Source organism: Lepidothrix coronata, unplaced genomic scaffold, assembly GCF_001604755.1.
Source record: "Lepidothrix coronata isolate B3197 unplaced genomic scaffold, Lepidothrix_coronata-1.0 Scaffold18, whole genome shotgun sequence".
Classification (NCBI taxonomy): Eukaryota; Metazoa; Chordata; class Aves; order Passeriformes; family Pipridae; genus Lepidothrix; species Lepidothrix coronata.
The window spans coordinates 3,424,655-3,568,117 of NW_016690198.1; the positions used below are offsets into that span (position 1 = coordinate 3,424,655).

Sequence of the window (143,463 nt, forward strand, 5' to 3'; positions counted from 1 at the left end):
CTGTGTCTCACCTAAAAAAATCCACTGCGCAGGCTCGAAGGGTTAATGACCTTTCCCAAATCTTCGCTCGCGAAGACTGGCCATTATTATATTTAATAGGAAATGAAGAGTCTTACTTCATAAAGTTTTTTCAAGATTTAATAGTGGCTGTAGCCAAAGCTATTACTGTCTCAGGACTAAGATGTCCTCATCCAGACCATAGATGCAGAGATCATGCCATATGCTGCTCTCTGCTGCCTCTACCAGCCACCATCGGTCCCGGTACATTCCCTCCAGCCTCTGGCACAGTCAAGGCTGCACAGGGTCCAGGAGATGCTGCTGTTGTTGGAAAGGTGCTGCCCAGACCTCAGGCAGGGGGACACCCATGGACTCTGTCCCCTGTGGAGAAGATGGAAGGGACACCACAGGGTGATAGGGGCAGTTCTCACCCAGGCAGGAAAGAGTTCTCCCTGCCTGAGTGGTCTCTGGCAACTCTCTAGGGAAGCTGATGGCAAACTGTACATAGGCCTGTTTACCCTGCTGAGAAAACCTGAAAGTCTCTATTGGTCTTCTGCAGAGCAGGCACCCTGGGTTTCTCTGCATGACCTGAAAGCATTCAGTTGTACTTTGCTTTCTTTGTAACTGGGGGATTGAAAAAAGACCACGGAAATTTCTCCTACCAATAGAAAATACATATAATAGTATTATAAAGACTCTCTGACAGTATTCATGTTTGGTTTCATATATGACTTTATTAAATCTATATTTCAGAATGAGTGTTGTCTAGCAGGCTTTCAATTCAGTTACAGCAATTGTTTCTCAGCAGACTAATTTTACTGTAAGACTAGACAAGGAAAGTAATCACTTAGGAAAATGGATTTTCCACATACATGTGCAGTACTCTCATGGCTGGTTTCCTTGTGAGAAGGTCTGGAATGGCTCCATCTTTGTTGAGTGAGCCCATGAGAAACTTGATATTTCTTTACAAGAAATTCCAGCAAGAACTGAAGTTCACGAGATTTTCCAAAACTCCATTGTGCAGCAAAAAATCAGGAAAGCAGAGCCAGTTCCCTTCGAGAACTTTAGGTCATCAGAGGCTGATAGATGGCTAAACTGAGACTCTGGGATGCTTGACTTCTGAAACACCGCTCCAAGCTATTACATACTTCTGGGAACAACAGCTCCAGGATAGATCCATGCTGTAGATGGATTCCTCAAAATTAGGATCAGGTGTCCAGGGGACTCTGGAGTCTGACTCCAGAGAGATCATGATCAAAAGCCACACTTTGAAACATAGCTCCCACCTGTTTCAAAATAAAAAAAACATCTTCCATAGGTGTGCAGTTCACAGAGGAGGAGAAGGGGAGGAAATGTGCATGAACACTGAGAGGAGGGAAAAAACATTCAAAAACTATTCATCCTTGCCCATTCTTCCACCTCAGTGGACTCCTTGCTGATCAATAATTAGTATAATGTAACAAAATGATCAACCACTGTATTAGAGTGGGTATGGGGCACATTGTCACTTGTTACTAATACAGGAATATATTATTATATATTAATATAAAAATACTATATTATAATAGATTAATTAATTATGTTTAATTAATTAACCAAACAAATATTTGTTAAAGTAATTTTATTATAATAATTATAATATTATTTCAATTTATAATGAAAATTATAAATTTATAATGATATAATTTATGTATACAGATTATATATACTGAAACTTACAGCTAGTTTGAGAAGTAAATATTTAATTTAACTAATTAATTAGAACATTTACTAATTGTATATATTTAAATATTATTAATATGTCGTTTGAAGTGGATTCTGTCCGAGCACACAGTATGTGGCATTTCTAATTAGTAATTACAGTTGCAAGAACTGAGAACTGTATCCAAACCCTGTTTTCTTCATACAGCTTTTTGGTTCTTGGTCCAAACTACCTTTTAACAAGCTAGGTTGCATCTGGGACTAAATTTTCAAATGGGCTTGTGTTTCAGTATATCAAGCTCTCCCAGCTACTGAGAGACTTGGACATTTATACATTTTCTCAGATCCTTGGTGCTGAGGCACTCTCCCAGTGGCGACCTCACCAGGCACCTTCTGGAAGCCAGACCTGGGAAACTGAGGCAGCTTCTGGAAGGTGCCATGGACATTGGCCCCAGGTTTCACCACTTCATCTGAAGTGATGACAAGGGTCCCTCAGGTCTGCAGGGCTCAGGCAGGTCCCTGCCTTGGCCTCTTGTTGCTCTGGGGAGGATCCTGAGGACCCTGGGAGCCAGGGGCCCTCCTCTTTTCGGTATGCCCAGGGCCCTGTGGCCAAGCTGGCCCTGCCCTTGCCGGGAGTGGGGGGCTGAGGCTGCAGCCCTGGGAAGAAGGACCTGCTACTGCCTCTGCCTGCCCTGGCTCCTCCTGGGGCTAGTCCTGCTCTGCAGGAACAGGTATAGATGGGGGCAAGCTGTGACTCTCATGGAGGGCAGCCTCTGGTATAGCAAGCTTCCTTCTCCACATTAGAGTCTGTGGTGCCACTGACAGAAATCCCCTTATGGAAGCTGTTGGACCTGGAGCTGCTGGAGCTGGTACTGGCCTCAGGCCTACCTGTTTCCCCTCCATCAGTGTGGGAGTGAAGGAGCCTCTGAGCCTCCTCGCTGCACTGGCTCACAATAACATTGATAAGCTCACGAACCAGTGGTGCTGCACGTCCTCTGAGGTGGTTCTGCAGCCTAAGGATCAAGGTCTCCTCGTGTAGACCATAGACACAGAGATCAGACAGGATTCTGCTCTCAGCAACCTGTACTGGCAACCACCAGTTGCAGTAAATTTCCTCAAGCCTCTGGCGTAGCCAGGGCAGCACAGGGTCCAGGAGATGCTGTTGTCGTTGGAAAAGTTCTGCCCACACTTTGGGCAGAATGCCACCCATGGGCTCTGGCCCTGCAGCCCCCTGCTCAGGTGGGGACACTGTCCCCTGCAGAGAAGATGAAGGGGATGCCCCAGGATACTGGGGGCCTCTTTTCCCCACTGCAGGAGTCTCTGGTGACTCTCCAGAAGCTCGTCTTGCCTGGCTGCTGGCCTGTGGTGACTCTCCAGGATGTGTGATGACAAACAGAAGAGAGTCCCATCTGCTCTGCTCAGAAAACCTGACAGCATCTATCGGTGTTCTGCAGAGTGGGCACGATGGATTTCTCTGTGCCCACTGCAGGATGCAGCTCAGGCAGAACTGGTGGCGACAGGGCAGAACAGAAGCCCTGCTCCTCCGAGTGTCCTGGCAGATGGGGCAGGTCCAGGCTGTCTCCATGGCCATTTTTGTGCTCTGCAGCACACTGGGAAGAACTGAGGACCAGAAGATGCTCCCTGTTGTTGGCGTCACACAGAGCAGGAGAGAACTGTGTGACTGTGTGACAGCCCTCCTGACTATCCCAGCAAGGGGAAAAAGAAATGCCCAGCTCTCTCAAGAAGGACACCCTCCTGGTTCCCTGAATCCAATCATCTGCCCCACCCCAGGGGGGTGTTTTCCCTTTACAGCTACTGAAGGTAGCCGACCTTCACTGCTACCTATAGCGCCAGGCTGCCTGAACCAAGCAGGGCTGGGAAAACACTACTGATGGCTCTGCAATGGCAGCTGCCAAAGGCAGCTCCCAACACACCGCCCAGCACTTGAAGAAGTCTGACTAGATGCTCCAGACCTCACACTCTCACTCTGCAGGAGTCAAGGCTAGAACCAGATTGGCTTAGGCTCTGCCAGAGCCCAGATATAATCAGAAAGAGATGTGATGTTACAATCCATCCCCCAGTGACGTCACAATCTGCTGCTTAGTAGGTCACCTTCCACCACTGAGTGATGTCACCATGGAATATTCCCCTCTGCAGGTGCACAGTGCCAGAAATAAAAAAAGGGAAATACCATTTCTTGTTTTCAGCTACTTGATTTCCGTGTTGCTCTCCCTCAGCCATCTGCATCATGTGGCCTTGGTCACCTTGCTAAGATCTCCTATGAGCAGGATCATGGTGGGACCAGTCAGCATGGACTGCCTGTGGCTGGATATTGCCTCCTCTCCTCATTGCCTTTCCCTGTGCAAAGCCAGGATTTGGAACACCTGGGCAGTCGGTGGCCAGCCCTGGGTGAGAGTCTCCCACCCCTGTGCATCTTGTTCCTGCTGCAGGGAGAAGCAGAAAGGGGTGTTTTCGTTCAACCTCATCCACTCCCACTGGCACTTGCCCACAGTGCCAGGTCCTTCTCTGCTTGCCAAGTCTCCATGCTTCTGGAAGCCAGTGTGTTGATGCTCCTCAAAAGCACCAGCGATGGATCCTGACCCCACATCCACAGAAAGGAGCTGGAGTTGCTGCCCTCCCTGGAGTAGTGTGTAAGGGCCACAGGCACCCTGCTCACAATTCCAGAGAGCCCAGGATCCATGAGAACAAACTGGTTTTGTCTTCTCATCTTCTCACGTGTCAAGCCTGAATTTCTTTATTGACCTTGAAGGAACCCTAGAAGCTCTCATTCTAAGACAGTTCAGATAAACTGGGCTTGAATGCCTTAACTGTGAAGATGTTTCCAGAAATACAGGAAATACAGGATCCTTTAGCGCAGGGGGAAGAATCCAGAGCAGCAGCCATCGTCTTTTTGGACTTCCCCCAAATGAAATCTGATTTCCTTTTATGACAAAGTAACCCACCTAGTTTATCAAGGGAAGCCAGTAGACGTAATATTTTTGGTTTTCAGATATTGTCTCTTGTAGTGTCCTTCTGGACAAAATGTCCAGCACACAGCTGGATAAACACATCATGGGGTGGGTGAGCAATTGGCTCACAGGTCAATCACAGAGGGTAATAGTGAAGGGGGTGACATCTGGCAGCTGGTCACTTGTGGGGTTCTGCAGGGCTCCATCCTCGGCCCAGTGCTCTTCAACATCTTTGTAAATTGCTTGGATGCAGGACTGAAAGGGGTGCTGAGCAAGTTTGCAGATGACACAAAACTGGGAGGAGTTGTTGACTCCTTTGAAGGCAGGGAGGCCTTGCAGAGAGACCTCCCCAAACCTGGGACAAGACAACCCTGGATGTTTGTACAGACTGGGAAATGAGAGGCTAGAAAGCAGTGCCATGGAAAGGGACCTATGGGTCCTGTTTGATGGCAAGTTGAATATGAGTCAGCAGTGCCCTGGCAGCCAGGAGGCTTATGAGTACTTGACAGGAAAAGTGGCTTCCCAGCCTTTTAAAGACAAAAACTTTTCTTATCAAGATTTTGCTTTTTCTCTTTGGAGTGGGAAGGGGAAGCTTCTCTTTCCTTCTTTCCGTTTTTCTTTTTTTTTTTTTTTTTTTTTGGGGGGGGGAAGGGGAAATTTTTTTTTCTTTTTTCCCTTTTTTTTTTTTTTTTTTTTTTTTTTTTTTGGAGGGGGGGTGTTGGTTTTTTTTTTAATGAAATTTACGTATGAATTTATAGAAAACAAGTGAGAAGGATCCATTTCATCATCAGTGCTGGGAGCCAGCTCCAGAGGGTATGTGTATGTGTGAAATTTGAGAGCTCCTTCTGATGACTCTGGAGAGCAAACCTATGACTAGTCCATACGTGCGTCCCTATCATTTTATTTCTGAGCATTTATTTCAAAATTCATTCTTTTAAAACTGATACTTAGGCCTAAGTTAGGTTCCTTGGGCAGTGGGCTGCAAGGAAGCTTTTCCTTCTGCCACAGGTGTCAGCACTCCTCCTGCCCCACCCTCTTGCCCACTCCCCCTGCAGCATCATGGAACCTCTGGAACCCCTGTGCCAGGACACTGCCCAACTGCCCAACAGCCCAAAACTGCCCAACGGCCCAGAGCTGCCCAACTGCCCAACGGCCACTGAGCCTGGCATCCTGCACTGCCACTGCTCCTACAGCACTTGGTTGGCTGGGTTTTTTTCCAGTTTGTTTCAGTGTTGACAAAGTCCCTGTCTTCAGTTGAAAGGTCTCAGCATGGACTGTAGGAAGGTATTTGTAATCTTTTAAACAAAGATGAGAGCTTTCCTTTGCAGGTTGGATGTTTACAATAATTGTAAAAGGTGATTAATTGTAGGATTACAATTTTACAATTGCTTGAATGAGAAGAGTTCTTAATCTGTTCTTTCACCCAGAATAAAACTGACAGAGAGAAGGAGGAGGAGTATTCAGTGCTAAATACTCCTTTGTCTGTAACTGTAGTGGAGTCCAGTAGCCAGTCCAGTGTCACCGTCTCTGGGAGTCTTCCACCAAATCAAGAAGAGATACAAAGCATCAGAAGTGAAACGGATGGCACAGTAAAGGCACAGAGTGTTGTAGCAGGGCTGCAAGATCTCCAGTGTGAGGGAAATAGTTGTACAACAGATTTCAATGTCAGTGTCAGCTCCAGTAGTAGTAAGCAACCAGAGCCAGAGCACGCTGAAAACGGTAAATGAAAGGGTAAACAGAGCTGTCTTCAAACTAACCAACTCTCATTTTAGCACTGCTGATGTATCTTCATTCTGTTATGGTCACACTGCCGGGAAGTGAATTTTTGGAGGAAGTAGTAGCCTGTTGTCTACTTCAAATGTGTGGAAATGGCATAGTCATCTAGAAAATGAAATACTGCCAGGAAGTTTCTTGGCCTTTCGTTAGGAACTGTGATGGTTTCAATGAGGAAAAGAACTGTGTAAGAACGACACTTATACTGGACCTGACACGAATAGCCCAGAGCAAGCTGTAATACATTGTAGCAAGACAGAAACATTTTGAGTACCCTGCTTACAAGTAGAAGATGCTGTTTCTTGATTCTCTGTAAGCTGTTTATTTGGAAGAGAGAAAGTGCCAGTTATTGCATGCTTGGGCAATCATTTCAAACTTGCACCTTCTGAAGTTAATGTTCTAAAAAAATACATTAATACATATAAAAATCCATAGAAGAAAAAAAACCAACCCGATATCAAGCCTTGACCCTAGCTGGGTTTCACATTCAGATGTGATTTTTCAGATCGATCCTGAGACAACTAGAGAACAGGGGATAATAAATACAGCCAACAGTTGTGCACATGATGTCAGTACACTGTTGCCTGCTTTTTAACTGTTGGCAAGGCTGGATACAAAACTTTTCTTTGTGAAAGTGACTGGCTCTTTTGCAGTACCATCAAAAGTACAGCTACTTTCACTGTGTTGTAGTGCCTAAAAAATTATTAATACTAAGGAAAAAAGTACATGTCTGACTATAATCCTGAGATGACAGAAGTGGTTTCTTCATTGCAACAAATTTCAGTTAACAATTAACTGAATTTTCTCAAAATGCTCTTAAGGTGTGTTATCTTCGTCATTCTGTTGGAACCCTTCTTTTGAAAGAATGCAACAAAATGCATTTCCTTAAACAAAGGCAAGGGTTTAAAAGAGGTCAATAGGTAGCCCTCAATAAATATATCTCTATTGCTTTGTTAATTATAGATGTATAGACTTGGAGAAAAACACACAGAACTGCAAGCATTTTTTTTTATTATTTCTGTTTCTTTCTACTTTTTGTGGGGTTTTTGTGGGGGTTTTTTGCCCATCATTATAGTGTTTAGAGACCAAAAAATCCTTCAAGATGCTCAGGAAAGAGACGGCTCCTCAAAAAAGCAGAAAACAAGCCTCAAAACATCTGTGAGCAACCAAAAGAAGAGTAAAAGTAGTAAGTACAGCAGCTCAGTGTGAAATGAAATGTGTGAAAGTACTGTGCCATTTGTTTGAAATGAATAGTAAAAAAAGTGAATCAGATGATGTAGTAATCAGTTGTTCAAAGCCTTTTTTAAAAAGTATAGCCCCATAAGCAAGAAGATGTGGATAAATTTGGCACCCACATGGAACACATTGCACTGTGTCTTTGCTTTTTCTGATGCAGGCAATTTGTTTATAGCAGTGGTTCTAAGGCAGAAAGTGTGCTGCTGCCATGATACACTTGGAGAGTAGAGTGCACTCTGTCTATATGAACCTTGGGCAGTTGGATTGTATTCAAGAGTTTCCTTCCAAGAAGTGTGTCCTTACCCCATGTCCTTATGTTCTTGCACACATGCTTTCAGCAATATACAGTTTTCAGGATGGATTGTGGAGACACAGTCAGGTACTTTCATCCACCCTCTAGCTCTGTAGGATTTTGGTTCCCATTGATCCACAGAACAGCTCTGAGTCTACCTGCACAGCAACTAACCAGGCAGTACTTCCAGTGAAAGGTTTCCCTTTCCCAGCATTCCAGAATTAGAGGGGCCCCATCACAGACCTGGTTTGTGGTGCTGTACTTGGGCACCAGTGGTGCAGAGAGCTGTGTGCCAAGCTGCCAGACCAGGATGGATTCTGTCATTTTAGAGTGAGACAGCTCCTGGTAAGCTTTGGGTTGGGTGGGAAAGTTGCTTTGTTTTTGTAATGATCTATCTTCCCACAGGCAAATGTGGACAAAATAGAGAGAGGGAGTCTGATTTTAAAGAACAGGATAATTGTTTGCCCAAAGTTTGCAAATGGAGTTTTCAAGTGTGTAAGTATCATTTTCAAAACATTGCTAGTGTGGCCTTGTGACATAACATAACAAGGCTTTTTGAATTTTCTTGTTTGGGTTTTTTTTTTCTCACTAAAATTATTCCATCCTCAGTTTGCTTAGTTCTGCGATAAATCCTGGGTGTTTTTCTTGCTGCTTTACTCCTCATTCTCTAGTTCTTGTTCAGACTCTCAGCTGATTGATTTGTAACTTTTTCCCTTTCCATTTTGCCTTAGTGAACTTGGACATGTTTCCTCCTTCTCGTAAGAAGAACTTTCAGTGTGTTTGTGTCAGTCAGCTACGGGTACACAAGCTTGTGATAAAAAACAGCAGCTGTTGCTGTGTTTCTCAGCTTTGCTGCCTGCTACCTGAAAGCAGATCACTAGGATTTGAGTACTTCCCATTTCTCCAAAATTCAGGTTTGAGAAATGCTGCAATGCAATAATTAACAGAGATTGTTTAACTTTCAGATGACTTGGAAAATTTGACCAGTGATGAGCGCATAGCACTTCTCCAAGCAAAAATGCAGGAAATTCGGAAACGTTACCTGTTGTTGAAAGCTGAGGTGGCTGCCATCGATCGGAGAAAGCGCCTAAAGAAACAGCAGGAAAGTAAGTACTGGGAACTAAAATCTACTTTTAGAGGGCCAAATTGCATGTCATGTTATTAAGGTGTTAACAAGGGTTGTATAATCTTTTGGGAGATGAGTGTATTTATGCTTGTTTTTTTTCTGAAAACACTGTATACAGTCATTTTATGACCTTTAGAAGGTCTGGGTCAGACACTTAGTGATAATGTAAGGAGAAAAACATTTACAAGCAGTCAATCTAGTTAGTTCTGTTAAGGCAGAGCTACTTTATATAGGAAACAATATACAGGAAATAAACTTTTCTAAGCAGTGAACAAAGTAACTAACATTATTAATAACTTCTAAATTTTCTTCAAGTTACAGATAAGTTTACTGTAGTATTGCCTGTGTGCTTAGTTAGTGCTTTCCCCCTAGGATAGGGAATTTATTTCATGAGTTTAAGGGAGACAATAAATTAAATGTCTCATTTCTCTGAAGCTGCCACACCTATTGCTGTAGGGAATGTTCTAGTGTGCCTACTGCTAGGAGTGTTAAAAGGATAATTTTCTCCATGTCTTGTTCACATGTGTGTTTTAAGAGTTCACTGAGAATAGGAAGAAAGACTGAAATGCCATGTGTAGTAAGATTTTATGGCTGCAACCATCACACAGGAACCGCAGTTGCTGCTTGCTTGCCAGAGCACTGTGTATGTGCAGATTCAATGCTGAGACAAGGCCCCACCTATGCCGACTCCCTGAGGAAAGAAAAAGAACAGCTGACATGCTGGTGGGCCAGGAATAAGCTCTGTTGTCATCTGGCTGGGCCCTTGATCTGCATGGCTAATGAACCAGGGCTGCAAGGGCAATCAACACCAAAATTAGGGAAAAAAGACTTTTTTGCTTTTCCATCACTAGGCATTAGATGCTGGAGTCAGTATATATGTCCTGGTTCTAGCCAGGACAGCGTTAATTTTTGCAGTAGCCAGGAGGGGGCATGGCCAGGCTATGCTATACCACCTCATGTCATTGCTGGGGGAGGGAAAGGGATTCTCTTCCAGGGAGAAGGGGTTCAGTCCACTTGAGAAAATGCAGCAAGGGGAGCTGTCTAGTATTGCATATTATTGAGTTTTTTTCCCATGTGAGTCGTTTATTTTCTTATACCCTCTGTCACTAGTATTGTTGCTATTACCATTAGTTTTCTTATTGCTGTTTCCAGTAAATTTTTCTTATCTCAACCCGTGATCCTTGATTTTTTTGCCTCCAATTCTCCTCTCCAATCTGCTGCAGCAGGGAGAAGGAGGGGGAGTGTGAGAGAGTGTTCCATGGTTTGGGAGAATCTTAGTAGGGGCACTGAAATGGGAAGTACCTTTCCTACACCACAAAAATATACCAATGCTTGTTGAATAGGAAAAGATTCTAACTGCTTATTTATAAATGCTTATAGCCTGTGTTTTCTTCTTCGTTTGCAGGGGCTGTTGCCATGTCAAGTTCCTCACCAGATGGAATGTCAGGGGAGTGCAGGTAACAGCAGGACTTGACAAAGCACTTCACACGCAGTGGCTGCTGAGGGACACTCTTTTTAATCAGTCCTGAAAACCAAATATTCATTAAAATAATCAAGCAAACAAACAAACAAAAAAATACTAATGTTTACGAGTTTGAATTAGATTTAAAAAGGATACTCTGGGTTTTAAGAATCCATTAATTGGAATGCAACTACAATACTTTGCCATTTTTCAATAAAACGGGACTTTCTAATTTTTATAAATTACATGATTAAAAAAAGAAAGAAAATGTCTAACAAACTATTAAGTTTTAAGGTATGAGGATTGCATTCAGCCTGTTTAAAATGTGTATTTCTTCATAATGGATTAAACAGGTATATTTTTGTGTTTTCTTGTAACTGTTTGTCTTCCTGTTAAAGCAACAAATACTTCATTTGTAATGCTTATTTTATGATGAGTTTCAAGGAGAAGGCTTGAAGAGAGAGGTGTGAGCTCATAAAAGCTTATAGAAAAAAGCTCTAAAATATATATTAGGTTCTGTAGAAAATGGAGTTATGCAACATATTGTACAAATGTAAGCCAAGGCGTCTAAACGAAAATGTCATAATTTGTGAATCCCTGATTTTAACAGTTTGATTAAGCAACAGTAGTATCCTCATGAAAATAACATTAAGCTGCAGAATCGGTTGGTAAGTGATTAATTCAAACCCATTCTCTTTTTCAGCAAGAAGTAAAAATGTAGACCATCATTAATGTAGCACCAGTCAAAGCAAAGCTGAATTTTGATTCTTTTTCACTATGGTAGTTTGAAAATATCCTGAAGATATTCACTGACTCCTTACATCAACTGCCTCAAGTTCAGATTCGGTGCAACTGAAACTAGAATAAAACTTGTTCTCTGCCTACATCGTGTCTGACTGTAGTTGTTAACCAAAATACTGTTATACCTGAAAAATGACACATTACTGATGAGACTGGTAAATCACAAATGATGATAAGCTTTGGAAGTGCTGACTGTGTTAAGAATTACCAGTGATCCAGGGCTGGTGGGAGCCGTTTTAATAATTTCAGTGAGGTTACAGGAAAAAGAGAGGATATTTACACCCAGACTGAACAGCAAGTAAACTGAAACAGTAGGCAGAAAGGAACCTTCTGCGCACTAAGACAGATAGACAGGTAGTAGAACTAAAGACCACTGCAGCCAGTGCCATCCTAAAGAAAAACAGAAAACAAAACAAACAAAAACCAGAAAAAAACCAGCACCATGTGTGAGACAACCATTAAGTTATTTTAACTTGATGACTACCCTGCTCTAAACTTTAAGCATCATTACCTTTTCTATCTTTTTAAAGCCTAAGGTTCTTCTTTCAAGTTACCTACTTGTAGTTGCACTCTCAATAGCATTCTGGAGAACACCAGTGTCACAACTTCTACAGGACAGTGCAGTTTGAATAAGCACTTGATTTCTAACGGAGGAAGAACAAAAAGCACCAGCACTCACTTATTAAATTGACAAGCTCACTACCACACTTCCAAAGCAAAAGGCTACAGGAATAATGAATGCCAAGCAAACCAGTCGAGATCTGCACACACTGGAACATACGCAGAATCTTATTCAACAAAATCCCAACACCGTAGTGCTGCACTGGCTAGAAATCTTTCCAGTGTTCTAATGAGAAGACTCAACTTGTTTCTAGGAAAGAAAATGTTTGAGGCAAACACTAGCAGATGATGTTTCAACCAAATGTAAGTTTAAAAAAATACATTTTTTTAATATATGTATTTAGAAAAGGCTGGAGAATGAAATGGCAATAGAAAAGAAAAATCTGTTCAAGGAGTAAATGGTAGAGATTGTCACCACACAATCTAAACATTGCAATTGCAGATCATTTATTCAGAACACATGAGCCAGAAGTCGCACACTCCCTGGGATAGGGGAGGGACTCTCTCTCCCCTTTAACAGGTTACAGCGAGAAGTTCTCACTGCTTTGTGAGCTCAGGCCCAGTTAGCAGAAGGCAGTGTTTCTGTCAGCTGAAGCAAGGCAGAAAGATCTCCAAGCAGCTTCCTTGCTGTCTCTTGCTCATGAGCCCCTTTCTTCAACTCTTCTTCCTTCTGCTGATGGGAAGGTAAAGTACATCCTCTCTGTGTGAGCCCACGCTGTGCCCCTCCTTGTCTACAGTAAGACCTGTGACTACTCTCCAAAGACATTTACACATGGAAGCCAGTTGAGAGGTGTACTATGGAAGCATAAGCTGCAGTGGCAGCATGGCATTGTGACAAAACAGCAGTTCCTCACTTTACAGAAATTGTCCTAAAACAGTAGCTTGCAATATCTGTCAAGTTTTTACCTCACAGGAGAACAGATGCAGCCAAAAAAACCCATTTATTTTAAAACGAGTGCTCTGAACTATGCAAGCAGGTACAGGCAGCTCCCAATTTGAGTATACAGAGCATCAGTGAGTGGTGAAAGCAGAGTCACCACTGACATCAATGAGAAGTTTTAGCACCAGCCTTTGGGTTTTTTACCCCCTGAACATGAATTAGGTCTGGTCTGTCTGTTCTCACTTGCCAACTGCCATAGGGAAGTGTATCCACCAGGTAAAAGAGGTCCAAGAGAGCTGAACCCCAAGGCCAGCTGGTGAGCATCAAATGGATGCACTGTTTGAAGGGCTTTCAGAATTCTACAGCAGCTGCCACATAGTTTCCAGTGACATAGCCCAAAGCAGTCTTTAAACAAAACATCCAGCTCAGTGTCTGCCTGTGTGCCAAAGAACAGCTACTTCTGGCTCATGACTTGTGTATTATATAGACTTGGTCCAAAAACAAATGCGACAGATGTAAAAAAACTGAAGACTGATGGCAACTGAAATCTAACAGTAATTTTTCTATTCCATCAACTAGTTATAAAATTATCCAACTTGTGCACTTACATAAGAGAACACAGTAACTAACAAAAAGAAAGCCTTTTATTCAAAAGAGGTTCATGTATCTTTACAAGAAAGTCATGATTTCAACTTACAAAGTCAACATTGCCATCAGTACCTTTCCTGAAGAGAAAATCCTTGTCTATTGTAAAATGTTAAGTGTATAAACACAGCAAACAGACAATCCACACCAAAACACACCTCTATCCCAAAATCTCTATTTAGATTTTACACATACACATATAAAATATATATGAATAACATGTCTTCACAGATGACAACCGCATCACTTTATACTTCAGGTCCTTCTCCTCCAGGAACCAGCTATAAAAGAATAGGACATTTTTGTATTAGTGCCATAGAGTTGATCTTTACAAACTCATACATGACAGCTCTTGCTTTACAACAAGCATTTTAGTAGATGGAGACTTCATGGCAGACCACAAGTGTTTTTTAGACTCAGTATTACCTTCCTCTCACAAAAGAGGAAGTCAGTTATGGCAAGAGACAAACATACCAAAAAGGCAGCAGGAAGTAAGTCAGCAGAGCATTTTCTTGTGAAAGAAGCAAAGAACTGAACAACAGAAGAAGAAATATAAAAGCAAAAACATGGGAAAAAAAATAACCATTCCTTATCTTTGTCATAATCAGTTGAGCATTTCTAAAGAGAAAGAGCTTCACTGTTTTTGGGACCAAAATAAGAAAGATTCCAAAGCACAGACTTTCTGATATGGGAAGATGTGTCCCCAAAAGAGACCCAAGATCTAATGTAGAAATGTATCTATGTCTTGCTGAAAATTTGCACTCTAAGAATCACCAGCTTCTGCTTCACAGGCAGTACACCACCAGCCTAAATGGATGGTAGGAATTTCACCCCATATGAGGAGTCAGAACATGTGCTGTCCTGTAAGGATGCAGAACAAAAACCAAAGCGGAAAAAGGCTTCAAAATTAAGTCAAGAATGGCATTTGCTCAGACACAAAGTGCAGAGGTGCAAGGCAGGTAAAACAATAAAAATGGAGATAATTTCTCACTCATACAGAACCAACTTAGACTCAAGTTAGCCTTCCTCTTCCTACAAAATTAGGAATACACTCGTGTCCAAAGTCTGGGCTTTGTGGCCATCTATGCAGACAAGCAAAAGACCTGCTCGGGTCTGCCTGTGTGCATCTAAGAAGCTGCAGAATTCAACTCAGGGATGCATAATCACAACATTTAATTGCTGTTTCAGTACTAATCTACACACATCAGCACATGACAAACTAAAAATCCTAGTGCTTTTGATTTGGTATAATCCAACACACCTCCAGATTTTTTGGCAGAGCACATAAAGGTGTAGCTCTCATGGTATCATGATCACCAAATGACTCAATGAGCTTGTCAGCATCCAAACTGCTGCAAACACACATGTACACACAGGAATGTCTGACCCATGTGCACAAGCAAACACTCCAGAGCTAAAAGCCCCTGGAAGAGCTGGCCTATAACTACTTAAAAGAAGGCTGTAGCCAGGTGGGGGTTAGCTTCTTCTCCTAGGCAACTAGTGACAGGACAAGCTGCATCAGAGGAGGCTTGGGATGGATATCAGGAAGCATTTCTTCATTGGAAAGGTTGTCAGGCATTGGAATGTACTGCCCAGGGAAGTGGTGGAGACACTATCCCTGCAAGTGTGCAAGAAACAACTGGACATGACACTTTAGTTGGCATGGTGGTGTTCGGTCAAAGGTTGGATTCTACAATCTTGGAGATCTTTTCCAACCTTAAGAATTCCATAGTTCTAATAAAATCAGCGACTCCTTGCATGAAGACCAGAAAAACAATCACAAAAACAAAACTAGAGCCATGGTCTTTGCATTATTCTTTTGTAAACCACAGCATGTAACAAGTAAGGCAGTAAGGTCAGTTTTCCAACATAATTCATAAACAAAGATGACCCAGAAGGTACTTGAAAATTCCTGATGCAATGGAACTGTCTGGAAAGCTCAGTTTAGAGTAGTGAAACTCAACTGCTGATTTACAGGTACAGAAAATCAACACATGAGCAATGATCACTTACCATTGTTATGTTATTTCCATTTAGCAGAATCTGGTCTAGCTTGGTGATTCTTCTGCCCTCAGGTGTAATCTCACTGAAGGAGGATTAGAAACAGCAAGTGAGAACGCAGAACCAGGGACAACAGCTCCAGTTTTGACCACAGAACTGACAGAAATCTCTGTGTTAGTTCCTTGTTGGAACTAACAAACAAATCAGCCACACTGCAGTGTGATCTTAATAAAGGGACCACCTGGGTGAAGAAAGCTACCTGCCCTCTAAAAACGATCTCTTCTACTCAGTACATGAAGATGTGTGTTCACCCTCTAAAGCTTGGCAATTTCTTGAATACCACATATCAACATGGCATAACAAAGTAATAAACACTTATCCTTTAGTTTCCTACCTTTTTTAATCTCTGCCTAGGCCTTAAGGAGACGGAAATGGAAAGTTCAACACAATCAAAATTACGATCACAACTCAGGAACCGCATTACAACTGTAAATCATGCAATAGCTACTCTATGGCGTGGCTGTCCTGAACAGATCACCCTACTCTAGTTTCAGTCCAAGGAAAAACTGGTTAGCTGGCAAGTATTCCAAAAATATAATATTTTGCTTACAGATCTTATACTGTATTTTGCCTCAGCAAACCGAACATTAAATAGCAAAAAGAGTAATACTTACAATTCTGTGACATCTTCCAACACCATATCTGAAAATCCAGTTTCAAAGAAAACAAGGCCCAAAGTTTTATATCAAAAACATTTAATGCTATTTTCAGTGTATACCATACCGTGATTTTACCTGAAAGTTGAAAATATCAGAATAATACAACTGATCCATATAAAAAGGTTCTACCCAGTGAACTCAAAATTCTCACAAGCAATAAACGAATTGAGCCAAAGGACTGAAGTGGGCAGCCCTGAACTCCCATCGAAGGATACTGACGAAGTCATCGAATCCCAGAAGTGTCCCGACAATTTCTTTGTCGCTCTTCATCACGATGTGAATGCGTGACCCTATGCACTTGTCCACAAGCTCTGTAACCACACGGGGAAATGTATGTTGTACAAAGCACCCTCTTGCGCCTTACAACTTGTTTGTTGTTATTTACAGACACACGGACACGGACACGGACACATCCCCCTACACATCAGCCCCCCCACACCCTCACACCCACGCCCACCACACACTCCCTCCCTCAGCCCCACACTCACAGATGCCCAACACCCCCCCCCAACGCCCCCACTCCCTCTCTACTCCGCCCGCCCTCCCACACCCCTCCAAAATGCCGCCGGGGCGCGCGCGGGACCCGCCGCCCCACGTGGGGCGCGCTCCTGCCCTCCCGCTTCCCGCCAGGCGGCAGCGCCGCTCAGGACACGCAGAGGGCCCCTCAGCCTCCCGTCCCCGCCAGCAGAGGGACCCCAGCCCCGGGCGGAACCCGCCGGGCCCCCCGGTACCGAGCGGCAGGAGCTGGGACGGGTTAGACACCGCGCCCGCCGCCATGTCGGAGCCAGGCCTGACCAATCGCTGCCACCGCCCGCACACGTGACGGGCTGCCTGCCAGCTCGGCAGCCCCGGCGAGCGGATGGCAGAGAGGTCGCTCCGCACCCCGCTCCGCCCCGCCCGCCGCTGGCCAGTCGCGACACATGCGTGTCCCGACAGTGGCTCTTGCTGTTCCTCTGTGTAGAGACTTGGAGGAAAACCGCCTTTCCCCCCGTTCTATCTCCTCCTGCTGGCCCCGCCGGTGCCAGGGTGTCCCCAGGGAGCTATCGCGACCGCGGGCTGTGCAGAATGCGGGGAGCGTTTTGTGCGCTGTGTATCACAGCTATTACAGAATCGCGGGATCAGTCAGGTTGGAGGAGACCTCTGGGTTCATCGAGTCCAACCTGTGACCGAACATCGCCATGTCGACCACCAAGTGCCACATCCAGTCTTCCCTCAAACACTTCAGGGATGGTGACTCCACCACCTCCCCGGGCAGCCCATTCCTATGTCTCGTCACCCTTTCTGTGAAGAAATTCCTACTAATGTCCCATCTAAATCTCCCCTGGTGCAGCTTGAGTCTGTCTCCTCTCAGACACAGCTGCAGAGTCATGCTGGGTTTGTAACACTGCCTGGTTTTGTGGGAGGCAGAGCATTTCACAGGTTACCGCACCTCCTGATTGTTACCTTTCTCTACTCTTTACATTCCCTTCCTGTAGCAGCCGACTGTTCTTCCAGCTTGTGCCTTTGACACATGTTCCTTTGACACTTGTTCCTTCCGAGTTCCCTCGGGGAATTTTTCATTGAATTCCTAACACCGGAGTGCCAATATGCATTAGAAAGAGCTGATTCTGGTGTGAATCAACAGCTGCTCTTTGCAGATTGTGCTGTGAACCTGCGCTGGGAGTAGCAGTGAGCAAAGGCCACCGTATCGCAGGAGAGAGAGCACCTCTTGGTCACAGGGAGCAAGCTGGGCACACCTCAAGCCTCCCAAACCCAGCATATAGGCTCCTTTCTCCACTCTGTTCTCTCCTTTCCTTCCTTCCCTTTCTTCCTTCCTCAGTCTTCCTCCTTTCCCCCCTCTCCTCTGTCTCTCTTACCACCTTTTTCTGTCCCTGTTGAGATAATTCATTAACATCTAGCGGTATTTTGTTCTTCCAACACCAGAGCAAAAAACAGTTAACGTTCCCAAACCTTTCTTCCTCATGTTTGATTTCTTCCAGAAAGAAAATGCTGCTTCTCAATTCTTCATATTCTGCACATCAAATATATCAACATACTTTCTTTTTGGCAATTTATAAAGAATATTCATTTACAGCAAGCAGGTCTGAACAAATCTGCTGTCCTTGGTGCCAGGAAAATCCCTGTACATAAATTTCAGAAAGAATGTCCAAGACACAGATAGGAACCAATTTTATCCCTAACAAAAAGGTTACTGCTTAAATCAGGAATACTCCCATCAAGTGGAGACCTCTCAGATATGCAGCTGATAACTAATCATGCCTGGTCTGGCGGGAGGCATCCTTCTTGTAGGAACACACCAACAAAATAGATTCAGCTATGAAATGTGTGCCTGAACAATGCAGGGTGTTGAAGGGATGCATCCTGCTGTATTGCCTTTCATGTGCTGCATTTCAAGCTGGACAGCATCCCACACTGAGAGATACAGATCACAGAAGTCTTTAGGAAGTTCTGTTCAGTGGCTTCTACTGACAACCAAACACACAATTATCAGCACTGAAATTAAGGAATGTAGTGTTCCTGGTAAGATCGGTTTCTGCACTCTGGTAAAACCACAGTGCAGATGGCTCATCAGCAGAGGACTCTCTATCCTGAAAACAGGAGGCTGGCAACAAAGCTGCAGCATACTCTGTGTTGCTCCCTTTCCTGTTAGTTCACGAGCAAAAGAGCCTATAGCAATGAGAAACATAAAGCATTGACACAAGGCAGTTCACTTGCTTAAAATCAAGTGTTGCATATGAGTGATGCTGCCTAGACCACTTACACAGGTCCTGGTTCTTGCAAGCAAGTAGGAGAGAAGGCACGAGTCAAATTGTTCTGCTTAGGAGTGTTGCAAAGTAAAACCACTTTATGCTTCCACAAAATCTTGCCCTGTGGTGTGTAGCATGGACTTTTTAATACAAATAATGAACCTTTTATGCGCTGCTACTGTCGGGTAACCAGTGTTTCCTAAGCTGAGATGAGTCACCACTTCCCTTCGTCTCACAACACTTACTCAGTCAAAATCAGTAGTGCCCTCGGTACGCACACAGCATAACCTTGCTTTTCTGGAGCTTGATTCTGGAAGTCAAGGGGAGGAATGTGAGAGAAAGACTTTACAACCATCTTATTTAGGGCCCACGTTAAACTCTTGGTTTCATCTCACCCCTAGAGAATGGCTCCCCCACTGAGCTATTCAGAAAAAGGACTTGGATCCTTTTTTTTTTTTTTAAATAGCAAGAAATCAGGTGATGTTGGAAGATTTCAATCACTTCAAAAAACATCTCCATGGTCTCACTGTCAAGCAGGATTAGCACTCGTCAGCTGCAAATGCAGAGTGCCTACTTCAGTGGCTGAGGGAAATAATTCAATTAAGGTAATGAGGATTGCTAAGACAGTTTAAAATAATCATTGACATTAGATGATGCTTCTCTTACTGGTGGATGGGATTTAGTATGAGCATTCCTGTGGTGAGCCCAGTTAGGCAGAAACAAAAGGGCACAAATTGTTTACACATCAAGAATAAGGATTAGGAGACACACTTTGATAACACTTGACAGTCAATCCACACAAAATCCTCTGAAGTCAGTAGCAATGACTCCAGAATAGCATTAGACAGTGTAAATCTGAGTTCTTGTTAATATGCAGTAAGATGGCTTTCCCTTAGAGATGCAGAGTAGCAGCTGTGAAAACTTGGGAAACTGGATCCATCTCAATCATGAACTTCACTCACAGATGGAGCACAGAACCTCTCCTAGAGCAAGCTGGTGCAGTATGCCAGTTCTCTACACACAAATGTGTTATAACCTGCTGAACTGCAGGGTCAGGCTTTAAAAATTGCTTTCAGTAACTGCTGCTGTTGCAGAAGTCATCCAAAACCCAGGTTGTGGTGTCTCTGCTGCAGTTGTGCCCTTGCACAGCCTGGTGGTCCAGGAAATTGTTTAGATTTGTGGCTGTCCAGAGTACATTTCTACTTCCTCCTTGATAAAAGCTTTCATCATCATCCTGTGTGTCAGCTGATCCACTGACTAATCTTTTCACTTCGTCTACTTTTCTTTTTTGTAGGATTATTAGTTTTCAGTAGGAAAAGAACTTCGACTACAACTTCTCTTAAGCTACTTTAAAGTCCTGTGTCCTGTGCACCCAAAAAAAGCCCCAGACAACTACTTGACCATAATAACACATCACTGAAAGAGAACTTACCCACATTTCTAGACAAAAGCTTTTTTTAATCAAAGTACTGTATAAATAGTCTTGAAATTTTTTGGTTGTACAGCAACTGACATAGGAGAAACATAAACAGCAAGAAGAGAGTCATTTTGGAAGGTGCCCACACAATGCAGTGATGCCTACTGTATCTGTTTTTTAAAACTTAACTAAGCAACACAATATAAAGTACCTCCAATCACACATTTAGTTACTACATATTTGAAATTTATATCCCATCATTGGGTAACACTAATTGCATGCACCTTTCTAGCTCACCCCATAACTTTTGTATCCAGAGAACTGTGAAAAGATGTAGCAGGTCCCAAATAATTCCTGGCATCTGGAGGCAAATACTGTGAATTCTACTTCAACAGGAACATATTTATGAATATTGGTGCCTGGATTACTAATGTGGTGAGCAAAGAGCCAGGAACCACACTACCTTGCTAAGCACAGCTGATTATGAACAACAGTGAACCTGTACACTTTGTGATGTTCAGCAATAGAAGTGCTGATCAAGTCTCAGGTGGTAGATTCACTGTAATAGGTTAAAATACAAGTTGACTACTCAAATCATGATTCAAAGCTTTTTTGATGAATAATGTTGCCCAATCCCCTACGCAAACAAAACAATCAGACCACATTCATATATTAATTTTTATTTCCCCATACAACATTCACAGGGTCTGCTTTTTCTCTTATTTAAACTAAACTTTTTTTCCCCACCCCCAAACTAAAGAACTGACATTTCAGGACATGAAAAAAAGTTTTGTAAACAGAAAACATCCAACGCATAGCCGAAACCCAGAGGCTTTAGCAATTAAAAACACAGTTATATCCCCTTTAACGCAAGGTGTTTACTTGAGTATCACACCATTAACCAAAGTGTTCATATATTAAAAAGGTGCAGCTTTAACCAAAAGTCACAATGCACTTCCTCACCCACTGCGTGTTAGCATGTGTGTTTTATTATATCCTATTCAGTCAGTTATTTTAAAAACTATATACAGCTACGTTTAAATGTGTATTTGTGCCATGTTTTTAACAACACAAAAATAAAGGCATTTTTAAGCTATTGCTGCATATCATGCAGCAGAATACCAGAGCATTGGTTCACACACCTAACTTCAATGCAAAAGTCAAGTCCACTAAACCTCTGCAGTGGGAGTAATATTGAGCTGAACAGTCCCACTTCACACATTCAAACATTGTGAAAGAATAAAAAGACATGTATGCGATGGCTGACCATCACCAGTTCTATACCATTGTTTACCAATTTTGCCAGCACACAGAACAACTCAGTGGAAAAAAAAACCCCAACACGTTTCAAGCTTTAATACAAATGCTTTTGTTGTGGTTAAAGCTACATAACTAATATTCAAACTCCAGAAGATAACAGTGAACACCATCGAAACTAAATCACGTTTTCATTTGACACTTGCACCCAGAGGGTACCACTTGCTTCATTATTGTGTGCAATGCAGAACAAGAAGTACTGAACATCAGCTGCTGAAACACAAGAATAAAGCATATAGGTACAACCAAGAATGTTGTGTGCAGGCACAGACTTGTATCACAAGACAAGAGCAGACTCTTGTTTTCTCATGTTAGTGAGTCTATTTCTGGGAAACCTGAATCCCAAAATGGGACTGCAGTATTTAAAATTCAGTACAGGAGAGCAAAACTTCACGTGTAATCCTGAATTTTACCTGCATTAACTTCTTAATACCTCTTGAGCTGTTTGAGGTTTTCCTTTCTAAAAGAGCAGTCATTATGTTCATAACAGAGTACGGCCACTTTTATTTTCTTCAGCCATGACAAGATTTTAAAGTCAAGTCATCTTAGATCATTTTTTCAGACTGTTCAAGTGTCACTTGAATATGTAATTTCAAATTTCTGCTAGCAATAATACAGGCAACTAATAAGGGTTTAGCACTCTTTCTCTGCTTGCCGAGAACTTGTTCAAGAAGCATCTTTTGATTTAGCTAGTAATTCATGACAGATTTTTTACTTTAGTTTAGTTTGTGTGCATTTAAGAATTGATTGGTCTACTTATTCCTCCAGAACCATTTGAAGGAGTTTAGCCTTGCTATGACCAGCTCAACTTAAACTATGGGTACAAACATACATTTACTACCTTCCACGACCAAATAAAACAGGACTTTACAGTACCTAAGCTACTGAAGACATGAGCAGTGGAAACAATGTAACTCTAACTCTACAAAAAAAATCACCTGAAATATTTAGAATATTTCCTGACCATTAGCAAAAAGGAGTGGCAATTAGACACATGAGACCATCATGTCTCTGTACACCACACAGAGGAAAATTTACAGCACTTGCACTATGCAGAATCAATATCAAATTGCCCTCTTAACAGGAAAAAAATTTAGTAAAAAGCTTTTTATGTGCCTAACAGAATACAGCCTCGTCCAGTGCTCATGCTGTGCTGCTTAACAGACCAAACTACTTCTGGTCTTTAATCTGAAAAGCAGCAGCCGTACATTTGAGTACAGAAACTGTACAGTTTCAGTGACAAAGTTACAAGACTCCCTACTCTATTGCATGTTGTTTAAATAAACTTGGAAATTTGGATTTTTTTTGTATACAGAAGTGGATTTCCTGAGTAGTCTCAGCTTAAAATTTCTTTAGTAAAACACTGTAAAAGAGAAAATGCATTTATTTTATTACAGAAGAATGTATGTTTAAGCAATCATAATCAAATACAAAATGGAGCAAATTCTGAAGATGGAGACTTTCCAGGCTGACGAAGAATTTGCATCACAATGCAGTGTCAATCTTTCGACAATTTTACAAAAAAGCAAGGGGTACCACTGCATTATTTTTTTAACAGCAAATCAGAACAGTGCACTACAGTTCATCATATTTTCTTTTTTAAAATCCAAGACATTCAGCCTGAAAATTAAAATCAAATCAAATTTTCACATGTATCATCTCTCAGACACTAGACTGCTGGGTTACTTATAAATGTTATACTGCTGATTGTTAGTCTTACTGGTAAAAATCAAACTCTGTCTGGATTTATATCAGTAGAAATAAAGAGAAGCTGAACATTGCCAGATATTTTAGTATAGGAATCAAAAAACACTGAAGTTCCAAAGTATCTTTAAAAATATTTCAAATCATGTGTCCCTTTCATAAGTTTTTGGGGCTGTTTGTGATTTTTAAGAGATGAGGGGTATACACATTTGAATGTTGCATATATTCAGACCATTTGCACTTACAATTAATTGGAGAACCATTAATCTTTAGAGATGAGTAACACACAATGAACCACTGCTAGTTACGATCCAACACGGGTTGTTGTGGTTCTTTTATCTGAGAAGAAGCTTTTAAGGAGAAATACCTGCCCAATACTAACAACAAGAAGAATGATTGCTTCCCCTATTGACCAGTAGGCCACCCTTGTGTTCAAATCCTCTGCTCTGCTGCGGCCCTGCGCTTCCCTCAGACGGAAATGAGTCTGATAGTCGATGACAGACTTCAAAGCTTCATGAATTGAAACACACGCAGACTCCATCTGGAGAAACAAATACACACCATGGAATTAAGAACCCCGCAGTGGTTTTGTGCTTTGATACTTCAAATTAGGAGTCATGTAACTTTGCAAGCTAAGGATTAACTCAGTCCAATGTCAGACCAAATAGTGCAAATACAGAAAAATTTAACTTATGTTGATCAAACTTTACACACAAGAATGTGACACTGCTAAGTACAGAAGCAGGTAAAATTGCAATCTAATAAAAAGCAACAGTCTCTGAGAATGGTTAAACAAATTTTAAATTCATATGCATTTGGGTTCAAAATGAACATCAGAAACATTTCAGAAATGTCAGTGATCCCCCAGCTTTTAATTCCACAGAAAAAGAAGCAGTTGCTTATAACATTAAATGCACACAGTAAACATTGAATGCTTCTGTTTCACAAGTACGACATTCTTCATTGCTTAATTCTCACTCAAGTTGTACAATGTCTGTTCTGCTGTCCAGAGACCATTCTCTTACTCATGTATACAAAAAGTGGTTAGAGAGGGACAATTGTGACCTTTAAGTGCTCCCAAATGCTCCATAACATACTCATATAAAAATACTTAGCAACTTGCCCAATTCCACTGTAATTTTTCATTAAAAAAGTATTACCAGTTTTCCAAGCCCTAGATAATTTTTACATAAACCTTTTCCATTTTCAGTTTTATCTTCTGTAAGTAAAAGTATTCCTCAAGAGATTAATCAATAGATCCTCAAAATACTTAATTTCTAGTAACAATTTAGGTTTCTGTTTTATGGTTAAAAATAACTATTTCTGAAAATCAAACAGCATAAATTATTATAAAAGGCAATACCTAACACCCTCAAAGAACAACTCTCAGTCACTTCTACCTGTGTCTAACCGTATTTTCAAGCTGATGACTTTCAAGACACGTCTCAACAAGTCTAAGATACTCTTCTCAACAAAATTCAGGAAGAGTTTTTCTAAACTAAGTTTTGCCATTTGTCTCACTGATACATTGCATAAATCTCCTAATTTGCATAAGGGATTTAAACACAAAGTCACTCTGGTTTTAGGGATTTACCTTCAACTCTCCCCATGAAAGGCTGCCCAAATGTGACCATGCTACAAGCCTGAAGAGAACTGCAAAAAGAACTTTCTCAACAAAGAAGGAAAAGAGATGGAGAGATCCAGTATCAAGAATCAGAACACACAGAATGAAGCAGTGCAGAAAAGTGACAAGAAGGAAGAGGCACGAGCTGTAACTGAATTCACAGCAAGTCATCTACTCGTTACAAACCTCAGTTACTGAAGCCTTGTGTGATGTGAATTCAAATGAGACTGGCATTTGGGAAGTGGTATTTATACTGTTGAGTTTAGATTAGCACAACAGTGATCATATCCAGCATCCTTTAATTGCTGCTTAAAGTGAGGTTTGGTGATGGTTATAATGTAAGGACATGTGTAGGAATTCATTAAGTGTTCCAAAGGAAGTTTTGATATATTTAGATTGTATAGAGGTGGTACAAAACTGCCAAATTCTGAGAATATAGTAACAATGATGCTCTGAGATTTTGTAGTCTTATAAAGGTCATATATCTAGAAGCCAGCTAAATACAGATAACTTTAGTAATTTGTTTATTTTGCTGGAATTTTCTTCTCCATTTTAAAAATGGTAGTTACACGAGTACTCCTCCCCAAAAAACTCTTACTATTTTAAATACAGAAACAATTCCCAAAGTTTCTCCAAAATCTTGAAATTTTGGAAACCCTATTCCACCAATATCTAGTTTGCAAAACCCACATTTCAAGAGGCACAAAGCTGTGGCATTAAAAAGAAGTATCCTTACAAACTTAAAAAACCCCAACCAACCAACCAAAACAACACCAAAAAACCCCCAAACCGTAGTGGCCTTAAGTTTATGTTACTGTCCTAACTTCCTCTTAAGCACTTAGCAATCCCTTCTGAGCTCCATCCTGTGTTCTATAAATCTTATCTTTACAAAGAAAGCTTATTTGTAGTAATTTGGAATATTTTAAGAGCTCCAATCCATTTATTTTCAAAAGTGATGTAAGTACCCAATGCAGCTGAACTTGGAAAAAAAATTGTTTCCACCTAAAAACTTCTGTCAAACACAACAGCATTTTACCTGGGTAAGTGCAGTTACTCTGTTCTCACTAGGAAACAGTGGTGGATCTTCTCCAACTTGGAAATCAAAGTACACAGTTTTGTGTGTGAAAGTAGAGAACTCATTGCTGAAGCAGAATTTGTATGTTCCGTTTCTGGATGCAGTAAATGTGAAGCTATCATATTGTTTCTTCATCTCTTTGTACAATACAACACCATCAGGATCTTCCAGCCGACAGTCAACATCGTAATGACCTCCAGTGATCACCTGAGAACATAAACCAAGATATGGTCTCTTTAGCAAAATGGATATTTATGCATTTCTTCTAAGAAGTATCATCTGTCAAGTGGCACTGCAAAGCTTTTTGCTTTGACAAGTGCTTTACCAATATAATGCATTAATCTGAAAAACTTTCAAAGCAAGTCTGCAAAATTATTTTCCTATGGAAGACACACAGAAAATAATAAAAAATGCTTTAGGTTCAGCATATGTAATGTCAACTGTATTTTCAAACCCTTTGGAGAGCAATTTTAGTTACTTTGTTATAAATAACTCAACAACAGCAAAGGCTACAGTAGATGAAGCTCAATGGGACTGCAAAGACATTACTGTAACAAGTCAATCATTTGCTGTATAAACAAGTCGTTCATGGAATCAGTTCATCTGTCTGAGACTGCTAACATGCAGTAAGACATTTCCTTTCTGTGTGGTCAGAAGAGTATCTGCCCAACTGTATCAGCTGCCTTAAACTGCAGGGATGGTGTTCAACCAGTAAAACATGAATTTCAATCTGTCCAGTCTTCCTGCCTGCTCCTCAACAGAGAAATGTTCTGGGGGTCCTGCTGCCTCCTTCCCGCACAGTTGGACACAGCAGTGCTTCCAAAAACCAGCACATCCAGATAATGCCTCCAAGTGACTCAAAACTTCACGGTCGCAAGGGTTTGTTTGAGGCTTTGATTATTGTTGGTGTACAGAGTATTGCTACCTGGATTCTACAGAAAGACTGTAGGGAGTTTAGGTATTCACGACTTGGTGTTCTGATGACTCTTACAGTAGCAGTTTTACACTTTATCCTTGCCACAAATTTTTACCTTTAAGATAAAGCATACTGAAAGAGGAAGAGACTTATATCTAAAGGCATATTCATTTTATATGTATGCAGAAATCACTGAAATATTTTAGTATCTGTGTATATGCACTTCACTCCACTGAGCATTGTTTAAACTCTCATCAGTTTACTGAGCTACCAAGTTATTAAAATAATGACTTTAATGATACAATTGAAACAACAAACTGGAGCAGCAGCTCCTCCACAAAGATGAAGTTCTGAAAGTATCCAGTTGGCAAGCAATAACATAGCTCTTCATTTCAGAAATACAATCTCCAACTTGACCAGGGTGTGCTTTTTACCAATTACATGAAAGTCACTTGCATTCAGCTAGATCACCCTGAAAGTGTCAGTTTACATCGAGGTGGTAAAGACTGGCCAGAGCTTTGAAGTTGCCCTAGGATTCCTTCCCACAGAGCTTGCCTGTGCCTCTGTCGGCCCTTAAGACACACTGTCAAAGGAAATTCACACAGCACTTTAGTCTACCAGTGGCTGGTCAAATCCAGACTTTTCTTTTATCAATGCTACTCCTGTTCTGGGCACCAAAAAAAATGGCAAGAGCAGGCTGATCTGCACAGTGATATCCAATTCAAAACTGCAGGGAAAGTACTGCACATAAAAGACTTCATGGAAGAAACAAGCAGGGACAAGAAGCACTTGGGCAGGGAAAAAGATACCTAGGAGCTAGAACACATAAGACAAAGTAACAAGAACCAATATATGGCAGCAACTGAGAAAGAAAAAAACTGCAGAACTTCAACAAGAACAGTCAGCCTATAGAGTCACACAGCCCCTTCAAAACCCCTCAAAGGTAACTATGATTTCTGTCATCAAGGACTATTTTTCTCTCATGCTGCTGCTTTAGTGTTAGTGACTTCATCAGCTAAAGTGCCAGACTGAAAGGCTCCAACCCCGCAGATACACTCACAGGCATCAAAACAGTGATGCTGTACCGCATCCTTGTCCCATCACCCTTTTACTGTTTACTACGTAACCCCAATCTGAACGGTGCTCTGAAATACGAAGCATCAGCTCTTAAGATGTACTGTGCTGATCCCGTCGGTGCTTCGTAAACCACAAGGGAATTACTTTCGCAGCACCTTGTGGGTCAGGTGTGCTTTAGGTATTCTCCGCGCTGTTGGGGCGGGACACGACACGGCAGCGACCAGGGCAAAGACACCGCCAGTTTTCAGAGCCAGCCCTGCACTACACTGAAGCCTCCTCGCCGCAGCTGAGCTGGAAACTCCTCACTGGATCCAAATAATCCCTAAATGCCGGAGCCGAGTGGGAGCTCCCGGCAGCGGCCCCTGCTCGGGGCCGCGCCCAGCGGGGCCAGCGCGGCGCCCGCGCCCAGGGCGGCGCCTCCCGGCCGGGTACCTGGAACTCGAGGGTGCACTTGGTGCCCTGGGCGATCTCCTCGTAGAAGCACTGCTTGGCGTTGTCGGGCAGCTCGAAGGTGATCTCGGAGGCCTGCGCCACGCAGGCCGCCAGCGCCGCCACCAGCAGCAAGGGCGGCAGCGGCCCCCGGGAGCCCCGCGGCGGCATCGCCTGGCGAAGGGGGACGCGAGGGGGGCGCGGAGGGGCGAGGGGGCTGCGGGGGCGGCTGTGGCTGCGGGGCTGCGGGCGGGACGCGGCGTGGCCGAGGGGCCCAGGCGGGACGCACAGCTGCCACCCGGAAGCGCCCGCGCGGCCGCGCCGCCTTCACGGAGCGGTTCCGGGATGTGCGGACGTGTGTCCGGCGGGGAAGGGGCGGGAAAGGGGCGGGAAAGGGGGCCGGCGCGGTTCTGACGGGTCGCAGCTGGTTGCTTGGTGCCTGCGCATCGCGGGTTGTTCCGAGGGTCCCACCTGGAGCGACCTAAAGCTGGGAATCGTGTGCTCCGAGAGGCGTCGAAAAGCGGCCTCGGTGCCCTCCGAGAAGCGCAGTATACAGAGAGAGGGGTTTGGAGAGTTCTGCTTCGCAGATCCTGAAACGTTCAGTGCTCCAGAGAGATAAAGCAGACGTCAAAGTGGACACGCTGTCTTCAGCAGTATCGGCTTTCAAATTCTAATCCAGTAAATAGAATCATAGAATAATAGAATGTTAAGGCATTGGAAAGAATCTTAAAGATCATCTAGTCTCAACGCCCCCTGCCATGGGCAGAGACACCTCCCACTAGGCAAGGTTGCTCAAGGCCTTGTCCAACCTGGCCTTGAACACTGCCAGGGTTGGGATATCCGCAACCTCCTGGGCAACCTGTTCCAGTGTCTCACCACCTCACAGTAAAAAATTTCTTCCTAATATCTAAACTAAATTTCCTCTCTTTCAATTTGTACCCTTTATAACTTGTACTGTCACTACAATTCCTGATACATAGTCCCTCTCCAGCTTCCCTGTAAGCCCCCTTCAGATGCTGGAAGGTCTCCACACAACCTTCACTTTTCCAGACTGGACAGCCCCAACTTTCTCAGCCTTTCCCAGTTTACAGATTCACAGGAATAACACAAAAATAACCCCCATTCTTATTATATTAATGTTAAGTTCTGTGGCAAATGAGATGGACTAGGAAAAAGAAAATTTGGGTCCAATCTCCCAGGCAGGAGCATGAGTTTGTAATCTGGAGTAGATCTGGAGTCCCATTTTGCTCCCCAGGAAAAGGAGTCTTATGTAAGCTTGTTAAACCTGTGATTTTCACCCTCAGCACTGCATAAGGAACCTGGGCATCAGTTTGAGGACTGTGGATTTCACAGGACAGAGGTACCCAAAATTCATATGTTGAGGACTTGGATAGATATGCAGGTGTGGATTAAAGCGAGATGGGAGATACTTTACCAAGGACCCACCCCACCTCTGAAGCAGAGATTTTCCATCTACAGTTAATCCTCAGATGTTTGCTGCTTTCATTTAAACACACTGTTTTATTTTAGATTGCATTTAAGTGTTGGCTGATAGCTGACACAGCTCAAAAGCAGATTATATCTAGGCCATACGATGCAGTTCCAGCCATTTTACTTAAATCAGTGACTACAGGCTCATAGAACCTGTGTCACCTAATCACCTTCTTCTTCATATGGCAAGAAATATGTTTCAGGAAGACTCGCTCTGTGATTTTTGACAGCAACTGAAACAATCCTGTACAGCTCACAGTTTCCTAGTTCATTCTTTCCAGCTATTTTAAAGCCTCATTAAATGAGCAAAATGAAGCTTACCTAAGAAATTACAATTAGAAACCTGTCACCAAACAAAAAACAGAAGGAGAAAGATGCAGAGCAGGCAAGAAAGGTGTCTGGTGACACCTGTAAAATAAGCAAAAACCCAGACATCCCAACTCCCAAAATAAGTCAGCAAGAACAAATGAGATCACTTCCTTTTCTTTTGCGCTGGGCTTAGAGAGTATAAAACATAAACTGAGTGAAGAAAGCAACTGCCTGCAAGAAGCTCTCGAGCCTGGTTATCCTTATCCTGGTGACCAAGGACCACCAAGGATGGAGCCATCAGCACTCACTGCACGGCATCAACTCCACTGCATTGTGTACTTGCAGCTCATCTGGGATAGATGTTTTAAGGACTAATGGTTTTGTATATGTAGTGATCATGATAGTAATTGAGAACTAGCTATTAGCAACCTGAACTGCTTATGAACTTCAGTACTTCTTTCGCAGCTTGAAACTGGCTTGATTTATTTATTCCTTGCACACCCTAGTCACAGCAATACCCAATTCCCTAAACAGTACATGGAGCTGTATTTTAGTTTGAAACACTAAAGAGCTGAGCTTTTCTGTTTTAGAACATCACATATGCCTTTGTACTTGTTGATTTCATTACAGTTTTCATTGAGTTAGCTGATTAATAATTTCTAATCCTTACAAGGAATTAAAAAAAAAAAAACATTAGGTTGCTGGTTCTGCTGTTGCTGTTCCCAGATTCTTCCCAGTTTTCATTGTTCTGTCTCCATGTATAACCATTCTGTTTGTGAAATAAAAAAAAAATAAATCACGTTTTCTTTATCGTCTTACTGCACAAATAATATTTTAATATTAAACCCAAAATAAGTTCAATAAATATATTTTAGAGGGAGTCATATGAAGAGTTTTTCTTTCCAACTGGACTATCTGTTTAACTATGCTCTGTTTCCCATGCTCTCAGTGTGGTTCTTGCCTGAGAAAAACCTTTATGATATTTTTCTCTGTTATGGCAGAATATTTGCAAGTAGAATTCTATATTCCAACTTTCCCAAAACTTGCATGCAGAGATATATTTTATTAATGATCTTATTTGCCTTAAGTGTAAAGTTAAAACATAGTTCTCAGTCAAAGACTAGAAGAAAACAAACATTCGTTTTATTGTTTCATTTTTTCAGAAACAGGTGGAAGCAACTGCAGAAAGACCAAAGAAACTTCCAAAGTAGAATGAATTCAGATGTCTGTGTTTCTTCTTCTCTGCTCAGTAGCTGAGTCAAGTTTCAGATCTTTTCTCCTGAGGTAGTTAGAGACCTTTTGCCCATATTAGAGGTTGTAGATATGGATGCAATTTCAAGCAGAGAAAATGAGATCTTATGACTCAAATAACATTTCCTGTTATTTGAGTAGTAAAACAGAAAAAGCTGTTCTTCACCTTTACAATCCTTTAATATGCAGTCCTCCGTACTAGAAGTTTTGAAACGTGTTTTCATAAAATTCATTAGTCAATGTGGTCCTCATATATTTCCATAAATCTAGTTGTGTGCAGTACTTAAAAAATACACTTTACTATTTTAATTTAATTCTCACTTAGAGTTCATTCCACAATAGGCTTTATCTGGCTACTCAACCTACCTTTCATGGTATAGCTTCACCATTTTAAGTATCTCAGTTTTAAACATCTTTGCTTTGGGCTTGTTTTGACAGATTTTATATAAATAATAAACCTTGTTCTGCCACGGTATCAAGATATTAATTCCTCTTTACTTACTGGTACAGTTCTCAGTTTTGGATAGGTTAAAATTACTAAAATAAGCCAGTCAGGATATAATACAAATTAATCTTTTTTTCACTTTCCTTTATACTTTCAGAAGCAGCCTTGAACAACTCTGGCACCTGCAAAAAACACTGAGTGGCAGTCAAGTATACTGACACAGTTTCGTCACACAGTTTCAATGTGATTTGTGCAAAGTCATGCTGTGGAGGAAAAAATCACCAGACCTGAAAACTGCTTGAATTTATCCTTTTTTTCAAGGTTCAGTGCATTTTCTAACCTCTGTTCTCCTGTTTTCAAAACTGCAGTGAACAAGAAATGAGCTTGTTTGAGTCTAAAAAGTCAGCATGCTACTGTCTATGCTCATATTAATTGATTACATAAAAGCCAAAACACATCCTAACAGTACACACCAAGAAAATAACACATTCCAGTAAAAGTTCTAGATGAACCCCAAATTTAGGTGCACCCAAAATTAAGTATTTACTGTACTTCCACATTTACAGCTTCACAGAAAAACAGGCTGAGAGCTGCTGCAGTACAGGGAGTTGGCCATCATGGAATCAGAAGGGAGATTATTGGGAAAGTTGTGACCCTAGCTACCATCTGAAATACCCCACATGCACTCTTGTGGAGTCAGTTCTAAGTCTTACTGACGAGAAGAATTTGTGAATCTGTATTCATGAAAACACAGTCCTTTGATTTTCAATGTCTTTTTAAAATATATTTGTAAGTAAGAGGGTCAGACAGATAAGAAGTCTTTTCCTTTTTTTTTTTTTTAATTCGGGGGGCTGCCCTCGTTGCACTGCCCGAGACAAGACTTACCAGGCATGGACCTTCTGCTCTTCCTGTAACACACAAGAGGGAGCACTTGGTCACCACAACTTTCATAGAACCAGAGAGTCATAGAACGGTTTGGCTTGAATGGCAACTTTAAAGGTCATTTAGTCCACCCCCCCCGGCATTAAGCAGGGACATATTCAACTAAATCAGGTTGCTCGGAGCCCTGTCCAACCTGACCTTGAGTGTTTCCAGAGATGGGGCACCTCCCAGTTCTCTAGGCAACCTATGCCAGTGTTTCACCGCCTTCATTGTAAAAATCTTCTTTCTTATTTATAGTCTAAACCTACCCTCTTTCAGTTTAAAATCATTACCCCTTTCCTTCACTCTTCTCAGTTTTTGGTTAAAGTATATTCTGTGCCTAGGTTTTTCTTACTTTAAAATGAACTCTTTCAATTCAGTGATAAATGGACATCAGAAAGCTAAAAAAGTTTAAAGGAAAATAGTGGCAATCTCAACCTTACATTATGTTGACATAGCTCAACTGAATGAGCTACAATACCCAAGGCTTCCCCATTGGTTAGGCTTACAGTTCAGCAGGGAAGCCACACTTCAGATTCCAGGACTCTCCAGCAGTGAGGCTTACAAGCACTTCTGAGCGGGGAGCTGCAAAAGCTGGTCCATAGGAAATGAAGAAATGTTACTCCATGGGAAACATCTGATATTTCTGTGTTCTGACATCCATGGCAAATGTAACCTGCTCTCAGCAATCTCATCTTTGGTTAACATCAACAGCTCCCAATCGTCTCCAGAGACAGGTGCCTTCATCAGCCCTGTTACACAGCATACAGTGCTGGGGTGAGAGAGTAGGACCATCCCAATGGTTTCAGTTTCATTAGGACTTAGAGCACTCAGGGTATGTGAAAGACCAGTTCCTGTTTGTTTTCTGTCTAAAAAACAGACTGGACTTCAGTGGACTTTGTGAAGAGGATAGATCGGGGAGGGGTGAAAAACCCCAGGAAGAAACAGACAATGAAAGGCTGACTGCACTGAAGTAGATAGGAAAATCAAAGGATGTCCTGGCCAGATTTTACATGAAGAATCTGAAGATTCCAGACATCCTTCTGAAAGCACTCGTCCCAGTGGCTTACCTTTTGTTTTGGTTTATTTTTTTTTTCTGAAGTCATGGCTGAATTTTGATAATCCTGTTACACTTTACCTAATTAAAGAAAGACTTGTTCTTTCATATGTGCACTTTTATTCACTTAGATCTATGGTATTTACAATATGCTATAAAACATCCATGCTGATTTGGGCTGTGATGGAGTTAATTTTCTTCACAGTATCTAGTATGGGGATGGGTTTGGGACTTGTCCTGGAAACTGTGTTGATAATTCAGGAATGTTTTCCTTTCTGCTGAGCAGTACTTACGCAAAGCCAAGGCCTTTTCTGCTCTTCACTCCACCCCAGCAGCAAGTGGATTGGGGGCACACAAGGAGCTGGGAAGGGGACACAGCCAGAACAGCCGACCCCAGCTGACCCAAGGGGTATTCCATACTATATGACGTCATGCTCAGCTTATAAAGCTGGGGGATGAAGAAGGAAGAGAGGGATATTTGGAGAGATAGCATTTGTAGTCCCAAGTCATCCTTATCCATGAAGTTTGGCTTTCCTGGAGCTGGCTGAACACCTGCCTGCCCATGGGAAGGAGTGAATTATTTCCTTGTTTTGCTTTGCTTGCATGTGTGGCTTTTGCTTTGCCTATTAGACTGTCTGTACCTCAAGCCACAAGTTTTTTCACTTTTACCCTTCCAATTCTCTCCCTTATCGCATTTGGTGGGAGGAAACAAGCGGCTGCAGGGGACTGAGTGGCCACTTGGGGTTAAACCATGACAACATTTACTATCTGTACACTTATACGTAGTTGGTCTAATAAAATACATCGCTCTCTACAGAAACTGTTTCAAAGCATTTTAAACAATATTCTTGCTTCCTAATAATGGACATGTTTTAAAGGCCAAGAACACAGTCATGAAAAAAATAATTCTATGTATCTTATATATTCCTCTTTAATAAAACAAGCAGGGGAGACGAGGAGGAGGTGTCACCTTCTATGTCAATTACCGGTTGGACTGCATGGAGCTCTGCCTGGGGATGGATGAGGAGCTGACTGAGAGCTTGTGGGTTGGGATTAAAGGGAGGGGAGGGACAGGTGACATGAGTCATCTACAGACAGATAGGAATGACCTCATGATCACAAGCCCTGCACCTCATAGGGAACTTCAACCACCCCAATATCTGTTGGAAGGACAACACAGCCAGGAATTAAGCAACCCAGGAGGTTACTGGAATGCTTTCATGATAATTTTCTTCTCCAAGTGATAGAGAAGCCAGCAAGGAGAGTTGCTGTGCTGGACCTTGTTCTCACCAACAAGGAGGGGCTGGTGGGGGATGTGAAGCTCAAGGACAGCCTTGGCTGCAGTGACCATGAAATTGTGGAATTTGAGATCCTTAGGGCAGCAAGGAGGGAGTACAGCAAGCTCACTACCCTGGACTTCAGGAGAGCTGGCTTGGCCTCTTCAGAGACCTGCTTGTTAGAGTGCCATGGGTTAAAGCCCTGGAAGGAAGAAGGGTCCAGAAAAACTGGCTAATATTCAAGATTCACCTCCTTCAGGCTCAGGAATGATGCATTCCAAAGAAGAGGATGTCAGGCAAAAATGTCGGGAGGCCTGCATGGATGAACATGGAGCTCCCAGATAAATTCAAACACTAAAAGGAAGCCTACAGAGGATTGGAACAAGGACAGGTAGCCTGGGAATAATACAGATGAATTGTCCAGGTATCCAGGGATTAGATTAGGAAAGATAAATCCCTGACAGAATTAAATCTCTCCAGGGACATCAAGGGCAACAAAAAAAGCCTCTATAGGTACACTAGTGATAATAGGAAGACTAGAGAAAATAAGAGCCATCTCCAGAAGGAAACAGTAGACCTAGTTAGCAAGGAGATGGAGAAGGCTACGATACTCAATGACTTTTTTGCCTCTTTCTTCACCAGTAAGTTCTCCAATCACACCACCCAAATTGTAGAATGTAAAGGCAGGGATTGGGAGAATGAAGAGGCACACTGTAGGAGAAGATCAAGAACATCTAAGGAACCTCAAGGTGCATAAATCTGTGGGACCCAATCAGATGCTTATTTGGGTCCTGAGGGAACTGATGAAGGAAGTAGCTAAGCCACTATCCATCATATTTGAGAAGTCATGGCAGTCCAGTGAAGTTCCCACTGACTGGAAAAGGGGAAATATAACCCCTGTTTTAAAAAAGGAAACTAAGGAAGGGAAGTAAGAAAGATCCAGGGAACTACAGGCCACTCGGTGCCTGGAAAACCACGGAGCTGATCCTCCTGGAAACTACGCTAAGGCTCACAGGAAATACCAAGGTGATTGGTGACAGGCTTCAGTGATGACAAATCATGCCTGACAAATTTGGTGGCCTTCTATGACAGGATTACAGAGACTGTGGATGAAGAAAGAGTGACTGACCTCATCTGCCTGGACTTGTGCAAGGCATTTGACACTGTCCCACACAACATCCTTGTCTCTAAACCAGAGACATGGAGTTGACATCTGGACCACTCGATGGATATGGAAAAAACTGGAAGCTCACACTCAGAGTTGCAGCAGCTCCATGTCCAAGTGGAGACTATTGATGAGAGGCTTCCTCAGGGAACCCTGGGACTGGTGCTGCTAAATATCTTTGTCAGTGACATGGGCAGTGGGATGGAGTGCACCCTCAGCAAGTTCACTGATGACACAAGGCTGTGTGGTGCCATCAACATGCTGGAGGGGAGGGATGATGCTGGAGGGACCTGGACAGGCCTCAGAGGTGGGTCTGAGTGAACCTCATGAAGTTCAACAAGGTCAAGTACAACATCCTGCACCTGGGTCTCGGCAGTTCTGAGCAGAAGTGCAGTCCTGAGCAGAATTACAGTCTGGGCAGAGAATGGATCAAGAACAGCCCTAGTGTGAAAGAATTGGGGTTGTTGGTGGATGAGAAGCTGGACATGAGTGGACAGTGGGCACTCACAGCCCAGAAAATCAAACCCCATCCTGGGCTGCATCAAAAACTGTGTGGCCAGCAGGTCAGGGGATGTGATTCTGTCCCTCTGTCCCCTTCTGTCTCTGAGACCCCACCTGGAGTGCTCATCCAGCTCTGGGATCCTCAGCAGAGGAAAGACATGGTCCAGAGGGAGTCCACAAAAATGATCAGAGGAATAGAGCCCTCTCCTGTGACAACAGACTGACAGCATTAGGATTGTTCAGCCTGGAGAAGAAAAGGCTCAGAAAAGATTTTTCTAATGGCCTTCCAGTACCAAAAGGGGGCCCTAAAGAGAGCTGGAGGGGGACTTTTAAAGATAACATGTAGTGATAGGACAAGGGGAAATGACTTTGAATGAAAGGGATGTGTTTAGATTGGATATTGGGAAGAAATTCTTTACTGTGACGGTGGTGAGACACTGAAACAGATTTCCTGGAGAAGCTGTGGATGCCCCATCCCTGCAAGTGTTTGAGGCCAAGTTGGATGGGACCTTTGAGAAACCTGGCCCTAGTAGAAAGTTTTCCTTCCCAAGATAGGAAAAGTAGAACTAGAGTATTCTCAATATCCCTTCCAACTGAAACCATTCTATTTTTCTTTTCTATAATATAGCTGAATGATTCTTCCCCATTCATAGTAATTCCAACTATTCTTGCTCAGGGTGTAATTGTGCACTAAAAATAAATATGTTGGTCTGTTACCTTCTGTCATGCTGTAATTATAAGCATCAGTCAATTGAACAAATAAGGCCTTTAGCATTACGGGGTCTTATAAATATGTGACTCTTTATATTTCCCCAAGGGGAGCAACACAGAAGTTCATGTAAATGAATAAAGATATCCATCTAGAACACTGTCTGATACCCCAGTGCAGCCTGTTGATTCAAAAAACATCTGTCTTAATCTTGGATAAAAGAACACAAGATATCAAAAGCTTAAAAGATACCAGGTAAGCATTATTATCTTTTGTATCCTCAGTATTATAAACCAGGGGGCCCCTGGTGGTCTAGTGGTTAGGGTGCAGGACTCTCACCGCTGTGACCCGGGTTCGATTCCCAGCCCCCGGGCAGATGGAGCTCGTCAGCCCTGTGAGGCAATCCATCTAAGAGAAGGTCACTCTAAACAAACCTACGTCCTGAGACCCTCACTGCCACTGTCCAAGCTCGCTCGGCCCCGGCAGATGAACCTCAGGATTAAAGGGTGGGCTCAGTTCAGCGCACGCTGTGTCTCACCTAAAAATCCACTGCGCAGGCTCGAAGGGTTAATGACCTTTCCCAAATCTTCACTCGCGAAGACTGGCCATTATTACATTATAAACCAAATGGAGTTGCTACATTTCATCTTAGTCATAGCCAACACAGGAATGGTGTTGTTAATAACTTGAGAAGCAAATAATCAGGTTCACCATGAATCAGCTGGAGTTCCGTTTTGTGGCTTTTCTCGCTTGTTTGGTATGCTTTGGTGCTTTTAAGATATTTGAGATATTGATATATTCATGTTTTCTTACAGAAAATAGAAGCATCTGGAAAAGCAATATATTGTCAAGGTATTTAAAAATGGGAGTCCAAGTCTGGATGTGGCAATTTGTAACAGATTAAGTCTAGGCAAAGGTCACCCATTAAACAATTTCAGGATAAAAAAACCAAGTAGCAGTGTGGAGAGGGAGAGTCAGAGGCAGATGGATTTCTTGAAGTGGGATAATGATGGAAAAAACAAGTTTAAGGAAGAAAGCCAACATCTTAGGTGGAATTGAAAATAATAACAACAAACCTGCTACCCAGGAGCTTGCAGCTGTTGTAAAATTTCCTTGCCATTCTGTGGAAGAGACATGAATGTGCATTTTGGGACTTACAGTTAGATTAAGAAATATAGAAACTCTTTGTAGTCCTCACTCCTCTCTTTTTAGCTGGAAAAGCACCAAAGGATCTGTAAAGTGCATATTGCAGCAAAAGTCACATACAATTTTATACGATTCATCAAAACATTCAACAAAAGCAGCTGTTAGGTGAAGGCTGGCTAGAAATGCTTTGAACTTGGGTGATAAGTGATGATAACTATTGACTAACAAACAGGAGCGGTTGTCTACCACTGTCACTAATAAAATGAAAGGCAGACACGCTTTCAACAGTTACACAAAGTGCTCCACGAACATTATGCTGATATGAGTGCATCCAAAAAATCTTGGTTCTGAAGCATCTCAGTCTGTAGACTTGTGCGAAGACATTGCAGATACTGACTTCTGGAAGTGGTAACAAGAGAAGTGGAAAAGGAGCAGGAAAACCCACAAAATTATTTGACCCCTTGCATGTCCACAAAAACATGAGGAACGTGCTGACTATTTTAGAGCGCAGAGTAACCTTGGATTTCATATGATGAAATTATGATTGTGACAGAAAATAAGCTGTTGAATCATGTGCTCCTTTTTCAGAAAGAAAAATTTAATATTTAAACACCATTTTTTCACCCATTTGTATAGAAAAATAAGTGAAGGATTAATTAAGAGACAAGAGAATATAGTATGCCTCCCTGATTTGTTCCACAATTAGTCTGCATAAAGAAATATAAACCTAAGAACAATTTTATCTGCATTTAAATCTAAAGCCTAATGTGATGTAAATCTCAGCGAATGTGCTAGCACAAGGCTGACAATGAAGAATCTCTGCACAGAACACAGTCTTTCAGAAAATGGTTCTCTGTACTACAGATTGGCTCAGACTAGAAAACTCTAAAAAAAAAATCTTACCACAGACACACAGAGGTTTCTCAGTGCAGATTGCTCAAGAGTTTGGGCTGGAAGCCTGGAGTCAAAACTGAATAAAAGCCTGTCTGCTAAAGAAGAATTCACTTCCAGCAACCCCTGTTCCACTATGGAAAAGCTCTGCCAACCACATGAGGCACAGCGGGAAGAAGAAAAGAATTCAAAAGGAAACTTGGCTTTGTACCTATTGCAGTCTTAATCATCCTTTTTGAACAGAATTCAGCTGTCAGCCATGTGGAAGACAAACACTTGTGAGGAAGTACAGAAACATCTGATATTAGGGGTGATATTACAACCAGCATCTGCTGCTTGTCTCCCATTCTGTTAGAATAAAACAGTAATGCAAGTCCTGTCATAAAAACTAATGCATTAGGATGAATGAGGACATCCACCAGGCAACTGAGGCAAAATTTTTTTTGAAAGAAAGAAGTAACAAGGATGATGTCATGCTTTTATGGATTGACTGTTGTTGTTGCCATTCTTTACTGTATCTTGGACACAGGGAAATAGTAACACTGGTGGACAGTAAAACCTGCTCTCTTTCTTCCTCTTAAGGTTTCTATTCCAGACTCATATTTTCTGTTTCCACTTCCTGTAATTTCTATGGTTATTGTCTCATCTGGCCCTTGTAAAGGTATTTTCAAAATATTTGCTTAAATAATCCACCTAACTTGCAGTATTTGTTATTTTTCTCTATAGAGGATTCTGTAAAGCCCATGGGACTTATCACAATCGTGTAAGACAGGTAGCTATCACTAAGTTAATAGATAACCAGGTTTTATACCAGTATGGACTATGAAACCAGAGAGAACTCCATGCCTGTGTTTTGAATTACGTATGGAAACCTTTGATGCTGCCTGGTACTTAATCACAGACTTGGAAAGATGATATGTTTGTGCCAGTCTGTAAAATTATAAGTATAGCCATGGCTGTCTTCAAAAGATCCTTCTAGTGACTTGATGATTTTACAACATTATTTGTGTCCCAGAAGCTCATAGGTTCTTTCAGTGGAAAGGGTTAATTTGTTTTGTTAGAGAAAGTGGCAAACAGATAATCTAACAAACTTTGTCTGGTGTGATATGGGCATTTTAAAGCAGATAGGGGAGAATTTTAAAGTGGCTGTAGGACGGAAGCAAGACCAAGAATATAAGGGTTTACTTCAAATTAAATTAGCTTATGGGTGGAAGAAGAAAGGTTAGGATACTACTGAAGATGAGGCGGTAGCAAAAGTCACTTTGGTAGGAGAGGTATTTATTTATTCTACATTCTTGAATGCTTATAGATCTTTTTGGTGCCAGGGACTGCAGTTCTTCATTTTTCAGCTTTTACAAGTTAGGATATTGTGACACATCTTCAATACAAAGGTAAGATAAACTGAATCTGTCTATGTTGTAACAAGTATGTAATAATTAAATTTGTATACAGAAATAAAAAGAAAGTTCTGGATTAATGTTATAACATGGTTTAAACTTGCCTACTCACTTACCAAAGTACCAGCAGGATTTTGACAAGGGTTTTTTCTGCATTAGATGAAACTGAAAGCTGATGTCAAGAAACATTACAGAGAAAATAAAGAATTTCAAGGAATTCAAGGGATTCATTTAGAATACCACTTCTGTTTTTGAAAGTCACATGCAGCTGCATTTTAATTCCAGAAGACTTTAAAAATTGTACCTTTATTACACTGCAAAATATTGATGTTGATGTTAAAGAATTTTGTAAAAGAAAGCTGTAAGGAGCTTCCAATGAGTTCGTATGCATTTTGTCCCCCTGGGATTTCGTTGCTTATAGTATATATTCTCCTCATTTTTCTAGGTTAGAATTTATGCTTCTGGGTTGACATTATTACTAACTGGTGAAGACTTTAAATTGTAGGGCTGTATCTGCAAAAATTATAGTAATCATCATTACTGCAGTCTGTAAGTCTGGACACCAATGCATGTGGTTCTGGTGACAAACAGAATAGGTAGAATCCTTCATTCACAAATGAATTTGCGTTTGTACATTTTTAATATACTAGAGACTGCAAAAAGTGAGAGAAAATGAGAAAACAAGAAGCCTCTGTTTCCTTCCTAGAAGGAAAGCATCTTTCTTGAAGTAGCTTTAGGCTTGGACAAACAATAAAAATAAAACTGAGACTGTGAGTAATACTTTTTATAACAATAAGTTTACAAATTAGAGAGGGAACGTTTATAAAATTACTCATTTCCCCCTTCCCCATATATATGTGCTTTTCATTTTCAAAGGTATTGCTATGTCTCTGTAGATTGTCACTAGTTGTTGATCATTCTTAATTTAGTGTGTATGTCAAAGGATGGATTTGCACTTCCTCCTTATGCTCATCTATTCAGGATGTTTGTTATAACTTAAGGGGATGAGTAATCCAGGATGATAGTCCTCAACAAGACTTTTTTATTTTATCAGTGTTACACAGAGAATAGAGGAAAATCCTTAATCCTGAAATCATCTGTCTGAGAAAATAAAGGAATACAAGCAGACAAAATGAACATTTTTTTTTTTTTAGAAATAGTTAATTCTTTCACTGTAAGGTCAGTTCCTCCCAGTCCAAAAGGATCATGCACTCGAGTGTGGAGATAGCTAAAGTTTACTGTGGATTGATACATGATACCTGTAATGCAGCAATCTGAACATCTGTGCACCTGCACAAGTCACCCAACTGAGGGCCTCGCATTCTGTCCTCTCTTACTTTTACAATAGGGCACAAATGTTACAAGTCAGCACATTTCTTGGAGAGCAAAAAGGTGAACCAGATAAGCAGGTAGCATGTCACTGGGACAAGAACGTGATATATTCAGGTGGAGGATAGTGGCCTCTCAAAAGTGAAGGTGTCTCTATCGTGTTTTCATATCAGGTTTTAAGTTACACATTTATACAACTAGTCATTTGCCACACTGATTAAAATAGGAAGCATATGCAGTTATGTAATGGGACATTTGTGGTTGCAATTGCTGGGTCATTTACATCTGTGCCAAACTGAGAAGGTTTATGCTTGCTTTGCAAAATGGAAATACTAATGAAAATCTGGGAGATGGATGTAATCAGACATTGTGACTTTGGGCAAAGGAGGATCCTGCATTGCTCATTTCTAGTAAAACTAAGTGGCCTGGAGCAGTGATTTTATGGTGCGCTTAAATAAGATGTCTTAATTTGTTCCATAGTATACCAAAAAGCCCAAAACAGTGATTCGGCAAGCTGTGGGTGAAATCCAGGCTGCAAATGAAATCAGTTCATTGGGGTTACAAAGCAGGAGTTAACAGCATTGCAGGGATAGATTGGAGAACAACACTGAGACTCAGGCTTGCTAAGAGCCTTAACTCAAACTTTGTTTTATCTATTTGTCAAATGAAGGGTCACCTGTATTATAACTTCACCTCTACCAGCCAATTAAAGTCAAAGAAAAGGGTTTTGTAGCCCGTTAGATTACATTGTTTACCTTCTACTTAAGAAAACACAAGTAATACACAGGTAAAATTAAAGAGAGTTTTTCCTTCCTTCTCTTTTCTCCTTCTCAATCCTGAAAGTGAAGAACACTAGATCTTTGTGTCCTAGAGCAGCAGGCTTGAGGGAAGCTGCAAAGTTTGTTTGTAAATTAGCTAAAATTCTGCATTATTTCACTTCAGAAATTAAGAACTTCTTTACTTTGTGAGTCCTGAGAATGAAAAACAAAAGAAGTAGTGAGTTCACAATAGGAAAGAACAAAAATTGATTTTGGAAGAGCAAAATAAGCTTTGGTAGGTTATTTAAAATGTTGGAGGTGAGGGGCGTGGAGTTGTTTGTTTGTTCGAATAATTGTTATTTGTCTTCAATGACAAATTATCATAAGAAAAATTTCAGAGGGGACACAAACACTTATCTTTATTGTGTTTCTGCATAGGAAGTCACAGTGATATCCCTTTACTTCTGAGTAGTTGCTGAGCAAGCTCCCACATTCGGTGTTTATATGTTACAGTTTCAGAGTGTAATAGCAAGCATCATTCCATTCCCATTTAAAACCTCTCTAATTAACTTTCTGACCCCTTCTGCAGCCATATGGATACAATGTCATCCAGCAGTTATTGCCTTATGGTGCTCCAGATGCACTTAATGTGTCCACACAGAAACAACCTTCCAAACTGCTGGTGATCTGGACAACAGCCATTTTCCCCAGCTAAAACTCTGTTTTGTTTCATCTGTGTCCAGTGAAATGCTGGGCTCTTATGCACAAAGCAAGCATTTATGCTGATTAAGCACCTTTTTTTTGTGAGCAGGTTATGCACAATCAAGCGCGTTTGACTCAAATACAGAAGCATAAATTGGTTTACTCAGTTAAAAGCTTTGGTCTGGCAGCTAGAGATGATAGGTGGAGCTTAAGGAATCCACAGTGCTTATGAATACTGAATTACTTTTGGCCTGTAAAGCAGCATGCTGAGAGTAGGCAGAAATTTCTTCACTGGCACTAACAAAGTCTTGAGCTCGTGAGAGTAAGAGATGCACTATTTTTCCTGGTAACTTTGCTTCTATGTATGGCCTTCCCTTGCTAGTCTAACATAAATAGGCTCCGGAATTATCCATATGCTACATGTTACTGCATAATAGGAAGTATAAATGGCTGCCTTAAGACAAAACGCTAGTTACAAGCTGCAGGAGCTTCACAGATTTCACAGATTTAGTGGGATATACTCAGAAAAGGAACCTTGCCTTTGTTTAAAGGGCATAAAATTTACTTTCAGATTTTCTTCATTTCAATGTGTGGATAAAGCCAAAAGAAGTAGCAATTGAAAAGATTTTGTATATATTTTAAATATTCCTGCCATCTTAAGAATTGGAAATAGTAAAAGTACTGTGTTCTGTCCAAAGATTTGCTGCAGAAGTAATGATTTCTTTTAAAGACCATTAGCTTGAAACCAGTGCAGTGATTTAGCTATAATCCTCAAAATTACTGATCAACCATTTTCACCTAGTCAGCTTTTTGCTGTAACATGAAATGAGGAAACAGTTTCTTGGATGAGATAAACAAGCAATTTGTTATCATTGTAAAATTGAAGTGTGCAACATAAGCAAAACAGCTTTTTGCATTCTGTTTTTGGCAGTTGCCACCTGTCTTATTGTTTAACTTCATCTGACCATTTCTGTATTCCTGCTTTTTGTTACTGTAAAAACTCAAAACAAATATCCTGCCAGCCCTAATTTTTTTCTAAATATTTGCCATATTCGCAGTTGTTACAAGAAATTTAAGTGTAGAGATTGGTTTACTTAGGTATTTTGGCTAACAAAGGTCAAGAGGATTGGGTTATAAATACGTGAATCATTAATTGTAGTGTGTTCCTTCTACTGTGTTGCTGAGAATTGCACAGGGGAACAGAGGTTAAATACTTCCCCATAGGCTGCAGTGGCTTTCCCCCCATGCTGTAGTTAACTCTGCCTGGTGCAAGAAGACATCTGCTCAGTTGTGCTGGTTGCTTCTGCCAGCCACTTGAACATCCATCAAAAAATACTGTTACATCAAGTTTTCTGTAATTGGAATCCTTGCTTTTCCCAGAGAAAGAGCCTTGGAATAAACTGTCATAATATCACATATTGTAAGGGTGACAATCTGCTGTTTTGTCAGGTGCTTTGGTACACATATGTGTTCATAAAAGAAAGGGACTTCAGGCAGATTTGGGAGCTCATAGCCTTGTGTGACAGATCCCAAAGCATTTAACACATGAATACTCCCTCTAAATCGTATGTGAAGCCTAGCCATGATGATGATGATGACTCCCTCTGAGTTCAGTGGGAACATTTCTGAGCCTTAAGTGAAGTTTGTGATTTATTGGTTGCATATTGGTGTCTGAGTATATGATAGATAAAAGTCTATGTCCCAAAAATATGCTTGCAAGTTATGGGTCATACCTTTTACTGTACCGGTATGGTACCTTCTGATGGTAGACATTAGTTGTGACCAGGGATTAAGGACAGATCTCAGCTAGTACAGCCTTGGTTTTGATTGTGGTGATGAGTCACTGAGTGCATTCATACAGTGTTAATGAGGGTCAGGCTTGGGGTAACACTGACAGGGCAGTATTGCACTTAACATGTTCAATTTCTGAGTAGAAGTTTGGATGTGTTTCGGAGCTCTAAGAAAGGGCAGTCGGTCCCCCTCCAATTACACCCGTGGAACTTAGGCTGAGGCAGCCCATCAGTTGGGCTTTGTGGATCGACTCAGTTTGGCTGACTGGTAAATGTGGACCAAAGAACAGGCTTGAGCAGCATTGAGCTGATAGTGCTGAGGTATCCAGGGCACACAACACTTGATGCATCTGCTTCCTATTGCAGAAGAGAGACATCCATCAATAATTGCTACTGAAGAGGAGTATTTCAGTATATAAGATACTTCCTTACCAGCAGCAAGATTAGTGCTCAAGCAAAACTTGGAAAAGCAAGAAATGAAAGCTTATAGAAGAGGCAGAGATTGCAAAGTATCTAGTTTTGTAAAAGGACATGTAAAAGCTAATAGTGAGAGCAGTGCTAATGTTTTGGCATCCAAATGCAACTAGCAACCTTTGACTCTATGCCAGTTCAGCACTGGGTGTGAAACTCTTGGCGGTTTGCCTTGACTTCACAGCATTTTTGGGTCTGGAGACAGAGAGAGCAGAGGAAAAGAGTGTAGAGACCTGAGTAATCAGGAGATTTTAAAAATCTTGTTTGTTTCTCTTTTCTATTTACAAGAAATTATGGATGTCTTGAGTGACTATGGAGGATCTAACTTCCAAAGGTGAGGTTGAGGAAACAAACCATAACCTCCATTTCATTAAAAGTGGTACTTAGAAGTGTTAAACTGTATTTTGTCCTCTCTTTACACACAAAAAATTGTATATACTTATTACCTAGGAAAGCTGTTATCAGATGTGATTTTCAGGAATTGAGTTATCTTTTCAGCTTGAAACACAAAACTTCCTTATTAAGAGGCAGTATTTTTTTAATATCTCCCCTTTTCCCAGAAATATCAGAACTGCTTAGAGTATCCAGACACAAATGGTCACATCTTCTAAAAAGTGAGAAAAATTAAAATTATAAGACTGTTTATTGTTTAATTTCTGTATGCAAATCAAATACACCACATCAAGGTGTTTAACATGATGCTTCAACCAAAGTAATTTTAGATTTAAGGGCTGCATTTCCAAATTGGTGGAATGAATTTATTTTTGCGTGTAGGTGTGTGTTTCCCTAAGTCAGATTAAAATATTATATATGTGTATATATTTATGTGTGTGTGTGTGTGTGTGTATATATATATATATATATATATATACATGGTATAAATTCATAAGCTCTCACTAGTGTTTGTAACAGTTTCAATGAATAGGTGCAAAAGTATCTTTGTGATTCTGATCACTGTGGATTTTGCTCAGAGGTCTTTTACTTATTTGCTGTTTAAGGCAGCAGTCCTCCTCTTGCTCAGAACTCTACGTGGAAGGAGAGGGAGGGCAGTTTGTGCTTCCCAGCATTGCTGCCACAGACCTTTGCAGCAGAAAGCAGAAAGTCAGGCAAAGGGGGTGATCTAGAGGCAGCAGGGTTAGCAGAGGCAAAGCCTGCTAACCTCAGGTCACCAGCATGTGAAAGGATTCCACCAGCCCTTTACTTCTTTGCTTGTAATACCATACAGCCATGTACACTGATTTCAGTGCCTACAGTAACAGATTTTAATGCCAACATCTTCCCCTGTAGGCAGCACAACCCTTAAATTTGCTACTTGGGTTGTGCCAGCATCAATTTGGGAACCTCGATGCCAAGCATGACGATGCTACTTCAAGGCTGAGATACTACAGGAAGATATTGTGGAAACTCTTACAGGCATTACTGAGAGGAACAGTGCATTGCACAGTCTGCCAAAACACATGCCTGTTTTTTCCCACACCGGCTTGCAGAAGAAGGCAGAGCAGCAGGGACGTTCATTTCCTCACGTTGGCAAATCCTATGTAGCTGTTTTGTACTATTCACACTTTTTTGTTCCCCTGCATGTCTTGAATAGGATTAATAAATGGAGTCTTTCCTTTATGCTCCGGTGAACTTTACTAAGACACTCAGAAACTGCGTCAGAAGTCTTAAATAGTCTTTCTCACTGGTGGTTCACTTGGCATCATAATTTCTTGTCTTCACAGAGGCACTGACACTTTGTCGGTGACAATTCTTGCTCTGTATCACCATCAGAGTGTGTGACATATTAACTTCCAGGGAACCTAGAGGTTTTATTTGCTGAAAACAGATCTCTTTAAATATTGACCTCTCTAAACATTAAACATTATGGACAAACATCCCAGAATTGATGATGTAGGGATTGCAAAATAAATTACTGTTTAAACCATGGAATGTGCAACATGACAATTCAGAGCAGCTGTCAGGGCCACCTCCGGCTACCCTCCGGAAAATGCTCTCCCCAGCTGTGACACTGATGCTAACAGTGGTTTCAGACTTATTCCAGGAAGCATTATTATCAAATAAGCATACTGATTAATTGCTTTAATGACTTCAAATCAATCTCTTTTTTTCTGTCCTCTGATTTGTGGAGTTATTGCTTTGTGAAAAATAAAGTGACCTTGGTCATTTGGGCACATCAAAAATGAGATTATGTATATATAACTCAATAGGTTTAAAACTTCAGTAGTGAGTCTTATATCTCAGTAATTTCCTCTCCAGGTAAAAAAGTATTAGTCAGTTCTTTGAGAATTCAAATCACTTTAGCATTTGTGTCTGTATTGCCTCAGGGAGCTTGCCTAGGTCCAATTTCAAGTTCTGTGAATCAGGCACCTTGCCTGAAGAAGAGAGCACAAATTCTAAGCTGTTACCGCCCCCTCTGAATTTTTCTGCCTTATCTGTCTCCTTTTCACTACACATCAAAAATAGGAAACAGCTGTTCTCTGGGAAGCCTCAGTAGAGTGCCATAACAATACTGTAGCCAATGCTATACAGCAGGTATCTTTAATTCAGCTCAGAAACAATTCTTTTGCAAGCAAGTTTACCTATAATCCAGTAGGAAGACTTTTAACAAGGGAAGAACTTGCAAGACCATTCCCAGACTGCACTTACTGCAGTATGAAAAACTGATGGCCTGTCTTCCGGAGAGAGAGAGGAAAACCACCTTTCTACATTGAATTTTAGGTGAGTTGAGAAGCAAAACTTTGAAGCAAACCCCCTGACTTTTCCCACTTACCATGCTGCAGAGAGGCCTTGAAGCATATTATCTGGATTACCTGCAGGTTACTCTAACCCAGAAGATATGCCCCTGGAGTGCTCCAGCCAATGAGTCTTCTGTTTACAGGTCAGACCAGAATCAATCTGACATTAATATATTGTGGAATACCCAGTCCTCAACATCAATTGTTCTATCTTATAGATCCGCTCCTACTGTGTTACCCTACTTGTCAATATAGGCACAGCCCAAATGATCTTCTGATATTTTAGCTGGAATATCACCTTTGGTAGGTGTTGACTAATTCATAAATACACTAATAATTGGAAAAAACCAAACACCAAAGCAAAACAAAGAAATAGTCTCTGATTCAAAACAGAAGTGTAACTTCTGTCTAATGTTTTTTCTTCTGCTACTGCAAAGGATGGGAGGGAAACACTGGGCTTCCAGCCATAGGCAGGATTAAAGCTCAGATGACTTAGGTCACTGTTACTTCATTGACTTTAGTGGACAAAATAACTACACATTCTAGAGGAAAGTCTAGAAAAAAATGTATTTTGCTATAAGCACTGACTGCAAATTCAAAATTTAAAGGTAGGTTTTTAGTGACCACAATAAGAATACTACACCAGGATAAATAACAAGATTCACCTAGTTATTTTCTGCTCTTCATTCTAAGCCTCCAATTTTACTACATTAACAAGAGCAGGCTGGAAGTATTGCTGGTGCCATGGGAAACAATAGCTTCATCCCACAGAGCTCCACAGAATGTGAGCCAGAACCCTACACTTTAGGCTTCCCTTTGGATGCTAGATGTTTCCATGTGTATCCCTCCATCTATCTACATGCATATCTTCTCAACTCAGGCAGCATTTGGAAATTATTTCTACCTCAAAGTTTATATTTGCTTCTTCCTGTTTAAGGAATCTGGCATTGATCTGCTTTAAACTGAGAACATGGGTCATACCTCATAATTTTAAGGAAGTTTATCCCAGCCTGCATTCTGACTAGCAGTATTGCCCTCAGTGGAAGCTGCATACTAGTTCACCGTCTAAATATTCACATTTGTATCTTAGGTTTCCAGATCCTATTTCTAAGTGAAGATTGTTATGTTGTAAAAGAATCTACCTGGAAGAATCTCTTTCTGTTTGAGAAAGAGATCCCTCCTTTGCACCTGCAGTTACTTAGGTGCCTTTCCCGTTCCCCATTTTACAGAGATCCTTGGCTTCTATCCCTCTCTTGCATTACCAATGCTGCTAGGTCTTGGCATGTCAGGGAATTTCTTTCTTTTCCCAGTGACCAAAGAATTGAAGACCTTCCTACCAAGTGCACCTGGAAGCAGGCAACTGGACTGCTGTAATATAAATATTGTTGAGTATACATAAAGTGGAATTTTACCAGGACTAGTTGAATTTTAAAATGTAAGTGGAAGATTACAGTCAGCTGAACTGATCTTGGATGACCTACAGATAAAGACACAGGTTAATTAAGCTGTAAATCTGTGCAGAATGAGATAGCAATGACTGTCTGGAGGGAACTGTTGATCTAACTTTAAGTAACTGCTGAAAACATAACAATTCTAATATAGACATGCCCTTCCAAAGGGCATTAACTATTATGCATAAGATGCCAGGTGACTGAAAAAAAACATCTCCAGATTGTTGTATGTGAGCATGACACAGTTTATCCTGTAAAAACCCCCCAACTTTCCCACAAAGAGGTAGGACACAAACTCTTGGATTTTATTTTCATAAGAGAATTTGGACTTCCAACAGCCTCTGAGCAGATTGAGCAGTGGTGCTGCTCTTGAGTCTGCCAGATATTGGATGAGGTAATTTTCCTGCCATCCCTGCTGAAAGTTAAAATCCAGTACAATTTAGGATAAAAACAGTAGATAAATTGGCAGCTTTGGCCTATGTGCCCTGTAATCTAAAGAAGTCTGAATATTCAGTTTTGCACCTGTGTTTGTACATCTCCAGATAACTGCTCCACTTCAGTCACAATGCTCTATAGTTAATCACTGCCTGCAATGTTTTCTGCAATACACGTCCATGACACTATGCAATACACATGATTATAAACTTATATATATGAAAAATATTTTTTTTGTGTATGTGAGGGAGGCTCTTGATTTCCTACTGCCTCTTAGAAAAACTGCTTCTCTTTCTTTGACTCCATCTCTACTCTCTGCACTTCACACTTGGAAAGACTTTGCTGCAGGACTAACAACTTCAGTGCAACCAGCCATGGAGAACAAGCAAAACATCTCAGAAGCTGTCCAGCATTTCACTAATTTTGAATAGTTCAAAACCTTCCTGTATTTAAAGTCAGAGATAAGCTTATGTAATTTAATCACACAAAAAAATAGTTTATCTAAGCCTGACTTACCTAATGCTTTCTTCTGGTGCTACAAAAGAGTCAGGCTGAGTCTGTGACAAAAAGTGCATTCAGAATTTTAAAAAGGAAACAACACAGACTCAAATCCTTATTCTTCCAGGTAAGAAAATCACTCAATTTGGGGATTATTTGGCAGAATTTAGAATGTATCAAATCTGACTGAAGATCTGGAAACTCAGCGTCTTGCTAATGCTTTTAATAGGGAAAACTACTCAAGATGAATATGACGATGACTGCAAATGCTTCATGATTGTGAATAAATGTAAATTTATGATTGGAAATAAAAATGCAACCAATGAACTGACACAGCTAAGAAATGCTTTTCTGAGACACACTGCTGCACTGCTGGACTGCCTGATGGTCAACTCTCAGACCACAAACTTTCCTCTGCCTGACAAAGGGCATTCAATTTTTAAGAGTTTATTTGGCCAACTTTCTAGCTCCAAAGGCTGTTGAAGCATTTCAGTTTTGTTTTTCGCACATTGTCAAAAGGTTTTTTTGTTTTGGCTTGTGTGCTTTCAAAGGCAGAACAGAAATATTTACAAAGGCACTATTCATGTCTGTTGTCAACTGACTATTCTGTCAGTTGTCAACTGCTGGTTGACAACTCTTCTGCATGATGGTGAAAGCCGCTGAATTGTAGCTTTGGCTGGAAGGAGCTGATGGTGAAATTAAACACCTCTCCCTCAGTCCCGAATATCTACATATCTAAAGAGTCTTTTGTTGAAAGATTACTGGGTCTCAGAAAGCCAGGCAAGTAAGAAAAATAATTATTGTTTCCAGTTCTCTCCTTGTGCTTACTGCTACAGAGTCCAACTCTGACCCTTGCACTCAGATTAGGTATTTCTACCATTCTTGTCCTCATGCCATCTAACAGAGAGGTTGTTAGTTTCTGCTAGATGTTTTGTTTCCTCCCACATCAGTTCAGTGAAAGAACAATGAAAGAAGGACAAAGTTAAAAATGCTGGCTGTTCTTAGGCTTAAAAATTCTATGGTAGAAAAAAAGAAAAGTTGAAGAAATATCCCTTGTTAGGTAGTAAGACCTTGTTTTCTATATAAGAAAAAGAAAACAAAACAGACAAAACCCTAGACAAAGAAGGCACCTATTTTAGGTTTTATATCTTCTAACAAAAAGGGATAAATTTTTAAATAGGTTTTACACAGAATTGTCTACTACAAGTAATTGCACAAGGTTTCTGTGAAACTTTTATCTTTTTCTAATATTTTGAGCTTTTATTTTTAAATTTACCATTTAAAAATGCGAATCTTGAGAAGGCTCGGGGGGGACTTCATCACTCTACAAGTACCTGAAAGGAGGTTGTGGTGAGGTGGGGGCTGGTCTCTTCTACTGTGCCTGCAGTAGAGGACAAGAGGAAATGGCCTTAAGCTGGGACAAGGGAGATCCAACTTAGAAAAAAATTTCACTGTTGCGGTGATCAGACATTGGAATAGGTTGTTCAGGGAGGTGGTAGAGTCACCATCCCTGGAGGTGTTTAAGATGTGTCTGGATCTGCCACTGGATGATGTGGTTTAGGCATTACAGTGATAGCGCCAGCCTTGATGATTCTGTTATTCTATGAAAACACTCACCTGAGTATTGCAAGACAAACATGCTGGACTTTGTGTTTCAAAGAGATGGAAACAAATTGGCATTTATATGGGCCAAGATACTTAGAAGTGTTTCCATTTCAGAGATGGGCTTTTTTTATTGCTCATACAGCAAGTGAGACAGAGTCAGCCCTAATATTCTACCATATAAGAATATATCAGGATTGAAGGATCTACGTCTACATTAGCATTTCAATTGTTTCTTTGGTATGAGACCATTTATCTAATTTAATGTTTCCAAATATTCAGACACGTCAAATAAATGTTGAATAATTGAATCGACAGAAATATAAACATGATTATTTTTAAAAAGACAAAAAGACAGTAAAAAGGTGAGAGAAGCAGCAAAAAGAGAATAGCAAGCTGCTCATAAATATGGATTTCCAATCCAGCATTTTGACAAAAACTTGTGTGATATTTTGTTCTCTGGGTGCCCAAACTTAAACCAGCAAATCTTGTAAAGGAGAACAGTTTTAATTGCTTCCAGAGGAAAACCAGGAAAATGATCCTGCCAGAACAAAATGAGAACTTTACCTGAAGCTGTGCAACCATCACTCTGGTAGCACCTGTGCACATGAAGTATGCCAAGACAAAACAAAAAAATCAACCCCATAAAACTTCTTAAGAATTCAGAAAGGAAATTTTCCCCTCTATATACAAGGAAGTTTCTTCCAGCCCTACCTCCTTAAATGATAGTGCCTTACAGTCCTCACTTTCTACTTTATATGCATCTAAGTCTTACATATATGTATCTAAATACTTACGTATAAGCACCAACATTCTTTCAATTTCAGTTTTCCCTAAGATTTTTTGGAATTCAGGCTATTCCAAAACTTGGTTTCTATGTTGCTACAGGAAAGGACTATTCTAACATTAGAAGTACACCACCTAACTCAGTACAACAGTCTTAAAAATTCATAGTAAACTGCATAAAATGGCTTCAGAACTGCATACCTGTTTTATCAGCACACTGTGGGTTGTGTCACAAGCATTACAATATGTTACATGGACCTTTCTGTGGTGCTTTCAGCACAGCAGTAGCTGTGGTCAGGTGAGCAAGGCTGTCTTAGCACTTCTTCCAAACTCTCCTAGTCTCTTTTTGCCAGTAAATGTGATTCCCTTCTTTCCCATGTCTGTTCCAGTTCTGTTTCTAGAACTACTTAAAAGTTGATCTAAATTATCCTTCTGGACAGCTATTTTCACCTGCATCGTGGGAGACATAGACACACAGTGGGTAGACATAAACCACAAGCTGATCTGAACTACTTTTATTTGTTATTATTTGTATTTTTACTCTGCCATGCACAGTGCTAAATGCTACCCCAAGGAGCAAAACTTGAGTGGAAAAATACTCTACTATTTTGTCCAGAAGCAGTGAGTGAAGGTCTTCAGAACACCACAACCTTTGAGCAAGTCATTCTTCTTTCTTTGCCTAAGGCTTTTGTCTCAGCAACTATATAGTAATTCTTCCTTTTTCTCAGAATTTTCTCTCTTTTTATCTTCAGAAACTGTAAACTCCCAGTATAGGAAACTTCTTACTGTGTCTTTGACTGGAACCGGAATGAGAAAACTCTGTTCACCTTCAACTTTCTATGCACTCTATTGGAATGACACTAAAGTAAGTGCTAAAAAATTTTGGCCAGTTCTGTTGAGACAATTCAAACTAACATTCCTTTTAGCTGTTTTCAGCATTTTTTTTCCATTGTGCAAGGTGGTAGTTTGAAATGTGTTATTGCTAAATTAGTTTAACAGTTCCTGTATAAACACACCTAAGTACCATCTAAACAGCTAAACCACTGTTTTTCATGAGGTGCCTGGCTAGGGGGAATTTCCTATAAGAACTGACGTAATCTTCTGCTTGTGAAACAGTGTGTCACCTGTGTCATCCCTGGGCTGCATTGCAAAGGCATATCTTTGTGTCAACAAGGTGATGTGACCTGATGAGGTGATGTCCTCATCATTGATGCAAAAGTACTGGCAAGCTGGGAGAACTACAGCTGGCAAAACTAGCGGTTAGCTTTGTGACTTTAGGTTGGGATCAGATGATGGGAAAAGACACCTCACTTTAGACAACCAGAAGAAAACAAGTTTCAAATAGACAATGTTTTTGACATTACCTCTACATCTAGAGAAAATCAAAACCTAATACACATTCTGAGTGAGGGCCAAATGCTGAGCCTTGGCTAGGTATGTCTAACTTTCATTGTAATCAGCAGGAACTCTGCATGTGTTGAAGGTCAGAACTGAATCCAAACTTGAGCTCAGGTCAATATAACCATTTGATTTCACCATCTCCACCTAAGTGTAATAAAGTAGAACTCAAACTATCGTATCACTGACTAATGCATTTCATGTTTTAAGCGAAGATACAGAACTTGAAATTAATGTCGTTCCAAGGAAATGAAGGTCAGTGGAAACCAAATCAGTGATTTGCTGTACAAAATATAAAAACCTCAGGTATTTGTCAAAGTGTAGCTTAAATATTCTGAGCACAAGAAAGTACCTCTGAAGGAATAAGAGATATGCTAAGAAACCAGACATTAAAGCTGCAGGAGAAGAAACTGATGGATGGATTTAAGTCAAGCATGTCACCTCAACTACAGTGCACAAGTTTAAAGAACAGCAAGCAATCTGGGAACTGAACACTTCCAGTTGGATCCAAGAAAAAAGTACAAGAACAGTTCTCCAGCCGTTTTTCCACCAAAGGGAGAAATATTTTCCCTTTTGAGATGCCTACTGCCTTGAATTTGCTTTGCACTGTCTGCTTCCTCTGTGCCTGCCATGACATCAATGAGTTTTCTCCTTACAGAACATCATGGTTTTCATTCCACTCTCTGTCTTAGCTGTCCCTTAGCAATGTGACTGAATGAAGTGCAGGCTCTGGCACACAGCATGAGTTAAAGCCCCAGGCTCTCTTCTCTTAGCAATGCAGGGTGTGAAGTACAGGGCAACTCTAACCCTTCTAGCAGAAGCACACAGGACACCTGCTCAAGTGCTGGTCACCCTTCTGTGCATCTTGTGAAGGCAGACAGACATGAAATGCTATTTTAAATCTAGTTCTTGAACAAGTAATTATCATCTCCCACAGACTGTACACAGAGATTCAGATACGATTGTTGGGAGTTGGTTGGTTTATATACACACAGATACAGTTGGCTGCATATGGCAACCTGTCCTAAACTAGTACATCTCTCACTGTAATTATCTTTATTTAAAAAAAAAAAAAATTCAAATAATCTTTCTCACCCCTTTGGGATGCGCTATTTGATTATGTTCTTAGAACAGGAAAAATTACCTCTCAGAATGCTCCCAATTTGCCTTTCTGTGACTAATCAGTTTAACCCAGTTTATATATTTAGAAAGTAAATGACACTTAGAAAGTAGAAAATTAGTAGAGCCAAGGCAAAATGTTAAATTAATCTGAAGTGTATGCATACTATGAAACAGTTTTTAAATTTCTGTGGAGTGGATATTGCATATTACAGTGTGACGTAATATGTTCCCTGTTTTAAATGATATTACAATTTAAAATATTTTACTACTGAAATAGAGAAGCACTCAGATCTTAAGATAACCAGTCTTAGAGTAGGAGCCAATTGTAACTGTAGTGTCTTCCAGCTGCAACTGTGCAAGGTATCAGCAGAGCCTTTCCTGTTGCCTGCTAGGATTTATGTTACACTTAACCTTGAGCTGTTCTGGCAATGCAGGGCACGGTTCCACTTCTCTACTCCATCGTGCTCATAGTAGTGTGATGATACATCATCAATACAGCACAGCATTTCTCCCAGGGCTCCTCCAGAAGGTGCTGGGCATTTTGTTTGCACAGACAGCAGATCTGGCTCTTGAATTCCTTCTTCTTTCTTCCCTTAGCAATATGAGACTTTTGAGATTTTGGTTGTAAGAATTAAAAGGACTCCCAAGAAAACATCTTGCAGATTATGGTGACTTTTCATTATGAAATGCCAACTTCTTTGTTGTCTCAATATCCTCCTCCTTCAATGCCCTAATTGTAACCTCAGCATCCTAACTATTTGACTTAAAGGAAGGAATTGGATTTAATGCTTGTACGAGATCACTAAGGAAACAGAATCCTCTAATGTGCAAATGCCTATTAGCCTTGATGTAAGCACCATGGACTAGGAGAGACAGGGAAAACAATTAATCTTATAATTTTGGTACATTTATTTAGTACATTTAAGCCCTAAAAAAAAGATATAGTTTGAAGATGTTTGAAAATAGTATGGTAGAAGTGGAAGAAAAATCTATACATCTATATATTTTCCATACTGAATGTGTTGTTTTGCCTACCCACTTAAATGTCCCACTCTTGCTTTGTTAGAACTTCACCACAAAATCAAATTCCCTCTCCTGACTGTAGCCCACAATGCATACAAGATATCATTAGGGCAGGAGGGGGTGGGGATGAGCGAGAGAGAGCATAACACAAAAAAGAAGAAAAAGGAGTAAAAACAAAATGGAAAGAGGGGCAGAAAGGAGGAAATAAAATCAGATTAAGAGTGCACTTTAAAATGCCTGGGTTATTTTCCCTGCTTTTACTCTAGTGTGTTATTACTGGCCAGCTTCCAGCAAAGAAGACACCCTCAACTTCAGAAGACCTTGAACCATAGTGAAAAATACAGCTGCAGGCCAACTAGTGTTCTTTGGTGAGTATTAATGTTGCTTACTGGAGTAAGGCAAAAAGTGGGAAAAAATAGTATCTAATCAGAACTTTAGGGGGAAAAAATGTGTCTGTGTGGAAAAAGGTAATTTCCAAGTTGAAAACTAACCAGGAAAGAGGCTTGAAATAGTGGAAAACAGTAAACAAATTCCTGTGAGATGAACTAACATTGTGCCCTGCAATGAAAAGTAATTGGAAAATAAAGAAAACAAGGGGTTTGGAGCCAGAACATCACAAAAACAGTCACGGAGTCTTGGATCCCAGATAGCCCACACACTTCTGGTGCTAGGCACCTCTTGGAAGAACAGTCTGTCTCCTGTTAGACTCATGAGAATTCACAGGAATTTATAAATCACAGCTGCCTGTGCTGAAGGGAATCTAAGAGATATAAAGTGCATTGGTGCTGCTCTTTCCAAATGCACAACCTCAAAAACTCACCATTACATCACTGGGATAGAGAGACATCAACACCACTGAATCCCATTCTACTTCTGTGGGGATCAATAGTAAAACTCAAGATTTATTATAAAAGAACTGATCTGAAAAGCTTTTCTGAAAATTGACATTTTCTTACTTTGCAAATTTTCTATCAATCCCATTTTATTGCTTTTATTTTTTTTTTCTTCAGGGTGATATTACCTTTCTATAAAAGAATTCCACCCCCACCAAGAATTTTCCTGTAAACCAATGGATTGCCATCCTAGACATAAATTTCTCCTGAGATCAAATACTATGTGCTTATTATCTCCATACAAGAAAGAGGTAGTATCTCCTTGAAACCTGTCTGTCTTTCATAATTGTACTAGCTGGTCTAATGATTCTTGCAGAAAAGAATATTTTCTTTTGTATGGGTCTCTGGGGCATTATTCTTACTAATTGATGAACTATAGAAAGGGGTTATAAGACCCACCCTATCAAAAAGACTCCCCATCATGATTGTCTGTAAGTTAATTACCTTCCCTGTGCCTCATCTGGAAATGTGATGCCAAAGGATGAGACCATGGAAACTACTGACATATCTGGAAGAGATAGTGGTAACATGAGAAGTCAGCTGGCTTGTGAGGTCCTGTGTCAACACACAAGGTAGCTAGTAAAGACTCTCTGCTTAGGACAAATGCCAACAGAGCTGCAGCATCCCCAAAGCATTTAAGACCCCACCATGTACCCCAGGATAGTGCTCCAATGAGTGTGCGACAACAGGTCTCTATCAATCAGCAAAAAAGAACTAGTCCACATATACCCATGATTCATTCAAATAAGATGGCAATGCTGGCTCCTATAACCTATGACATCTCCACCCTAGCAGGCAAGGCCCTGTACTTTGGCCCCTAATAGGAACTTCATGAACTTATTAAACTAAAATAAATCTCTTCTCATCACTCTTAATGTTTGGTATAAGCTATTTGCATCACAATACCTTAGTAGTAATAATACTGAGAAGTCAGCACTGCTTCAAACTGCTAAATCATTGCCCTTTAACCAATCAATAATTCCAGATCTTTCACCAGAGTCCTCAAGGGAATCTTGCATATGGAGATCTTTTGTTCTCTTAGGAACCAAAGGCTGTGAGCTGATTGAAGAATTCTATAAAATATTCATTTGAGATCTGGTTTGTGTAAGCTACTTTAGTCTTAGAACCTCATGACTACTGCCAGTAAGACTGCTTGATCCAAGGTCATCATCTTTCCTTCTTTGCTGCATGGTCCCTCATGCAGGGCTATTTAAATTTTCTTGTTTAAATACAGAGAATAATTTCCATGAACCCAGAGTATGGCATAGTACACCTGTTTGCTGAACTAATGTGCTCCTGCTTTTCATTAGTGTCATGAAGCTGCTTTCAAGCCTGTATTTATTTAACAACAAAGTCATAGCATCTGTGTAGAGGGTTAAAACAACCACTATTAGTTCCAAGTTGTCATGTTGGTGAGTATACCTAGTACAACTTCAAAATGTTTTCTTTCTTCCCATCCTAAATCAGATGGAGGAGACTGAAGTTGAAATAGTTGGTGCTTCACTGTTTATGGAGTGTTACCTTATTGGCACACTTTCTACCTTGCAGCAAGAACAGCTAAAAGTTTGTGTAGCTCCTCGTGAACTCTGATGATTTATTAATCTTCATGTAACACATCTGGCACTAATTTCAGTGTGCCTTGCTGTGCGAAGTTGCAGACTGTGGTGGCTCAGAAACACCTCCAACCTTCTTTGAGGCTCCAGCCTTTGAAAAGTGTGTGGTCAGCTGAAGGTAACAACTGCTGTGCCTGTACATTTTAAACCACTGGTGAGTCTTGGTCCTGATTGCTCCTCACTGAACTGTACAAATGTCTTCACACAGTTAATCCCAGTGAGCCTGCAGTCTATTGCAAAGCCTGAGCTTTGAAATCTCTTTGTCTTATAGTATCTCTGGCTCACAACAGAGATAGCAAATCCAAGCTAATGATAACTGTGAAAATGCAGTTTATTTGCAATTGCTTGAGTTTTTTCAAATGACAATGTGAATATCCCTTACAGCTAGAGAGCAACAACTGTTTCAAATAAATGCCTTATAATTAAGGTAAACATTTACTGTTACAGTGACTCCATTACTCATCCATATACTTGGGATCCTGTTTACATCCTGCAGGTGTAAAAAAAGGAATTCCAAAGACAAGTTGATATTTGATCTTGTTTTGTTTAGAACTAACCGGTTTCCAAAACCCCACCTTTATTTTACTGTGAGTCTATGGAAAGAATTTTCTATTTTTTTTGTATCATTTTCAACTCTGTGGAAAAGACCTGCACAAGTTTGGGACTTTTTGATTATGAAAGATGCTTTTATTGGATGTAGTGGTTGTGACTTCAGAGTCAAAGATTCCTACAAAATATCTAATGCTATTTCTTTCAAGAGAGCTTTCTCCATAAAGACACACTTAATATTTCTAGGTCTTAGTTCAACTATATAGTCTTACAACAGAAGTGTGATGTAACTGAATGATACATTACAAAATCATAGAATGGCATAGATTGGAAAAGACTTTAAAGATCACCTCTTTCCAACTCTGCTGCTGTGGGCAGGGACGTCTCTCAGTAAACCAGCGTACTCAAAGCCCTGTCCAACCTCGTCTTAAGCACTGCCAGGAATGGGGCATCCACAGCATCTCTGGACAACTTGTGCCAGTGCCTCACCACCCTCACAGTAAAGAATTTCTTCCTCTAATCTAAACCTACTCTCAGTTTGAAGCCGTTCCCTTGTCCTATCAGGACAATTCCTCATGAAGAGTCCCTCTTCAGGTTCCCTGTAGGCTCTCTTCGGATACTGGAAGGTATCTGTGAGGTCTCTATGCAACCTTCTCTTCTCCAGGCTGAACAGCCCAAACTTTCTCAGCCTGTCTTCATAGACATACATGCTCTATTAAGAGCGTTTACTCTCCTTATATTTTTGCTCTCCGTGGAAGATGATATTTTTTTCAGGCAGCTACAGAAATACAGATGAGCTAAATGAATGGGAAACTAGCATGGACTTTCAAATATTTTGTAGAGCTATCTGCCCTGTCTGACAGAGTCACCAATTTCTCTTTGCCTCAATTCCCTTATAATTAAAGGACTTGATATTACTCATCTGTCATAGACTTGATACAGTAGGAATAAATATTTTTAGGAGCTCTGATGCTGAAGCAATTGAGGCTATACAAATTACTTGGGCAAAATTTAGTTCACTTCATGATTCACAGTCTAATTCTCTCTAATTCTTTCTGATTCACATTCTAATATCTATAATATGCTTTCATGAGTCATAGAGGAATGGAGTGAATGATATTCATATTTCATATGACATTGCATTTGAAAAGGCAACAATAATTTACATTTTTGTACTTCATGCAATTCAGTTTCATAGAGAACCTTGAGTTGTTTTCCTACCTGGTTTGAGAAATTTTACAATTGGAGTATTGCACTGCTTTGCAGAACGCCTTAACTACTGTGTCAACAAAAATGCCAAGTCTGGGAGTCTTAAACTTAAGATGACTTAAGGTGGTTTTTTTCAAGTGCTTTATGCCAACAGAGCGGGGGTGAACCCAAGGTTTTTATTTTTGCAAGGCATCAAAACCCCAAAGTAGGTACAACAAATTAAAGGACCTCCTTAATCTGTGTTTATATTGCATGAAGCAACAACGTGAAGTGCAAAAGCAGAGAGGCGTGCTGTTTGTTTTAACTAATACAGTGATGTAGGATGAAGATTTTCCTCTCACACTTGCCTGTTGTCTGGAGACTCCTGAACGTCAAACACTGGCTGTGAAAGCTTTTCCCAAGCAGTACCTTTTCACTCATCAGTACCAATGTTTAGGAAGGACACAGCTTGAAGTCTCAGGTGATAAATGAAACCAGAATCAAGCACTCACCAGTAAAGGCTGATTCAACCAGTGTAAAACATTGTAAGTCGGCTAACAACAGCATTGCTGTTCCAACCTATATTAGATAAAGATCTAGCCCAAAAAGATGATAAGGCTTCCTCCAGCCTCTGAGTTTAAATAGGACTAATTGTCCACATTTCCCTCAAAGCAAGCTTTTACAAATGCTGGTTTTCTCCCTATGGATATGCTTGGTAAATATTCTCATAACAGCAATCCGAGGCCCATTCAGAGCCCTGGTTATGACAGAGGAATAGCTATATGCCATAGGTCTGAGTGCCTCCCAGTAGGTTTTTTTCAATAGTCCAGTGAAAGGTTCAAACCATACCTTCTATAACCACATGTAAACAGAACTTAAATGAACTTGATCTTTGCAGTAGTAACAGACCCTCAGCATTTACAGAAGTAGTTCTTTAATGTTCAGAGCTGTTTCTGCTCCTCAGAGTCACCTGTCTTTATGCTTGGGACGTGCACTTTCAGGGCCAGGCACTGCGAGAGTGATCAACAAGAGGTCTCTGCACCTGGCTCCAAGCACTGGCACAACTGTTTTGCAATTCTCTTAAGGGCAAAGCTGTATACCTGCCTTCAGATTTAAACAAGGGAAGAAGCATTTTTCAGCGATTTTATTTGATCAAGTGCTCATTGCAAACAGGCAATGTGTTGCAGGGACATTTTTTCAGCTGGGAAGAAAAGAGGAAGTTTATTTTTCTGGCTGTGGCTCTCAGAGCTGGACTTGTAAGTGACTTACAATGAAAATCAAACATTTTGCATTACAGTGTGACTTAAAAAACAAACAAAAATGAAAACCCACAGATACCGAGGGTCTGAATCTGAATTCTGACTGTTAGCAGAGAACAGGATGTAGCTGTCTTTTGCAGCAGAAGCTTTGCTTTCTGGTCAGGGAATATGTTTTTCTCATGCTAGCTAGACTCATGGGAATCCCAGGGAAACTGGCCAGATAAGAGTAGCATGTGCCACACAATCCTCTTATGTCATTCCTCTAATCTTTATGAATTAAAGAAGCAGATTAATGAAGTTTCATCTCGTAAGAAATACATTAATTCACATGTAATCATCATGTTTTAAAATGTTCTGCAACACCACTGGCTATAGTTAAACCAATTAGCTAAACTAAAGCTGGGGGAGAGCACAGGGGCCTGAAAGAGTAGAATAGGCATGAAAAATAAACCTAAGCAGGAGTCAGTGAACAGCATATACACTTTATCTTGGTGGTTCAGAACAGAAATTTTTCCTACTGGGAAGTGAAGCGCAAATAGAGTTGATTTTAATATTATGTGTTCCTCTCAGCCTGCAATGAGACAGGAAGAAGTTAGATGTCAAGAAGTTAAGTTTTAAGAGAAAATAATGCCCTCATCTGTCTGTACCAAAAGTTTTTAGTGAATTGGAGACTAAAAGCAAAGACTAAACAGATCTGGAAAAGGCATAAGACATTTCATTACTTGTTAAAAAAACCCTCAGATGTCTCTTCTGTGATATGTGTGAAAGATCAACTACGTCACAAGAGTTTTTTCTGTCCCTATTTTGGTGGCCATTCATCCCTGAAGAAATACCATATAGTATTAAGTACCCACAGGATTCAAAGATTTGGGATAAAATTATTGAACAAAGCTTCATAAGAGCTACAAGTGACATGAATAGTCTTGAAGAGCTGCTCCATGGTGTTTTTGCTGCCTTTACCAGACAGAGCGGATGGAGCTACTCTCCATTCATGGAACATAAGACTAACATTCAAGGACAGCAAAGTCTTTCATGAGCTAAACTGGCAAGAGCAGAGCATATAGTATGGTTGAAAAGCACTGACCTTCTGCTTGATTCGTTCTGCTCGTCTCTGCAAATAGAGTCACTGTGGCAGGTCACCTCTTTTACCCTCGGAGAGGCTCTATTCTTGCAAAACAGCTTTCACTTGGTCATGAAAGGAGTGTGAAAAAATAATTATAGAGATTAGCTAGTGAATAGCACATCTTGTATCGTTGTGGTTTGATGAAAAAAAACTGTAATGGAAGAGGGGTTACATATAGGGTGGATTTTGATTGTGGTGTGTTCCTCTATACATTGACAATGGACGATGATGGACAATGCATCAAGAGACTCAGCTGTCACCCAGGCTTAAATAACAAATTGAACTGATTTGTGCATGCCAAGATTTTGTATTGAGTTAGACACAAAGTAACTCTAGGCTCAATTATCTACAAGAACATTAAAAAACTGTGTTTACTCAGCAAAGGACTCTCTCTGAGCAACAAGTCCTGTTGAAGATGTTAGAGATCCCACATCTTAGTATGTGGAGAAAAAGAGCTACTGACTTGCTGGTTATATGTATGTGAAACCCTCCCAGAACACACCCTAAAATTTCAGTGAATCTAGTCCTTCTCGCAGCCACACAGACAGAGATAACATTTCCATTCCTGAGGAGCCCCTGTTGTCATCCTTTCCCTTGCATATGACATATGGCTTCCAGGTGACTCTTTGCTACAGAGCCTTCCCATGTAAAATTCTTTGATAAACAATTTCTCTTATTGCAAAATTTCTAATAACGGCTCTCAAAACAAAAACAAAACCACCAAACCCTTGCAACTTGCTGAATTCTTGTAAATATTGCACTTCACTCCACTCCTGGCATTACTTTGCCTCTCTGTGTCTTGGTTAATGCACTAAATTGTATATGGAGTTCCTCCTGCTGTTACCAGCCTAAATGGTTTGGGGCAGTATGGCTTATCACTTAAGCATCTTAGCTGTAACCCAGGTAAATGTTAAACTCTCTTCAATTTACAGAGACGCTCCTCAATAGCACCTTCCCAGATGAAAGCATATGAAATACTAAACATCTGTTCATTGCCCAGTGAAAGCTAGTTGTCATCTTACAGCACATTTCTACCTCATCAGATGGCCAGTTAACAGTGGTCCAAAGTTCAAGTACATTCATATATTCATTTTTTTTCATGGCCAGGCTTCGCGAACGAAGATTTAGAAAGGCTCTATCCACGTTCGTTACAAGCGCGCTGGTGGCTTATGAGGCCAATACGAGACAGGCATGTCCGGTTGCAAAAGGCACAGCAGAAAGACTCCTTAGGTGGTATACTCTGCAAGACACGATTCTTTCTGCGTTGTCTTTTCTCCTTGAGAGTGATCCTGCGTGCGTTCTCAAAGGAAACAGCAGTGTACATTCATATGCTAGAAGGTTTAATACCTTGGCTGTTCACCCATAACAGCGTGCAGATACTACTTTGCTATTACTTGTATCTCTGTTTGCAACCAGCACAAGTTATGTGAATATATTTGTGTAAGTGAAAAAGTGATTCTATTTCTCATTATATCGTTTGATATTTGTTGATTAAATTTTGCATTTGGTAAGTGTTAGCTCTATGCTTGTGCTGTTCAGAGCACTGGATACATAGCTAGTGCATAGGAAGTAGCAAAGGTGGTGGGTGTTCTGTGGACTCTGGAACCAATTAGACATTACTCTTGAGGTTTCCTGTATTTGAACACTTTATGTTGGGCAGGCTACCCCCCATATGTTTCTGGAATGGAGGACATAAGTACTGGGAAGGTACCTTCTTCTGAAATGGTGAAATTCCTGTATTATCCTATGCAATGCATGATGCCATGTTTACTATAGCTAAACAGTGTTTGGGACAACTTGGGTAGATTTTTGTTATCATTTCTGCCTGTGTTTTCTCTGCTTCACTTGCTAGGTGTATGTGTGGCTAGCTGGAATACTAGTATCTATGGTACAGCTAGCTGCGGTCATCACTGCTGTGCTTCTTGGCTGTCTCTCTCATCATTCCATTCCCCTAACCTGACTGAACATGTGGTCTATGAGCTATTGAGTTTGTTCTCTAATATTTCCTAGTAAGCAAAAACCTGATGAATATGCTATATTTGAAGTTAGTTAAATGAAACTGCTAATTTTCTGTGGGAAGGGTGAGGAGAACAAGAGGCAAGGGGGGCAACTAAACATAAGGTTTTTTAACTAACAGGGTGGTAAAACACTGGAAGGGTTTGCCAAAATAGGCTGCAGTGCCTCAGTCCTTGTAGATACTCAGGGCCCAGTTGGATGTAGTCCTGAGCAACCTGCTGTAAGAAACCCTGCATGAGCTGGACTGCCAGTCTCAGCTCATCTCTGATGCTGTGGCACTCTCACAGTAAGGCATAGGTTCATCCAAAACAGTTACACTGCTCAAATATTTCTTGAAAATTTGGCACAGCCTCCTTGGAAATGGGGTTTCATAAAGTAAATATTTTCTGGGTTTGTCAATACAGAGGGGAATACGTGATTCACCTAAAACCAATACTGCTAAAATTTAAAGTGCTGTCTGAGTAACCAGCAGTCACCTATAAGACTACGAGAATTCTCTACTTGTCATATGCTATTAGCTACATTAAACGAATGGGATGGCCTCAGTGCAGGCAGCTCTGCTGATTTTGATTTGTTTAGAGTTAGCTCCTTTCAAGATGGTTCTTTCCTTCTTTCCTTCTCACTAAATCTGGAGGATAAAATTAAGCATCAGCAAACTCAGTGGCAGAACTTCCACCAGCTTAATTGGAATCAGGATTCCTTGCATGGTTGAAATACTCACAGCTTTTTAAAGTATTTTCTAATAGTGTATTGCTTGGAAAACATCTAGATGTTCATGAGGAATGTGGGTTTTGGTAAAGTGTGATAAATATTTTAGTCACCAGGAGAAAAATGCTGAAACTCTGAAATCTGTGCACAAATCTAGTTTTATTTCAGTTTTCTTCTTCATTAACTATACAGAATACTTTGGGAACTGGACATTAGCTGAACTAAGTATGATTAGTCTTGTTAAAAGCCAAATCTCTGTGCAATCAGTTTTGAAAATCACTGTGCATGAAGCACTTCTCTGCTTCTATTTAAAACAAGATCTGAAAAATTTAATTGTAAAAAATAAAAATAAAATATGCACAAAACTATCGAGATGGCCTAGAGCATTAAAACATAAAAGACTTAATTAAACAAAAAGCTACTGTTAGTTGTATCTAGTGTACATAGGTACAAGTGACTGGAAGCTTAGAAGTTTATATAGTTACTAATTACATTGAGAGCATAAATACTCATAGATCTATTGAGAAGTGTCAGATGATGTTTAAAAATCCTATTTCTGATATTCTCAGTGTGATATCAAAAGTGCAGTTAAAAAGAGGCTAGAATTAGAAAACAAACTACTTAATTCTGACAGGAGCCTAAGACAAGGCATCTAACCTCTGAAGTAGTTTACGGCACTAGTGAGCTTAGTGTCCCATAATCGGCATTTGCTTGAGGAAACTGCAGGTGGCCTGGAAGCTTCCCTACTGTACTCTTCATTGTACAAGGTATCAAAATATATCTGGCTGTCGACCTTAGCCATGCAAGTCTTCTGTCCCTGGTTAAAGATTCAGCAGGTCTTATGCAAATGCATGCTGGTGCTTCTCAGTTGTTCTCCTGTGGCACTGCTGTTGCCTAAAAGGAAAGAGAGAGGTTGTTATTTCAGGGAAAGAGACAGTCACCACCTATTTCAAAGTCTCATCATGGACCTTTGTTTCCAGAGTAGCTCAGGACCTTAAAATACTTACAGCATTTATTTTCAGTGCTTCTTGTCAGAGTTTTGTGAAAGGCAGTATGTGCCTGACAGAATCACCCTGTCCATTGGCTGGCTCTGTGTGACCATGAGTAAGCCCAGGACAGAAGGAACTGATGAGGAGTGCTTCCTCCTTCAGGCTGTATTCTCTCCCAGATAGTCTACTCTACTTCATTTTGACAGAAACTGCTTTAATGTACAGCTTGGAAGACAGGTTGCAAAAAAAAAAAGATATACTACCTCCCCCCAGCGAAATTCCTGGCAGCAGGAACTGATGTGCTGAGACATGGAAGTCAACAAAATCAGTTGTACCTCAGTTAACTTTCATATGGGTATTCTCATGGTTTGTACCTGAATCGTGCAGTTACTTCCGTGGGCAAGTCCTTTGATACACATACTATTTTTATTATTAGGCCTATATAACTTATTATGTATTTACTGGAGAGCTAGTTAATCAAGACTTAATCATGGCCAGAAGTCACTAGGGATTTACCTTTGTGTTTTACCCGCAAAATAATTAAGACAAAGAGGAAGCAATGAATATACTTTAGTTAGGCAGATCTTCTCACTCATAAAAGATACACATTATACATTACACATTATACAATATATACATTACATTAGTCTCCTGGTATTTTTTAATTTAAAGCTCTCTGTCTTCCTCTATCCTTTTGTGATCTGGGAAGCAGAAGAAAATTTGCTTTTCCAGTCAGCTTTCCAGAAACCAAGTCACTGAGACTAGAAGAGTTTTGTAGAATGAAGTCATTTCAGGCGGTGACATGGCCCAGCCTTGCTACCACTTTCGCCCGTACTGGAATTCCATTTACAGGAACTCATGAAAGAGGCACAATGATTAGTATTTACCTCTTTCCTGTAAGCCAGATCCAGTTTCCCACAAGAGGTACAAACAGTGCCAGAGGGTTAAGATCAGAGCAGGAAAACAGTCCAAGTTAAAACATCTAGTCTCACTTACTATCTTACATACTTCATATTCAATAAAGACTTAAAAAGAAAGCAAACACTAAATCCTTGCATTAATTTTGTTCAACATTTTTCCACAATAATTACTCTTTTAAAATCTGAATTATAAATTCAAGTTTACTTTCTCAAAGACCTTTCAAACTCTGGAAGGTCAAAATTTGTGTTTCAGCTGTTTGGTAATGTGACAGGCTTCAAAGAAACAAATTACATTATACTTGTTAACTATATAAAAGTTTAACTGGATCTTACTAAGGACTCACTCTAGGAAGCTCCTGAGCCCTGAATTTCTGGATTCAATGGAAGATGAAAGTGTTCAGTATCTAACAAAACAGTCTTTGAACCTCTGTGGCTGAACATCAGGAATCAGTCCTTTCTCCATATATGTAGTTATATTTCCCAATGCATGGAATAGTGCTGAAAGGAATCCTATTAACCTCTCCCAGATGTCCTTGCTTGGTCACCCTAAAAATAACCTTAAGATTTCTTTCCTATCCAAATAAAATTTCGTGCCATTGCCCAAGAATGCAGACAAAAACCAGCCTCCTCTCCGTTTCAGAACAAGTCTTACTGTGTGAAAGCTGTGATTTTAAATAATTAAATTTATTAGAGAATTCTTTACTTTACAGTAAGCTACCAGATTTAAAACCTCTGACTTGAAATGTGATGCTTCACCTTTGGCAGAGCAATTTAGTCAGGAAATGTTACACCTGACTAAAGCTGTCCAAAACAACATAGCTACTTCACAGTTTTCCATTGGCTAGGTTGCATTTACCATCATTTGCCTGAAGATGCTTAGCTAGCAGCGAACTTCTCATTAATCCTCCTCTCTGCTCAGAACTGATCTCCTGATGACGAAGAGGAGGTAAGCTACAAAGCAGGGAACTACACATAAGAGAAGTGCAAATTGACAAATCAAGCTGTACTTGGAAACAGGTTTTATGCTGGTCCTAAATGGTGCTCCCCCAGGAAGGGTAGAGCTGCCAGACATCCTGCCTGTCCTGGGGCATTGGGGCCCTGCCCTGTGCAGGCGAGAGGGTAGCCTCTGGCACTGTCCTTGCAGGGGCTCAGAGCCCAGTTCTGGATGAATACCATGTTATCTCATACTTACACAGACAGTCCTTTCCCCATACTGGCTGTAGAAAGTCATCGTGACTTTGTGCTTGTGTCCAGTCCTCTGATCGAAGGTGTTACAGGTGTCAAAGGGAGGGCTGTACAAGTGCAGGCTAACGGCAGTCTCTGTGTGGCTTATGTTCTCCACGCGGTGCAGGCCGATGGAGTCTACACCAGCCAGGGCATGGAACAAGAAACTGTATTAGCAGGAAGATCTAAGGAGACCTTAATTCCCTGGAAAAATGCTTTCTAAACTGAAAGTCATGAGCAATTAGGCATGCCCGCACTTTTGTGGGTAACAAGTAACTCACTACAGGGAATTTGACTCCTGTTCTCTAGCACAGATTTCTAAATATACTGATAATTCCAAATGAGTTACCGCCTTCCACAGTTTATACAATTTCTGGATTATCCATCACAGGATAAAGGCCAATAGGAATCCCGAGAAGCTTAAGGAAGACCATATTGTCAGTAATTTTCTAGCTCTCATTTCCAAGGGACTTCCAGTTCATTTACTACCGTAGGAAAGCTGTTGATATAGATGCTTCAGAAGCAGGAAGGTTTGTGTTTCTAAAAATTAGGAAGACATTTTATGGGGAAAAAGCCTTTGTATTGCTAATCCTTACCCAAGTAAGAAGAATATCAGTCACAGTAAGAATCAGCTCCATGCATTTGCGACATGGACTTATGGACAGGGGTATAGTTGTCTTCTACTACAGGCATCTGTTTCCTAATTAATCCTCTCAGTTTATTGGGTTGGAGAACAATCTTTAAATTTGTTTGTTCTTTTGAATAAGGTGACAAATAGTAGTGACTGCCATACTTCCAATCATAACCGAATAGTAAACGTAAATGAAGACACAGCAAAACAAGGCACTGTATATTGCGTGGTCACTGCATTGGTGGAGTAGAAATCAAGCTATTACATAGAAATGTAAGGTATGAAAAATCACATCCATGAAACAAACCATGTCCATTCTACACTGAAGTGGAGTTTTTGAGTTACTTAAAAGAGACTTTGAATTTAAGTTTATGATCGTGCTGTAAAAACAACTCAGGCTTTTGTGCTTGAATTTTTTATGTAATACCTAGACCTATATTGTGCAACATAGGCATGATACCCTGAGAGTCATGAGTACACTCTGAACACTACATTTGAAAGGTAAGACCTAAGTGTTGTTAACATACTTTATTTATAGAGGATGCAGTGTGTGTGTGTGTGGGGAAGTCCTAAATCTGTGCTCATCATTGCAGAACCCAAATAAACAAAGTTTAGTGAGTTCTAACATTTAAGTTAGAAGCATGCAATAGAAATGTGAAGACATTTACTACTGATGTAGTTATGGTGATCAACACACTGTCAGTATTTTCCTTCTGCTTGTTTAACACGTTATGTTTAAACCAAAACATCTGTTATGAAACATGGCAGAGATCCAAACTGCCTCAGAGAACTGAGTATCAAATTTTAAAAACAACCAAGGAAGTTTTGGATCAGATGCACTCAGTGTGCAGTTGTTTGCACTGAAAAGAACTGCATAGGTAAGAAAACCTGATGGCATTTGAGAACCCCTGTCCCTGGAATGGGAACATCAGCAGATGTGTCAAGATCCTTTTTGTGTTTCCTGCCCTATTGATTTTGTGCCATTTAATGTGGCATACCTTCAACAGAGGGCTGCAGAACACCAGTCTTTCTTCCCCAGTGCCTTACCCTGGCTAACTTCATAATCCAACATGAGGCTTCCTCCAACTGGGAAGTTCCCAAGCTCAGCCCCACCAGGTGTGTCCTCCAATGTTTAACCCATGACATAAAAGGCAGATGACCCACTTTGCTGGTGCTTGACCTTTGTTCTGTCGAACTCATTGCTGTTCAGCATGATGTGCAGTGTCTTTCATAGCACCAGAATACATTACACCCAGATGGCTACTCCAGGTTGACCTCCAGCATAACACAGAGTGGTAATAGCTACAGATACATGTAATGGCATGGATTTAGGAACCTAGGCAGTCTTACTGGTGGGGTCCTCATCATTCTCAACACCTGTGTAATCTGACAATTTTTTGTAGATTGGGAATTTCAATTCTGCTGACACTGCACTTCAGCACTACAGTCTTTTGTTGATTTGGACAAGAAGTAGCACTGAGAATGGGGGCCTCTGCTCGTGGCTGATCCATTTATTTCATAGACAGGTTTTACATTATTGACACAGATTTTCCATGACTGTGCAAAAGGTTTATTTCTTTGGAAAAAAAAAAAAAAAAGCAAGGTGATTAAGCTATCTAAACTTTGGTTCTCTTATTTCTTAGAAAATACTATTCAAGGTCTTTGTTTACAAGCAGTTTCAGTCATTAGAAGCATGGTGCTGAAAGGCTGATTTGTCTAGAGGAGATATCCAGCATATTAGAGAGTCAGGCAATTACTGCAATGTCTTAAGAGTGAGTTAAAAGAACATTTTTGTTGCGGTTGTTTTACTGAATCTAAATACAGGTTTGTGCAGAATTTAGAGAGTCACAATCTTAAACTGTTCAGAAAGTATTATACTGTTAAAGGTAGGAGACTAGAGAGCAGATGAACTCTTCTTTCAGGAATAGGACTCATGGTAGGTAGTTGTCAAAACAAGCTTAATAGCTTACCATTAATGTAGGCACATTGATTGTCCCTCAAAACCCGTTCAGATTTCTTAGTCATTTCACCATTCCCTTTTTTCTCAGGCCATTGAAACAGAGTCTCCTTTAGATTTCCCTGGAGGATCTTCATAAAGCAGTGTGAGTCAGTGTGATCATGGATGCTGCTATATATGTAAAAAGAATAACCCAACTCAGTGTGATATGCTTATTTAATTTCAGTACAACAAACAAGACAGATGACATAGCACATTGTACTTGGACAGAAGCCTTAGAATGAAATTCCATTGCACAGGAGTCATGCATTAAGGTATGCCTACTTAAAACTGCTGCTTTAGAAAGGTATTGAGATAAGCTCGCATACAGCAGGATTAGAAGAATAGCCAGATATTGATCAAACCAAGACTCTGACACAGAGAAATACAAAGAAAGTCTAGGGGAAGGAGTAGGACAGAAAATTTCTTAAGAACACAAAAACTCTTCTGCACCAAGAAACAAAATGATGCTTCCACCATGATTCCAGGCAGAGGCTGGTATAAACTTGCAAGTATACCTTATATTTGCTCCAAAAACATGAAGAAATGAGCTAATTCTGCTTAATTTCTATGGTCTCTTTACTGCTGGGGTGCACAGGCATTGCTGAAGAAAAAAATGCGATACTTCTCACTCTGATAGTACTAAGTACAACCAGCTACACTAACCTGTTTATTTTCCTGGCAAGACATGAAAAACCAACAGGATCTGATTTGTTTGCTTACTTGATCTGTCTTCTTGCTCTGAAGTGTGTTTTAATTACTGCATTTGGAGACTATATAAGGGCTAGATATGTAGTGTGGTTTTGGCTTTTTTTTTTTCTTTAAAAATTGGACTGACTGTTATAGAAGTCAATGGGATTATGACAAAGGGAGAGCTCATCACTCATCAGGGGCAAGGGAGAAGGAGGAATTTGATCCTCCTGGAATGAGTTTCAATCAAAAACTTGGTACTCGTACATTACTGTTTCTGGTAAACAAACAACGGCATTTGTTACAAACTGAGATGCCAAGAGACCAGAGGTTGCTTCAGGCACAGAACAGTTTACAAATGCCACGTTGTCGTGGTCCTTCCACAGACCATGAGAAAATCTGATCCTTTTCATTTAGGAAGCAATAACAATTTATGGTCTCAGTCTAGCTCTAGCAAATTCTCATCCAACTCAAACCCTGTTTGACACAAATTACAGGCTTTATGGGAATAGCCCAGAAGGAGTAGAGGTGGTGGGCTCGGTTCCTATATCACTCTGAGTATGACGATATGGCATCCCCTAAAGAATACTGTAAATGTTCAATTGCAGCAAACAAAAAAGTGTTCCAACATCTCCTTAGGTTTTCTATTTAGAGGTAAGAATATCCAGTCAAAACACACAAATTTTGTTGTTCCCTACTTTGCTTTAGCCAACACTCCATGAAAGACCCTCCTCACACTGTGTAGGACTACACAACCAAGTTACAGTCTGTGTACACAACTCAGGAGGCCACATCAGCAGTATGGTCTGTTTTGAAGAAGGAGATGGGATATATGAACCTGAAGAAAGCCAAGTATGACAGAGAAAGACATGGTGAATTTATATGTTTGCTAAAACCATAGTCTTTGAATACAAACCTGCCATGCCCTTCACCCCAGCACAAGATCATCAAGTTGAACTTTCCATTTCCATTGTCCACAAGATTTCTTGTGTACCTGAAATACAAAGTGTTTGCTCTTTAATGTACTGATATGCCTATAAAAGACAAAATTATACAAATAAGTTTATGAAAGAAGGTTGTGACATGTAAAAATCCCTTTTCTTCTTTTGTTCTTGAAATCCAATTTTTATTTAGAAAAAAATGAAATTGTATTTCTAACTTTTTTTTTTTTTGGTAAGCGTTGTTTTTCTAGGAAGGAGAAAGAAGTAGATATCTAATATTTTAGAATTATATTTCTTTTGGATTACATAGATGACTGGAGTTTGGGAACTGTGAGTCTGAGACTAGAGTGGTAGACAGGATCAAATCAAAATAGTTATTGAATGAAGTCACTTCAGCAGCTGGCTTATAATTAGAAACAGAGGACTGCAATGAAACAAGAAAAATACATAGTTACATTCTTCTGCAGCTCCTTTTCCGATATTCTTGGCTTTCCTTCTGTTACACAGCACTCTTTTGTACAAAGCCAAAAAAACCAAAGAATGAAGATGTCAGGCTTCCTGTACATGGTCCTCTCACTCTGTTCCTGAAAGTTCCCTTTCTTGTACTGTAGCATTTTTGTGTGGATAAAGCACCTGTGAGGGAACTTTTGCCAGCATCTACTTCTAAACAAAGTTTATCATAGCAAAATTTCTTAAAAAAAAATCTTATGTTTGTTCCTTTTTTCTCTCCTGCAATCCTCCCCTGAGCTGCTGCTCATCTTGTTCTATTGAAAAGGTCACTGGATAAAGAACCGGGATCTTGCTCTATGCATTACTTTACACAGTGTGGCTCTTTTGATCTGGGGCTGATGCTTCTAGCTGATATGGTACAAGTAACCCCGTGGGACCTTCAAATTTCAATTTGGCTGTAGTCATGACTATTTGCTCTTTACTTTGCCAAGTAAAGAAAATATTTATGTGGATGATGGGACACCTCAGCCTCTCCTGAAAGATGCAAGCAAGGACACACAGAAAGTGCACTGATGACAGCTGAATGCTTTCAAACTAGCATCCCCATAAGACCACCTCTATTTTACTCACAACAAACTACTTCCAAAGCATAACATCTATGTCTGTACACTGCCTCTCACTGCATCCACAGTCTGTGTATGTATCAGGTAGGTATATATTTCCTATGATGTCAGAACATAAGCAGTCATAAGTCATAAGTCATAAGAACATAAGAACATAAGTCAACATAAGTTGACTAAACTTTTCAAGTGCTGTTATTTCTGTACAGAAGATCTGGCAGGCAATCAATCAATCAATCAATCAATAAATAAATAAAAAGGTTACCATGCATTCTTCTAATGTTAACACACTTTATTTTGCTGATGCTTCGTCTCCTATGTTCTGTTACAAATTAAATGATTTGTCCTGAATGGAGGATGGCCAAAACGAGGTGAAAGGAGGCTAAAGAAAAGTCAAGCCAGAATGATGCTTGCATAATAGCAGGGTTAAAAAGAAAAAGTTTTGGGGTGTGGGGTGTATGTTTGGCTTTTGGTTGTTGGATAGTTTTTTCTTTTTCTTTTTAGTTCCTTCTTTTTTTTTAAGGAAACACTCGAATAAAATGCATTTATCTTGTCGTTTAAGACAGAGAAGTTAACAATGACAGGAATAAGTCAGTTGTTAACAAAGCAGGAGCGAGTTAAAATCCTAATGTGTATTTTCCTTCCTACTGGCGAGCAGCAAAAAGTCTCGACCTGCACTACGCCGCAGAAGGACGAGACCGGAGCACGGGGGCCGGCGGCACAACCCCCTGGTAAGGCAGGACTTGCAGCCACGGACACCCAACACCCGCTTTGCGCGGGTCACTGCGCCCCCTCCCCAGCATCCGCGCAACACCCGCGCCGCCGATGTGCTTCTCATGGGCTCTTTCCTCCTCTTTATTTATGTATATATTTATTCGTCTATTTTGGTTGCTTAGGCAAGCTTCTCTTTCTCCCTCGGGACATCCCCGCGGCCGGAGCGGCGCCGCGCCCCGGCGGTGTCTCGGGCAGGACCGCGGCCGGGGGCCGCCGGGGCCGGTGCAGGGCCAGGTCCTCGGTGCAGGGCCGGGTCCCCGGTGCGGGGTCCCGGTGCCGCCGCCCGGCCGTGCCGCCGGGGCCGCCATTGGCCGCGGCCGCCCCGCCCGCTCCCCGCCCCCGTCGCCTCCCGGCTCCGGCTTGTGCCCCCCGGCCCCCCGCCCCGGGGCCTCTGCCCTTCGCCCCCTCGGAGGGGCTGTCGGCTGGGGGTGTCCGCCCTGCGTCACAGCGGTCCCCGGTGCCCGTTCGCGGCTCAGCCCCGCCGCCGGCACCGCTTGCGCGGCCGGGGGTCCCCGTGTTCCGTGCTGTTCTGTACCTGTACTGGTCGAATTTGGCGTATTTCAGCCACTCCTCGGGGTTGCTCTCGTACGACTCCATCAGCGCCTGCACCTCCTCCACGCTGACTTTGTCCTCGGCGAATATCTTGTGGAGGATGCGGACCAGCTCCTCCAGGCTCTGCGCCTTCCACGTCTCGGTCTGCACCGGCTGCTCCATCGCCGCCGGTCGCTGCCGTGCCGCCGCCAGCCGCTGCCCCTGCCCGGCCCCCGCCGCCTGCCTTTATGCGCCGGGAGGCACGGCGGGAGCCTACACCGCCCCGGCGGGCGGGCCCGTGGCCAGCGCGCCCGTCCCCGGGAGTGCGGCCGCCGACCCCGGCGGGCGGGGGCAGCCGCGGTGCTGCCCGAGAGAGCGGGGCGGGCGTCTGGCGCTCCGGTGTCCCCGGCAGGAGGAACGGGAGAAAGAGCTGTCGCTGCCGGGCGGAAAGCATCTCTCCCTCTCCCTGCCAGGCCTCTTCATCCCTTCTCGACAAGGTCTGCGGTTTACAAAGCCTGCCGCTGCCTCCATTGCTTACACCACAGGTTGATTTGAAAAATACATCTAGGAGCTCTATTGAAAAGCAAAACAAGACACACAGCTACTTGAATCACACAGAAAATTGCTGCCGGAGGTTTCCCACAGAGAGCCTGCCCGTTGAAAGCGCTGTTTCTTGAAAGCCAGGGCACTCTGGAATCACATTTAGAGCTGCCGTGACCACTAGCAGTCAGAGTGACATCTAGAAACAGGCCATGCTAAGACAACAGACGGTCCTTGCACTCCTCACTTTGTCAAACATATATACTGGTAGCAGAGCAAGCAGATGCCATGCCAGCCATCTTCCTTCCCACTTAATAGAATGTTAATTAGTCACAAATTCGGGCAACAGAATTCACTATACACCGTAGAACTGTGTTTTAAGAAAATCCATCTTTTCTTTCTATAAAAAAAAAAAGAAATAAAAAATGGCTCAGCTCTTTAGGTCTGCCTGATGATAGTGGAGCTGGAAGTAACCAGATTGGTGGTGTGAGCTGCTGTAGCTCTGAGGCTTAAAGGTTCTCACAACACCGGCAGCTCATGATTTCCCTTAGAGTTACACTGAAGGATTTCTAGTGTGCCTGTTTTCCCTCCTCTTTCCCTGACCTGTATATGAAGTAGGTGTGACAAAAAGAAGGACCATTAATAGAGTAGATATAACACGAGAGGCTGGATGAATTTCTGGCTTCACTGCAGTCAGGAATACTTTTCCAGTTTTAAATGGGGCTGGGATCTAGCTATGACTGAATGTACTGAATAAGTCCACTGTCAGCTATCACTCAAGGACCTCTCCGGGCACACAGAAATCAGACCCCACCTTATATGTGTGTGTGTGAGAGAGGGAGAGAGAAAGAAAGACAACTGTGATGATTTCAAGCAAATTTTTAAAGGTCTGAGAGAACCTAAGACTACCCAAAATCTCTGAAAAGCAACCAGGATACCCTGGCATTGATCTCAGCAGCTAATGTGTGGTTAAAGGAGGAAACATCCAGTCTTCCTGGGACAAATGCATGTAATGAAGAAATGCATCACCTCCCTTGGTCACTTGTTCAAAGCCACAGTTAAGAATGATTCCTTTATTTCTTAGTGAAATTTGCCTCAGGTCTAATTTAGCTAGTGGTTGGTGGTGTCAAAACATTGTATTGGCAAGTAGCACCCTTTTTCAGTACTTGCCTGAGTAGTCCCATACAGCACCATTAAAACTGCTTTTTTTGCCAAGAGTTAGAATTAGTGTGAAACATCCTATGTAATTTTTTTCAAAGGCAGAATTCATATTATTGTGGTGGTTGTCAGAAGCACCACTCAAAAGGAATAAAATGTCTTACAAGAGTAAGTTGTTGTAAGGATCACCAAAATGAAATGAAATGAAATGAACCGTGAGGTACATTTTCAAATATTTTTTTTATTCTGTTATTCTGATGTAAATTATTTTTCAGGAGTTATAATATATCCCTGCTTATGTGCTTGGTGCTATTTCCCTGGTACATAGATCCAGGGGGAAAAAGAGAATTATGCCTCTCCTGTTAATCCCTGAAGCCTCAGTACTTCAATTCCTTTGCCACAACATTGATGGGATCATTAGTGATGCTGTCAAATACCACTTGTAAAAGCAAAAGGACATTTTATATCTTCTGCTGTTACAACTAAGGGAGCAGGCTGGATCTGCTTATTGCAGTTTCAAACTGATGCTGTTTACTACAGCTCATCTATACTTCTGTACTATTTGTCAAAGTTTTTTCCTTGATTACCAAAACATCAAACTTCTCTAGTAGTAACAGAAACTGTTATTTACTCCTATTCAAAAGTGTTTAGATTTTCATTTTGAATCATTCAACATTACTGTTGATTCTCAAAACTTCTATAGGAGTTGATTACTTGACTGCATGAACACCAAAAGGAACAATATTCATGTCTCTCCAGCTTTTGTTTTTGCTAATAACCTATCGACAGAAATGGCACAAGGATCTGAGCACATACAGCAGTCACTGAAAATGTAAAATAAGAAGAGAGCATTGTAATCCACACGACATGGAACTTGTTTTCACATTATAAAGGAGTTTGTAGGATTTTATGCACTTTTATTGCTGGAAATCATATACTGTTAGCCCTGTAGAAATTAACTATTGCAGGTATTTCTTAACTGTCCTATTAAAACCTTGTCTTGGAAAATGGGAGTTTGAGCTTTAACTACAAAACCTTTGCTTTATGTACAAATGCCAAACCACCCCACCGTTACCCAGAAGACAGGTGTAAGCAGATCTAGCAATCATTGGGCATGACATCTAACCCCAAGACAGACTTCCCAGGTGAAGCACCCAAACACATACTGGCACATCATCTCGTATTGGAGAGGAGAAAAACCAGGTTTTTCTCATGCTTTATTGAGGAAAATCTTCAATTAAGATTGATGGAATTAATGAACCCTATCATTAAAAACTTTGCACCATGTATTGGGCCCAAACATGTAGCTTGTGACTGAAGACTTTATTATACATCTTGTAATTCCAAACAAAAGTTGTGGGCTGGTTGAAGGTGGGATCCAAAGTCTCTGAATGACCAGACTCTTGCGGCAAGCAACTATGCCGTGTCTCTTTGGTCTGTTAGCCTGGCCAGATAATAGCACTTCAATCCAATAATGAGTATTTAAGTCTCCTCCTCCAGATAGAGTGGCTTTTACCCTTTTACTGAATCATTCCTTTATTTAGTCTCCATTCACCTAAGTTTTTTTATGATTGTAGGGACGTTTTTTCAAAGAGAAAATCTGGATCAGCCACTGTATTGCAAGGTTTGGGGCCACATGACTCTGCGTAGTCACAATTCAATGTAGCAGTGCAGCTGTTCCTCAGTCACATAACCTGGAAAGTGAGACTGATCCCTCAGCACTTTACAGATCTTGCATGAGAAGCTGCTGCACGCACAGCAATTCTCAAGAAAAGCTTGAGAACAAACCGTATCAAATAGCATGCAGTGAAACACCATCAGACTAAAAACATGCAGTAATCCATGACTGAAATGAGGACACCACATACAAACTCATGCCATGCACTGAAAATACCTACAACTACTAAATGGCATGTGCACTGCTGAAGTAAAAAAATAAAAAACAACAAACCAAACAATGCAGTGAAGAGCTGCAAAGTATTAAACCACACAGCACAGAAAGGACTCTTGGAAGAAATCAGTTTGATTCACTTTTGGTGGGACATTAGTGCACAATGCACAGCTATAAATAAAATATAAAATATTGACATTTTTCTCCATGAGAAAAACACTTGAAAATAAGTTACTGTTTCTTTCAATTTGTGATATTTATATGAGAAATTTAAAGTGCTGGCTAGCCTTCACTGCATTGGCAATATTTATTGTATAGTTCTGTTTGGAGCCCTTTTTTCCTTTGAGGTTTCCTGTTTCAGAGTGGAAGGGCTCTTAAAACGTTTTAGTTCCCAAGAGTTGCTAGGGTTATTAGTTCTGTTACCAAACTGAGTTTGAGGGAAAGACATTTTTGTTTGCTTTCATGTCATATACTTGCAATGGATTTTTGCAATTGGAATATGTAACTCCGACCTCCATTTTTTTAAGATTAGGCCCTCAATGGAATTATATTTTAACACTGTATTGTCTCAAGTCTAATTGATATACAGACATATATAAATAATTTGCATGTGGAATTATTCCATAGGATGATACAAAGCAAGGTGACTAAGACTCTTGCACTTTTTTTAAAATTTTATTAAATAATGTTCATCATCCACTTTTCATAAAGAAAAGTATGAGTGAATTGAGATGTACAGGTAGTACTTCATCACCACCTATAATCTGCATCCTCAACAAAAAACATTGTAGAATGTAGCTATTGGTAGGCATTTAGAGACAATTGCATGGAAGAAAACTGGAGAACCATTCAAAAAAAGTTCCTAGATTGCTCTTGAAGTTTTAAGAGTGACAATTGTTTTTCTTCCCAAAGTTTAATTTTTCTCAATGTGTATAGCAGGGATCATATCCCATCTGAAATCAGCACCGTCTACCTAGCAACAAGTACCCCAAGGACTGATCCCTGGCACAGAGACCAGCTTGCAAAGGACAGTTCACATCCACATTATTTACCTTTTAAGCTCCACAGCAGGCTGATCACGTCCAAAGTGCCCACCAGAAGTGGTACCTTGCCAACTCTTGAACTGTGCACAGGCCAAAATCTGTGCCAGCAACTGTTCTAACAACTAACTGTACAGATGACTGAGTCACAGTGCCCCAGAAAATCTGGCACTACCAAGTCTAGTGACATGGATGTAGTGTGACAGGCTTGACATTAAGCCTTTAACATACTTATTTTGGTCTCTCCTTAGTCAATAGCTGATTCATTCAACCTTTCTTAACCTTCCATTTTAGGATGAAACAATCTCTAAATGAGTTTTTGTCTCTAGATATTTCAGCTTCAAAAGACTTCTGACTAAAATACAGTGAGATGCACCTGACATCTCATGGCATTATGGCTATTGAAGCAAGAGCAAAACAGGGACAAGAAAAATATGTAAATTTTTACAATGTTTAGCCTTGGAACATTAAATATGGTGCTAGCAAAGCTGAAGCATGGTCTCTGCAAATTAGAAACACATTTTACATGTTTTCTTGTCAAGTGTTTTTCCTCTCTTGATGATCCAATACAAAACTAGGCTGAAAACACTTCTTATCTTTTAATGCATGTTGCATTTTATACAAGCTTGTAATAGTCATAATCATCATGAAATCAAGGCATTTTTGCACCTTTTTTCTCTCATCTTCAGGATGAAAATGTAGTATGATAATGCCTTGAAAAATCTTTGTACAACATCCCTGAACAGTAACACTGACTTCAGGGTGGTCAAGAACAACATAAGCCAAAAACTTGTGCAAAAAATGGCAGAATTTGATCTGCAAAATGAGCATGAACAGCAAGAATGGGTTAACGGAAGCCACTTTGGAGTTGAGAAGGAGTTTGAAGAATGGATGTGTGAATTTCCAACCCACAACCTTGAATTTACTGTAGATGAGTACATTCAAGATTATGTTGTGGGGTTAATTAACACAGACATATCCTCTGTTAAAGTCTTAGCAGTAGTTTTTGGAGACTTGAAAGATGACATTTGCTCAGTATGTACATAGGTGACATATGTATTTTATCATTTCATTCCTGAGGTAACTTTAGTTTCATTTGGCTCCTTCACATTTTCCATGTGCTTTTTAGTTCAAGCTACAAATTACAATTTTGTAATTAATGCTAGTCTCTAAACCATTACAATAGTACACATAAATAATGCCTCCCAGTTTAAAGGGTTTGAACCTGGTGATTATTAACTTGAAACGGGATAACTGAATTTTGCATAACACTGTTGTTTAGTATCAGGATGTTGTGAAGTCTTTGCTAAAAACAGTATAAAATTTTCTTCTACAATACTTTATTTACTTCTCAGTCTTTAAAAATTAATCTATTTACTGAATATTCTCAATTTGCCCTTTCTGTTAATTCAATTACAGAAAATCAAGTGAATTAAACTACATTACAAATATTGGCAGTTCAGTGCTGTAGCATCTTTGGGTGGAACACAATACTGAGTAAATCTACACTCTTTTTGTCTTGTACAACTCTCACAGACTTGTCCGAGAGTCAGCCCTTACTTTGATATCATTTTTCTCCCACTCTAGCAATTGAGATCACTTAAAGGATAGTCACCACTTTTGCTCATACTAGATACAGTTCATGTTCTACTTTAGATTTTCATGTTTCCAATTTACTGGAAATACTATTTTTAAAGATATAAGAATTTCAGGATCATCTGTGATTTTAGATGCTATAATGTCACTTTTTAAAAGGTGAGATTGAACATATATTTTGCAACTGTTGTCTTTTGCAAATTCTACAAGCAACTTACTGGGAATCACTTATTTGTTCACTCAAGACATTATCTACTTGACATATTTGCAGTCTATTCTGTTATTTAAAATTATGAACAAGGAAAAGTTTCTGCCACTTAAAACAGTCACACCCCAAGTCCAGGCAGAGCGAGCCCACGGTCCTTAAAGAGCTACCAGAGATAAACAAGCACTGACTACCTCCCCAATGAAAGAAGGTACAAAACTACACAGAAAAGTGGCAAAAAGCAGGACTGTCTCTGTAAAGAAGGTACAGAATTTAGACGGGGGAAATTAGTAGAAGTGAAACTGGCAGTCATTAGAAGGAACAGAATAAAGACAGCCACTTAAGAGCATTGAGGAAACAGAAAGCAAGAGCTGGATTAGACACTGTATACTGGTAAACTAGGGGCAAAGAAACAATTAGTTGGGATTGGAGAAAAATTAAGAGCAGAAAAAATGCTGGAGCAAACAGTAATAAATAAGTATTACTTGAGGAACAAGACGAATCTTAAATAAATGAATAATTCAAATCTTCATGAGTAAGTTATTCAGGTCCAAAAATCCAAACCATTACTGTGGCTTTCACATTACTGGACTATGACATTTCAAGGAATTCTGGTAAACGATTTTTTTTTATTCAACTTCAGAGAATAAAAATCATCTATAGATTCAACATAAATCACAATGTTCTACCTTTAGCTGGCATGATACAATGACATACAGTTCTTCTTCATTTCAAGATCTTAATGTGTTTTTATTATTTTAAAACCAAACCAAAACACAACCTCCCTAGATACACACAAACCAACCAACCAAATACACACACACAAACCAACCTTGTTGCATCACTTCTGAAGAGTACATTTGCAGTTTATCAGTAGTTTCATTTGTTAAGATCAAGTGAGGTGAAAGGTACCAACAGAACATTCTTCAAAGAGAACCAGACTAGTAGCTTATCTTAGGTAAACATATGGGAGAACAGACTACTTGTATTTGTAAGGACAGCAAGTGTACATGCTACGAAAAAGATTGAAACAAAAAAATCTAGGAAAAACGATGCAAATACCTTTGTCCTTGTGTACCCTCTAGTGGCTGGCAAGGTTGTGCTGGCCTTACAGTACCCGAGCAGGCAATTTCCTCCACAAGGCAGAATCAGAGTGCTTACCTCTGCAATAATTCTCTTAAATAGATGGAGATTCATGAGATCCAGGTGATGAGCAAGCAAAAGTATGGATTATTTGAAGTTTTAAGTCTACAGCCAATTCTGCCTTGTTAGCTTAACCCAGTGAATCCAGGTTTTTCACCTAAAGCATGGTAAAATATATTGAGCTATTCACACAGCAAGGATTCAGGGCATGTGTCTGTGTAACTGTGGCACACATGGCATGCTGCACGCAAACTGCAGCAACATCGGGAAGGTAAGCTGAGTATTAGTTCTCCCCAAGTCCTCTGAGGGTGGAAAAAATCCAATACACAGGTTGCAGAGCCACATAAGAGCCAGTTATGTATGAAATAGCAGTGAACAGTTCAAGACTACTGTAAAAACACCCTTTAAACTGGAACAGGCTGTTTTGTCTGTACATGCTGAAGAATTGGATTATGTCAGGGACCAAAACTCATCCACCATAAGAACATTATGCAAGAAAACAACTAACATTTCATTTAGTTCAGCTTAAACAAACATTAAAGACTATAATACAGATATTTAAAATAAACCCACAAAACCCCCATCTCTCATACCCAAACCCTCCAACAAACAAAAGCAAAGGTCAGTACCTTAGTCAAGGTACCAAGACCTCTCCATGATGACACAAACCCCAAACCACCCCTCTTTGTCATGACTTAGCAAAAGGATGTAAAGTACATTCTGTTTCGTTGGTGGACCATGCATCTGGTGAAACACGAAAATTACATCAATCAAAATGAGAATATATAGAGTGGGTTTTTAGCACCTCATGTCTATTTGTCCGTGAACTGAAGATGCAATAGCTAGTTGCATCATTTAACTAAAGATGCAAGTCATTAAACAGTATCAGAAGAAACACCTTGACAGCTGCTGAAGCATTCAGGCTTCAATAAATCACTACACAATTTGTGTGGGAGGAAAGTATTTTGAGGCCTATTCTTATCCTGTGCCATGTAGATAAGGTGCTGACACTACCAGCAGTATGAAGGCACAGAGTGAAGCAGTTAGACTGTATACCAATACCTACACATCATGAGAAAAAAAAATCAAAATACTGTCTTGCAATGACATGAGATAATGCATATTCAGAACGCACAAAACAGACACACATGTCAGAAGCAAACTGAATCCCAGGCCATATGTACAACAGACATCACTTTTAATAAAAAAGGTACTTTTATCTTCAGTACAGCATACAGACAGAGGCATCCAGCCAGTCCTCCAGACAACTGAAATAGCTTCCCTTCAGATACAGCAATTAAGAAGTCAGCAGCAAGAGAGCTGGCTCTACTCTACAGATTGCAGGTGTTTTTTCTGCACCTCAGATGCACATCAGAAAGAAGCCACATGATCAGACAGCCTAGGCAGCTCTTTGCTTATGCTATTCACCTGCACCATACAGGCACAGCCATAAACACAAAAATCCTTCTTGCCATGTGTTTACAGGTTGAGTTTAAGACAGTCCTTTTTCCATTTTTGAAGAGAACATCTGAACAACTCTATTGCCTGTTGTTCATCCCCATGCCTGAGTTTTGCAATAATGCAGTACTAGCTTGCCATCACTTCCAAAACACTGCAAGAAAACACAAAAACATGAGCTGTTACATTTATTCATGGGCTAGCATATATATGAAGCAAAACCCCTCCCATCAGGTAAAACATGTCATGGAATATTGTTACTGGTAAGAAAGTTCTCCATCATAACAGTAGGCATGACAACATACTGCATGTGAAAGAATGCATTTCCAGAGGCTGTGTGAAGCCACATCTCTTTTAGATTGCATTCATACAGATCTGTGAATATCAACTACACTATATTAAATGCAAACTATTACTGCTAAGGGCAGTAACAGATTTCAAGTGCCAGAAGTATACAGACAAATCCTGCTGAACATATTTAGAAAGGCTATTTAAGATGAAAGTCACCTCATAGAGGGTCCCAACTTCTTGGTCTGGAGATGGAGCAAAAGACTGGTTTACATATATGAACTGCAACAAAACAAAAGAGAAGAGATGGAGATCTCACATACATCTCAGAGGGAATACAGAAGAAACATTCTGTATTCTTTTACAACCTTTACAGCGCACACCAGAACACTACCAATTAGTATCTTCACTTCAGTGTGGAGGGGCAATGTGACTTCCAGGAGTCACCTCTGTCTGGCCAACCAGATCAAGTCAAAGTAAGCATGCTGACTTCCTTTTCCTGCAAGTTGACCCATAACCCTCCCATACAGAAGCACAAAGTGAACTCATTGGCTTAGTTCTTACTCCTATTTCAAGCATCCAAACCATTCACACTATTCCAGATTTGCTCAATTAGAATTATTTTATTCTTTTTTCAGGTCATCCTTCTCACTTCCTACTCCAAATGCATTTACACATATAGTAGTGACTCCACAGTGTCAGAAAGGTCCTCTGCAGTGTGAGATAGCAATGGGTAGTGAGGCCTCATGTGCTATTCCCAAATAACCGCTATAAAATTCCTATGGCTTTGCTCCTGAAACCACACAGGAAGGCTATGTACTCCTTTTTTTTTTTTCCCCTGAGAAATGAGATCACAGTTACTGAATCAAATTGTTGAGAATATCCATGAACAGTTAATTCCTGAACTATCACTTTTCTCTGAGATACTAAGCCCTCAGAAAGGGAAACCCAGCAAGACTTCCAGGTGAAAGAGAAGGCTAGTGAAATCCTTTATGGCTATATACTTAAATAAGAGTCTGCAGACTAAGAACAGAATGATTTCATTTACACTTTAGTTGGCTACTTTAATGAATCTAGTTTTAACCTCATATCTTAAATTAAAACTTTGAAGTTTATAAATGTTAAGAGTAAAACAACAAAAGTTGTGCAATTGTATTTCCAGCTCTTCCAACATTATCACAAGGTAACCTGGGCTTGTGAAGGGTTCCAAGGGAGGTGACCCATAAATAATACAGGCAATCTGCTGCCCAACTGTGAGCACTTCCCAGCTACCCATTTGAAAAGACAAATCGTCCTATGACAGTAACTAAACTGTTTGAGATGTAAGTTCTGAAGGAAACATCTATTCATATTCAGAAGGTCAATCCCAAACACTTTGGACTTTTTCCCAAACACCACATCCGTGTACCCAACTTCCACAGGTGCAGTGTGCACAGAAAATGTTTCCCTGAGACGCAGCACTGCCCAGCGGCCACACAACTCTGCCCGGCAGAAGCTGAGCACACCCAAGCTGCACTGCCACAGCTCCCCTCAGTGCTACACTTGGGATAGTTCTCCTGGTGTGCCTCCTAAAAGCTTCCCGCTGGAAGCTGCAACCTGGAATTCCAACAGTGTCCCTGCAAGGTATGACAGCTCCCGCCCGGCGCCCGCCCGTACCAGTTGCTCGGAGGCCATCAGCTTGAGGAACTTCTTGATGAAGTCCACGAGGCCCTGGATGGTGCGGGTCCGCTCCACCGCCCACTTCTTGGTCTTCATGATGGGGGTGTCGCCCACGGCCTTCAGCAGCACGTCAACTGCGGGGAAGGGGCGTCAGACCAGGGCCCGCCCCCAACACCACCCATTGGCCCGCTCCGCCCGCCCCCCGTCGCCTATTGGCTGGCGCGACCGCCCGTCACCGCGCGCGCCCGCCCCGCCGGCAGCCCCCCCGCCCCATTACTTTTCTTCTTCGCGTCGCCCGCGGGCTCCTCGGTGCCCGGCGACCCGGCCGCGGGCGGCCCCGGCTCGGCGGCCCCCGCCGCCGCTCCGCCCTCCGCGGCCTCCTCCCCGCCGTCACTGCGGCCGCCGCTCTGCGGCGCGGCGGGCTGCGGCTGCTGCTGCTGCTCCTCCGCTTCCGCCATGATGGAGCCGCAGCTCCGCCTCCGCGGGCGGCGGGAAGTGACGACACGCCACCGCCTTTCCCGTCACGTGGGCACGCCGGGCGCGTCACGTGCGGCGCGAGCCGTCCCGCCGGCAGCGGCCGCGCCCCGCTCAGCACGTGGTGTGCGCGCGACCCCCCACGGAGACGTGGGAAGAGGAAGAGGAAGGAGGAGGAAAAAAAGAAGGAAGGAGAGGAGGAGGAGGAATAGGAAGGGAGGGGGACACAGCACTGCGCAGCAGGCCTGGCCCCCGCCGCCACCGCCCCACCATGATCAAAGCCATCCTCATCTTCAACAACCACGGCAAGCCGCGGCTCTCCAAGTTCTACCAGCGCTATGTACGGGCAGGGCCGGGCAGGGCCGGGCAGCGCGGGGCGGGCAGGGATCGCACACCGGGACACCTGGGCCGGCCCGGCCCTGCCGGCTGCGCTGGGCCCGGGGCAGCGCCATGGGGAAGTGGAGGTGCTGAGACCGGCTGAACGAGGCTTCGAGGAAAGCTGTTCCCCTAGCCTATGGTGTTCCCACTGGGAATTGCCCTTCAGTAGCTCTAAAGGTGAAGGAGGCCGCAGACCTGGCTCTGAGCTGCTGTTCTGAGCGCGGCTGTGTTTTCAGCCTGATGTGCTGTAGGATTGTGCTGTTGCAGAGGGCTCAGAACCTCTGAGATGAGTTTATTGGGACTCACAGGTTCAGGAGGCAGAACCTTTTCCTTTGGAAACTCTCAGTGTGCTGTAATAATACAGTTGACATGAAAATGTGGTAAAATAGAAAATAATATTCTTCTGCATGGGAGAAAGTAAGTAGCAGAGCAGCTCTGAAAATACAGCACAAAGCACTTGATCTGAATAAAAAGAAAGTGCAGCCTCAGGGAACTGAGAAACAATGTGGAAACTGTTGATTTAGTTCAAGGAAAAGAGATTTAGTTCAAGGATAAGAGATTTTAAGGTAGTGTTTTGAGCATTCTGTATTTCCCCGCAGATAGGCTAAAATCTGCGTGGTCTGACCTTGATCATTGAAACGCAAGAGAACAACTGGTGCTTCTAAGAGTTATATAAGCAAATTATTATTTATCAGTAGTGCAATTACTTACTTGGATTTGCGGCCACTTTCTTGCAATTCTGGCTATTGCAGAAGTCACAGTTTTTTGTAACAGATGGATCTTACTTCTGCACCTCAGAGCAGAAATGATGACTGTCACACTTCAGTTTACACAGTCTTTGAATTGAAGGAGAGGAACTGATACAGGTCATTCCTATTAATGACTGAATTTGATCCCTTCTTAACCAATACTGGGAAATTTTAATAGAGCTTTGTGAACTTATTTTCTTTTTTCTGAGTTGCCAAGTAGATGTCTTTAGTTTTCCATTTCTAATTTAAAAATTAGAATGGAATATTCTCACCTGCACATAAAGATAAGCATTCTCTTGTGTCCCTGCTCTGTTCTTGATAACTTTAATTGCAGAGCTACAGTAACTTAATAAATTTCTTTTTTCCCCCTTTTCTTTCTTCTTTCTCACCCCCCCCACCAATGTGCAGCTAACAATTAAATTCACAGATGAAAGGCTTTGGAAAGGTAAACTTGTATTAATATGTAAATTATTTCCATTCTCATTTTCATTCGAATGCAATTACCTCTTTCTGTCTTTTGTTACTGTTGTGTACACAGGAGTCCAGGAAGGGAGAAGAAGCAGGGGAAGAGAGGAATAAATGGCCAGAGGATACTAGATTTTTCTTGTAAAACCATTCTGCTCTATTACTTTCATAAATGGGCTTTGAACAAATTCTCAATGCTTAGAGTAGGGTAACGTGTCTGTATAAACAGAATGCTTTGAAATTTTGAAAATGTGAATAGCAAATGAAATTAAGAGATTATGGGATTAAATGATTTCCCTAAAGCTTTGTGGTGCACAGAAACAGGTACAATTGTCTTGTTGATGTTTTTGTGTGTGATTTCAATAAGACATATTTATTTATGGCTCTTTTAAACTTGTGCATTCTTTAGTGTTAATTGAACCAGTATTGGAGGCAAATCTCAACTTTTTTACAACAAGTGGAAGTGTCTCCTGCTTTCTAGACAGATTTATTTGGTCAGATCTGTGAAAGAAGTATTTGTTTGCTTCATGATACCAAAACTTATAAAACATGTCTAACTCTTTTACCTGATATATGTGAGAATGGAAACTGCATGATATTAAGTTAATAATATTTTGCAGTTAGGTAGCAAAATAATAATTTATGGCAGTTAAGTAGGAAGGTACATGTACCGTCATTTTATCTTTCAAAATATAGACATGTGGCTGTAATTTCAAAGTTAAAAATAACTTTCTGAAGAGTCAGAACAACTCAGACTTAGAAGTGATGTTTCTGATTTGTTGACAGTTAAGTTCATGGCTTAGGAGAACCTATTTTTCATGATGCCCTTGTATTTTAAGCTACTTCGGAAAGAGTTACATATTGTGGAATTTTTCACTTCCCCATGCCCTTCAAGCTTTGGAAAAGTTGTTTTCCTCTCTGTTTATGGACGAAAGTAGTTTCAAAGCATGTCTGTAGCTGCTTAGACTGAGATACAAAAAATTCAGAATACTTGAGAAGGCTTCCATTTTACTTGAAGAAACTACTTTTTGATGAATTTTTTAAGGAAGTTTCTTAAAAACAATCACTTTTCCACAGTTGTTTCTCAGTAATACATTCTTCTGCAGGTTGTAACTATGGCTTTTGGTGTTGAAATGACAAAAGCAATATGCAACTTGTTAACTGGCAGATTTGAACTTTCAGGGGTAGATAGTTTGAAGCTGCTGATACACTTTGTGCTCTGTTTATTAGCCGCGTGTGCTGTGCCTTGTCAATCCTTTTTAGCAAAGTATGTTTTTTTTCTTAGAGTGAAGATACACAGCAACAAATTATCAGAGAAACTTTCCATTTAGTATCGAAACGTGATGAAAATGTCTGTAATTTTCTAGAAGGAGGACTGTAAGTATCAAGTTTGAAATAAATACCCAATACTTACTGGCTTTCAAGTATTATTACTGCTGATTGTAATATAACTTTTTACAGCTGTAATGTAAATGCCATGTCACATTTTTTAATACACCAAGACTGATGCACCAGCTGTACATCTTCTTTAGTAACTGAAGCATAGGTATATGTATCCAAATGTGTTAGGCAATAAAAATACTCTTTTTCTAGTGCTGTATCTAGTGCCGTGATTGTTTCAGACACAAAGATGGGGAAGGAACAAATAGGTGATGTTTCCCTATAATCAAGCTAGAGATTTCTGGTCTCATTTTAAGAGGCATTGGCCTTTGCCATACCCACTGAGAAAATGAAAATATTTTGGATCTGGCGATTTGGCTTGAACTCCTAAAATTTGAGTGGACAGCCTCTGATAGTAGGGTTCCTTAGCCTTTTTATCAGTGTTTGGGCTTGCTATATAAACCAGGAAGAAAAAAAGTAGGTTTTCTGTGTGTTAACTAGTACAATTTCAACCAAGACTTTTAATTAATATAGGAAAAGCAAGCTAGGAGGAAAGCCAGACTTATATGTTCTGTCTCTAGAAGAAGACACTAAATATTCCTTCTTGAATCATCTAGGTGGTTTTTTGAAAGTGGTCTTGCTTTAGTCGAAGTGAAGAAATTCTGAAATGAGGATATATTTTATTTTGAGTTATTTATTAATCATCAAGAGTAAATAGTTTAAAAGCCACCTTCTAGGAAAACGGGTCACAATTGGTGGAGAAAGCTTATGATCTCCAGTGTGTGACAGACATTATCATAGTCTGTTAAATATTCTGGTTATGGAAATTTATGGTTACTAAAAGTTAGTCAGCTGATGCCTAGATTTTCTGTGTGCGGAGTCAGTTGGATGCTTAGCTGTAGCATGTCAGCTATGATGTCTTTTTTCTTGATCAAGATGATTCTAGTTTTTTTTTATCACTATATTTTAAATTGAAATTGTTCTTTCCTAACTATTCAGTCATTGATATGGTGACTCTATCATTAGGTTCTTGGAGATGATTTCAAGTTGGAAACATGCTGGCTTGAATTCTGTAAGTGAAAGAAGCCATTTGGAGCTTTTTAAAAAAATCATAGCTGCTCAACAAAAATAAACTAAGACAGAACACAGGTCTGGCTTTCCTCCTACTGCTCAATTCTAAGGTTACAATTTCAGTATATTTTTTCAGTTTGTTTTTTTTTTTTTCTATGGGGACAGGGATCACTTTATAGTTTGCAGTTTACCCAGAGGCTGCAACAGTTTGTATGTAGAACTGTGTGTACTGAAGTATATGAAAGAATTGGGTAAATAAGTCATAAAAGAGGAAACTTTAGTTGCCATTTCTTTCCACTTCTCTATTTATAATTTGTAATATTTTTGTCTGATAAGTAAACATAGTTTCTGCTCTTCAGGAATGAAGGGTTTCCCTTCCCTTCATTGCCCCCACTCCCACTCCCTGCCAAGCATTAATATGCTTAAGCAAAAATATCTGTAAGATTTATTGCTCTTTTTATTTTATTTTTATTTATTTATTTGTATTCTTTCCCTATGATAGTGACAGAAAGTAAAGGGATGAGTTATGGTACCAGTGATTCATTTCTGGTACAGAATTAAGGAGTAATTATGATGTTCATGGCCATGTAGGTTCAGCCTAAAAATGTTTTCATTTCTATATGACCAGGCCTCATACAGCTCAAAACAAATGTCAGTGAACTGGTGTGGATCTCCTATTTAAGTGCCTTTTTTGGGAAGGCTGTAGCAGAAGAGTGGAAGAACATAACCCTTAAGACCTCTTCTTGTTCAGTGACTTGACAGTTAGTGAGTCCATAAAAACATAATTGTTTCTGTGGCTGTAACATTGCATCATAAAATATTGGTTGTAGTACAGTCTTATTTCTTATGAAACATTTTATAGCACAAGTGTTACATGTTCTTGGTTATTAAGTTGATCATAAACCTAGTTTAAGGCTTTTTCTGTAATCCAAATGCCAATCTCCATTATAGTTTTCTTTTTCTGTTGATGCTCCTCTGAGAAGGGTAGGGAAGGATTCATAGGCATACACTCTGTTAATCTGTAAAGCAGATTAATCATTGGACAGTGCCTGCTAGTGTGGAATGGAAGTCCGTTTAATACCTGTTTATGATCTGCATGAATTGATTTTAATAAAAAGGTTCTTATATTTATGTTATCCATATGGGTAACAATAGCTGTGTTTGTGTGGTAAATGTAACTGTCGTTTGGAATTATATCACAAAATAAAAGTAGTTGTGATGTAGTTGGACTTGGGAATGGTCCAGGCTTTAACAATAGGACTTCTGTTAACTGAAATAACTGTGAGGATTTGCCCAGCTTATCCTGAGATGCTAACTCAGCTTTCCTTTTTTCTTTCCTGTTTAGATTAATAGGTGGATCTGATAACAAACTAATTTATCGACACTATGCCACCTTGTACTTTGTCTTCTGTGTGGATTCTTCAGAAAGTGAGCTGGGTATTTTAGACCTCATACAAGTAAGGTTTTTTGCTGCTTTGTGGTTTTGGTTTTTTTTTCTTAGTAGGTGGAATTCAGCTTTGAAGTACCTTAGAACTTAAATATTTAGCCATGCCTTTTTTTGTAATATTTGGAAGTGAAGGTCACTTTCACACTTAAACCATACCTGAAGTGCTGAGTATTACTTTTAGATTATTTGCAGATTTCCGGGTGTTGAAAAAGGTGTTTTCCAGGTTGATGAGAAAGTAAGAAAACTTTGGAACCTGCTGAACACAATCAGGAGCTATTTATTACCTTAGCTTTTCAAGGCCTTGTTTTGGCTACAGGTAAAAATGGTGCAGATCAAACATTTGCTAGACAAGTGTAGACTATGAGAACCTTGATACATAAAGCCCCATATGTATATGTGTTTATATATACACAGTCAGAGACACACACACGCACAGATAGATAAATAGATAGGTAAATATTCAGTACAAATGTATAACGGATAAACACATCCAAAAACGTCTTTGGATGAAACTTTCCTTGTGGCTTATGAGGTTTTTGCAGATACACCTTGGAAAGAGAGTGCAAATGATCCCCTAGATGTATGTTCTGCACCGGGGGCTTGAAGTGGGTAGTGGGGGTTGGTCAGGAAAAGAGGGCTCATACAGGTTCTTTCTGTATCTCACTAAGAAAGGCTCAATGATACCGATGGCTTAATAACTGCTTGATGGAACAGAATAAGATGAATGTAGATAGTAAATCTTACACACCTTCAGATGCTGGGGATTCTGTGCTCAGGTAGCAAGCACACAGCGGAGCCCAGGTGGATTTTCCAATGGTGTGCTTTGCTGAGCAGATCCTGTGCATGGAGAGAAGCTCTTCCTTTTCCGGACCTTTGAGCAATTATGTAATTTCCTCCCAGGAAAACAACTCTTCCTAAAGGATTTTCTCAGGAGAACTTCTTGCTGAACTTTGAGGTACAGGCAAGGCCACTGAAGCGTCACGATCACTGGTACCAAGTGGGAGCTGCCTGCAGGCTCCTCTGTCACAGTGAACTGGCTGAGTTTATTCCTTAGCCAAGGAATTTGTGTAGCACAGGACAGACCTGTGCCTATTTATGTTGTGTTATGTGTGTCACTAACTCCTAAATATGCAACAGTTTCTTGGTCAGGATCAGTACATGCCACGCTTTGATCTGCTACAGTTTATCATTCCGAAGGACATTATATATTATACATTACATTAATAAAATACAGGCCCAGTAAAGCAGACATGGCTGTTCAACATCACTAACTCCTCAAATACAATGTCTTCTGCAAAGCTCTCATATATGATTTAAACTGCTAAATATGTCTGTATCAGTAAGAAAAATTGTGTCTGGTAATATGAACACTCTCAGGTCAAGAGAGCTCTGACTAAACCAGCAATTTTTCAGCTTAAAACTTGCATGTAAACAATTTCAGTGATGATTGTTAGTGTACTCGGATGTGGCAAAAAATAGTTTCACAGCATGAAGTGATGTATGTCATTACATAAATGGGTCTCAGTTATATATGTGTATGGTTCACTTACCGTTAAACCTTTCAAAAGCTTGCACATCAAGAGAATAGATTTATTACATTAGTAAAATCTGTGATATTCTGGGACATGGGCATGTATCTATTGATAATTTTACTGTTAGCCTCAAAGGCTAACACAGTTCCCTCTGCAGACCTTTCTTGGAGCTGAATAGCTTCTCACAATCACCTATTAGTGTTCAGAACAGCTTTCCAGTGTTGTTCTTTTGGACAGTAGATCCAGAAGGGTGCCTGTGTGGGTAGGGGGGAAGGAAACTTTTTCCGGATTCTTATACTGTCTTTGGTCATTCTGCAATGTCTGAACAGTGTGAAGTTATCAAGTAAGGTACTCAGTGGTGGTACCTGTTCCCAGCAGTTTGTCGTACAGAGTTGAACAGTGTGTCTTCTTTCTTGGAAGTGCAAAAATATCTATGAACATTGAAAAGAGGCATGTTCATATATACACAGAGTAACCTAAATTGTACTTTTAGGTGTTGAAACATATTGCTTGCGCTTACTGCTACCTATAGTTGCATGGCCCTCAAACTGTCTGAATAAGGGAGAATTTAAACTTTTCTCTAAACTGTATTACTTACTGTGCCAAAAATATTTTGATAGATTTTAATCTTGTAGTCTTTGTATTTCACATTTTTTCCATAAATGCTCCAGTGTTTAATTACATGCCAGTATAATTGCCTACAGGATGAAATAAGAAAAATGCTATTTCTATTTGTATAAATACTTTATTTTTCTAACCTGCATGATTTTGTTTATAAATCATACAGTCTCACCACAGTACCTGTAGCTGTTCAGTGTTCCTAAATCATGGTAATTCAACCATTCGATTATAGGGTAAAGTATACAGCGATTAGTTAAACGTTTTCAATTTTCAGTCTGGCTCACAAGAAGTATCTGTTTAATCCTCTTAGCAATAGCAAACAGAATTAAATGTATCTTACATTGGAAAAGTGCCCTCAGAAAGTTTATTATTGCATCTCATCCTCATGTGCAATGCAGACTGGCAGTATATACACATACACATCCACTCAAGCAAATAAGCTTTGTTTGTTTTTTGTTGGGACATCTTTGTTTATAGTAGTTCAGAGACAACACAGGTAACACATCTGGACTTTTTTATGAATCATACATATAATGAATTGTTTAAATAAGTAGATATTAGAAGACCAGTTTGTGATGGAAAATAAACTGGTGATATGATCCTAGAAATCAGTATAGCACTTAAGAGTTTTCTGTCTTGTAAACAGAATAAATCCATAGTAGATTAGGCTACATATGACAGTCTACAGCTCTTTTCATCATGAAGTTGTAATTTTCATATAGTTTCAATATTCAATAAAGTTGTAGTACTTAAGATACTTCTGTGAAGGCCAGTTGTATCACCATTAGGTCAGAGCTGTTTCACAGTTAAGTCATCTTGACTTGGGCTTAATGAATATGCTGTATGCCTTACAAATCATAGACTGTCTCAGATTTGATACTGTGTTCAACTTGTATATCTGTGTTTGAACACATAAGGCAAATTCATGTTGTTATTTTTTGTCCATTTACTTTGTTTTTTTTTAATATAAATAGAATTTTCTTTTTATTGTTTTTTGCTTCGTTGGTTTGGGAGATAGGTCAGCATCTCTGCTATGCTTGTTTTGCAGTCTTTTGGAGTCAGTGTAAATTATGTCATGAGTGGTAGCTATTTCAGACTCTTTTGTGTTAGCCTGTGAAGTATAAGGTTTTAGTGCATGGAAATAAAATACATAAGAAAATATAACTAGCTGTAGACTGCCATGAGGAAAAACTGAGGGACATTTACTATTACATTTTTACATTACATTTACCTAACTATCTTATGGACCCAAAAACTTATGTCAGCTCTAAGAACTTCTGAGTGTCTTGGCCTGTTGCTGTACTTTGAAGACATGAGGCTGTGAAGACAAACAACAGTGTCTGTGAGATCAGTCTTCTGTGAAAATTTCTGTAGAGTCTTGCACAATAATGTTTTTCAGTAAGATGCATGAAGTGCAATTCATGTAAGATGTTTTTCTCAGTTCCTAAAGACAAAACATCCTGTCCAGATATGCTGCTTTTTGTGCTAGTTAAATAAAAAAGGGAGAGGCATATGACTGGGATGAGAACTCATCATGGGCAGATTGGATTAATTCTGTCCTCAAATTTGCCATTGCTGTTTAGCTAAGGAAGAAGAAGGGGATAATCTTGATATGATTCACCCCTGTTGTTTTTAGTTCATCCTTTGTACTTGCTTTTGATATTTGACATTTTCTATTCCCAGATACATTTAATTGATTGGATTTTCTGATTTTTCTGCTAGCTTTGTTATCTTCCCAATATTAATGTATTTTTTATTCCTTTGTTGTGTTACTTATTATAAAAACAAGCCCTTTATTGTAAAGGTGGTGTTTTATGTTTTGACATACTGCCAAATAGAGAGCGCTCCTGGCTTGTATATATCCAATAACGATTCGGTGTTTTGTTGGTGTAGGGTTTTTCTTTTTTTTTTTTTCTCCTCCCCTTTTTTTTCTGTTTACTTACATGGAGATGCGCATGAGTTTTTCTTTGAACTGTAAAAGATTATAGTTTCAAAAATGAAGCACAAGGGGGAGCTAGTAATTCATTGTGTGTGCATCCTTATTCTCCTATTTGACTCATTTATTTATGTTACCCTTCCAATAACATTACAAGGTGCATCTGAACTGATGTGTGTGGAAGGTACGTGTGTCCCAGAACAATTGATATGTTTTCTCTTTTGATTATTGATCTACAAGTCTGCAGCATCTGAAGTGATTACTAAAGTACTGAAATTCTATCACTGCTTGCCATAGCATGCGATTCATTTGACTCAATTAAAATTATGATGAAAGTGGCTCTAATTTTATTTACCGTCTTGATAATTGAAGACATCTTAAAATAGGCCAAGGATGTTAGTGTAAAAAAATCTCTTTTACCTTACAGACTAACACTTTAAAAGACCAGTTATTCATAACAGATGTAAACGTTGTCACTGCTGGCATTATTCTGAACTCTCCATTTTGAATGGAAGATTGAGAGAGTTAACAAAGTTTCCATGGGAAATCCTTAACCAGTGAAAAATCTCTCTGAAGAATACTCAGTGCCAGCTGATTTCCTCGCTTAGATTAAAAAGCGTTGTTGTGCATTGGTAGTCATGCATTGCAAGCAGAGATCTGAGAGTTTGTTCAGTATGAGATGGTGTTGCTGTGTAATAGGTAAAGGTTTAAAAGTAGCCATTGTAACTATGAATCAAGTGTTGTTATAGAAGCCCTAGTTACTGGAAGAAGGTCACAAAAATAAAACTTCTGTGATGTTGATGCGTGAGCATGCATGCTGCTACTAAATACAGGTATCTGTGGGGAGCTTTTTTTAGGACTTCTGAGTTGGTTTTGTTTTTAATATGTTCCTTTGTTTTCCAAGGAGCTAGACAGATGTTGAAGTCAGAGTATGTGAATTCATATGCAAACTTGGGGATATATATGAGGAATATTTTCTTTCAAAAATAGTGTCAAGCTGGTAGCTCTTGTAACTAAAACCACTGGAGGAAGCATTTAATTTACACTCTGTTTCCATACTTCTTCTTGCAGCTAATATCAAACAGCACTGTCCTTGTAATTGCAGTCTCCTAAAGTACAAGGAAAGTAAGAGAACATCTTTGCTCATTTGTCTTGCTGCACACGGTTGTCAAATATGTAGTTGTTCTGCTTAACATATAAGTTTTTGTTTCCTCACATCCCTTCTTTATCGACGATTGTTATTATCACAACAAATTAACAAATTCTTTAAGAAAAAAAATCTGCTTTGCTTAGCTTCAGTATAATTTAACAGAAGCATACTCATTTACTTAGTTAACTTGTCAGCAAACCTTATTGTCTTGAGTCTGCTTCTGAATATGCTCCATGTTCCTAGTTTTAAATTACAGATTTGTATTTTGATATTAAATAATAGTCCTTTTTCTAAATGCGTGTACTTTGACTTTAAAATGGACATCGATAATAGTAATAGTAACAGCAGGGTGTGATCCTCTTCTCTTTTACATTATAAGCAGGATTTGAGAATCAGGGATTCAGATGTTAAAGTAATCTTTATGGATATGCCAGGTAGACAGCTGGGAATGGCTTATGTCAAGTAAACCCATTTCACTGGGTCTGTAGACATAAATACATGTCTGTAGAAACAGGCCTTTATCCACAAAAAATGGTGTTGAATGGAGTTACATCCTACTGGCATCTGGTCACAAGTAGTGTTCCCCAGGGCTCAGTGATCTGGACGAGGGGATCGAGTGCTCACTCAGCCAGTTTGCAGGTGACCCTGAGTTGGTTGGGAATGTTGATCTGCTGGAAGGTAGGAAGGCTCTGCAGAGGGGTCTGGACTGGCTGGATTGATGGGCCAAGGTCAAGTGCTGGATCCTACCTTTGGACCACAACATTCCCCTGCAGCACCACAGACTGGGGGAAGAGTGGCTAGAAAGCTGCCTGGCAGAAAAGGACCAGGGAGTGCTGGCCAACAGCAGCTGACCATGAATCAGCAGTGTGCCCAAGGTAGCCAAGAAGGCCAAAGGCTGGCTTGGGTCAGCAATAGTGTGGCCAGAGATCGTCCCCCTGTACTTGGCACTGGTGAGCCCACACCTTGGAATCTTGTGTTCAGTTTTGGCCTCTCACTACAAGGTGAGCATTGAGGTGCTGGAGCAAGTCCACAGAAAGGCAAAGGAGATGACAAAGGGTCTGGACTTCAAGTCTTATGAGGAGTTGCTGAGGGAGCTGGGTGTGTTTAGCATGGAAAAAAAGAGGATTGGGGAGATCTTATTACTCTAGAACTCTAGAACTACGTGAAACATGAAACAGAGAGGTCTGTTTCTTCTCCCAAGGAAGAAGTGATAGGACAAGAGGAAACAGCCTCAAATAGTGCCAGGGGAGGTTTAGGTTGGGTATTAGGAAAAATTTCTTCCCTGAAGAAGGGGTGGTCAGGCATGGAAGTGGGCTGCTCAGGGAAGTGATGGAGTCACCATTACTGGAAGTGTTCAAAAAACATTTAGAGGTGGTGCTTAGGGACATGGTTTAGAACTGTATTTGGCAGTGCTGGATTAACTGTTTGACTAATTTATCTTAGAGATTGTTTCCAACCTAAATGAATTTGTGATCTATGTCAGAACATGGCTTCTCATTCCTATTTCTCTGGGCCTAGGCAGTTTGAAATTAGTTTATCTCAAATACTAAGATGGGATTAATAAATCATGTTGAATAAAGAATCAAAATTAGGTGTTTATCCTCCATATTGCTGCTTTAGGGTTTGGGTTTAGAATTGAAAAAAAAACCTGCATACAGTGACAGCTTAATAAATAATATTAAATGCTTATTGTGAGAAAATGGTTCTGAAACATATAAAACTGAGATTAAAATCTCCAACAAGTTGCAACTTATCTATTTGTCATTAATAAATGGTCAGTAAATTCTTACAGAAATTCTTTTTAACTTTGAAGGCCCTAAGCCCTTGAACTCAAACTTAGAGAGGGTTAACACATCTATGTCTGTAGGAGTTATCCCATGCATAAAGGGAACTGTGCTTATACCTGTCTAAGACTGGAGTCTTTGTCAGCACTCACCACAAGCACACGGTGATTGGCATTCCAGAGCTTAAGAAATGCATGTACAATCATCATTTCATTATCTGACCTAATTGGATACTGTGGTGCTCTTGGTGTCAAAACAGGCAAACTGAGTACCAGAGAACCTGTTAGTGTACAGCAAGGTAGTGTACAGTCCATATCTGGCAGGGAACATCAGTGGCTGGAGTTCAGCAGCTGCTCTGATTTTTCTGCTTTGTCCTCTAATTTTATAGATTCAGGGAGGGGTTATAAACTGCTAGAGTTTTCTAAATTTGTGCCTGACAGGATCAGCAGATGTGACAATAAGACAGCTGCCTTTTTCCTTGGTCCACCCCGAATTCAATGAGTCTGAGTCAAGTGAAAGCTGCTTTACTGCTGGAAGCAGTAATGTTGACAAACTTGCATGATGCTGACAGTTTGCATTGCACATGCCTGTGTAGCAAAAGTTAGCAGTAATCTGGTTAACTGGGAGATGCCTGCAAGGTAGTAATTGCTAAAAATAGTAACAGTAATAGAAAAGCTGATTTTTTTTTTTTTTTTGCTTAATAGTTGGGTTCTGATGAAAATGGAAGGGATGCTTTGAATCACAGCTGAGAAAATTGTAAAATAGGTGATGCTACTGTTTTTTCAAGATGTAACGTTTTTAAAACTGGATGAGTTTTAGCAAAGTATTAACATAAACTGGCTTGTGTGTACAGTTGTGACCTCTACATAGATAACATCCTGTTGACATAATAATGTTAACCACATAATTTCTGTAGATGCTTTTAATGCCTTAAAATCTGACCTTTGTTTAATTTCTGTACTTGCTTTTCTCAAACCTCACACTTAATGAAATTATTGAATTTTTGTTAAAGCTTGACCTCTGGCTTTTTTTTTTCTTTGCAGGTATTTGTGGAAACACTAGACAAATGTTTTGAAAATGTCTGTGAGCTGGATTTAATTTTCCATGTAGACAAGGTACTGTGATGACCTCCTGTAATATTTTTGTCAAGTAAAACGTTTGGTTCAGCTGATATTTGGTATGAAACTGCAGTGATTCTACTTTCCTGAGAAAGTATGAAGCTGGTGAAGGGTCTAGAGAGTAAGTTTTATGAGGAACAGCTGAGGAAGGTGGGGTTTAGCCTGGAGAAAAGGAGGCTTGGGGGGACCTCATTGCTGTTTACTACTACCTGAAAGGAGCTTGTAGCAAGGTGGGGCTCAGCCTCTTCTCTCAGGCAGCAAGTGACAGGACAAGAGGAAATGGCTTCAAGCTGTTGCAGGAGAGGTGTAGTCTGGACATGAGGAAGAATTTCTTCACTGAAAGGGTAGTCAAGCATTGGAATGGGCTGCCTGGGTAAGTGGTGCAATCACCATGCCTGGAGGTGTTCATGAAATGACTGGATGTGGTACTTCATGCTGTGGTTTATTTGACATGGTAGTGGTCTGTCAAAGGTTGGACTCAATGGTCTTGAGATCTTTTCCAACCTTAACGATTCTGTGATTTATTTATCAGTGAAATCTAGACCATTTCTGTTAAAATATTATTTTTATTGTTTGAAAGCTGCAGTGGTACCAGTGGAACATGTCTTTCTGAGGAACAATAAAATAATGTTGCACATTAAGTTGTAAAATCCAAGACATCTGAGTATTCTTAGAGTAGGATTAGTTTCAAGAAATAATGTATTCTATTTTGTTTATGGTTAGGTATTGCATAATGCAGAACTGAAGTTATTACAGGTTTTCCAGTTAAGGTTGTCGCTTGCCTTTCATATGCTATGATTATGTAGCTTAAATGCTGTGTGGATCTTTCTGTTCCAAATCTCAAACAGACTTTATGTCTTTGTTTCTAAATATTTGGAAAATCTTATTTGAATGTTCCCATCTATAAGGAATGTTTTATTTATTAATCTAGTTTTGAGAAATGCTGTTACTATAGTAATCTTTCATTTAAAAGGACTTTGACATCTCTTGGTGTAATATCTAAAATGCTGAGAATGGAATATATAGTATTTATTCCTTCAGTTGCATTTTGTGCCTGCCATTGCCTTCAGTGCATTCACCTTTCCCCATCTGTGAAGATCTTTTTGCATCAACAGCAAAAGATGTCAATGAAAATTAAGATAGAAGAAGTAGAATAAAAATCGTACCAAATCAAATGTCTGAAACGGCCATTTCAAACTGACTCAGTTTGTTTCAAAATCAGAAACTCCTTTTGGAAGAAACACTTGTACCTTGACCAGATAGAGAAATGCATGTGACCTTCAGTTACTGTTTGAACTGATACATCGCTAATGAAAAGTCATTAGGATTTCTAGTCTGACTGGAACATGTTGGATATTTCCAAAATGGCAAATTAAAATACAAACCAATTTATTAGTGGCTTATATATGTGAGCCTTGGAGCTTAAAGAACAAAAATACTGTAGTTGTTTTGTGGGGAAGAGTTTGGTCTTTAGCTGAAGGATACTTTGATTGATATGTACTCCAAACTGTTGCTTTGTAACATGTTTCATTCAGGATTATTTCTTAACACAGTAATCTTTTACATTTTAGAGAAGAAACATAGAGAACTTAGGTGCTTCAAAATATTAAATTTCTTGAAGAATATTTTACTTTCTGTTGGGTGTGAGATGGTATTTCCTTCTTGAAATTTATTTGTCAAATGGAAGGATTTTAACGGTTTCATTTTACTAACAGTTTGATTTACTAAAATCTAAAAATCTGTCTGAGAATCCTATTAAATGTTTAGACTAGAATTTTCAAACTCTGAGAAAAATGCGAACCCTAAATAATAGTTAGATATTTTAGTCAAAGTAATCCAATTCCACAATAAAGGATCACTGAAACCTTGAGTTAAAAAAATTTTGAGCATCACGTTAACCAGGGCAGTGATTTTTTTACTTGATCATAGATCAACAAAAGAATACTGTACTGAATACAGTGAAAAATAAAGAGAGCTGAACATCTGTTTTAAAGCAAGGCTGCTACCAGCCCTACAGTAGCATTAGTTGTGCAGTTGTAACTAATCTGATGTTGTCTCTGTGCTTTCTTTTTTTTCCTCTAGTTTAAGTTCATCAGTGTTCTTGTAGGTCTGAGAACAAAACAGGAAGATGTATGTGTGAAAATGAAATTATAGTATTAAATTTTCTTTAAACTGCTGAAGCAGTCAAGAAGCAAAATGCATTGAGCCTTCTGAGTTACGACACATAAACTTTCTCTCATCAGATATTTATGGCCTAGTGTTAATGTATTGCAAGTGTGCAAAGGGGGAAACAGCAAATGCTGCTGCATGTTTGGTCTAGACAGAATCTTACTTGTAATGGAGTAATGTGGGAGCTTTTGGGGGTGAAACCTTTCAAATCTTTGTGTTTTGAGTGGTCTGGTGTTGAGAAAAGTGAGGATTGGCTAGCTGATTTGACTAAGAATTCTTCTGTGTTTTCAGTTCTTGATGGAGCTGTAGAAGGTGGCTTTCTTGCAATTCTCTTGCTAGAGCTGCCTAAACACCAAGGAGTACCTTTCCTGTAAAAAAATGATGTGGCATGTGAAAGAGTTAAACTATGTAGTCTCAACAACTGTTGCCTCTCTAGTAGCGTTTTATTTGGTATTTCTATAAGAAAACATTTACCTTCATCAGACCTTTATCATTGTACAGTATCCAGTGATGGCTTGTAGTAAACTGGGGTCAAGAGAGATGCTTATGCAAGGAATATTGGTATAGTACTAGAAGTTCATCTGAAGAGTGGAATATAGGTGGGAATGAGATAGTGTTTCTAATGTGCTATAGCAGAGGAGGATTTGGGGTGTTGGGGAGTGTAGTTTGTACATAGAAACAATTTGGATTGTCTTTAAAAATCATCTGTATTACAAGGAAACAAACCAACTTGCCATAGCTGGAGCAAGGCATTTTCCAGAAGGGGAGGAGGACATTTATTTCAGTCCTGTACTGATTCCTACACTGAGTCCAGGAGTGCAATGCATTCTGATGGAAAAGGCATCATAGAAAGCTATTCTAAGAATATTTTACAACCAAAATAATAGAATACATTCAGTTAGGGATGTAAGGAAATACTTTTATTTTTCCACAAGTTTTTTGGCATCTATTGAAATATCCCTGGGAGTATTGTGATCTCTTCCAAGAGTTTATCATCTGACCAGAACAGTGAACCCAGTGAATCAAATTGCTTGAAGACAAGAAAATGTGTTTGCTAAATTTTCCTGGAGAGTTTTTTCTTGATGCATTCCTTCCCCCTGTTTGCTAAAATATGTGTTTATGGTTTTAGAGAATACGTGGAACACAAATAGGAAGTTCTCTTGATTTTTGTAAAAACACCTCAAAATTTTTATTACAAAAGAGCAATTTCAGATTTTGAAAAGTTGATGTTCTCAACTGTCAGATCTCTTTTGTAATATGAGGTCTATTCCCTGTGCCTTCAGTTTTTCACTTAAACACTGTTTGGAATAGACTACTGAAGTGTATTTTGCACTTCGTTGTCACTTAAAGCTTTTTTAGTTCAGATTTTTTTGTTTAGGAAAATAATTAGTGATTTTTTTCAATAAGAAAAAAGAAAGTGATGTGTATTTGCTAATTATGTATTTACAATGAAAAAATAAAGAAAAACCAGTTAATATTAAAAATTTTTGTCTTGCTGCTGCTCATATATGGGCAAACTTATGTATTTAAGAGAAGGGAGTCAAAGGATTACAATAGTTACATAGCATTATTGGTCATAGCTGTGATATACAGATTAACAAATAAAATTAATTATATACTGTTATTTAGAAAACATTCTTCTCCCTTTAAAAGAAAAATGGGGCAATACAAAGAAAATGGTTAAGCTTCTTTAAAGCAATCCATGCTTTAAACATTTTTAAATACTATGTGTTAGTCTTCAATATTGCATACCAGAAGTGTGAAAAAGTAAGAGAAAGTATGATCCAAAGTATGAAAGACTTTGCATGGAGGAAAAAGTTAAATATTCAAGATATTGGAGTCAGAGAAGCAGGAAGTATGTAGAAGAAAGGTGTTGGAGAGCCAGAACAAGCCTGAAGAAAATGAACAACTGTGTCAGAAATAAAGAGCAGTGGGATATCAGATAAAATCTCAGGAAGTTTGAAACAAAGAAAATATTTTTTTGTGGTTGATAACTAAATTATAGAATGTCACTGTTCCATTTTATCATAGATACCAAGAATATTTTAAGTAGGTTCAAAGGTAATTAGATATATTAACCAAAGAAAAAAATTCTAACTGAAGCTATAAAATGCAATACTATACCAAGAAGCAGCAAGCAGTCTGTGTTTCAGAAATCCTTAAGTTGGAGATATTTGGAAGCGGAGAATTTGTATAGGATAAGTGCTACTGTTAAGATTTTTTTTAAGTCTCCACTGGTGAATCACTGAAAATAGATAATAAACTAGAATAAAGTTTTTCTAGTATGCATAATCATAGAATCATAGAATGGTTTCAGTTGGAATGGACCTTTAAGATCCAATAGTTCTAACCCCCTTGCCATGGACAGGGACACCTTCCACTAGACCAAGTTGCTCAAATCTGCACACACAAATATGAATACTTCCAGAGCCAGGGCACCCACAACTTCTTTGGGCAACCTGTGCCAGTGCCTCATCATCTTCACAGTAAAGAATTTTCTTCAGATAGATATCCTATCTACCTTCTCTTGTCTAAAAGCCATTCCTCCTTGTCCTATTGCTATATATTCTGTGAAAAGTCCCTCTTCAGCTTTTTTGTGGGACTCCTCTAGGTAGTGGAAGTCTTCAGGAAGTTCTCCCTAGAGCCTTCTCTTCTCCAGGCTGAACAACTCTCAGCCTTTCCTCATAGCAGAGGTCTTCCAGCCCTCTAATCATCATTGTGACTCTTCTCGACTTGTTCCAACAGGTCTACATCTTTCTTGTCCTGGGTGCCCCAGAGCTGGATGCAGTATTCAACTGGGCTCTCACAAGAACAGAGCAGAGTGTCAGAATCACTTCCCTTGACCTGCTGGCCACACAGTTTTTAACGCAGCCCAGGATGGGGTTGATTTTCTGGGCTGCAAATGCACATTGCTGGCTCATGTTAAGCTTCTCATCCACCAACGCTCCCAAGCCCTTGTCCCCAGGGCTGTTCTTGCTCTATTGTCTGCCCAGACTGTACTTCTGCTCAGGACTGCCGAGACCCAGGTGCAGGATGTTGTACTTGACCTTGTTGAACTTCATGAGGTTCACTCAGACCCACCTCTCAGGCCTGTCCAGGTCCTTCCAGCATCATCCCTTCCCTCCAGCATGTTGATGGCACCACACAGCCTTGTGTCATCAGTGAACTTGCTGAGGGTGCACTCCATCCCACTGCCCATGTCACTGACAAAGATATTTAGCAGCACCAGTCCCAAAGTTCCCTGAGGAAGGCTCTCATCAATGGTCTCCACTTGGACATGGAGCTGCTGCAACTCTCTGAGTGTGAGCTTCCAGTTTTTTCCATATCCATCTAGTGGTCCAGATGTCAACTCCATGGCTCTCTGGTTTAGAGACAAGGATGTTGTCTGAGACAGTGTCAAATGCCTTGCACAAGTCCAGGCAGATGAGGTCAGTCACTCTTTCTTCATCCACAGTCTCTGTAAGCCTGTCATAGAAGGCTACCAAACTTGTCAGGCATGATTTGTCATCAGTGAAGCCTGTCACCAGTCACCTCGGTATTTTCTGTGAGTCTTAGCGTAGTTTCCAGGAGGATCAGCTCCGTGGTTTTGCCAGGCACTGAGGTAAGACTGAGTGACCTGTAGTTCCCTAGATCTTCCTTACTTCCCTTCTTAAAAATGGAGGTTAAGTTTCTTGTTTTTCAGTTGGTGGCAAGTTCACTGGACTGCCATGACTTCTCAAATATGATGGATAGTGTCTTAGCCAGTTCTCTCAGGATCTGTTGATGTATCTTGTCAGGTCCCATGGACTTCTGCACCTTCAGTTTCCTTAAATGCTCTTTGATCCAATGTTCTCCTGCAGTCTGCAGTTCTTCATTCTCCTGGTCCCTGCTTCCACCCTCTGCAACTTGGGTTGTGTGACTTTACTATTGGCTGGTGAAGACTGAGGCAAAAAAGTCATTTACATCCTGGCTAACTAGGTCTCCTATATCTTTCTTGAGAGGACCCACATTTTCCCTAGTCTGTCTTTTATCACCAGTGTACCCACAGAAGCTTTTTTTGTTAACCTTGATTTTGTTGGTCAGATTTACTTCTGTCAGTGCTTTGGCTTTCCTAACCAAGCATAATTTCATAATTTCAAAGCATAATTAAAAATTTCAGTTCTCATTTTTTAAAGCAACTTGGATGATGGAAAGGCAAATGTTATGGTATATATCTTCTGGAATATGAAAGACTGTGAAATATCAGAAGAACTGCTAGGCAGTAATGTTTCTTTATGACTAAGAAGATTAAGGAGCGTATTTTCTTAATGTTTTGATAGAGAAATACTATGATTTCCTCTGTGAAGGAGTATGTTTTAGGAAAAAAAGTTATATTCCTGCTGTTGCTTTCATGTAGTATTTGTAAATCTGCATATGCAGTCTCAATTATAAGCAAATTTATTTATGAGAAGCTGTATTCAGAATTGTATTCATTCTCCTTCTTCACTGCATCCATCACAATAAGGATAGCATCAATAACTGCTGAGGGCTGAATGTTGACAACAGCATGCTGCAGTTTTATATAGTTATGGCATCAGCGCTACAGCTGGCTGGAAACCTGAAGTTTGCCTTCTACCCCTTTTTTGTCTGCAGAGAATGCTCCCATATCAGTTCCTTCTTAATCTGTAGTTTGCTGGCATTTTGCAGACTTCTTTCAGAGTTTACACTAAGGGGAACTGATGCCTTGGTGAGATGCTTACTTGAACATGTAAATCCAGTTCTTTCTCTTGGTTGTCAAGAAGTGGTTGCCTTGATCTGTTGTTGCAGTTGGGCTGCAACCTTACTTTTATTGTCTGTGGTCTATGTGCTCAAGAAGCGTCTTTTTTTTATTATTACAGTTCACGTTTTTAATTCTTAGAATCGTGGAATAGTTTACACTGAAAGGGACCTCTGAATCTAATTCCTTAAGCTTGACTGCTTCTTGAGTTTATGTGTGCCTCCTCGTAGAACAAAATTCATCAGATAGGTTACATCATAGGTTGTTCTCTGAACTGTCATGCATAACATGTACTTACTGTAGATACTTTGTACTAAACTTTGTGACCATCATGAATGGTAGAGATGTGTTGTCTTCTAAATGCCATTAGTGGTTATTGTTAACTTTTTGGTTAATGAAAACACCAATGCCTTTTTTCGTGTATATATTTTATAATAGTTCCCATATTTGAACATACCCATTTCTTTAATGTCCTCAGCTGGTTTATGTGGTCCTTCAGTTCAAGGTCTAGCTGTCAGTCTTAGTCCTAGATGCTGAAGTCTCCATATTTCTGGTGTAGCTCAGGAATGTCAATACTACTTCCAAGACTAATCTTGGTACCCATGGTGGGTGAGCATCATCTCTCTTCCTTTGCAGGTGTAGCCCAAAGTACTTTTTACGCCTCTATTTGTGAGTAATTAATTTAATCTCGTAGAACCTGCTCCCTAGGAGTATTACTGCTATTGATGCTAAATAGAATTTATGTCCATAATCATTGGATAGAAAACAGGAACTGAAAGAAAGAGGAATGTGAAAGTTTCTTCTGGCGTTGATAAGTGAAATGGTGTAGAAGATGAGTTTGTAACAGAGATATGAGCAAACAAGGTACTGGAGAAAGGAAAATTAAGTTGTGAGCTTTGTTCCCAAATGGTTTAAAATTAATTGCTAACATTAGTTAAGTGATTTACAGAATATATGTTTTCCTGCATTGAGGAATCTGAATAACATCTCTCCAGATTGAAGAGGTCTACAATCTGGAGAGATGTTATTCTCTCCAGAATAACATCTGGAGGACGTCTTGCATTTTTAAATTCTCTTTTGGTCTCTTTTAGGTCCATAATATATTGGCTGAAATGGTCATGGGTGGAATGGTTTTGGAGACCAACATGAATGAAATTGTCACTCAAATTGATGCTCAAAATAAACTGGAGAAATCTGAGGTAAGAGCGATGCACTGTGTAGTTTGTAAACTGTAAACATGGTTGTAGTAACTGCATGCTATAAAATACTATTTGTCCCTCACTAGCAAACTACGTAGTATAAACTGCTTGCTTATAATGTCAGAAATTTACGCAGTATCTGAGGATGTTGTACCTTTCATCATAAGTAATAATTGCTTAGACTCACTGCTGATTAGTTTTTGGTATTTGTATCTAATAGCATTGTGTGCCATTGCTATTGAGATACTTCTGTAGTTGTCTTGCAGAAACCCTTTTATTTCCAACATGTATACTATGCTGGACTACTGACTCTAACAAAATAAAATTAGATAAAGGTCTACGAAGTGTCTACAAAGACTACTGTCTGCGAGTATGTTTTGAGCACCTGAAATAAATGACACCTGAAATAAATAATACTGCAGCACAAAAAAGTAAATCAGGCCGAAATGGACTAGATAGAATTTAAAGCCCAGTTTTAGACCCTTTAAAGTAAATATGAATTCTGCGATTTTGGCAATCTAAACCTTTGGTGTTCAGTGAGTGAGAAAATTATATTCTCTGTATGCCTATAATGGTCTGAGTGAGGGAGCTCACGTAAGTTGTGGGAAACCCTTCTCAATTCAAAAATTGTTGAACTTGTGTTTAGGAAAGACACTTAGACTAAGAAAGGATTTTAGAATGACTTTAATTATGACACAGAATATTATTGTTTCTTTAACATCACCAGACATGCCTTATAAGCCAAAATACTGCTAGTACCTCTTAGCTAAGTCTGTGTTTGATTCTTATTGATGAGAGTAATTCCACAGAAGAACACATCATCAGATTTTCAAAGCATAATATTAAAATTTCTCAACAAATCTTTGCTTGAATTGGAGACTATTTCTAAAGTTGAAGTCAGCTCAGTAGACTGAAATTTTGCAGGTGGCATAAATATGAACTAAATGACATTTTAGGAGATGACCCAGAGAACTTCCTTCAGTTTTAACTGAAATGCAGCACAGAAATTAATTCTTCAGCTTTTTTTCTGGTACTGTGCATACTGTTCTCCTAATTCTGCAGTCTCACACTGTGCCACCTGAAGTTTTTTTNAATTAATTGTCTGTTTTGCACAACTTCCAAATTGTATCCAAGAACAGGACAACAATATGTGAAAAACAAGAAAAAGATAGGTATGATATGATATAGTACGTAGCAGTATGCATCTGGAAGTACTGCATTGTAGATTTTTGAAGATGTCCAAAATGTTCATTTTAACATTTTTCTCAAATTTGGAGTTATCCTCATAAATTTTTACTATATTTGTATAACTTCTGAATACATTTTTTTTTATTTGATGGAAAAGTAGCATAGTGTTCCCAAAAACTGAACTCACTGAGCAGCTATGTCCTACCATGTATTATGTACATATTGGTTTTACCCAAAAGCGCTTAATTATGTGAATTCTGTTACCAAATCAACTGTAGCCGAGTTTCTGACTGGTCATCTGAAACACATCAGTTCAGTGCAGCCAGCTGCAATACTTTGCTATTTACTATTATTCATCAGTAAGTCATTCTTTTAAAATACTTTTAGTATAAAAATAGGTGGTTCAAGATATAAAAAAACCATCTTCAACTCAGAATGTATATAAAGCAAATAGCAACTTGTTCTTTTACACTTAGCAATGAATTATAGAAGGTAAAGAAGTAGCAGTGATAAATTTAAACACTTGGTGACTGGGATGGAGTAGAACATTTCACAGGCTGCTCACAACAAATACTTTTTTTTTTTCTTAGTTCAGTGACTGTTTCTTTTCAAATTTAACAGTTACTGTAATGTTGAGATACATCACAATACCTGGTAACTATTTCTTCAGATCATTAATCATTTGTTTCATATGTATCCACAGAAATTTCCTGATTGCTATTTCTTTTCCTTTTGTCTTTTTGATCAAGATAGTAAATCTTCCAGTATGTCTTTCCTGAACACATATTTTCAAGATACAAGTAAATCCATGTAAATCAAACTTGGTAATAACTTAATAAATTTTGAATGCTGGTCACTAAGAAATCAAAACTAGTGGATCTTCTTAGTTTTCTTTAATTTAAAAAAACGGATTATTTTTAAAATTTAGAAATTATTGATGTAGTCTGTAGTTTATAGGAGTGCCTCCTGTGCTACAGAACTGTCGCTTTAGTCTCTTTGGCTTTTAGACCTCCATCATAGTTCTTGCATTCATAAAGCAGCTACTTCAAGAGTAATTTGCCTTTTCTTTTATAGCTGAAGTAATGAAACTAATAAAGTTGTAACTGAGTTGCATTTTAAGAAATATTTCAGTTTTTATTGTGCCCACCTGGCTTCCAGTAATATACAGAATTTAGCCATTTGACATTAGGTATTTGTTTAGTTATGCACTAGATTTCTAATTAGGCTTTCAGTTCGAATTTAGTGAAGAAGACTGAATGTATTTAATAAATTCACATATATTTGAGCAAAGTTATCAGCTCAAAGAATTTGTTAATGTTTTCAACAGAGATTAATTATTTAAACCACTATAAGGGAGTCCCTAGCTTTGATTTGTGATTCAGCTCTTATATTGCTTGGATGGGCTACAAAGGAAACTATTTCTGCCCTGAGAAATGTTGTCTTAATTGCATTTCCCTGCCTTTCAGTTTAGTATTTATCTCTGAATGGGTTTCTGGTCAATCCTTCTAGAACCAAAGGATTGTTGTGTAAAGGGAGGGAATTTTTCGGGAGAGGGGTCATTGGGATTTTATTCAGAGCCTCTGGAAGTATTGTAGGTAAACCTGGGCTACCTCTTCTCTATTTGGAGTATTCAACCGTGTGTGATTTAGACTTTTAAGTTGGGCCTCATTTTTTCCGAACCTCCTGATCTTTTCTAGCTCTTTCCATTCTTCTCTCTTACAGACCTTTATCTTTCAGTCTCCCAGACAGGACAGGTAGACAAAGGTATTGCTGACTTTTAGAAAAAATGTACTTTTAACAAAAAGGGAAAGCAAAATGATGTCAAAGGCAATAAATTATGTAGGCCAGACTCAAAAATTATGTGTAAAAATACCCATATTAGTCCTTGTAGCCTACTTTTTGTGCTAGTTTCTTGTAGTTCCCTCATCTTTTTATTGGCTATAGTGTATTTTACTAGCTTTCCATTGACATCATATTTTTTATTTTGTTTCTCTTCCTGCATTTTAGAATTTAACTTTTCTTTGTATCATTGTTTAAGAAACAAAGGAATATGAACTTGTGTGAATATTAACCAAAAACCCTGCAAAATTAATCTCAATAAAAATTGAACACACAAATAACAAAATTATGATACGATGACATAGCTTTGTCATTGGGACAGTCTTGTACTGATAATCTAAAATAAATAATGTGAACTCTTTTGCTTAACCATTTAGTATTTCCAAGTGAAAACAAAGAACTTTTACCTGCTTGCAAAGAGAAGTTTCAGAATAACCTTCAGATGAAAGAAACATTAACCCTTACCTCCCCAAAACCAACAAACCCAATAGTTTTATACATAGAGAATAAAATTATCAGTGCAATTTGTAAAGATGACATAGACATACCAAAGTTGATTATCCAACCTTAAGTATATCAAACATAAAATGAGAACGACCGTCAGCATGTACTCAACTTCAGATGTACATTTGCTGTTGTTATAAGCTGAATCACTGGATTTTGCTCCAAGATATCTTGGTAACTGTAGTCACTGAACATGAATATTAACAAGGAACAGAAAAAGGAGGAAAATATATGTTTGAAGTTCAGTTTATGGTCATTGTCATTTGTCATTTGTTGTTTGAAACATTGAGTTCAGCTCAACAGTTTGAATGTCAGTCAGTGTTAATGGCAGTACTTCAAAATTAATTTCCACTCATTTTAAGTATATGTGTATTCAAACTGCAGGTATTTTAAATAGGTGGAATCTTAAGCAGATGAAGTTTATGTAATTTATGAATAGCTTTGCTCTTTACTTTTTATGTGATCTTTTTAGGATAAAGTACTGAAATACCTTTAAAATTCAACAAATATAATTCTGTAATTGGATTTAGTGGCACTGAGTTGTAAAAGCATTAGTTAAAAGTAGTTTTGGGTAGTACACTACAGCATAATTTTGAAGTATGCTACAGCACATGAAGAAAATCAAGCACGTGATCTTTCTTTGCCTAATACATCAACACTTCTAACATATAGTCTGTATTTCATTGGTAACACTAGGGAGCTTGATTCCAAGATTTTGGTTTGGTTTCTTTTTTGTTTTTTTTCTTTGTGCAAAGCTAGTTTTCTTTTTCTATGTTTTGCTCACACATATTCTGGTTTTATTTTTGGGTCTGGCAATGAAAAACAAACAAAGAAATAATTAATCATTCCCATCCATTACTCCTTTTGTGATTCAAGTGCTTAAAATTTCTAAGAGTATGTCTTAAGTCTTCTTATCTGTTTGGCCTCATTTTGATATACTTGCAGACTTCATTTTGGTTTTTCTCTAATTATGTTCATTTATTTAACCTCATAATCAGGGGACATGATCATTCCTTTATATTATGTATTGCATCCTTTCATGATTTCATAACCCTGCTGCTTTGAAGTCATACTTGTTCTGAAAAGAAGCATTGCTCTGAAGCATCAGCAGCAGAGAGGTCCTAGTACCTCCAAAATATCTGGAAAAGGGTGGCTTTTTGTGCAAAGTGTTAGCCTTCATTATTTTGTTTTCCAGTAGGCTGTGTATTCTTATATATTAGTGATAGCTAGCTTTGTGTAGAGTTATTTGGGATGACAGTTTGAATATTTTTTTTAATTTGTATGTGCATATTAACAGTGTTTGTGATGTGCAATACTCTTCCCAAATGACCTGAATTTCTTTTTAAAGAGTAAAACAAGGTTGCTGGGTTCACTTTTATATGAAGTTATCTGTGGGACGTTATGAGAAAGGATGATGATAAGAACAAAGAAAATTGATTTCTATAGTGATTAACAATGAACTAAGTAATTTAATGACAGCTCGTATTTCTCACTTGATAGCGCAGGACTAGTATAGTAAAAGTTCTCTTATTAAATATGTCTGTTTCAGTCTATAAAATGGCATCATTTTTTTGCGTATATGTTATTGCTTTTTCACTTTAAAAGTGTATGAACATGTTTACAAGTGTTTTTTGCAGTAATGGAACTTGACATTTTAACGTGCAGCATTTCAACATAAAAGCACAACCTTCACTAACAAATTAAATTGAGAGTACAAAGCAGCTGCAGCAAAAATGTGATGTATTGGCTTATTGTAATACCAGCTGTATGCAATTTGTTTTGTATTTCTGAAATTTCATTTTCACTTGCTTCAGTCATTTGCTCTCTGTGACATTCACTGCACGTTTAAAGCTTGCTACATGTTTTGGTTTTATTCAAGTGAAACAGATTTTTTTCTTTACACCTTACCAACTTACCTGCTGAATTATGTGTTAAGAAAGACAGTTGAAGCTTGTTGAGTTCAGTGTTAACAGTGAACTCTTTTAATCAGATACCTCTAGAAAACTCTTAAAAGGCACAGAGGGCTGGAAGTACTTCTTGTAGTACACTTGTGTTTGTAAATACAGTTCACTTTGTGTACAAGAAATGATAAGTAAATGGAAGAACTGCATACTAGTTCACTGTTAGACAGGCTAAAAAGGAATGCTAAGGAGTTCAGATAAAGTAGCATTTGAATTGTATTAGTTATCCATCTTGGGAGTGCAAGTACTTTTCAGTCTTTTTATCCATTAGACATTTTTTATGAACTGTTTGCTCTCTCTTAGAAATACTGTATTGTATTTGACAGGGTTGTATTAACTGTGCTAAATAGCATTCTGCTGTGCATATTATATATACACTGTTCTACATACTCACATAATACGGAGAAGTACAAGAGAAGAGAATGTAATAGTTTGAAAATCTTTACTCCAGCATATGATAGTGAAAGACAATCTTACTGTCAAGAAAGAGGTAATCTGACACTTGTAGCAGTTTTGGCAGGGATGTACACTGATCCTGTTCAGAATGGTCCTCATGAAAAATGACTGTTGGAAGTTGTGATTGTATAGGGGGGTGGAAGGGCAATGGTCATGTCAATTGTGGTATTTAAATAATTCTCAATTGTGTCTCCATTGTATCCTATGCCATTGGGGCGGGAGGCAGGGACTGTAAGTCTGTATAAAGAGGATAGCTGCAGGTAGGTAAAAATGATGACCAGTTATACTAAAACTGTTATTTGTCTATTAAGAATAAATAACTTTCATTAAATTAGGGTAAGGAATCTCCATCCTAGTCACCCAGAAGGCATCTCTCTTTTGAGTTGCCAACCATGCCTGTTTGTGTGGACCATGTCCATCACTTATGATATTTTTCCAATTTCCCATTGTTTCAGTTATTAATTGTATAATTCATTGCTTTTTATTAGTATTTTCATCTTCTCAATGGAAAACAGTTTACATTGCCCCACTTTTGATTTTGCTTAAATAACTTTTCTCCAGTTACTGAATATAGAATTTAAAAGATTAAAAGCATTTATTGTTTTATCTAGTAAAACTTCACTGGTAGTTACATCATGATTTGAAGTTAGTATTTTCAAGTTCTCAAATATAAAAGGACAGTCTTGAGCAGCTTCATGCCTTCTGCACTGTTTTTTAATAAATAGTAAGAAATTGCAATATCTAATACTGGTCCTATAAGATATTGCGGGTTCAGGGATACAGGTTTTGGATACTTATATTTCTTAATACTACTACTGTTAGGTCCAGATTTTCCCCTTCATGAAGATACTGCAATTGAAAGAGTCTCTGAAGTGAACAACTTGATCGACTTGATGGCAATAAGGGAAACCAAGGAAAAAGAGGCTTTGAAAATACTTTTTTGCACCTTTTTAGTTTAAGTTAGTCTGGGCTTCTGAGAACTGCTAACTTGGATTCTGTCAGGGCCAAAGTGAGAGTATTTGATTACATGAGAGATGTAAGTTTCCTGAGCTTTCTCCGCTACACCCACATGCTTTTCGCAACTTTGGTGTGTCTCATAGAGGAGTGTTTGGCAGGGGAGATGTTGTTAATAGATGACTCATGGCTTTCTGGTCTCTGTTCCCGGTACTGGGAATCCTCCTGTGACTAAGATCTAGAGATCTGTGATGCTTTAGCCTTTCCACGTGATACAAAAGCTTTAGTTCAAAATAAGAAACTTTAATCGGTTTTATTTTGACTATGAGTTATGTTTTTGAAGGGAGAAAGAAGAACAGTAGGTAGGATCTTAAGTGGAAATCTTACGTCAACTTGACCTTACATTTATTTCTCAGAGCAGTAAAAGGGAGAAAATATTTTTTTGGACAGCCTTCAAAAAGTAGAGTTGTTATCTGAGAAGTGTATGGGATGTCTCCTTCTGAGCAGTAGTCTAGGTGGGCACCATTGAAGTCAAGTGTACTCCTCAGTAATTTTATAATGTAATTCCAATGAATTTCAATGAAAAGCAAGGATCAGAAAAGGTTATACTTTGAGCAGTAGCCATCTACCAACACTTTTCAATAACCAAATATGACACAACCTTCTCTAAGTTTTTCTTCTTGTTTTGCTGTATTTCTTGTTCAGAATTATTTTATCTGCAAATGCACTGGTTTCTTTAGTTTCTGATGAACTTTTAATGAAAACCTTTCATTTATACAAGTTTAGTTTGATTTTTTTTAACAGTTTCTAGCATGTTGCTTTGTTTCTTGTGGATTGCTCCTTTTTACTGGACCTGCAAGATGCCACACTCTAAAACTGTAGTAGTTCTGTAAATCATGTTGTGGTTTTTATTATTTTTGAATATTATTAATCCTACTTTTAAAATACCAAAATAAAAGTTAATTCTTTCTACATATTCACATAATTTGGAATATGCTGTTTTTTCTGCAAATAAGAGCTTGGTTTTTAAAATCTTCCACGGTTCTTTTTTCTTGCAAGAACAAAAATTATTTTTACACTTTTATGGCAAGCCTGAAGTAAAACCACACAGCTAATTATAAATGCACAGAGAATCTAAACTTGGAGGGGAAACATTTCCATACTTAAAATTAATATTATCTTTTTTTCACATCAAATACAGTAACACTATTTGGCCTTTTTCTAGTAGTCCTTAAAATAACAAGGTTTTGGAGAGGTGTTCTTCTGAAGCAATAAGGAAGGATAATTTTCTTTATGTCTTAAGGCCTCTGAGCTATGAATTGTTAGCATTTCATAAGATATGCTAGTATGTAAACCTGGCAGTGACTTTATCTGAAAGAGAACTGAGTGGAAGTCAATAATTCTATATTGTAAAACTTGCGTGTTTATACAGAAAGGCTCTAGCTTTGCGTGAAGGGAGACTACGTACGGTAGAGGGATTTAATAAGAAATAAGTACTATTTAATTTAATTTAATAGTTTCATTAACTGGCATAACCAGGTTGTTATGTAATGTTCAAGTGTGCCTGAGGGCTGCAGATGTTTTAGTGTATAACTAGATACTGTGGGACAGCAGATCATTCTAGTTGGTTTGTAGAAATGATCTGTCGGCACGCCTTTTGTCACCCACAAATACAAGGTGTTCATCCTTTTCATCTTTGACTAAGCCACTTTGAAATACCTTTTACATATGTATATATGTGTGTGTGTTTGTGTGTGTGTATATATATATATAGTCATTGATTCAACTGACATTCAGCACCTTGTTACTTTGAGGTCACATATTCTGAACCTGTAACCAATGTTAGTCAACAGTGAAATGTTAACTTTTAGAATAGGTAAGAGGCAGACAGCACATTGGACATCCAACATCAAGATTGTCTGTTCTAGAACGTGCACATTACATTGTGCTTTGATAAGCCTCCTATTCCTCCCCTTCATACTTTTCCATCAAGTTGACATTACATGTTTTACCATATAAAAAGGAATATGTGAACTGTTTTCTCTTTCTGGTTTAATATTTCCAAGTAACCCATTTCATTCCAAACACAATTACCATCTGGTCTTTCTAACTGTGTTACCATGGAATTACTTGAAAAGTTAGTTGTCTACTTATATTGCTAGTGAATCTTCTTGTGACCAACCTTCCTGACTTGCATTTTTCCTCACTTTATATACAGGCTGGTTTAGCAGGAGCTCCAGCCCGGGCTGTTTCAGCTGTAAAGAATATGAATCTGCCAGAGATCCCAAGAAATATTAATATCGGTGACATCAGTATAAAAGTACCAAACCTGCCCACTTTTAAATAACATGACTATTCCAGGTAATACCAAGGAAGAAATGTAATAGAGATTTACCGCATAATTGTTTACTAATAAATGTGTCTAACTTTTACTATTTGGATAAAACTCAAGGTACTGCATAGATATAATCTGAAAAATCAGTGTGTGGAGTTGAATGTTGCTTTTGTCTTGTTTGTAAAATTAAAGGAAAGGGGTAGGTCTCATGTGATTTCTAAATTACATTCCTATGCCCTTTTAAGGCATATCACTGTGTCTCAGCTGCTGCAGTATTTTGGGGAAGTATTCAAGATGTTCTTTACTTTGTATAACCTATAATACTGAGGTTTTTTTGTATATTCACCAAGGTCTATAATTAGTGCATTCTTTAACTACTTCTGTTTGTCATGATTATTTAAGACTTAAGTGCAAATGTTGCATGAAAACGTTAAACTCATGTTTTGTTTAAATAAAATCATAACAAACTGGACTTCTAAATACCTATTTGTCTGAAGTCTACTGTTTGCAATAAAACACATATTTCCTTTTCATGGAGCCAATTGCCTATATATAAATACTGTTGTAGCAGGCATTAATGTTGTAGTTTATCTCTGAAGGGCTTACACAGGGGTATTGTGTTGAACATATTGGCTCTTTACATTTCTCACAAAAGCTGTTTGTTATTATTCTGAAGGAAGAAACTGCCTTTACTGAAGATCTAATTACTTCTGTTTACATATAGATGTTGATACTTACACAGTCTGATAGACTTTCCCTGATGGTCTTACTTTGTTTTGGGAAAAAGGGCCTCTGTGGTTGCTCTGTGTGTTGTGAGAAGCACAGAATGGGCTGAAGAGATTGGGCAGCTCAGATCTGTAAATGTGAGTCTGTCAAATAATGGGATAAGGAAAGGCACTTTGGAAAGATAAATGGGGATACTTTATTAAGGCTTCTGTGCCTGGTGACCTTTGTGATTCTCTACTTCACGAATTAGATTTATGAGATTACATAGTATTGTCAAGACCTCAGAGAAATCTAAGTGCTATCACCTCTGTGTAAGTTACTCAGCTCTTAAACTCTTCTGTGATTTAAAAAACATAAAGGGGGATAGTGATTGTTTTTTATAATCATGCTCTTAAGCTCTGTGTGATGTACAAGTCTGTTTAAAATAATATAATAAAAGTGTCATTGGGATATTTAAGAATTCCTCTAAAGCCTTTTTTTTCCTCAAAAAAAGTATTCCATTAATACTGTATATAAAAATACAGTAAAATTGTATCAAGGACTACACATTTCAGGACTAGTCTGAGAAGTCTTGCATAACTTCAGAAATTTGGATTTGATGTAAACCAAGTGTTCTTTTCAATTGAATGTTAGGACAAAGCCCATGAGATAAACTTTGAATCACATCACTATGAATCACATAGTAACTAACATTGGTGCCCTTTGGGACCATTTGACAGAGAAAAAGAAAGAAAAATTATTTTTTAATTAGAAAATATGATACAATCCAAGGAATTTTAATGTTTTTCTTAAGGCAGGGGTGGTGGTGGGGAACAACTTCTTATATATTCTTTGTATTGCGTTTAGAATGCATCAAGTAACATATACTGTTTTTAAAATGTTTTTGAAAACAGAGTTGCTCTTTCCATACCTCTTGAAATGAATATTTATTCTTCTGTGTCAGCTTTCTTAGTTTGAAGCTTCAGACAATTCAGGTGGGGTATAATTAGTAAACTGCCTCTTTATCATTTCTGCTGAAGAAATTGAGAGAATTAAACACACCACCTTTTTTTTTCACCTGTGAGCTATTTACTATTCCCAAGTTAGACAGCTTACCTAGTACAAATCTGGAAGTTATAATTTCACCTGCTTTTGCCAACTTTTGTTTTTCTTGTTAATGCATGGACCATGTGACATTCAAAGTAAAGATATTGAAAATTTTCCTCATTGTTCCCTGTGTGAGGATTTAGTTAGTTCTACTGCCAGAGGATAAATAGGAAATTTTGAAACATTTGGTGCTCTGACCTACAGAATGTTCTTTGGGCTATTCATGAAAGGATCTCACAATTTTGGAAAGTCTTCGAAGTCCTCAATTTTTTTGTCTCACTTTTTCCCCTCTGGTTCATTTTCAAATTTGTAAGCTTATGTAGTTAAGACATTTTACATTCCTTGTAGAGAAATATTTTCTGGTTTTATTTGAATCAAAGATCCAAAGTCTTAAAGAAGATACGTCTGCATCTTGACATGAAGCATGGTTCAGGTTAATTTCTCACTTCTCATCTGTCAATGGCCAGGCTGTCATTCATTTTAGAGAACTGGGTCTTTGCTTTTAACAATTACATGACCACTTTAAACTCTTTTGGTTTAGTTTTGTGGGGTTTGTTACTGTTGTCTGTGCTACTTTTCTCCAACCTGACACGTCTTCTGCCAGAAAAGATTCTTCTCTGGACAGCCCTTCCATTTACACAGAGCTTTTCAAGGAGCTTCTCTGTTTGTGACAAGCCAGCAAGTATTTAATTGTGAGGCTGTAGCTTACAGCTGTTGCTTCCTTACTAAGAAAATCCTTGCATGGGAAGAAATGCTTTATCAGATTTTTCGCAGTAAAATAGCACTCCTTTCAAAGTGAAATTCTCTCTCACCCTCAGAAGAGGTGCACCATACAGAAAGCCTCTTTTCCTTAGGTAAAAATCACTTTTTCCCTAGGTAAACAGAGATGATATGACAGTTTGGGCTTCCTGAGTGTATCTGAACCTGTGCCAGGGGAGTGTCTTTAGTCTGACAGGGGAGATATTGTCCTCTTACCATGTCATTTGACACTGCTGGGCCTTGAAATAAAGCCTAACAGAGGAAGATGAGATACTTGATTGATAAAAATTATGAAAATGGTATCCTTTCTGTTTATCTTTTAGGGCGTGTCTTGTGTTATATTCAAATATTTATAGGCTTGCCACAATGCTGATCTGCTTTTGTTCTTCACCTTTGTGAGAATGATGTGCCTTTTGAATTCTTTCTCCTATTTCATCAGTTTCCTCTTATCTACTGCTTAGTTTTTAAAATGGAAGTATGCTGTGGGCTCTAAATAATTAAGCTCTTGATTATAAATTTAGATGTTTTTAGTGCTTTTATAAAAGAAAAAAACCATGCTTAGCATATATGTATTTGTGTGTGTATATACATATGTGATATGTATGTAGATATATATAACATCAGTCATTTGCACTGGATGTTGTTCAAAAGGAGAAAAGGTCATCTTGGGTCATATTTCAGCTGCAGAAGACAAGCAACTAATTTGCAATACTCTACCTCCATAGAGCCTGCCTTTTAAATGGTGGTTATCAGGATACCAGCATGTGTAAATGAATCACTGAAAGCCATTTTTTCCTAACTCTAGGCATCTCTTAGAACTGCAAGATGGATTTTTCTAAACAAATAGAAACAGCAGAAAGGATAAAATTTCAGTAGGATGAGTAGGCATTCTCATCTGCCTCCCTAGATTTGAAACAGAACAGTTAGTTTTCCTACTGGGGCAGGGGCAGTAAGTACTGCTGAAAAAATCTTTTGACTCTTTTTTTGTTAAAAGGTAAGTGTTTCATGTTGGCAGGGAATACTGTCTGTGGTATCAGCAGCACAGACAGTACAGGTGCTGTGTCTCCTCTCCTCCCTGGATAGTGAACCACTGTTTTGAATATATTTTGGGAAAAGGGAATATTTTACATTGCAAGTGTATACAAAATTAAACAGATGTTGCTGCTGTGATTCATTCTCCTTGACAGGAATTGGTGCTGCTTTCCTGTGAGTACACATTTGACCTTTTCTTTCTAGTAGCGCATTCCAATAAATGCTAAAATTAGTCCTGAGTTTTACTTAGACCTCTAATAGCTGAATGGGAACTTGGCTAGTAGGGCGTACTGAAGGAACTGGAAATTAAAATGTCAATTAACATCAAATAATTGTCTGTTTGTAGCTATTAAACAGAGCCTAAGTCTTGCAGAAAATATACTTCTCAACTTTTGCAGAGAGTATTCGTAGTTTTTTACTAGGAGGAAGAAAAGCAGCCAAGTACTGCCAAAACTTGACTAAAGGTGAACAAGTAATTTCACAAAAAATAATCCTTTGTTATTTACAGTTATGATTATCATAACAAATCATAAATCTCTCTTCCTTTCTCCATTAAGGGAAATGATCTGTCCCTGCAGTTTTTGGTGTTCAGTGATTACTTCAAAATACTGTGGTAATGGTTTTGCTTCCAACCCGTGGGTGAAAACACAAAGGTAGTCTCACTGCAATGTCAATTTAGCAGCCAAATTTCTTGTCTGTAGAGGTTTTGGCCTTGTGACACAGTAGGAGTGTGGTCTGACTTGGGAGGAACTGGAGGTTGAGACAACCTCTCTTTTTATGCCTGTGACTGGAGTCTGGGGACATTTGAGTTGATCCGGCATTGATCCCATGAGGCAGATTGACAGGCACACTTGTGAGCATATTCCACTGGTTTCCTGCCCAGTTTGGATCTTCTGAAACTAAGCAGCACACCAGGCCTTTGGTGTCCTGTTCTGAGCTGGCTCTGCTGTCCAGCCAGCCAGGACTGCAGAAAAAGTGGAGCAAATTCCTCTCCAGATTCTTTCTGAACAGGGTTATAAGCATTTTACCAGAGCTGGATATAAAAACAGGTCAGTAATGATGATTGTGATGAGCTTCTTGATGGACAAGTCTGTGGTCTCACTGTTTTCTGTTAGATTTCACAGACCAATCCACAGGCCCTCTTCTCTGAGCATTTTCAACACTCGGCCAGCAGAGTTGCTGTGGGATGCAAGTTGAATTTCACAGCTTCAGATGATTGCAGGGTTAACTGCATAACCCGGGTGTTTGGTAGTGTGATCTGCATGATCAGTAGTCTGTGTGTGCACCTAAAAAACTTCTGCCATTGGTGTAGCCATGGTACGTGACACCTGCATCTCCACTAAAGTCTTATCCAAACAAGTTTGACCAAGCCATCTGCAAAAGAGAGAAGCAAAACTTGAAATAGCCTTTATTATTGTAAAGGCATTTGCTTTGCTGATATGTGTCAGAATAGCAAATGTGGTGATTAGGGACGTGGACTTCACATGATGGTGAGACCAAAGACATTTATTAATTATTTCAGTAAGCTTTTTATACCTTTTACACAGTTGGCTGTAATTGTTCATTCAACCCATGTGTCCTTGCTGCTAGCTACAATATTATAACATTTTTACCAATTAGCAACATTAGTTCCTTTCATTCTTTGTTCGAGTTCCTCTTTCTGCCCTACGGAACTGCTTCTCCTTAACCTTTCTCATGGCTTCCTTCCCACCAGAGTGACAATGTCCATTCCTTGCTGTTTTCCCATATTAGAAATCCCTACAAGCAAAGGCCATCCCATTCCCAAGTTAGGTGCTGTTTCAATTCATGTCCGAAATTGTTTGGATCACCCTAGGACAAAACTCATAATTCCTTTTATTCCTGAGACACTCTGACATCTCGTGTCATTGCCTGCCTGCATCTCTGTACAAAGTCTGTTGCAACAGCGAGGGCTGTCTGTGTGTCTGTCTTTTGTGTGTTTTCAGGGTGAGTATCATCACAGATACCTCCAGCAAAGTCCAGCAGGGCACATCCTGGCTGCTGTCCCTCTTCAAAGGATTGAGCACTCATTCAGGATGTGCTTGCCCTTGCAACATATAGATTCAAACTGAAAGACAGTAGGTTTAGATTACATATTAGGAAAAAATTCTGTGCTGTGAGGGTGGTGAGGCACTGAAACAAGTTTCCCAGAGAAGTTGTGGATGCCCCATCCCTGGAAGTGTTTAAGGCCAGCTTGGATGGAGCTCTGAGCAATCTGGTTTAGTGAAAGGTGTCCCTGCCCATGGCAGGAAGGTTGGAAATAGATGATCTTTATGGTCCCTTCCAACCCCAACCATTCTATGATTCTGTGAATATGTTGCTGTATACAACTATGTAGTGGTCTAGTGGTTAGGGTGCAGGACTCTCACCGCTGCGACCCGGGTTCGATTCCCAGCCCCCCGGGCAGATGGAGCTCGTCAGCCGTGTAAGGCAATCCATCTAAGAGAAGGTCACTCTAAACAAACCTACGTCCTGGGGACCTCCCTTGCCACTGTCCAAGCTTGCTCGGCCCCGGCAGATGAACCTCAGGATTAAAGGGTGGGCTCAGTTCAGCGCACGCTGTGTCTCACCTAAAAAATCCACTGCGCAGGCTCGAAGGGTTAATGACCTTTCCCAAATCTTCGCTCGCGAAGACTGGCCATTATTATTATTATTATTATTATTATTACAACTATGTATATACAGGCATCTGCATCCTGACTCAGATTTCCCTTGCTCCTTTAAAATCAAGGACAGGTGACTGTTGGTTAGAGACAAGGCCTTATGTGGACCTGTATGCTGGAGTCATAGTGCAGGCAAAGGAAGGAGAAAGAAAGTTAGTGCAAGAGCCTTTTGCCAATGGATAACTTGAGTTATCCATTGAAGCCTCTTGAGGTGTTACAATTGTCCTAGGTCGTCTGAGGCTACACAAAAGGCCTGAATTGCAGCTCTTTGGCAAGAGGTGTTATTACCGAGATGATCTTCAGGAAAAAAATCAGCAGGTAAGAACAGAGAGAGCATTTTACAATTTAGAGTCACGCAGGAAATCAGAAGCAAGATAAGAAATAGTACTCGTCCTTTTCCTCCTGGCATCAGTGCAACAGATTCCAAAAAGCTTCCAAGTATTACCCCATTAAATGAGCCTCCTTGGCTCAGGAAATTTAAGTTCTGTGGAATCTGTTACAGCTCGTTTAAGTAGTTTAATGCCACTATATATCTTTTCAGTTTGTTAGGTTGCAGTTTACTAGAATACTCATATCCAAGCTCTGTGGGTTAGCACAGTATGAATTAACACATGACCTGACTGTGTCCCCTCCCAGTCCCTTGGGCACTCCCAGCTTGCTGGAAGTGGGGTGGTGTCAGAAAAGTGAGGTGTTAGAAAAGACCTTGCTTGGTGCTGTGGCAGCACTGCTCAGCAATAGCTGAAACAAGGGTATGTGGTTTTGTTTGCTAAAACATGGCACCATATGTGCTACCATGAAGAAAACAAGTCTATCCCAACCAAACCCCAGAAAATAGTAAGAGAGTTGGTAGGATGAGAGAAGACAAGGTAATAGGATAGTAACTCAATAGGACTTTGCTTCATGCATGAAGTCATTATTTTAAATTCATTCCTAACTATACATAGTGAAAGGCTTCCTGCTAAATCTCACTTAGGTTTTCCACGAGAGAAATATTGTGGAGAGGGCTTGGGCAAAAGAAATTGGTAGTTTGCAGAGCAACTTAAAAAGGATGCTACCCAAGAGAAGAGCTGTAAGGAAAACAAAGTATAAGGAAGGTTGTAAAAGAAGAAGCTAAACAGGTAGTTTTATAATCTGAGGATAAAAATGTGACAGAATTGAGAAATAATTTATTGAGTTAACTGATACTTACATGAAAACAGACAAGCCATTGCAAAAACAGATCTTTTTTGGGGTAAGGTCAAAGGCAGTGAGTTTTAAACTGCTAAAATATGTGTTTTTTCTGATAGTGCTGGTTAGTCTAATTTTACTTTTCTGACAAACATTTATCTAAAGGCAGCGTGGGTCATGAGGAATCACTAACAAAGAAAGACAAAAAGCAAATGGATTTGAATATGAGAAAAGGGAAGACTTGCTGTTTCTTAGTAAGTGCTATGTAGTGTATATATACATAGCAGTGTTTGTGAACATAAGAAAGTATTTACACCATGTTTGTGCACTTTCTTATGCAAAACAGTAATAGGGCTGCTGGTGGAGTGAATATTCAAGGTGTATGATGGTAATAGATGAGTTCCCTAGCCCCATTCTAGCAGTACTACCTATTAAGTAAATGGCAGGCTAAAAGGAGCAGAGGGTTGGATTCCTTCAGCATGTATGTTAATTTCAGTGCCAGGAATCTGGAATTCCAAAGCGATACTTCCTTTTCAGAAAATTTCTCTCCTGCTCACCAAAAGAATGAATAATATTCCACAGTCATTTAGTTTGCTTGGCATCCATTTTTTTTTCAATTTTTTAGATATTATTTTGATTTCTAAGAATATAAGCAACACAAAGCCTTTTGATAGAAAGCAAAAATGAGAATAACCAGTTGTTTCGTACTTCAGAGGTGTATTTAGCAATTCACCTGTTATATCTTTTTCTCTGAGCTTGACTGTAGTAGTGTATAACATCCACTCACTGTTTGATGTGCACTGTGGCAGTCATACCTGTTCTTAGGAGGACATAATTCCAAATGTCTCTCCTTGTTTTTTCCACTCATCATTTCTTCCTCATCACTTTTTATCAACGAAATTCCAAATAGCAATTCAGATATGTTGGGAAGATTGCACCATTCAAAAGGGCTGTAATTGCTAATGGAGATGACAAGAATTATAAGTGAATTTTCAAAGTGGAGGCACTTCACTCACTTCCTCCCAGGCTAGTCCTGTGGATTGTATCTTCATTAGCTGGAGATAGGTGGAACATTAGCACCTGAATTGTTTAGAAGAGCTAAAGAAACTGCAGTCTCCAAAGAGCCCTTCAACATTCATGTGTGTGAGAGTCCTGCAAGGGCTGAGGATGTGCTACTGTGGCTTCTGGCTGCAGACCCACTCCACAGTGGATGGCAAAAGCAGGGCTGTGTCTAGACAGCAGCAGGGAGGCTGAATGCAGGATGTTTCAAGTTACAGAGAACAGTAAAGAAAAGGGAGACAGTCCATCACCAGAAGACATGCTAGTGGCTTTTCACTTATTTAGTCTTTTTATTACATTTAAATATTGTGCCGAGGGTTTGGGAGTTTCAGTGACATTTAATGGACAAACAAAGATCTGTTTAGCACATAGAGTTTCAGCATGGGCCCAGTGCAAATGCAGTATAATATGATTTTGTTTTGTCCCCAAGTTAATTATTACACCATATATTTCCTTTACCTTAACAAAATTGTTCTCTTTTCCCCTTCTTAGTTTCAGTATAAAAAAAAAAATCTATTTCCTCATTCAGGGTATTTGAAGAGATAGGATTACTATCAGCAGCAGCAGCATTATGATCAGTATTATTGTTATTATAGATTTAGCAGATGAGGGTTTGGGGGAGGCAGTTCAAGTGAAGCATTGGTTTATAGGTGGTCCAATGGACAGCCAGGGTCCACAGCTTCACGCGTGGGAAGACCCTCTGAGTCACTGGCTCACAGCACACATGGGGAGCTGCAGCTCCCATCTAGCTTTAGCTGGAGAGGCAACTGTAACTCCAGTGTTTCTACATGAGAACCATTGAGCTTCCTTTCCTGGGAATCAGACAAGAGTTTATTTTTGACACAATCCATTAGTTTAATGGATTCAAATGAAAGAAATAGTAAACTTCAGGATTGGAGTAGAAACTGAAAAGGGGTGTTTCTTGACAAGGACAGGAAGGGAAGAAAAAAACCAGATGACTCACAAATGTAGGATGGGAGGGTAGGAATAAAAATACTGCTGTAAGACTTTGTGGCACGAGGTGAAGTTTGTTAGAGGACTGCCAGATGAGAAATTCAGGAAGGGCTGTGACTTTACTGCAGAGTCATTTGACTGGATGAACAATATGGATCCTATCAAGCCCCTCGGGAAAATTATGGGGGAAATTTTCAGACCGCTCTGAAATGTCTTCTCCAGGTGGATAGACTTTTCCACCATAAATGAAATCTTAATACCAAACACACATTTATTCTGTTTTGTGAATACAGTAATTGCCACAGAATAAAATCAATTTTATTCATGTTAGAGAATTTGCATGAGTTATGCTAGCGTATTTGCCAAAGTATACATGTCCAAATGGGAGCTATAAAGCTTCTTAGCCTTGGAGTGAATATGTAAAAATTGTGTTGTTTTTATTTGTGGATTGTTTTAGTATAAACTTACAGTTAAATGGTATTGCATGTGCCTTTCTGGTTATGGAACTTCTTGGGTGGAGGGACTAGCAGAGAGAGGAATGTGAATCAAAGAAGGGCTCTAGGAGTTATTGCTGATGCATATGGAGGAAAATGGGTTCAGATGTATACTGGAAATTCATTAACTTGTGGCATTTCTCAGTTGTCTCTAAGTGTGCAGGAATGGATTTAAGAGGGAGATTAGTTAGATCGATAGATAGATAGATAGAAGTACAGTAATTACTTTTTCTACTACTTCTCTAAACTCTTTTTATAACTGTGAAAAAGTACTTGGTTCAAGATGAATAAATTATAGCTGTACATGGCAGTTTCATCAAGGCACCTCTGCAGTGTAAACATAGAGTACCATTGCATGGTGACTGAGGAATAATCCCAACTGTCATAATTAATTTATCATCATTTCTCTGCATCTTAAAGCAACAACCCCTCCTCATGCCTGTAAAAAAAAAAAAGTACCCCCACAAAACTTCTAATTTAAGTAACCTCTCTTCTCTTTCCTGTATTTTTTTACTGAACAGAATCTTACAAAAGTAAGGCACTCAGAAAGTTAGAGTTCTCGCTGTCTAAAGTGCATTTCTAGTCTGAAAATTCATTTACCCCTAATGAAGAAGTAATAGCATGCAAAAAATCCACCCATAAGAGGTAGCAAAGACCATTATACTTAAATCCCTCGGGTTTATGTTTTGAAGTTTTGGGTTTATTTAAATATGTTCTCTTGTCTGTCCTTTTCGTTATGACAATAGCCTTGAAAAATTTTTAAATATTTTTGAGTTTAAGGTGATCTGAGCAGGTGGGATGTTTTCAGATCTACTTATTTAGTAGTATACTTGTTAAGCTCTGCCACGGTCAAGCAGTCATACCCCTTGTCACATCCAGCAAGGACTGTGTTACTTCCTTGGGTAGTGCTTTGCAGTGACAGTGTAAATGTCCTCATGTAAGAGACATTGAGGATTGTGACCTGAACTATCCCAGCTGTGCTGATCAGCAAATGCTGCTCTGTGATCAGCTGTGCTTGGGGAAAGGAAGAACGACAAGCAACTGTTTTTTGAAGAGGTTGTAGAACTTCAGGCGCACAAAACTATCTTATTAACCTGAACTCTATTGTGACTCACTGATGTAATTAGAAACACACTGTGTTTATTTGTATCCCTACAACTAATCAGCTTAAGTTGCTCCTCCTTTAGGAATATTAAGGTCCATCTCATGTTTCAGTGGATTACAATCAGAGGCTAGTATTTTCATGCTCAACATCATTGTTTACTTAGAAATGTCACAATGACCTACCACATAGTAATTCCCAAATGTAACCACTTGTAAATCAATACAGAGCAGTTTGTTTATCTGGAGAGAGCAGTGTCGATTCAACAGATTATGAATTTTGCAAAATAAGAGTTTTATAAAATAAGAGTTTTGTAAAATGGTGCTTAGTTGTGACCAAAGCTGTTAATGAGTGAATCAGAGTTGACAGGAATTTTTGCTGACAGTTTTCACTGCATGCAATTATTGCTTAAAACCAAAGGAACTGCCAAAGCACCACTGGTGCATGGACAGGTGATGTCCTGCACTCAAGCAGTAGTTCTAATAACAAAATGTTATTCTCTACTCTGAACTTCTCACTCCCTGTTTCTTTGCAGGAACTCTTGAAAAATCTTGTGTTTCTCCTTGAATGGAACAGGAACAGTTTTCAAAGTTGGAAAAGTTTGCAGGCACTCCTCTTAAACACTTCTGAACTGCAGTTGTCTTGATACTATCTTCCTTAATTTTACTAGTAAAACTTAGACAATACCTGCCAAGTCATATTCACTAAAGATGACTTACAATGTTTATTTTTATCATACATTTTCCTAGGAAAAGGCAAATGCAGGAGTTAAGGTAAAATATGACATCATTAAGACCTGGATCCATGAGGAGGTTACTGGGGTTTAGCAAGACAAGATGTTTCAAATGTAGCCATTTTGAATGAACAGTCTGAATCAGACTTATGTAAGACAGTCATGTATGATAAACAATTTTTCACTATTAGATCCTAATGATTCACATCAGCCCACAGTGAAGGTTTTTCCTTGTTATGTATTATTTCCTTGTATGTTAGTATTTAGAAAATAAAGGTGTGTTTTTTTCAAGTTTTCACTCTTCAAATTTTTTTCCAGTTTTTGTGATTGTGATTGAGACTGATTATGTTGGTTGTCAGTACATTCCCTATTTTATAAATATGTGATTTTGAAATGCAATACATTACAGTGCTTACTTTAGTGTAATATAACTACTCCACCATAAAAACAGTTTGTTCCCCCAAGATCCAAACAAACAAAATATGTTCTGTGTTTACTTCATGGGTTCAACCACAAGAAATTTGACCTTTACTTAATTTGCACGGTTTTTCTCTGTTTGAAAACATGCAACATCCAACACATTCATCTAACTTGTATTAAAACCTCTATAGGAGATGATTTTTTTTCTGTATTTAACATCTCAAACTAATAGAAATGGAACATTTTTATTTTCTTTATAATGCAATAGCAAAAAAGTAGTATTTTCAAAAGGTAGAGAAGATTCTTTATTTCAGGTGGCAGTTAATGTTATACAGGGAGAAAGGTGCCTGTATTTATAGTTACCATTATTTGTTTATCTATAACATATCTTTATATTATTCTTCATATCCCTTCAACTTAATTTAAGTTATGAGGGTTGTAAGGAGAGGTTACAAACCAGACTATTGATTTTGCCACTTTATACAATCTGCGGTTTTTTCTTCCTTAGTCCTTGGTACCAGGAAATGGCGGGATCAGGAAATCCAGAGAGAATGTGTGTTTCAAAAAAATCACTCTAGTTTTAACAAAATATAGAGCTGAACTTTTCCCATTTGGGACTCCACTTAGAATCAGTGGAAGCCATAAGTCTGTATAGCCGCACGTTGGGAAAGAAACCAATAAACCTGGAAATTGTTTCTAAGGCTAAGCAAAAACCAGCTTCCTTGACATTCTTGCACCTGAGTGCATAGGACTGTGACAGGAACAATGGAAACTAAAAGCTAGATCTTTCTGTGAAGCTTTATTTAACTGAGTAATTTTTTGACTGAGTAAGGGGTTATGCAAGTTTCATGAAGGGTCTCAAAAGTAGGATAAGGGGCTGAATCCCATGATCAAATTTACCAGTGTTGTTCCGTGCATTTTTTTACTCTTTAGTATTCTTTTGAGACCTCTGTAATTCTGGAAGCCTCTTAGATGTTACAGTTTGCACAAACTCCTCTGAAAAGTGCAAAGATTAGCAAAGACTGGTGAAGAATGATCTAAACATATCTGTCTGTCTCTCCAGGGTAACCTCAATGACAAGTTCAGCATCATTTTGAAACCACAGACCATATCAAACCACAAATCATAACATTCCTAAGTGGTTCAAAATATGGCTGTGTGTGCAAAGACAAGAAGGTACATAAGACCATATTTAAAAGCCATTTGAACACCTAACTACTGTTGTCATAAGCCAAGGTTCATTAAATAGCTTTGGACTTCTTCTTTTGGTGATATTTTTTCTAGGAGCAGTTTGTTTCCAAACAGTAAAGGTCTCAGAGAAGCAATCTCAATTGAAATTCTTTCCTTCACACAAAGAAAAATCCCTGTGTGTAATCTTCCCAGCTGTAGATAAATGAAATAACGATAGGCTCTGCCTTAATGTAAGGAACTGCAGCGCTCCATCCACCTACTTACTTGGATTGTTTCCAGAGTTCAGAAAAAACAAAATGTCAAACATGATTTAAAACAAGGAGAGAGGTTTGGTGTGCCTTTCTGCCACCTGGATTTCATGGCCCAGTTTCTCCAGTGAATTTAGAGAGCCAGGCTTCTGAAAGTCTATCCACCAAAGCAAGATAATGCATGGGAAGATAATCACTAGAGAATGCTGAGGAAAGAAACAAGGATTAAGTGTTAAAAAAGCGCCCAGCAACCAATGCCTGGGTGAATGTGTTTTCCTGAGCATATCACATGGCTGAGTATACCCTTGTTAACCACTCACTGGCAAGACCAAAACAAGTGATTCTTGAAGGTGCTGCATACCCTGAGGCAGCTACTACCTGGTGCTTTTCAGGGTTCCCTAAGCATCCTGACTTGGGGTTTGTTCCCTTGCCAAGCTGACTGACAATTGTGAAGGCAAACAAAACGTAGGTTGATCGGAATGTCATGTGAGTACATTGGATTTTGAGCAGGGTAAAGGTGTACTGGTATTTCTAGTCCTAAATTAATATGAATAAATCTAAAACAATTTATTCTAGTTGCAAGAGGGATGCAGACAGGTGCACAATAATCTCAGTTTTCCTGTTAAATAGAAATAAATGAATGACTGCAAAAGAGAAATTATCTCTTTGGGGTTTTTTATGAGTGGGGAGGCACTTACATGCTGCAACAGTGACATTTTTTTCAGCTGAAGCCTTCCTCATTTGGGATTTGTAAATGTGTTTGCCTCCTACTTCCCACACAGCTGGACATGTGTGTTGCCTCCTGGAATTGGAATGATCACCCATTCTTATCCAAGCATTTAGCAAAGCATCACTTTTGAGCAGCAGTATTCAATCTATAGAAGAAGACAACCTATATTAGAATGCGGTTCCTAAATATTTTACCAGTTCTGAAAATGCTATTAGAGTAGTGACGTTCCATACGCTTGCTGAAACATGACAAGTAAAACAGTAGGAAAGACAAGTTGTTCCATGAGCAGCAGAACTAGTGAAGCCTGATTTCCTTCAAATCTGTGCACTCTGCTATCCAACACCACTCCCTGGAATAAGCCAGTTTCCCTTCCACTATCCCATGAGATATGCATCTCAGTAACTTGAGATCTTCCTGTGCTCACAGCGTTTCCAGTTCAGCACTCGCCTCTATATTCTTGGCTCTTTTTCCATCCCCTGTGTCTGAGGTAAGGGGAGAAATACGAGATACAGTTTGGAATGAGCTAATGAGCCAGGCAGTGCCATATGCCAAGGGGCCAGTCAAAGCACATGGGATGGATGGCCTGCCACCCCGTGCCAAAGGGGGTAGGGTATAGCAGTTCTCTCAGCAAGAATACTGGATTCTGTTTTCTCTCTCTGTAGATATTTAACGTGGATATATAACGTGGATATTTAAATATCTTTGAGATGTCTGGTTTTGTCGTGCAGGCTGAAATGGATCAACTTATTCAAAAGTGAGAAGGAGAAACTGAAAAAGCTTTCTCCCAAGGACAGATATGCTGATAATACTAGTAGGAATATCTGCCGTTTAGCACTGACAAATATAACATTAGCTATTTGAAACATCTAGATGGCATGTAATGATTGTGGTATAGAAACTCAAATAAATTTAAAAAAATTAGTCTAGTAGAGTTTTTCAATGGCAATTCAATAGGTATGAAGTTTAGCATAAAAGCCAAAAGACTGCCACCTCATGTCATTGAACTGGAGAGTTCATCTATAAATTGGTAAATGGACTCAGTGTCTGCTCTTAGTTCCTTAGTCTTAATTATATGATGTATAAAGAACAAAATTCAAGCTCTACAGGCTCTTTTCTCAAAATTTTTGAACTGTTTAATAGAGTAACCAAATCTTCCTGACTTCCCAGAAGAGTATTATTTAGAATTGGATAAACGTATTTAGTGTTTGGGAAGTTTTATTTGTTTGCTTCACTCAGCCATGCCAACTGTATTTTAATAAATGAACATTGAAGTAATTTTTTTAAAAAATTCTAATAGATTGTGTTTATGGGAGTTCTGATGCCATAACCACATTGAATATGTTATTATCATGAGATCTTCATCTGCAGAGGAAAAAGAGAAGTGTATTTTAACCCTTACATGAATACTAATCCTGATGCTTCTTATATGAATTTATTTACTCCCATTATCTGTAATTTTTCTTTCGCTATGGATTCTCATATAAGGCAATGGTTCATTTTAGGTCCTTTCTACTATTTCTTGCTAGGACTTAAAACTTTACTTGTATGCTTTATATAATCCACATCACTGTAAGTGCTGTGACTTGATTACTCTCAGAAGGTCTTTTCATGTTGATCACATTGGGAGAGCTCACTTCATGTGTCTAAGGCAATTATATTAAAATTTCAAGAAACAAGACTGTATGCTTTGAAAAGTGGCTATTTTAACTGGATCCAAGAGTATAAATTATTCAGTAGAAGTAAGTTCCATATAATGTAAACATAAAAATAACTAACTCAAAAGATTAAAAAGTATGCTTTTCTTACAGCTCACAAAATGACTTAATAATTGCTGATACAGCTGGTATAGATAAAATGTGTTTCTGATTCAGTTGCTTACCATTTTTGATGACAAAGTTACTTATATAGACAGCCCTTTGCCATCAAAGAAGTTCAAAATTATGCAGAATTAAATATCTATCTATTTTGAAGAAAATTAAGTATCTATTTATTTCAACTAAAACACTTGATTCACTCTCTGAATAAGACTACAGCAAAGTCTGCTACTGTGTGCAGGTGAAAAAATTCTGTTTGTTTTTCCTAATCCTCAGCCCCTCCGTTTTACTCTCTTCCCTTTTGTATCAAATACAAAAAGTTCATCTGTCTTTGAAAAATGAATGGACCATCCATGTCCACTGTGTCATTTTAGTAGCCTTTAGTAGTTTATAGTTTTAGTAGTCTCTAGTTGTTACTTCTACTCATTATTTTTCAGTAGTTTTAGTAGCCTTTACCTATTGTTCCTACTCATAATTACCTTGCCTTACCTGCCTGGAGAGAGGCAGCTGCTGCCTCTGTCTGTGTCATAAAATGCTCTTCAGAGCATTTTATGACATATAAATTACTCCTTTATAAAGTCTACACCTAGGTTTTGTCATTTGTGCATGATGGACTTTCAGATTGCTCACAAGTCTGAGATTCTGTGCTGACTGATTATGCTAAATTCTCCTGCCTCCCTTCTCCCGTCTCAGCAATCCATTAAAAAGGGTAAGTGTAAGACAGATAAGCCACAAGATGAAGTGGAAACGAAAAGGGCCTCCTGAGAGGAGTTGCAGCAACAGGTGCAGTATAGAAAGTGTGAAAGGGTAATTTAAGACAACAACCTTGTGCTGCTTCTCAGCTTTTTATAGGATTTGAAGCATGCCAATACATCCTCAAACAGTATCTCTGCTTTTCCATGACCTTTGAGCATAGAAAAGAATTGCTGGCCTGTGCCCTATAACTGTGTAGCTTAACTATGTTTTGATGTGTTTGGCTTTATTGGTTACTGAATAACAATAAAAGATTGCAAATCTTGGACTAAGCTTTCTCCCCAAAGCTCTCTATTCCCATGATACCCTGTTTGCCAAAGCTCCTACAGCTAAGACCACATCTTACTCTCACTTGTCAAACCAAGATAAATTAACTGTGGGATCACTAAACCCAAAGGGACCTCCTGTCTTTCTTGGTATGACAGCTGAATGAACCTGATGAACTATATCACATATTTTACTGGAACAATTTTCAGGTGTTTTCTAAGTCTTCTCATTTAGAAATGGGCTGATGTCTGTTTTAAGCAACAACAATTTAATATGTAGAGAGGCAAACAACGGGCCATTTGGGATGCTCCTGGGGCAGTATATGCTGTATAATCTTTCTGAGAAGTTTGGGCATGCAGCTGGTTTATTTAAATGTAACTAAGACTGGGTGAAGTTCTCTCTGTTAAACAGCTTAAGATGATAAATGCTAAAGTGGTAAAACACTAAAAAGTATAGTTCTGGGACCAAGTGTTTTCAACAGAGAGAGTCTGTGGCTGTTTCACTATATCCTGTCTCTCAATCAAAAACAAAAGCTTGCTATGGCCTATAGATTGTGCAGAAGCCTTTCCAACAGTTCCATAAATCCTTTCCATTTTTTTTACATACAGATGGTTTACATTTTCCATTCTCTGTTATATCTGCAATGGGATAAAGTTTTTTATCTTACAGTGACTTCAACTGAAAAATAAACATCCTTCCCTTACACCATGTTTCTTCAGTTGAGAAAGGGTCTGAGGAGAGGTCTTAACGCTTATTACCTTTGCCTTAGAAATCTTAGGACTATGTAAAGCTCTTTGACATGAAGTATTCATTGTAGGGTCTGCAAGAGCGTACAATAAGTTGAGAATCAATGATAATTTATGGGGTGTTCCTCCAGCCAAAAACCTCAAAGGTGGGGGATAGTATTTTTCTCTTGATTTTTCTGGGCTTAGAAGGAATTGTAATATTGATGTGACTGAGAAAAAGGTGATTTGGTGCCTTTCCCATTGGCTCCTCTGAGGGTGCTTTCTTTGTTTTAATGTTTTTATAACAGACAAGTGCCTACTTCAGTCGATGCTGCCTAGAAATGGGTGTAGCTTCCATGCACATCATTAATTCATTAATTTAAAAGAATCTAAACACAAAATTTAGAAGGCAAAATTGTATCATTTGCAGTAATTTGGCTTTATCCCAATATTTGTGTTAAGAATCCAGTTTTGTTATGCTAACCTAGGGTTTGCTCTAGCCTGTCAGCCCTTGAAGGTCTGGATTTTAAGTGGGAAGAGTACCATGCTGTACTGTTACTCAGAAAATGATGCTGCACAGGCATTGACAATATTTACATGGACTTTAGAGAAGCAAGTAATTCATTAAATATGAGTGGGAGGCAATTACTACTTCATTGCTGCTTCCCTTCTTCTGCTCTCTGTATTTCCTCTTTAAGGGGACAGAGGGGGGTTCATGTTCTTTCCTTTTGCTCTCACAGACCAGAACTTTGGCTCAGCGCAGGAGGGGGTGCACAGCTGTATGGAGGCAGGAATAAATAGTCAAGACTGAAGGAGGACATGAAATTTTAAAACCAGTTCTGCCACTAGAGACATGTAAGATGAAATTGCACCTTCCACAGAGCTGAAGATTTGCTAATGTACCAGAAGTCACACAGTGGCATTCTTGCTTGTGTGTCTCACATCCCCAGAAAGCACGGAATAAGCTGCAGCAAGAAATCCAATTTGTGAAAAATTTCCAGCATTTCTACATATTTTTCTTTTCACTTTAGTGGAAGGGTCTTTGCTGAACTCTAAATGCTTCACTTTGAATTTAGAGCTTTTTAGATATTTTTCCTTATCTTTATAGTATATATATTTTAAGTAATCATTTTATTATATAACTGTTCAAAATTATTTTATTAGAATTACTGTAGATATTTTGATAATAAGTATATTAAATTTTACTCAGTACATTAATTTCAGGAGTTAGGAAATTATGTTCAGGTATTTAATTGTTGTTCACTGTTTCATAATTGATATTATATCAAATAATATGACTATATAAAATTAAAATGTGAGCATTAAAAACATACTTAAAAATTAAAATTATTTTGAAATTATACAGTCTGATACTTTTGCAATGTTTTGCTTCATATTAACTCCACGTGTTTTTCATATTTTTCACCAAAATTTATATTTCCTCTTTGTCACTGAAGATATACACATATTCTACCACTGCTATGTAGAAAGATTTGCCTTAGTAAGTGTGCTGACTAACAGTTGTACCCATGAACTTTTATCTACAGTGGGTGAGAGTAAAGCTGAAGATTCAGCCTTGACTATGCCATCTCAGTTTTGAGAGGCTCTTGAGAGTAAGTAAAGAAACAACTGAATTAAAAAAAAAAAGACAAGAAGAAGAAGCTATGATACGAGCATGCTGGATGTAAGCCTCTGGTATTATTTTGCTATTTGCAATCTCTGTTGCTGGGTTGTTTGGTACTTACCTATTATGCTGAACTGCAGCAATTTGTCCTCTTGCACAGCTCTTCTTCTTTTCATCAGATGGTTCCAGTGAATTGCATGGTCGAGATCTGATTCCTGAGACTGAAGGGGCTGGTCCTTTCTTTATGGCTGGGTGCTTACTTAGCTCTATTTGTGCATTTTCTGTTACTGCAGTCATTTTGTTGTAATCAATTTTAGACAAAAGAGATTAGATACTTTTGGAAGCAACCACAAAGACTTTCTAGTTTAACTAGAGATGTGTGTATTTACATGAAACCTTTACTGTAAAAGATGTAACATTAGACCTTTGCTGGTTTCTCTTTTGGTTTTGAGGCATCAATCTTTCTACAAACATTAAAACATATAAGTAAGCAAGCAGATGTTCAGAATTTCCTCTTTTATTTCTACCCCTCCTTTTGGAGCTCTGTTGTTCCAGCTCTCTGATTATTTGGACCATTCCTTGAATTCTTGTTTTTAACTTACAAATTCCAGAAATGTTGTGCTGCTTGTCTGCATCTTTCTTCTCAATTGCAAACAAAATCACTTTGCTGACAGTACTTACAATACAGAATAAGAGAATCTGTAACTGCCTGTAACCAGCTGTGTATGTTCACATTCAATATTTTTCTAATAGTAAAGTTTGTGCAAAAGATTTTTTAAAGCTATCATAAGATCTATTTCAGTATCAGCCAGCAGAGAAGTAACAATGTATATATACTTACAGCAGTGTGATGCCAAACTTTTGAAAAGGGGTCGTCAGAAATTTGTGCTGTCTCAGTTGACAATATCTATGACATTCCTCAATTACAGATATGTGGATGCCTTCCTTTGCCATATAACGTTTCATACTTTGCCATGCCTTCATCCCACACTTCTTTTGAAATCTGAATTTGTTAGTCAGTTCCCACCACAGTGTCTCTCTCACCTTCTGTTGATTTCAGGAATGCTTCTTTGTTTGACACAACAGTCGTGGCAGTGGCAGTGTTGGTGTGACAAACCACTACACCAGCCATGCTGGGTGCCCTCAGATTTCTGCATGTGAGGCATTTGCATCTGGCAGGTTTAATGGTTCATGGGGCAATAGGCTCACGTTGGTTTCTGTGACCTGTCGTTTCCTTCAGTCTGCTGGTTAGTATCATTATTTCACAGTTGCTAGGTAGATACTTTGATGATAAAAATTTTGAGCTGCTTTTTGGTACTGGGTATGTCAACAATACTCTAATGAGAGTTCAGGCAAGGAAAACTAATGGCTGTGGAAGATGTCTCCTCTAGGAGAACTTACAGCTTGGCCCTATCTTTCCTGTGCAGTGGTAGCAGTGGATTAATTGAGCTGTATGTGCTGGGGTATTGGCAACCTTCTTGAATCAACCCTTTCTAATGGTAGTAAGGGATACAGCACAGCAAGAGACATGGCATTAACAATAAACACAATTATTTGGCAAAAGTTAACTTGTCTGCTAGTTTCAGAAGGACAGTCATGATATTAAATGAAGTCACTGTTCCCCACGGTGAAATCTTTAGCTGTTGCCTATTATGATCACATCACTTTGTTTAGGGTTGACACAATGAGTTTGGGAAGAGTGCTGAGATAATTCCTGGGATACACTCCAAACTTTATTATTTCTGCTACATACGACCCGCAACAAGGAATCATTAAGATATTTGAAGCAATCCCAGACTGCCATTTTATGATACAATAAAATATATTTATGCAACTGAAGTATCTATTATGTGAGAGAAGGAAAAGAATGATTAAGCAGTATAACAAAAGTGGCATAATGCCAGGGATTTGGCTCACTTGATTTTTTTAATAAATACCATTGTGTTAACAAACTTTGAAAATATTCCCAGTTTGAGACATAACCCCCCCAAAAAGTGAATATATGCAGTGAATATATTCTGGTTTTGAGATGGAGTCCTGAGTAGCTGCATTTGGTTCAATAAATTTATTTGGGATATTTCCCCTAATATTCCTTTGAAAAACTATTTATTATTGTAGAAGATTCTGTAGCAATAGAATTAATCCCATAATGTACCAAATGTGATCATGAGGATGTAAAGAAACTGAGAATGGAGTAAACCACCGTAATGTGGCGTTCATTACAGAATTTAAGGGGAACTTAATCACTAAGTTTCCTTTACTAAAGGGAGAGAAGACATATCAGGAGAGGCAGGTACTGAAGAGGTAATGGGAGGCGTAAGATGAGACAGCTCTTTCTTTGGAAGGTGTGTTGTCCACTGTGCTCTGAGTTGCTTTTTACACTTGACAGCACCTTTCTGGCCCAGAGAACAGACAGATTGGACAGATTGTTGTGAAGGTTTAGGTTCTACTGTATTGTTGTTTGTATCCAACTTTAAGAAACTACTCACAGCCTAAATAACAAAAACATGAAAAGAGGAGTAAGAATGAAGGAGAATAGAACCAGATCTGTTAGAAGGGTCAAAGTTTGCATTTGGAGTTATTTATGTTTTGCAAAGTCAACCATCCTGGGAGTTCAAGAAACGTTTATAATGGTTAGTCCACCCTCTATCACACCAGTGAAGGAAACCAGAAAAGGAAAACAGAGTTTTTCAGAGCATGTCTTCTGGATGATGTTATCATGATTCGTCAGCTCCACTATGAGTTTTGTGAATCCCAAATGGTGCCTATGAAGTGTTCATAATGAGCTGTCTGCCTAAACAAGTTCTCAGGGCCTAACTCCATGTTAGCAACATGCTAAAGTGAGAAAAGTGGTGGACAAAAGGGATGAATAGAACTCAAAAGTGATTATTTTGACCAGTGCTTCTTCATCCTTTACTGTTCTTGCCTATCAGTAAAGAACAGAAGTTAATCTGATGGAGTAAATGGGATATACTAAATGAATATAAGACAAAAAAGGTCTCTTTGTTCAATATAGGTGAGATGTCTCAGCCTTCATTTTTGCCATAGCTGGGGGAAATGTTTGCTGAATATGCTTTAATGTAATCCATGCAAAATAGGGTCGTCCCAATTACGTGTTCTGTGTCATTTGAAATATGTTATCTCCGTCTAATCAAGATGCAGAGAAAGTAAAAGGGGAATCAGCAAAATGTGTGTAATATTACACTACACAGTGGTTTCCAAAGTTTGCTGCAGTAGAAGTCCAGTGCTAGTGTCATTTTTTGACAGCCCTGGAATTATTCTCTTGACTTCCATCATTCATGCTGAAATTATTCTGTTTTTGTACTTTCACTTTCCTTGTTACTCATTTCTCTGTATTTTGAAATGCCTTGATTTATGGAAAAATACCCTACCAAGGCTCAAGGTAGCTATAAACTCAAGATGTTGCATGTACTGTCTATGCTGGGCTTCATCTTTATTGAGAACCTTTGCTGAGAAGTGTCTGTTTATAACTTCTGAGGTGGCATCAGCTGAAGGAGAGTACGGAACAGTAGTCAACTGAAAGGAAAAGGGAACACTTTGTTCTATTACAGAAAGAAACACTTCAGAGTTCATATTTTGTTGGCTTATACACTATTTTGTGCACATGGTAAGGGAAGAAGTCATGTAATGAGGGACTGAGGGAATATTAAATGAGTTGATGGATTGAAGAGGTGCTTGAAAGGAGTAATCAAAACCAGGAGGGTTTGTTACTTCAGAAGAGGAAACACTACAAAGCATAGACTGTTCATCGTGGACACTATTTGGAACATGCGTAAAATGGGTGTGGGTTTGGTAATAAAAGCTGAGCTTGCTTGAAAAAATTCCAGTAGCTTCCCATGAGGTTCCTAGAACAAAAGTTATTTAAAATTTCCCTTTTGTAAGTGAGCCCGTGATAATCCTGCTCTAGATATGCTGGACATCTGCTTGGGCTTTGAGGTTTATTTCTTCTGCAGAGGGTAGAACATGGATCTTGTGGGGTTCAGGTTTTAAGTTCTGATTAAAATTGCAGTTGTGATTATACTTCCTTCATTCCTATCAGAAGTGACCCCAGGGAAGACAATGAAGACCCATTCATAATGTTAGGGAAAGGAACTGAAAATATGTGCATATGTCCTATGCATTATTGTTCTTATGCAAGAGCCCTTTCTTTTGTCACAGCACTGGAGCCTCCCCTGGAAAGGCCTCCATCCATCTTCTTAATTTTGCCTTGTACTTTGCTAGATCTAGATATTAGAGTGATGCTGTTGGAAGAGAATGTGATCTTCTCAAACTGTAAGAAAATGCATGATCTGTGCAGTTGTCCCTCCAGAACCAGGTGTGACTGATGTAAGGATAAGAGTGGTGCATGATGCTAGCAATGAATCCGTGGGAAAAAGTGAGATCTAGTGATGTGCTGGTATTTAAAGATGACTCTGAGTCAATATGATACCAGAGAGGTAAAGGAAGTATAGTGAGCCAAAGAATTCCTTCAAGATATGAATGAAACCAGTTTGGGACAACTACGGGACAAGAGTCTTAAGGACTAAAGTTCATCAAAAATACATCAAGCATTTTTCTGTCCAAGTAGCTGAGTGGATTATGTGATTTCCCAGAAGTCACTAGCTGGCAATTTAACAAGTAATACTGATGTGTGATGTAGACAGATGTGGGAGAGAAAGACAGGTGGCTTGTTCAGTTTGTTGTGGAACAGCTTATCTTTATGCCAAGTCGAAGAACAAAATTTTCTAAAACCTGTCTGAATGGCTCACTGTGTGAGGTCCAGTCATCACAGCAGTTCATCTCAAATGCCTGCCAGGCAGTGGGAAGGGAAGAATCACAGGCCCCCCCTTCTTTTGAGTGGCTGACACTACAAAACCAAGCTCTTCTCCAATGTCAGCATCGAACTTCTCATAGCCTGAAGCTTTAAATGCTTTGCCAGGATGCCCTTGCTTTTTCCTTGGTATTTGTTTTTGTTTATCTACCTGCTATGCTTCCCTCTTTTCTTACCTCAAGCTATATTTGCTAATTTCAGTGAAGAATGTGGCTAGCAGCCCATTTCTCTGCTTTATTGGTGTCAATCTGTTTTCAAAACAAACTAGTAACATAGGTTGTGTGCACCCAAACTTTCTCAGGTTGAACTTGCCTTAGTTTTCAGTCATGTCTCAGTTGTG

At 39.4% G+C, this 143,463-nt stretch overlaps 7 protein-coding genes and 1 long non-coding RNA gene across 11 annotated transcripts; 2 read left to right on the top strand and 6 right to left on the bottom strand.

Annotated features, from left to right (window-relative positions):
• Nucleotides 1–685: 685 nt before the first annotated feature.
• On the bottom strand, nt 686–3,719 carry LOC108493683 (uncharacterized RING finger protein C16G5.03-like). The gene is made up of 2 exons (XM_017807373.1): nt 2,587–3,719; nt 686–1,283 (listed from the first exon to the last, which is right to left on the bottom strand). Exons 1-2 carry the CDS (start codon nt 3,287–3,289, stop codon nt 1,252–1,254), a joined length of 735 nt encoding a protein of 244 aa, XP_017662862.1. The 5' UTR covers nt 3,290–3,719; the 3' UTR covers nt 686–1,251.
• A 2,075-nt stretch (nt 3,720–5,794) lies between these two features.
• LOC108493684 (AT-rich interactive domain-containing protein 4B-like) lies at nt 5,795–11,439 on the top strand. Its single transcript, XM_017807374.1, has 7 exons — nt 5,795–5,951; nt 6,095–6,386; nt 7,516–7,626; nt 8,374–8,463; nt 8,934–9,074; nt 10,500–10,551; nt 11,260–11,439. Exons 1-7 carry the CDS (start codon nt 5,937–5,939, stop codon nt 11,267–11,269), a joined length of 711 nt encoding a protein of 236 aa, XP_017662863.1. The 5' UTR covers nt 5,795–5,936; the 3' UTR covers nt 11,270–11,439.
• Nucleotides 11,440–12,408: 969 nt separating this feature from the next.
• Nucleotides 12,409–17,062, bottom strand: LSM5 (LSM5 homolog, U6 small nuclear RNA and mRNA degradation associated). The gene is made up of 5 exons (XM_017807376.1): nt 16,955–17,062; nt 16,439–16,534; nt 16,179–16,206; nt 15,517–15,589; nt 12,409–13,784 (listed from the first exon to the last, which is right to left on the bottom strand). Exons 1-5 carry the CDS (start codon nt 16,998–17,000, stop codon nt 13,752–13,754), a joined length of 276 nt encoding a protein of 91 aa, XP_017662865.1. The 5' UTR covers nt 17,001–17,062; the 3' UTR covers nt 12,409–13,751.
• A 3,985-nt stretch (nt 17,063–21,047) lies between these two features.
• On the bottom strand, nt 21,048–28,742 carry TMED7 (transmembrane p24 trafficking protein 7). The gene is made up of 3 exons (XM_017807359.1): nt 28,533–28,742; nt 26,069–26,314; nt 21,048–23,949 (listed from the first exon to the last, which is right to left on the bottom strand). The coding sequence occupies exons 1-3, from the start codon at nt 28,698–28,700 to the stop codon at nt 23,713–23,715; spliced, it is 651 nt and encodes a 216-aa protein (XP_017662848.1). The 5' UTR covers nt 28,701–28,742; the 3' UTR covers nt 21,048–23,712.
• A 1,111-nt stretch (nt 28,743–29,853) lies between these two features.
• LOC108493682 lies at nt 29,854–41,447 on the bottom strand. The gene is made up of 3 exons (XR_001873560.1): nt 39,904–41,447; nt 38,732–38,887; nt 29,854–31,098 (listed from the first exon to the last, which is right to left on the bottom strand). It is a non-coding gene; the product is annotated as an uncharacterized LOC108493682 (long non-coding RNA).
• Nucleotides 41,448–66,678: 25,231 nt separating this feature from the next.
• CDO1 (cysteine dioxygenase type 1) lies at nt 66,679–76,545 on the bottom strand. The gene is made up of 5 exons (XM_017807358.1): nt 76,309–76,545; nt 73,905–73,982; nt 72,273–72,430; nt 69,640–69,809; nt 66,679–67,432 (listed from the first exon to the last, which is right to left on the bottom strand). Exons 1-5 carry the CDS (start codon nt 76,485–76,487, stop codon nt 67,403–67,405), a joined length of 615 nt encoding a protein of 204 aa, XP_017662847.1. The 5' UTR covers nt 76,488–76,545; the 3' UTR covers nt 66,679–67,402.
• Nucleotides 76,546–85,054: 8,509 nt separating this feature from the next.
• On the bottom strand, nt 85,055–87,772 carry ATG12 (autophagy related 12). The gene is made up of 4 exons (XM_017807337.1): nt 87,560–87,772; nt 87,280–87,416; nt 85,843–85,905; nt 85,055–85,489 (listed from the first exon to the last, which is right to left on the bottom strand). The coding sequence occupies exons 1-4, from the start codon at nt 87,738–87,740 to the stop codon at nt 85,430–85,432; spliced, it is 441 nt and encodes a 146-aa protein (XP_017662826.1). The 5' UTR covers nt 87,741–87,772; the 3' UTR covers nt 85,055–85,429.
• Nucleotides 87,773–87,830: 58 nt separating this feature from the next.
• Nucleotides 87,831–119,910, top strand: AP3S1 (adaptor related protein complex 3 sigma 1 subunit). 4 transcript variants are annotated; one of them, XM_017807334.1, is made up of 7 exons: nt 87,831–88,096; nt 89,285–89,328; nt 90,634–90,725; nt 93,145–93,256; nt 101,313–101,384; nt 109,383–109,490; nt 118,611–119,910. In XM_017807334.1, exons 2-7 carry the CDS (start codon nt 89,311–89,313, stop codon nt 118,737–118,739), a joined length of 531 nt encoding a protein of 176 aa, XP_017662823.1. In that variant the 5' UTR covers nt 87,831–88,096; nt 89,285–89,310; the 3' UTR covers nt 118,740–119,910. The 4 variants fall into 4 exon arrangements, with proteins under 4 accessions (XP_017662823.1, XP_017662824.1, XP_017662822.1 ...); XM_017807335.1 differs by lacking the exon at nt 89,285–89,328 and adding an exon at nt 112,401–112,442 and having other exon boundaries at nt 118,611–118,721; XM_017807333.1 differs by lacking the exon at nt 89,285–89,328.
• Nucleotides 119,911–143,463: the final 23,553 nt, after the last annotated feature.

Coding starts and splice junctions, on each gene's coding strand:
- LOC108493683 (XM_017807373.1), bottom strand. CDS start 3,289: ATGGCCATGGAGACAGCCTGGACCTGCCCCATCTGCCAGGACACTCGG. Junction 1,284..2,586: donor CACTGATGGAGGGGAAACAG/GTAGGCCTGAGG, acceptor ATTTTGAAACAG/GTGGGAGCTATGTTTCAAAG.
- LOC108493684 (XM_017807374.1), top strand. Junction 7,627..8,373: donor CCAAAAGAAGAGTAAAAGTA/GTAAGTACAGCA, acceptor ATCTTCCCACAG/GCAAATGTGGACAAAATAGA. Junction 9,075..10,499: donor CCTAAAGAAACAGCAGGAAA/GTAAGTACTGGG, acceptor CTTCGTTTGCAG/GGGCTGTTGCCATGTCAAGT.
- LSM5 (XM_017807376.1), bottom strand. CDS start 17,000: ATGGCGGCGGGCGCGGTGTCTAACCCGTCCCAGCTCCTGCCGCTCG. Junction 16,535..16,954: donor GTCCCAGCTCCTGCCGCTCG/GTACCGGGGGGC, acceptor GTGTGGTTACAG/AGCTTGTGGACAAGTGCATA. Junction 15,590..16,178: donor TTGGAAGATGTCACAGAATT/GTAAGTATTACT, acceptor ATCCTCCTTCAG/TGAGATTACACCTGAGGGCA.
- TMED7 (XM_017807359.1), bottom strand. CDS start 28,700: ATGCCGCCGCGGGGCTCCCGGGGGCCGCTGCCGCCCTTGCTGCTGGTG. Junction 26,315..28,532: donor AGTGCACCCTCGAGTTCCAG/GTACCCGGCCGG, acceptor TTATGTTCTCAG/GTGATCACTGGAGGTCATTA. Junction 23,950..26,068: donor GAGTAACTGCACTTACCCAG/GTAAAATGCTGT, acceptor TTGTTTCTCCAG/ATGGAGTCTGCGTGTGTTTC.
- CDO1 (XM_017807358.1), bottom strand. CDS start 76,487: ATGGAGCAGCCGGTGCAGACCGAGACGTGGAAGGCGCAGAGCCTGGAG. Junction 72,431..73,904: donor TGGGGTGAAGGGCATGGCAG/GTTTGTATTCAA, acceptor TTACATATATAG/CAGCATCCATGATCACACTG. Junction 69,810..72,272: donor TCAATGTGCCTACATTAATG/GTAAGCTATTAA, acceptor TGGCTGGTGTAG/ACTCCATCGGCCTGCACCGC.
- ATG12 (XM_017807337.1), bottom strand. CDS start 87,740: ATGGCGGAAGCGGAGGAGCAGCAGCAGCAGCCGCAGCCCGCCGCGCCG. Junction 85,906..87,279: donor TGATGGCCTCCGAGCAACTG/GTACGGGCGGGC, acceptor GTTTTGTTGCAG/TTCATATATGTAAACCAGTC. Junction 85,490..85,842: donor AAGTTGGGACCCTCTATGAG/GTGACTTTCATC, acceptor GTTTTCTTGCAG/TGTTTTGGAAGTGATGGCAA.
- AP3S1 (XM_017807333.1), top strand. CDS start 88,028: ATGATCAAAGCCATCCTCATCTTCAACAACCACGGCAAGCCGCGGCTC. Junction 88,097..90,633: donor CCAAGTTCTACCAGCGCTAT/GTACGGGCAGGG, acceptor TTTTTTTCTTAG/AGTGAAGATACACAGCAACA. Junction 101,385..109,382: donor TAATTTTCCATGTAGACAAG/GTACTGTGATGA, acceptor GGTCTCTTTTAG/GTCCATAATATATTGGCTGA.